This window comes from Fundulus heteroclitus, chromosome 12 (genome assembly GCF_011125445.2).
Source record: "Fundulus heteroclitus isolate FHET01 chromosome 12, MU-UCD_Fhet_4.1, whole genome shotgun sequence".
In the NCBI taxonomy this organism is placed as follows: Eukaryota; Metazoa; Chordata; class Actinopteri; order Cyprinodontiformes; family Fundulidae; genus Fundulus; species Fundulus heteroclitus.
Window position 1 is genome coordinate 41,124,310 of NC_046372.1, and position 144,179 is coordinate 41,268,488.

Here is a 144,179-nt window from a genome sequence, read left to right on the forward strand (position 1 = left end):
TAGTGTCTCCTTTCTATGATAATGTGTTTTTCTAATCTTCTCATTGTGATACCACAAAACAGGTCACATACCATGCTGTTTGTTTCCATAGAGACTAACTACAGTACAATAGTTACCAAACTAGCACTCCCACATGATTCAAATTAAAATTAAATGGAAGAGAGACAAGAATGGAATACGTGATTGTAAAAGAGAAAACCAAATCGGTCCACCCATAAAGCCAGGGGTGTGTTGTGAAGCTGTCATGCATCCATATTCTGTTTCCTAAAGATAAATTAATTAATCAAAGCAATTAAACTATAAAAACTTTTTTAACACTTTGAATACTCTTATTACTATAAAGTGGTTTATAAATAAACTTGCCTTGCGTTACAATACTCTGTGAAGATAGGACATCAATACCAACAAGTTTAAAGTGTCTATTAAAGGTTTATGGACCTTTAATAGACTCAGGAGGGCTCTGGTCGCTGACTCTGGGGAAGAAAGCAGACAAGACTAAGAACCAACAACAGGTAGGAAGGTGGAGTAATTGTGGCAGAGGCTGACTTACAAGCTAAGTGAGTAGTAAAGTCCAGGGACACAGTGAAGCAGAGTAGGGTCCAGGTCAGGATCCAGACAGGAGCTGACACTTTCACAGAGTAAACAAACTCAAGTGCATAACGAAACATTAGGCCAGGAAGCAACAGGAACAAGGTTCGGTCAGGTTACCACTCTGAGTAAGCTAATGCTCTAACCCATTCCTTCTGGCTCCTGCCTCCTTATATGCTGCACTAATTTGTGATTGATGGAATACATCGGTCACACACTGCTGAGGAAAGGTTAGAATACACCACACAACAACCAAAACAGATTTTGCTCAGATCTGTGCACCCAAAATCTACCCACCCCCAACAGTTGCATAAAGGTGGCCGACCAGAAGACGAGAAAGCAACAGATTGTTCAAAATCTGAGAGGAGAGAAGGATCAAGGATAAAACGACCAGGGATCCATGATTCTCAGGACCATTAGATATATTTGATACCAGTCAACTAGGTACTGTACTCCCCGACCTCCAGGTTGGGAATCTAGGTTGCTGTGGACAGTGTTGACTGGATGAGGAGGCTTGGTCAGGGGGGCACAAAGGGCTAGACATGACGTATTTGATCTGGGAGATGTGGAAAATGGGGACTTGAAGATGGTTGGGAAGTTTCAGATGAACAGATGACGGGTTGCTGGTGGAGTCTGTTTTGAAGGGGTCAAAAATCCTGAGTGCTATCTTCTTGAAACACGCCTTGAGTGGATAGTTCTTACAGTATAGCCTTATCTCCTGGCCAGGTTGGTATGATAGTGCCGGGATCCTCCTTTTGTCTGCATACTTTTTGTCCACCCTGGTATATGTAGCCCAGGAAAAAGGTGGATGGGATGTGAAACATCTTCTGAACTTTAACAAATATGCAGTTCTCCAGTACCCTCTGCAAAATCAACCTAACGTTCTGTCGTTACTCTTTAAGGTTTTTGGAAAAGATGATTATATCATCAAGGTAGCAGCAAACAAAGGTATAGAGGAAGTATCTAAGGATGTCATCGACGAGAACCTGGAAAACAGCAGGTGTTAGTAAGACCAAAAGGCATGACCAGGTATTCAAAATGTCCTATGGGTGTTTTGAATGTGGTTTTCCATTTGTCACCCTCCCTGATGCGGACAAGGTGGTAGGCTTTACATAGATCAAGTTTGATGAAGATGGACATCCTGTGGCCTGGCTCAAAAGTATACGAAAGTAGTGGTAATGAATATTTGTCTTTTACAATGATCTGTTTCAGTTCTCAGTAGTTGATGCAAGGCCTCAGGGTCTTTTTTGGTGGAAAAAAAAGAACCTTGCACCGACAGGAGAGGACGAGGGTCTGATGATACTGGCTTTGAACAAATAAGTAATATAACCGACCAGTGATTAGGGCTGTCAGGATCCAAAATTTTCAACAACAAAAAAGAATGTGCAAAAAAATGTTATTCGGAGGTCATGCTAACTGCAAGAATAAAATGAGCAACAATGACAACATTTTTGGTTGTCTGAGGTAACAACACACAAACAAAACCACACTCAGAACAATATTTTGAGGTACTAAACTATGCAGGTAGACAACAACTAGTTAAAATTAACATCACACAATTGAAATGCTGTTTTCTCAGCTAAAAAAGGCTGAAATTGAAAAGTGCTTACCCTCCTGAGACCCTGCGTCCACCTCCGGGGACATTGCATTTTTGCCTCTCTACCCCTGACACTTAATTATTTTCAACTGTAACCCACTGACCTCCTTAGTAGACACTACCAGCATCCTCTAGTGGTAAGATGACAATATTACACGTATTTGAATGAAAGCAAGATGGCGGGGATCCTAGTAAAAAACTTTGACAACTCTTGTAAGAAAAATGGCCAAGGTCAAAATCCAAATTATATATTCATGCTTGAAACCAGGGTTTCTATGCACACGTCTTTAGCTCCATAAGGCATGCAAATTTGATTTTTTTTTTTACAACTGAAGCAAAGCACAACATTGATAAAGATAAAGTACACATTTGAGGACATCAGGGCTATATTTTGTTATTGACTGTGCCATGTAGTTGGATAAACCTGGGAATATTTAGAAGCGGATTAACATATTACTGATATGGACCTCTTACATTTATAACAACCATTGGATGATTCTGAAGATGACTATCCACCTAATTTACCTGAAGAGAATTTTGACGATTATTCACTGCCTGATGCAACAGAAGCTAATCACTACAGCAGTGATGATATTGACAGCAGGAATAGGCATGAACCACCACATTCAGAAGTACATAAACGCAGGCGTAAAGAAAGACATTGTGAGTCAGAACCCAAACCCAGGGAAGAACCTTGAAATGCTGAATGTGGTGATTGCTCGAAGTCTAGTCCTTTCACAGGACAGATGATAAACTGAAAGATGAGCGAGCAGATTGGCAGCCACAGGATTGTGTTGAGCAGTACATATACATGGAGCTGATGAAACTACTTGCCGACTGCCCATACGCAATGTCTCTGGCTAAGACTTGGAGATCTCTCAATATTTCTGTTGATGAGATCTATCACTTTTTGGTACATTCATTTTGATGTCTTGTGTGCGTTATCCTCAATGATGTTCTGGTCAACTGCTTTGCAAATTCTTGCCTGCAACCTGAAAGTATGTCGCACCAAGAAGCGGACAGTTTTCATGATGATGCACTTCACTGATCTTGCTCTTGTTAACTGCTGGCCGCTGTATCGCCAAGATCCTGAACATAGATGCTCATGTTGCAGGTGCAGAGTGAGAGAATGCACTTTCTGCACAGTCAAGGAAAGGATCTTAGGTCACTCCAATCCCATATGTCTCTATTTGTTCATGTTCTGCTGCTCATCTCCCAGAGATGGCTGACCTGAAAAGTCTGATGCATTGCAGAGGGCAGGGCTGCCCTGGAAGATCATGTGTGCAGTGCACACAACTGCTTTGCAGCATTTCACAAAGGCCAGTAAGCCTGTTCAGTGAGGACAGACTGCTTGTTGCAGAGTTTGTGTACTTTTGTTTTTAATATAAGCATGTTGAGGGCCCCCTTCCCTGGGCTTCCACCTTATCGTAGTGGAGGGGTTTGAGTGTCCCCATGACCCTAGGAGCTATGCTGTCAGTGGCTTTATGCCCCTAGTAGGGTCACCCAAGGCAGACAGGTCCTAGGTGAGGAACCAGACAAAGAGCAGCCCAAAGACCCCTTATGATGAGTATGATAAATGGACATAGTGTTCCCTCACCCGGACACGGGTCACCGGAGCCCCACTCTGGAGCCAGGTCGGAAGGCGGGGCATGGTGGCGAGCGCCTGGTGCTCCTGGCTATTGCCCATGGAGCTGAGCAGGAGTGGGCATACTTGTTGCCCCTCATCTTTATGCCTGTACGTTGGGGTTTACCTCGGTGAACAAGAGGGTAGCCTCCCTCCGCATACGTGTTGGGGGACGGATTCTGACTGTTGTTAGTGCCTATGCGGCAAAAAAAGCAGTTCAGATTACCCACCATTTTTGGAGTCCTTAGAAGGGGTACTGGAGAGAGCCCCGCCTGGGGAATCCCTGGTTCTGCTGGGGGACTTCAACGCTCACGTGGGCAATGACAGTGAGACCTGAAAGGGTTGGGTTGGGAGGAATGGCCCACCTGATCTGAACTCGAGTGGTGTTCTATTGTTGGACTTCTGTGCTCGTCATGGATTGTCCATCACAAACACCATGTTCAGGCATAGGTGTGTCCATATGTGCTCTCTGCACCAGGACAACCTAGGCCGTAGTCCAATGATAGACTTTGTTGTTGTTTCATCTGACCTGTGGCCGCATGTCTTGGACACTCGGGTGAAGAGAGGGGCGGAGCTCTCCACCGACCACTACCTGGTGGTGAGCTGGCTCCGGTGGTGGGGGAGGAAGCCGGTCAGACTTCGTAGGCCCAAATGTATTGTGAGGGTTTGCTAAGAACGTCTGGTAGAGTCCCCCGTAAGACGGAGCTTTAACTCCCACCTCCAGGAGAGCTCTGAACACGTTCCGAGGGAGGCGGGGGACATTGAGTCTGAGTGCACCATGTTCTAGTAAGAGCTGTGGCCGCAAGGTTGCCGTTGCATGTCGTGGCGGCAACCCTTGAACACGCTGGTGAACACCAGCGGTGAGGGAAGCTGTCAAGCTGAAGAAGGAGTCCTCTGGGGCTTTATTGGCCTGTGGGACTCCAGAAGCAGCTGATGTGTACCGGCAGTCCTAGCGGCAGGCTAGTCACTGAGGCAAAAACTGTCGTGGGAAGAGTTCGGAGAGGCCATGGAGAAAGACTTCCGTATGGCTTCGAGGCGATTCTGGTCCACTATCCAGCGTCTCAGGAGGGGGAACCACTGCAGTACCAACACTGTTTATAGTGGGGGTGGTGTGCTGCTGACCTCGACTCGGGACGTCGTGTGTCGGTGGGCAGAATACTTCGAAGACCTCCTTAATCCCACCAACATGTCTTCCATTGAGGAAGCAGAGCCTCAGGCTCTGGGTCGGGTACTCCCATTTCTGGTTGCTGGCCCCGGAGGTGGATGATATTCGCCCTGAGTACCTTAAGGTTCTGGATATTGTGGGGTTGTGTTGGTAAACGCGACTCTGCAACATTATGTGGACATCGGGGGCAGTTACCCTGGATTGGCAATCTGGGGTGGAGGTTCCCCTATGGATCTGGAGAAGGCATTCGACCGTGCCTTCTCCGGGTTGGGGAGGATATACTGCCCTTAGTGGAGGAGTTTAAGTATCTTGGGGTCTTGTTCACGAATGAGGGATGCTGGAGCAGCAGATCGACAGGCGGATTGGTGCTGCGTCAGATGTGAAGTGGGCATTGTACTGGTCCTTTGTGGTAAAGAGAGAGCTGGGCAAAAAGGCAAAGCTCTCGATTTACCGGTCGATCTACGTCCCTACCCTCATCTATGGTCATGAGCTTTGGGTCATGACCAAAAGAACGAGATCCTGGATACAAGCAGCCGAAATGAGTTTTCTCCATAGTGTGTCTGGGCTCTCCCTTAGAAATAGGGTGAGGAGCTCAGTCATCCGGGGAGGACTCAGAGTAGAGCCGCTGCTCCTCCACATCAAGAGGAGCCAGTTGAGGTGGCTCGGGCATCTGGTTAGGATGCCTCCTGGACGCCTCCCTGGTGAGGTGTTCTTGGCACGTCCCACCGGGAGGAGGCCCAGGGGAAGACCCAGGACATGCTGGAGGGACTATGTTTCTCAGCTGGACTGGGAACGCCTTGGGATTCCCCCAGAGGAGCTGGCCCAAGTGGCTGGGGAGAGGAACGTCTGGGCCTCCCTACTGAAGCTGCTACCCCCGCGACCCGAGCCCGGATAAGCAGAAGAGGATGGATGGATGGATGGATGTTCAGGGCCTGAGGTACACACCTGTTTGCACCTTTGAAAGTTTCACCAAAGACTAGTGGGGCTGTTTTAGATATGCAGATTGCTTTTTGCAGAGGTTTTCTGTTACTTTGCTATACAGTTGGGTAGCCATCCTAGGTGCCTGAAATACTCCCCTCTTATTTGTCCTTTGTTGTATGCCCCAATTTCTGAAATAAACTGGTTTTATATGTCCTACCTAATCGTGTCTTTATAGTATCTTTTGGGAATACAGACCCAGTGTACTCATATGGGCACACAACTTTTTTAGAAAACTACTGATTGTATAAAGTTTAAATTTTGTGTATAGGGTAATTGGGATCTTCTAATTCCAAATTGCTAATTTTTAATGCAAAGATAATCTAATTGTCCTCATATGAGGACATATTTGTACAACTCTGGGATTTCACTGTACATTAAGTGGTTTCATAAAAGGAGAACATACTGTAACCTCTGTTGAGGGCTCCCCGAAATCACCACACACAGAGTCGGGTAGTCAGAACATTCACGTTTTAATGGCGGAACACACAGGTCTTTTCATTCGAACACATAGCCTTTTCGCTCACGGTTCGCTCCCTCTTCTCTGCCGCTAAGCCTCATGGGAAAACACATAACAACATAACATCACCCTCTAATCGCTACATTGCCCCCCCTCAGACGGTTAGCTGTCCCCAGCAACCAGGAATGCCTAAGTGAAATGAACCACAACATTGTACAACAACAGAACTCTTAACCCATTACGAATTAACTACAAAGTCTCTGAACCGTGCAGGAAGGCGCCGTTGTCTGGGGTTAGCGCGCCGGGACTCACCCATGACAACTTGAGGCGTAGGAGAAACCACTGGCAGAGGGTCCGTCTCCCGCTCGCTCACCGCAGGCTTGCCTGGCTGATATGGGGCCAAACGGTCCCGGTGAAGAACCACCAGCCGGCCCCTCTTGCGCAGCCGCACCCGGTACACCACATCAGAAAGTCTGTGAATCACCACAGATGGCCCAGCCCACTGACTGGTGAGCTTTGGGGACAGTCCTTTCTTCCGTTCAGGGCAAAACACCCAAACCTTGTCCCCAGGCTCGAAGTTCCTCCCCCGACAGCGCGAATCATAGGCCCGCTTCTGCTTGAGTCCGGCTGCAGTTAGGCACTCCCGAGCCAGTTCATGAGCAACCCGCAGACGCTGCTTTAAATCACAGATGTAGCGCAGCCCTGGCCCAACAGGTTGCTCCGTTTCGGGGGGTGGTCCAAACACCAAGTCCACTGGGGTGCGTAGTTCATGGCCAAACATCAGCAAAGCAGGGGTGCAGTGAGTAGACTCCTGGACCGCTGTCCGATAAGCCCACAAGATGACAGGCAGGTGTAGATCCCAGTCATGTTGCCGTTTATCCACCAGAATAGCCAACTGGGTGGACAAGGTCCGGTTGAACCGCTCAACCAGCCCATCGCTTTGAGGGTGAAGTGGCGTGGTTCGTGTCTTCTTGATGCCAAGCCTCCGGCAGACCTCGCCAAACACCTCCGCCTCAAAGTTCCGGCCCTGATCACTGTGCAGCTCCTCGGGGGCACCGAACCGACAGAACATCTCGCTCACCAGTCTTTCAGCCGTGGTGGCAGCACTCTGGTCGGGGATGGCATATGCTTCCGGCCACTTAGTGAAATAGTCCATGGCAACTAGGATGTAGCGGTTCCCTCTTTCCGTCACAGGAAATGGGCCTAGTACATCCACACCCACTCGTTCCATTGGAGCACCCACCTGGTACTGCTGCAAGGGGGCATGTGAGCGCTGGGTTGGCCCTTTCTTTGCTGTGCAAGCATCACAACAATGGACATGGAGCTCCACATCTTGGCGGCAGCCGGGCCAATGGAATCTCGACCGGAGGCGTTGCAGTGTCTTGGCGACTCCAAAGTGACCTGCCCCCACAGAGCCATGGACCATCTGGAGCACCTTGGCCCACAATTGTTTGGGCACCAGCAACTGGAGAACGTCACGCTGTGCTGCTGGAGCTTGCCACTGTCGATAAAGGAGCCCACCGTGGCAACAAATGGTGGACCACTGGGAGTACAGTGCCTTAGTCTCTGGATCTAGAGCTGCTATCGCCTCCCAGGTGGGCCGCTGGCCAGCCTCCACCCACTGCTTGATCCGAGCGAGAACAGGATCCCAATCTTGTTCCTCCTGCAGTTGTTCGGCCTCCATAACTTCCACACCATCCACAGACTCTTCGGTCACCCTGAGACACCTAGGATGTTGTGGGTTTTTGCTGGTGACTTGTAGAGCCACGGTCTGGGGGCCCATTGACTCACGTCCTTCCACCCGTTGACACTGCTTACAGCCAATTCCTGTTGCACACGGCCGGCGGGACAGGGCATCAGCATTGCCATGAAGCTGACCAGCCCGGTGAACGATTTGGAAGTTGTAATCCTGCAGTGCCTCCAACCACCGTGCTAGTTGCCCCTCTGGCTCTTTGAAATTCAGCAACCAGGTCAGGGATGCATGGTCAGTGCGAAGAAGAAACTTCCTCCCATAGAGGTAGTGGCGGAAGTGTCGAACCCCCTGGACAACAGCCAGCAACTCCCGCCGGGTGACACAATAGTTCCTTTCTGCCCGGCTGAGGGTGCGGCTGTAATAAGCAACAACCCGTTCTCCTGTCTCTCCCCCTTGCGAGAGCACCGCCCCAATGCCTCCATCACTGGCATCAGTATCCAGAATGAAGGGTTGGTTTGGGTCAGGATACTGCAGTACTGGGGCCCCCACCAGTGCCATCCTGAGGGCAGAGAAGGCAGCAGCACAGTCTTCATCCCAGTGGAAAGTTTGTCCCTTTTGGGTCAGCCGATGCAGGGGGCTGGCGAGAGTGGCAAAGTCCTTTACAAATCTCCGGTAATAGGAGGCTAGCCCCAAGAAGCTACGCAGCTCCTTAGTGTTCCGAGGCTCTGGCCAATTTCTCACTGCACTGACCTTGTCTGGGTCTGTAGATACTCCGGCTGCACTGATGATGTGGCCCAGGAAAGTGGTCTCTCTCCGGAGCAGGTGGCACTTCCGTGGGTGAAGTCGCAGGTTAGCCTGGCGAATGGCATCAAACACTTCCTGAAGGTTGGCCAGGGCAGCCTCGAAACTGTCTGCGTGCACCAGAAGATCATCCAGGTAGACCGCACAGCGGCTTCGTGGAATATGGGCCAACACTCTTTCCATGAGGCGTTCAAAGGTAGCTGGGGCGTTGCAGAGACCAAAAGGCATCACCTTAAATTGCCACAGTCCCTGACCAATGGTGAATGCTGTCTTTGGGCGAGCTTCTGGAGACAGTTCCACTTGCCAATAACCGCTGCGGGGGTCAAGGGAACTGAACCAACTGGACCCAGCAATGTAGTCCAGCGTATCGTCAATGCGTGGGAGGGGGTAGGAGTCTTTGCGGGTGTTTTCATTCAGTCGTCGGTAGTCAACACAGAACCGCCAGTCTTTGTCTTTCTTTCCCACCAGCACTACCGGTGCGGCCCAGGGACTGTTGGAGGGCTCTATGACATCGGCCTTTAGCATCTCTTCGATCTTCTTCTCTGCCACAGCCCGCCTTGAAAAAGGCAGACGGTGGGGTCGTAGACGGATAGGTCTCGTTTCTCCAGTGTCGATGCCGTGCTGTACCAGATTAGTGCGAGTACACTCCTCATCCTTAGCAGCAAAAATGTCAATGTAGGCCTCCAGCAGGTCCTGTAACCGTTCACTCTGCTCCTGGTCCAGTCCTCCACAGCTTCGCAGGCACAGCTCCCGTACAGCCTGCCTTGTCTCCTCTGATGGCAGTTCTGCATGTGCCTCCTCCGTCTCCACCAAGTCATCCAGTGGCCTTTGAGGAGCCCCGTTGCGGTCTTCTGCTAGTGTTGGTGCATTAACCTGTTGCACCTTCTCTTGACGTTGGGAGTGAAGTTGAACGGCTTTGTGGCCCATTCGGAGCGTGGCTGAAGTAACATCTATGATGCCCCCCCACGCCGCCAGCAAGTCCAATCCAATAATACAGGGGTCCTGGATTTTCGCTAGCCAAAACATGTGTTGACTTTTCTGACCCTCCACCTCCACATCAAGGACCCGCCAGCCTTTCATCCTTGAGCGCTCCCCAGTGGCCGTGGTGATGTATTTCTTAGTTAGGGACCATCCTCTAGGACTTGGTGCCTCTGTTCCAGGCAGTATGCCCGGTCGAACCAAGGAGGCCGTGGAGCCAGTGTCTATCAGAGCACAGAGGGCAACACCATTTAGCATAATGTTCACATATAGTCCATGTGGGCTGCCCAGTCGTCCCAACCGCATTGCATTTTCAGTTGTAGGGGTGTATTCTGGTGGTGGCAGGCCCCCTCCAGTACCACCCCCAATCAGTTTAAAGGAGGCTGTAAGTCTCCTTTACGTGGAGCTGGTGCGGGACAATCACGAGCCAGATGCCCCAGCTCTCCACAACGGTAGCACTCTGGTCTTCTTCGTCGCCGGCCCCCGGATGGTGCTCGCGGTTGGACAGCTGTTGCTTGTCTCAGGTTATCCTCATCATCGCTCTCAGTACACGCTTGGTTTGCATACAGCCTTACCCCTGGAGCAGTATTCTTGACGCTTAGAATAGGCTCTACCCTCTCTGCCTCCTCCAGCACCGCTGCCCAGTTGTTATGGGGGTGGACACTGATATGTTCACGAAGTCTGGCTGGCCGAAGTCCCCTAATGAAGGCTTGGAGGGCAAGTTTCTCCTGTATTGCTTTCTCCAGATCAGGGTAACCTTGTCGCGTTTGTAGCAGAATGTCAGCGGCATAAGAGCCTAGGGACTCACCTTCCAGGCGCCGGCGATTAATCAGCTGTTCCCTTGCATGCTCGGCATAAATCCTTCTGCCAAAACGCCTCCGGAGAGCTTCCTGGATCAACGGCCAACTGTGGCGTTCTTCTTTGCGTAGGTCAGACAGTACTTGTAGGGCACCTCCCTCTAAGCTCAAGGCGACTTGGAGCGCTGTCTCCTCTGGGGACCAGCCACCCAGTTCGGCAGCCATCTCCACCTGGACAAGGTAACCATCCAGTGCCGTCTCCCCATTATAACGCGGAAGCTTGGGTAGAGTTGGAAGGTGACGCCGTCGGGGAACCTCCTCCCTAGCGATCCTCTCCTCCGACTCTTGCCTTCCGATGGTAGGCGGGGAAGCAGGGACGGGGGCACCCGTCAGCCTCGACAAAGACCGCCCTCGGACAGCGCTTGCTCCATCCGGTCGGCTGCTGCTGTCTCGAGTGTCCCTCGCGCTTTGCTCCGCCGTCTGCCTTAACAAAGGCAATTTGCTTCTTCTTCTCCGTCTTTCCGAGCCAGGCTGCTCCTCCGTGAAAGCGAGTTCTTCTTCCAGTTCGGCTAGCAGCCGTTCAATGTTCTGTAATGATGTCATTTTTAGCATCCCACTTCTGACACCAATGTAACCTCTGTTGAGGGCTCCCCGAAATCACCACACACAGAGTCGGGTAGTTAGAACATTCACGTTTTAATGGCGGAACACACAGGTCTTTTCATTCGAACACATAGCCTTTTCGCTCACGGTTCGCTCCCTCTTCTCTGCCGCTAAGCCTCATGGGAAAACACATAACAACATAACATCACCCTCTAATCGCTACAATACTGTGGATTTAGCTACATGAGATTTTGTTGGAACCCAGATTTTTCCACCATATAAGTAGGATACTGATCCTCACAGATGTATTCTGCCACAGTCCTGTTTAGTTTCACAGCCTCTGGTGACTTGAGGTCATATTTTCTTTGCTTACCAAACAGAAGTGGTCGAGTTGGCTCTGAGTACTTTTTAATTGTTGCAGCAGGAGGGAGAGTTTTCTCTGCTTCACTCTGCAACTATAAGGGAAAATAGCATATCTGAGCAATTTTAGCTAGCTAAATGATGCTAGCTGTGGCTAATGGCAAATAAAACAACATTAATAAAACAACAAGGTAAATGTGGCTAGCGCAGCAATAGCATGCTACCCACAGCTAATCACACAACATTAATGCAGACCACTGGTTATGCTAACATCAATACACTTAACATACTGTATTAAATTCAATTACGAACTGGAACTTTAATTTACTAACCAGTCAGAATTCTTCATGAAGGCCAGGGTGTTTTGAGATGTTCAGTGAGCTGCTCGACTTCATTTCCACCACTTTAAAGCACTATCTGCACACAAGCTTCTCGAGATCTTTGAGTTTCCCTTTGTCACTTACCTCATATGAAAAACATATCCAAATAAGGCTTTTGCCTGTTTCTTTTTCGACCGACTGGTCTGGCCTTCCTACAGCTACGCTTGTGGTCACAGATACATGTGCATGTCTGCACAACACCAGCTGGGATGCGGTGAGTGCCTGGCCAGAGGCCGATCTCACTGTCAAGTGCGTGCGACCTTCACTGCGGGCACTTTAGTGCCATGCCAAGTTCATATTGTAGCCGCACACATTTGAGTATCGATATTTTTGACAACCCTATGAGTGATTCATGTTCAGTCCAGGAGATGTTATAAAAGCCACTAGAGGGTAGGGGGGCACCACAGAGGAGGTTGTTCGAATACTCCAGTGTGTTGGTAGAGATAAAGCTGAATCTTTACTGAAAACCTTTTGCAGATCATGATACTCGGGGGTGGGGGTGGCAGGAGTACGTTGAACAGATCAGGTGGGAAAACGGGACTAGGCGGTATAGTGAAACTGGGGGGGGGGTGGCTGACTGAAGGCAGGTGGCTAGGCAAAACAGGCTCCTTACCTCAATGTGGCAGTCTCTTTAATTGAGATGTGGGTTGTGGGAGGACAACTAGGGATGCCGAAGGAAAACATCGGACTCACGGGTGGGAAAAACAAAAAAGGGGGTTATCTCATAATGATTGCCAGAAGTAATCAGGTGAATGGGTTCTGTCTTCTGGGTTTTGGATTGAAGTTGGTTACCCTTCAAGGGTGGAAACTCAGATTAATGTGTAGTTCAATGGTGGTAGTATTTAATTTGTTGACCAATTGAGGGTTGATTCAATTTTGCTCAGAACCAGAATCAACCAAAGCAGATGTGAAGCAAAGTGTTGGGCCTTTGTAACCAGTGTGCTTTTCAGTAGGACACACGGGATGTCTTTGTCTTGGACCACACACACCAGGGCCCCCTTGTCTTACTGGTGGGCATTGTCTTTTGGCCGTGTGGGACAGTTCAACCTGAAATGACCTGGCAGACCACAATATAGGCATAATTTGGCAGTGAGACGTCACTGCTTCTCCTAATAAGTTAATGTAGCCTTACCTAACTTAATGTTTTCTTTAGAATTGGAGGTTTTGGGTGAGCGGGAGGGCTCTGGTCTGACTGTGGGGAAGGAAGCAGACAGGACTAAGCACCAACAGTAGGTAGGAAGGTAGAGTAATTGGGGCAGAGGCTGACTCACGGGCTGAATGAGTAGCGAAGTCCAGGGGGACAGTGAAGCGGCATACAGCAACCTGCTGTCAACAGTCTGATGGCTTGTGGTGGACTGCTGATGGTGGAGTGAGGGTGAACAGGTAGACGATGGTTAAGCTGAGCATTGGGAGCGTCTTCAATGCTACTTGAGAAAGGGATGACAGGACACAAGATGACAACTTCAGTGAGGAAACAAATTTCAGTGAGTAATTGAAACATGAAGTCAGGAAGCAAGTAGCACCTGTTCCTACCTTATAGTTATGAATATACAACAATGCTTCTCTTTAATTGCAAACATTTTCAAACAGTTCGGTAGTGGTTGGTTGCAAATATTACTGCTACTAAATAACGCAGTAAAGGATAGAGACACCAATTCCAGGGGGAATGTTATGAGAAATATGTGGGCAATCTGCAGTAAGTATTAACTTGATGGTAAACAGTCTGAATGATGATTTGAAGACCATGACCTTATAAGAATGCAGAAAATAAATCTACTTAGCATACCAACATTATTCGATTTAAAACTAGAAGCTATACTTGCTCAGAATGTAATTAAATCTAAATTTAGAAGGTAAAGAAGGACTAGAGATGAGCAATCCTTGTTTTGTGTTGCTGTAATATTAGTTTTATACATATGAACCTGTCCATTGCATGTCCTTTGGGTTAGAATAATAATAAAAAAACTTTGTTAAACTGATGTTAAATGAGTTAACACATTCACACATGTATCTGTCACGGTTTTAATATGCTTATCCCACATGCAGACACGATACGGAAGCCAGAGCGCAGTTTAAGAAGTTTTATTATAAGTTCAGGCTACAAGGATAACACAGGGTGGTGGAAACGATCGAGGTCTGAACGTCAGTGCTGGAGAAACTGCAGGAGAGAGAAGGGAGATGTTAACTAAAGACAAACCAGGGGAGAGTCTCCGGAAGCCAGGCTGCTTACCATTTAGTGTGAGCGGACCTAACCGGGGAGGGATTGTGAGGGAAACTCTGCGGCCGTGTGCTCTCGAGGGTAGGCGGTGGTTAGCAGCTGGAGGGCGGACTGATGGTTTGTCGGTGAGGGATCCGAGGCGAGCCACGACTGACGGTAAGACAGATGGATTAACCAGAGGATTCGGGGGAACCAGCAGAATCCGGAAAGGGGAACCTCAAACCCGGCCTTGGTAACACCAAAGGAGTAAGAGGGGGAGCGCCAGAGCAAAATCTGAGCCTTGAGATTCCTTGTTGCTGGTTCGTCGGGCAAGATGTCAAACGGGTGAGTAATCCAAAAACACAAACTGCAAGAGGCAGAAAATCCAGAGTTAAACAAAAATCCAAGTACGAAAAACTCACAGGTTCAGGTTCTCGGGACAGGATCAAAGGCCACGTCATACCACGACTGGGTAAGGCTCTGGCGTCTGTCATCTGTCTGCGTTTTCCTTAAGAAGTCAGTGATCCGCACTCTAAACGAGCCGCAGGTGTGTGTCACGCCCCCCAGCGAGCTAGAACCACCTGTGAAGCAGAATTAGCGCACCAACCAACAGAGAATCCTGATAGTATCATTTTTTATTTTTTAGGCTTGACAGCTCTAATAAAGTGTGTAAGAGACTATATAAGAGACTATATGCATAAGACACTCATTGATAAATGGCAGTGAGGTGAATTTTAACACCTAATTAATAGTTACTCATCAATTTAGTTTTATTAACCTCAGATATCCAAAATTGTAATTATCTTACCATTTGCAAATTGGCAAACAAAGAAGTGAAAAGAGCACAAGCATTTAGAGCTGTGAATGTGTGAAATTAGCTTGGCAGTTTCTACTAGTTTTCTCAGTCCAAATCCATTCTCCACCTAATGCCATTGCATCCTCCGGGCAGTTTGCAGTCGTATTAGGTGGTAACTGTAGGATATTTTATTTTAATGTGCCGAATAACAGTAGAGTCATTTGCTGCAAATTTTTATTGGTGAATCAAAGTAAATCAGCCTGGGATCCATATGGAACAGATCCATAGTGCGGAAATACGCAAAGCTCCCAATACAACCCTTCTGTTCAAAATAGTTAAAGAGCTCAAAATTATTATTAATTCAGGAACATTTCAATCATAATTAGAACCTTGTGCAAGTCCAGCCCGGAAGACAAACAAACTTGCCTAATAATGATTTGTTTACTATTTTTTGTAAAAAAAAATAAAAATAAAAAATAGTAGCAAAAGTAGTAACAGAAGCAAATATAGAAGTTTTGCTTCTTTGTTTTTTAGGAGAATTTGATAACTGCACAGAGAGTGTCAGAGTGGTTGTATTCTGAACAAAGCCAGGTGCATAAACACGCACATTATGATCAGATTAATTGATTGTGTGCCCATATAAACGGTAGAATCTGATTTTTTTTGTTGTTTTTTTTATCCACATACATTTCAATTCATTTATGTAATTTTGTGCATGTAAACATAGCTATTAGTTACTTTTTCTATTAAGCATTACAATTGTCATAAGGAGTGCATACACGGTAAAACTGCAAAATTCTGTTTGATACCAGGAATGCTACATTTGTAGTCAATGTGTATGTAGTAAGTATGAAGTTAACTACAGTATAAAGGTATTGGACTGGGCTAATGTCAAAGATCTAGGAACAGACTTTTAGAGGGAGAGACAGGAGACTGAGATAACCTTTGATTGTACCATATGTTGAAGTGCAAATAGTGATTTAACAATTGACATAAAACTTTAGTGCAAATATTTACAATAAATAATTAAAGAAAAAAAAACAGTACAATAATACAATAAATGGTCATTCAATAAGTAACACAGCTAAATCAACCAGTGTACTACATCAAAGAAAAAATACCATACAAACATACATATGTTGGTTCACACAAAACACAACTCAAAATAAACCCCCACCCACCCACAGTTCATTTAGGGATAAACCAACATCTGGGTTTAACCCGTATTGTCCTGGAGTGTTGGTAGAGAGAGTTAGTATGGACTGCAAAGAGCCCCCTACTCGCCCGGCAGAGAGATGACACTGCAGACCATGGATCAGTCTTTCAGGCGAGGCCTTCTTCTCCTTAGCTGGCCATCAAAGTCTTATAACCTGGCCTGTAGAACAGCTCCGAATCCCAAATAAATCCCTTTGTACATGAATAGGCAGCCAGTGGAGTGATTTCAGGACCGGAGTGATATGATCGTTTTTTTTCGCCTCCTTGTCAGGACCCGGGCAGTGCAATGTTGGATATGCTGGATATTTTGCAGGCTCCTGCCAGTGATCCCGACAAGGAGGGCATTGCTGTAGTCCAACCTGGAGGAGATAAAAGCATGGATCAACTTCTCAGCATCTGGTTGGGAGAGGGAGGGACGCAGTTTGGCGATGTTTTCGAGATGGAGGAAGGAGACCTTACAGAGGTGGCGGGTATGGGTGTCAAATGTGAGATTTGAGTCAAGTCTGACTCCAAGGTTTGTAACAGTGGTAGACAAGGGAATGAGATGACCAATAATTGGTATATTGTTGAGGAAGGAGGACTGGGTTCAATGTGGGGTGCCGATCAGGATGGCTTTGGGTTTGATGCTGTTTAATTGAAGGAAGTCATCAGACATCCATGTCCTTTTCTCCTCCAGGTAAACCTGAAATGCAGACGGCAGAGCTGAGGGGAGTGTGGAGTCCATTTTTATGTGTAATTGTGTATCGTCTGCATAGCAGTGAAATGAAACTTTGTGTTTATCTATGATATGACCGAGGGGTAGTAGGTAGATGGTGAAAAGGACATATACTTGTGGCACTCCACAGCTAAATGTGTGGGATGATAAATGGGACCATCCTAAAGCTACATACTTCATCCTGTCAGTGAGGTATGGCTTACTTGCACATAGCTTCATTCAACAACTAGTAGTGATAGCACTTAAAAATAAGGGTGCCTTAGCTTTATAATGTTCGTTTAAAATTATCAATTTGGTAGAAACAGGTATGAAGCAATTAGGCCAATCAGTCCATACAACATAACCAGGGTGGCTAAGCTAATTCTAGTGCTAATGCTACAAACATTTCAAGACTCACCAGTTCCAAGGTTACAATCTGCCTGCAAAGGCCTTTCTTTACAGGCTAGGTTATGCAGAGGGCTCCTACAAGTTTGTAAGTAACCCCAGTAAGTTTGAATAAATTAGGATCTTAAACAATGAAAATGATGAAGACATATCCTGCTTCCCCATGCTCACACTGAACTACACCAGCAGCTTAGAATGCACTCGACTGGTCATAGCCACCCATGACATGCCATCAGCTGCCATATGATTGGTTGAATAACTGAACAATGATAATTAACAAAGCATAGTGATTGACTAAACAGCAAAAAGGAAATCATCTTATCACCTTTTCTTCATTTTTACCCCTGGGTTACATGTAGGAGTCACCTGTGTGTGGCGGTTCTTGTTTCGCTGACTCCAGCTTCAGTCCACTCCTTGTGAAGCGGCATTAGATTCTTGAATGGATTTTGCCTGACAGTCAGTGCTGTAGTTCTCCCAGCTTTTCCTACCACACTTTTTCCTTCTAGTTAACTTTCTAAAAATCTGCTTGGATATAGAACTCTGTGAACAACCAGTTTCTTCAGAAATAATCCTTTGTGCCTTTTGTGGCTTGCCCTCCTTATGGAGGGTGACGTTGACTATCTTGGACATCTGTCCAGCCAGCAGGCATCCACACGATTGTGTAGCCTACTGATCCAGACTGCGGGCCATTTAGAGGCTCAGAAAACCTTTAGCATATGTTTTAAGTCTATTAGCGAGGGAGGATGTGACTCGGTAAATTTCCAATATCTCACTTTTTTACAATATTTCAATTTTCTAAGAGAATGAATGGCTTTGGCTTTGGTAAGCCATAATCATCGATAACAAAAAAAAATTAAATAAATAAAGACTTCAAATGTTTCTATCTATGTGTAATTACATAATATATAAGTTTCACCTTCTGAAATGCCCCTCCGTGGAAGACAGACACATTGCTCTGTTTTCTCATTTCTTGGGAATTGTGTATATCTTTAGGGAAGCTGTTTAAATGGTGAGAGTCTCTTCCTCTCTCGTTCTCAGACAAGGGAACTTACTGCAGGTTGGAAAAGCACAGCCACTTGTCAAAGAAAGACAGATCACAGGAAAGATACTGTGCACCCCTCCCATCGCTTTAATGCTGCGGTTGTCCTGTGTAAACAAAGCAATAATTAGAGGGAAGAGGTTTTATAAACACATTTATAAAATTTGTACTTGTTTTCCGACACAAATGTACACTTTACCAAGCTCCGTTCACACACTCCTCTGCTTTTTCAGCTTTCATATAAAATGGGAAAAACAATAATAACGTATGGGAGCAATGCGCTGAAGATGTAATCTGAGGAATAAATGCCTATTTTCAAAAAGCCTTTGCAGTGCCTTGCAAATGGATTTATTTAGTATTTTTGTCCAAAAAGCTCAAGCTCAGTTGGACTGGATAAAGAGCATCTGTGAAAATAAAATGTCCAAGTCCTGCCATAGATTCTTAGTTGAACTTAGATCTGGACTTTGACTGGGCTGTTCAATCACATGGATGTTGTTTGGTCTGAAACCATGGCAGTCCTGCCAGCATGAGTCGCTGTGCTGTTGGAAGATTAAGCTTTACCTCTGTCTTGAATCTTTTGTAGCATCTAAAAGGTTACCTGTCTCTGCTGAAGAAAGCATTCCTACCACCATGGCTGCTCCCACCACGTGTCACAGTGGAGGATGGTGTTCTTGGGATGATGTGGAGTGTCTTCTTTCACCCCACCTGACGTTTTGCAAGAATATTTCTTGGAACGGTTTTATTTATTTTAATTTTTTTATGCTCAGTGGCTGCACTGAACAGTGTACTCTAAGAACTTCCCCATGTTATATTGGGGCAGAGTGTTTTACCTCTATTTTTCTGTATACTGTTAAACGGTCATACCATTTAATATATCTATATATATATATATATATATATATATATATATATATATATATATCTATAAATATCTATATATATATATCTATATATATATATATATATATATATATATATATATATATATATATATATATACATATATATACCATTTAATATATATATATATATATACATATATATATATATATATATATATATATATATATATACTGGATTTTATTTAGCAGTATGATAATAAAGAAAGGCAAGTTGCACTGCAGAGTTTTATATGTGAAAATGTTTCTAAACTATGTATCACTTCTGTTGCTTCTTACATTGGCTGCTACCTTGTGTTGGATTAGCCACATACAATACAAGTAGAATACATTGAGGTTTGTGGGTGCGATGTGATAAAATCCTAAAAGGTTCAAGGAGTATGAAAATGTTTTTATTGTACCTTTATTTTGCATCCCTACATGAAGTAGGAATGCACTGATGTGAAAATTTGGGCTGATATCGAAATACCATAATAACAAGGCTGTTGTAGTCAATAGCCAAAATCCAATACATTTCCCTGGCCTTTTGACGCCCCGAAAAAATGACCAAATCTTGGACATTGCTTCGCTGCTTCAGATAAACAACCCCCCCAATCAAGTGTCGCTACACAATCACTATCACATGCTCAAACAAACACCCCCAACTCCATTTTGAGCTTCATGCAAACACGTTGAGTTTGTGCAACTGGAGATGCCAGGAGTTGCTGGGAGGGCCAAGTTGTCCTGCAAAAGCTTTCCTCCAATTGCATCACTGCCTGTCTTTGTGCTTCACCAGGATCCAAAGCATGCAAAGGCATAGAAAGCCTGCCAAGCTAGAGTGAGTCTGATGTTCACAACAAGGGAGAATGGAACAATAATATATTCAGTTAAGGATTCTTATCAAGTGAGTTTTAAAGCACAAGAATCAATGCTGATTTTAAAATCTAACTGTGTGTAGTTTTATTTGGGACAAGCCACCATGACATCAAACCCTAACAAATTAGATCGGTCAATAGAATATAGCTCATGAAATTAGTACCAACAGAGGAGGACAAAGAGAAAGAACCGAGGGAAAAAAAAGATGCAAACAATAGCAGCAGAGGAGGAGGAGCAAAGAAGGGAGAAGCAGATCAGCTGCAGGAGAGAAGAAGAACGAGACATAAACAACGACAGGGAAGGGTGGGGTGGAAGAGATGGGGAAGACAAGATTTGATTCCTAGGGCTATGCCTCCCTGCCAGTTGAGACAGGGTGGGGACAAATATTCACGGGGGGTGTTTGATGTCAATACAGGCTTTTCCTCACTGAACTCCATTACCTGACGACAAAGAGAAAGGATCCGTATCGTAAGGATGGAGTTTTCAAGTATGCAGGGAGACTGGTGGAAAAAACGAGGAAAAAAGGCTGTATATGAAAGAAAATTAGAGATGTTAAAAAAGTGACAAAGAGAAGGCGCAAAATAGGGATGATTTAGAAGAAAGGAATTACCCAGTTTGGCAGGAAAGGGGAAGGATCAAGGCAACTATTCATCTTCCAGGTTTCATTTTCGACGCTTCCAGTCATGTGGGATTGAATTTTAAATTCTATCCCAATGTCTGTTTTATTAGCATGCCAATATCCACATAACAGTCTTATAATTGTTGCCTGTCTGCTGAGAATTTAGCTTAGCACTTTATGAAATAACACTACGCACGACTGCCAAGACATCATGGAGCTTCAGGGCTGTTTCGAATGGCTACAATTAAACATATTAATAGGGCTCAGATTACACCACTATCCATATAATCACATTGCTTACAGTGCTTATCTGATGTGATGGCTTTTTGTGTTGCTGTTCTCCACCTCAGCTGTTATTACCAAGCATCGCTCGACGAGCTAATCTTCTGTCATTACACTATCAGAAAATATCTGTTGCTGCCGCTAAAGTCAATAAAACCCAATTAGGCATCCTTTGGAGAGAAGGTTTTTTTTTCCCCCGCTCTTCTGAATATTTGGCTTACTGGTGTGTATGGTGGGTATATGTGGTGTATATCCAGCAGAGAAATGAGACTAGTGTCAGCAGGGAGCTCTGAGAAGAAACAGAGAGCGACAGAAGAAATTAATATCACCTCCAATTTAAAGTTTCAGATGCCAAGGCCTTTTTTTTGTTAAAATTACTTTTAGTACTTCTTCTCTTTACACTGTGCTGTATTACACTATAATATACTGTACAGGGCTGTCATGTTCTGCAATGTATTATACCAAGCAGCACCACTCCTGCATTGTACATTGCTTTACTGTGCTATTCTTGACTGTACAAAATATCACTACTAACACTAATGAATACCACACTGTGTTTTATAGTGCTATACCATAGTGTTTAACACTATTCTGCACTACACAGTATTATATCTAAATATGTATTTACTATATATATACATATATGTATATGCACATTCATGAATGTGTATTTACACTATATATATATATATATATATATATATATATATATATATATATATATATATATACACATATATATATATATATATATATATATATATATATATATATATATATATATATATATATGCACATTTATAAATATGTATTTACTATATATGTAGTACAGTATAGTACACACTGTATATATACAATATTTTACTGCATACACTAACTATGACATACTGTTCTGTTCTGTACCGCAATCTACCATACTATTTTGGACATTACTCGACTATACTTTCAATACTATACTATGCTGCATTGTACTGGGGCAAGTCCTGTGCTTGAAAGCTACTAATTTGGACCTTTTGGAAGCAACCCTGTTCCACCACACCTGAATTAATAGCTGAATTGCATCATGAATATGTCATTAAGCTCCCCAGATATCTAGTAGCAAGCCATTCATTTGATTCAGTTATGTTGGCGCAGGGAGGGATTTAGACGTTACAGTATAGTAGCTCTCAAGGACTGGACCTGGGCATCCCTGGTCTAGAGGATGTCTATAAAACATTAAACATGCTGACTGAGGCCTGTGGGGCCTGAACTGTTGGGTTTCTGTACTTCCTCTAAGCATTAGGCAGTCTGACCTGGGGGCAAATTTAGAAAGAGGTGGATCCTGGGAAGGTTTCAGGGAGTCTGATAAATGTTTCACTCGAAGAAATGTTTCTGCTCCAGCCTTTAAAGAGGTGATCAAACTTGCTGATGGTCGATTAATCAAATGCGTTCAATAAACAGCACCTGGCGACTACTTCCCGCCTTAAAGCATATCCAATAAGCAAGGATCCCTTTTCCACCGACACAGCCTTTTTGTGTTTTGCGTTTATTTTCTTTCAGAAGTAATAGTATTGAGCGTGTGAGCTTTTTTTGCGCCGTTAGACCAATGTTTCTCGCTGCAGAGACATTCACACCAAGGGCAGGCTGTTTTAGAAAAACTACAAACTAGCAGACATTTTTCCAGAGAAACAGGTGAATTTGTCAGATAACAAATTACACGTCCTCTCCCGGCTTTGAAGGCCAAACGCAGTCCTTCCAACAGCCTTTCAGACAGCTGCTGACAGTGGCAATGAGCTAATGGGCTCATCTGCGAAGCATATTGACAGCAGAGCTCCCCGCAGTTCAGCAACCAGACGTGTCAGAAGACAGAACCGTGCTTTCCTAGAGGTGAGATTTGACAGTTTGAGCACCGCACCTGCACGATTCCATGTTGCTTTTCCAATATAAAGACTACGTTCATTCATTTTGCATCATCTCGGCACCGTAAAAAAATTTTTTTTGGATGTTGCTGAGTTGATACGTGTTAGAAACAAAAAGCCAGTAAAAACTGAGCTCCTTGGTGTGCACTTTAAAGGGAATACATTATCCAGCTTGTTTAGAACGTAAACAAGAAACTTGCCAACTCGACAGCAAAAGTAATGGTCCCTGATCCCCCTTTAAAATTATGTTTATAAGCATTTTTTTTATCAGTTATTCATTTTCCCAAAGGGAGGAGGGACAGCAGAGGTCAGTAGTTGAGGGGCAAGTATGTGTCTGACCGGTCGTTGGTCCATCACAGGTCTCCTTGTCTCATCAAAGACGATTTATTTCAGAGAGCATCCTGCTTAAACAATCAACACATTGCACGGGTCCAGAGGTCTCCCCAAAGAGAAGCAAAAATAAATGTATCAAATCAAAAAGAATAGCAAATTTCATTAGACGCCCTCTCGGTGCTGGACTTGTTTTTGAATATTTTAGAGATTTGCGAAGCCTGTGCGGATCATCAGGATTACGTGACAACCTAAATTATTCATTATCCTGCCAGTCTAATTCCAAGATGGCAACAAAATAAAAACTAATTATGAATCACGCGAACAACGTAGAGCTGTTTTCCCTCCTTGCACCCAAGGTTGAGCTGCCAATTACTATTTGCAGGGTTGTGAGTGTAATCTTTGTGGGGAAGATGAACCACTTTGCTTCAAGCTGTCATGTCCCGTGTTCTTTCATTATCTGCGCTAATAAGTTGTCCACTGCAGGCAACTCAGAGCTCTGCTGTGTTTGTCTTTATTTGTAAAAGCAAGTTTGACGAGCTGTCTGACTGGCTGCTGTTAAAAGATAAAAATCTACCGACTGGATAATCAAAGAGTGTGAAAGGTGAAAACCAGACAGTTCTCGGATAAGACAAACTTTTTTTTTTAAGCTTCTGCTGCCTGAGGGTGTATCAAAAGTCAAAGTTCCCAAGCATCATCTGTGCGATGACCCAGCTGGTAAGGGGCAAGCAAATGTAGCAACTGAGCCCGAGGGTTGGACCATAGTAAACAGAAATACACATTTATTATAACTAGAAAGGTTTTTCCAAACTTAATTCAACACAATATGACTTCCCACGCTGGTATACTGAAACTGAAATAGGTAGGCCATAAACTCAGTGATAAAAACTCTGCCAGTACCCTGCCTGACCAAATTAGCCTCCATCTAGTCCCCTGGCCATTTTTTATTGAGTTTACATTTTGAAAAGAAGATAGTTCAGATTCTTTGATGTCATTAGTATTAGTTCCCTTGCCTGCAGTAGAAGGATGTGATTTTGCAGTCAGTCTGTAGAAAAGCCATTGAGTCCTCTGAGCAAAGGAAGGCTAACAGCTAGGCAGGCTGAACTACATTTTTGCTGACTTCAGCTAATTTAGAGAACCCCAAAGAATGTTCACAGCGAAGGAAATACAACACTATATTAGCAGATGTTGTTCCTCCTGAACCTCACAAGAGACAGTTGATAAGTTTGTCGCTTCTTCTTCAGCCAATCAACAAGTGTGAAATTTCATCACTGGAAGGTGCCAACTAGCCACTCATTGAGCTGATCGACAAGTCTTCAAGCATAGTTCCTAAACAGACCTAGAAAAGAAAAATAACATACAATCATTGGTGCTGTTGCAGACAGCACTGCCTGAAGAAAAAGATCCAAATGATTACTCAATTTTGGGATTAAAGCAGACAACGTGGATTGAAACAGTTGGACAGATTCAAACAATGTAAATTTACATAGAAACATTGACCCAGTTTAGCTCAGGAAACAGCAAAAATATATCAGCCAAAATAGCATTGTATCATATGGATGCTATTGCATGAAATGGATGTGTAAATTTATAATTGGGTCTTTTAAATTGCTAAAATTAGTTATCAATAGTGATATCAATATTTGTAGAAATGTGAATAAATCCTCAGATCTGTGAAAGGATGGCAGCTGGTCATCAGCTAAAATGGGACCCCCAATTTTAGTTGATGGTAACAATTTAAAACTTCAAAACCAAAAATACTAGCTGTGAAAATATCTAAGCGTTCTCAGTTTGTCTAATATCAATTTGTTAAAATTGGCTAAAACTTGTGAACCCGATATTCAGCCAAACACAGAGTTATGTTTTAAAACGTTTATTGAAAGGGATGAATAGTGGCAGGCAAGCAGAACCAGACTTGAACAGATGCAGGTAGTGACAGGCCAAACCAATGAAGAAGGCAGGGACAGACCAGAACAGGCGATGTGGACCGAGGAACCACCAGAATGAGCAGAGCGAACGGCTGGAAAACGACAAACGACACGCGGGGAAACAGGCAGAACTGCAGCATGCAGACACAGGCAACTTTCTTTAGAGAAGCAAACAGAAGAATCCAGCTGGCTGAGCACACAGGAACTAGTATATACAGAACGAGACATTCTGGCAGGGATGAGTTGGCTGAGGCAGGGATATATGGACAGGGGAACAGAGTTGGCAGTAATTAATAATAACTGAACTTTAATGATCTCACAATGGAGAAATTCACTTCTGCATTTTAACCCATCCCATTGGGGAGCAGTGGGCTGCCACTGTGTGGTGCCCGGGGAGCAATTAGGGGTTAAGGGTCTTGCTCAGGGACCTAGAGTGGCAGTCTGTGGGAGTTGAATACAGAACCTCCAGGACCCATGTGCAATGCTCTAACCACTAGGCCACCACACCCCCTCCAATCACTGGCAGCAGGTGGAGCTGTTCTGGGCTAATTAACTAATGACTGAGGAGACTGAGCTGATTGGATAGTGGCTGCTGACTGAGAGGTGATAGGCTAAAACTAGAAAAAGTCCAAAACAAACAAACAAAAGCCTAAATCATGACAGTTCTTACTGGCTGTTAGCCTTTTGGGCCTAGTTCACATGTAGCAGTTTTAAAAAAAAAATGTATATCTCCCCTACACGGTTTTTAAAAAACATACCATACACGGGGGAGGTTTTTTAGAAAAGTTTACATCCACAATGACCTGCAGAAATACGCCACTGAGTGTTTTTTTTTTTTCTATACGTCAAATGCATAGGGGCCAGTGTACCGCAAAACTAAGACTTGTGTCAGCCAATCAGAATCCTTCAAACTAACGACGACTTCCTGTTAGGAATGAATCATGGCGCCGGGAGGTTCGCTCTTGTGAACAAATAAAGAAGTTGTGCTTCTTTTAAACACCATATCAGAATATAAAGTTAATCAAATTCATGACAATGTCAACTGGGAATCATGTCAAACCGGTGGTGGCGTTGAACGGCATTGCGCCTCCGTAGTGGCAGGGAAAGCTGGTGCAATGCAGCTGATCTCCGAGCGCTCCTTCTCCTCTGCCCCTCCACTGTATTGCAGTAGTTGGACTTGTAAAAAAAAAAAATACAAACAAAAAGTATCTGAAGCAATGTAAAAATCAGTACCTCTCTGACAAAATAGATTTTTACCTCTATTGAATACCCAAGTGTACTGTATAAACCATGATCGCACATGTGTGACACAGAACAGCAATATTCGTTGCAGACCACGATGCACCGGACAATAGTATCCGTCTTTTCATGTACACACACAGGCTCAAAACCGGAGAGTCTATAAATCTTCATTTTGGCCAGAGTTTTTAGGATCATTCGTTTTAAGGGATGCATAACGCCATTTATGTGTGGCTGAAAGGCATAACTGCATAAAAATATCTGGTTTTTCCCAAATATCCTGCTACGTGTGGACTAGGCCTCAGCACTGTGAGGATCTTTTTCCATTTTCTTCAAATTCACAACTATTTAACATCTGTTTACTGCAGATACATTCACTATGACTGACAGTAACTTGACAAAGCAAAGACTCACTCCAAAAGCTCTAAATCTGTCCCGTTAACCCCAGTTTTACCCAAAACTGAAGTCCATTGTAGATTGTGTAAGTTATGAATTTTAAATGAGTTGGTCAATAGGTCTGCAACTCTGTGAAACCCATATCTGTTCTTTTCAACTCTGGATTAGGATCTGTAGAAAAGCATTTTAAAAAATGGCAATTAACGAGGTCTTTGTGGTTATGTATGCATGATAAACCATGTGCAAGGCTATCTGTGCAGTTTCCACTTTAACTGAACCATGTTAGATGATAACTGATCTGCCTTGCTTTTCTTTCCATTGATCTACCTTCATGTCGTCTTTTTCGCTCCAGTATATGTAAGTTGAAAAGCTTATTTGATAAGTCTGTGGATTAAGGACATTTCAGCCACATAATCAACCTTATCATTTTGTGAAAGTACCCTCTAACTTCATAGCTTCACCAGAAAAGAGGACATAAATGGAGCCTAAGTAGATTCTCTCTCTTAAAGAAACACAAATAAACATAATTTTTAAGTTGAGTTCTGTGCAGAAGAGCAAAGTGTGATAAGAATTGAAGTCAGAACAAAAGAACAGAAGAGAACAGATTAATTTTCAAATCACATTATATTGCATTGCATACCACATTATGTTTTTTGATACAGGTTTCATATGTATTGTAAGTGTTAAAGGACTGCTTACCAAAACCATGTTTAGTGTATAATAACAGTATATCTACTATGAGTGATGCAGGGTAAAATGTTACACAATGAAACATATTTTGAAACTAGAGTTGTCTCACAGCGACAGAGATCCTCTCTATGAGCTCAGTCTCTCTTTTAATGAAAAAAAGGTGGTCCTAACATGGTTCCTGTGCATATCTTCTTCACAGACCTCTAATTAAAAATGTAAAAAAAGCCCTTTAAAATCATAAAGTTAGTAATTTTGTCTTCTGACTGGAACCAATCTATCTGTTACATAACTTGCACTGCATATTTATTCTAACAATTCTAAAAGTAATGTGACAAGTAACAATGAGTCATGGTAAAAAATAAAGTATACCATATTAGACTCTTTTCTTTAAGTATACGCACATAATGAAAATCATCTGATCTCTACCAGGTTCTAAATTTATGCTGATATGGCCTAAAGACAATATATTATTATTGGTGGCATCTGGTAATCTATTTAAGCTAAAAATGTATGTACCAAAAATTGTATCAATCTCAAAAAAAAATCTCTGAATGATAAAATCCCAATAGGGGGTTTTCACTGACGTCACTGGCCAACTTCCGGTCCGCCATATTGGGTGGCACACTTCCTTATCTCTCGTTGTCGTACACGTATTATCGTATCGCGAATGGATAAGTACGCCAGCGGGCTAGAGCGACCAGATAAGGACGTATACCTGAGGAAATGTTCCGTGACCGACCATATGGACCCGTATGCCCTCCACGGTGCCTTGTTTAGCCGTAATCCAGATGCATTACCTGGTGTTCGGTGAAAACCCTCTGCACACTCTTGAGGAAATGAGAGCTTACAAGGGTCTAGAGGCTCACAACCAGTTCACATCTGGTTATGTACATCAAGGAAATCGCCATCATACGTGGACGGGTGAGTTTTAATAAGATGGTAAAAATGTAAACAATCCGACGCAAATGCGTCGCATGCTTCTGCGGTGGCCGGCGGCGGGCGGTGCGCGAAGGCGCTTGGCTGCAAGGCTGATCGACGCCGCTCGCGGCTTTAATTATTTAAGCAGAACAATGACCAGTGCAAAATTAAGTTGTATTTACCGTATTGGCGCCGGTAGGAGCTGCAGATCATAAAGCCAGCAAACAGTGGGAACACAGTAACTCGTTCAAAGGTAAGCTGCGCTCAGACGGGCTCTGGGACATGCTAGTTTAGTAGCTGCTAACCGTCGGTGCTAACAACCACTCGCGCATGTAATGTACTTTTAACTTGCTGCTATGTGTTTCAAACGTTTAGAACACACTCTCATTGACATCGGGATACTGTGGAAAGTTATGTTGGGTCGACTTACAGCCGCGATCCAAGCGAGCCGACGACTCTTTGTTATCTCTAACAGTTGTTCTCTGTGGTTGCGCCTCCAGGCAGGAAAGCGGTGGAAAATTAATCTGTTTCTATGTTTTTCCCATGGCGATCATGTGTTGCGCTGTTACAGCCCACAATACAGCAACGGTTTACCATGGTTGAAATCAAGTTAAGGTGAAATTAATCAAATTAAAACACGGCTGAGAGAGGGAGTACAGTACGCGGTAGTAATAGGCAGTAGAGGCGGCGGAGGCAGTCAACATGGCAGCCGCGGAAAGTAATAAGTCATAACGCCCAAGCCCTATTATTAATATATTCTTCTTACATGTTTTAAATACTTAACAGTTAATTACCTGTGACAAAGTGAGCACCGCAGACTCTGGCGTATTCCAGCTTAACACCGTCCAAATCGGACCTGGATATCCGTGTCAGCCATAGGTGACGCCGTTGTTCAGAGAGCTGTTTTGTTTTTTCACACTGATTCACTATTACGGCTGGTAGGTGATAGAAAGAGCGTTGATCTCCACTTCCACGGGCCTTGCAACCAACCATTAAACACGTTTTCCCCATTGTTCACTTCCAATACTGCCTAAGGCGTAATACAACGCAGGTCAACGGTGCGTTGTCACGTGAGCGTGACGTCAGCTGAAAACCCCCTATTGCATATAAATGAGATAGGTAGCCTACATTATAAAAATCTCTTTAAAACAATTGTTCATAAAACCAATCTTTAACCTATTAGCAAGCTCACTAGTGTACTTCAATGATTAATTAATAAAGTAAAGAAATAAACAGTACAGTCTGTGACAGGGGTGGTTGGTGCTTTCTCTCCTTACATTAACTGGGTAACTGGGTTCTTTTCTGTGTTACGGTTGCACAGAGGCAAAATAAAATAAAGCTTATCAAAAGATTAGATCAGGCATGAAAAAATATTTAATTCAAACCAACATTTTACCAAAGGGATCCGTCTTGCTACTTCTTTGAGACTTCTTCTATGAGACGTGTCACGATCACGCAACATTAAATATTACTGCACGATCATTTGCGTTCAGAAACTTTCTCAGTTTAACTAGCAGAGGCAGATCTGCACGTTAAAGAGCAACTTTTAGAAATCTATTGACACCCATCTAAATGATCACTTCAGTGGAGTTCGCAACAGCTTCATTTTTGCAATTTCCACATAAAGAAGCAGATTATTTTGGCTCAGTGTCATGATGAAGGCCTTTGGCACAAGTCTTGGTCTTGATGTGTTATGCATGATGCACTATGACTTAATTATCAAGGTTTGGCTCAGAAATACTTGACTCAAACACACAACTCAGTCAATACTCATTGTTCAAGTCATGCAAATAAAAATGGGGATGTATACATCTACCCTGTAGTTATGTACACTTCTAAATCTGTTAGGCAGCAAGGCAGAATCCAGAGAAAGAAACCAGGTCATGCAAGACTAAACTAAAGACTAGTCCCCTATTGCAGACTAACCAAACTACATGTGCTGGCACTAAGAAATGAACACAACTGGGTTGCATAACTAAATAATGTGAAAACAAGATAATGCAGGTGAACACAAAGGGGATACTTGAGTAACCAACAACCCCCGGGGGGGGGGGGGGGTGCAGGAAATGAAGTCATCTATAATTAAACAAATACTTACCAAAACAAAACAGGAAATGAGATAATCAAAAGGAACACATGATTGACTAAATAAAAAACAAAATGTAGTTCTTGAGTCCAGCAGTTGGATGTCTCACAAACATCTCAACTTTGGTTCCATCTGTCCAAAGAACATTGTTCCTGAAGTCTTTTTGTTTCATTCAAATATAACGTGCAAACCTAAGTTGCTTTGCCATATTTAGTTTTTTTTAGTGTGGACAGTCTCTTCCACACAATCAAAACTGGTTCAGTCTGTTTCTAGTTGTACTTTCATAACATGCTAACAGAGACCTCTTGATTTAGAAAATAGTTGCTTCTCTAAGGTCACTGCTAACCTTAGGGAAAACCCTTAATTTGAACATTGTTTTAACAGCCACCCATATGCTCAAAGACCAGCAAATGGCCAAAAATCCCAGTTTATTGAGATGCTCAAGTGAAACAAGTGCAACAGGTGGCTGTTTCTTTTCTTGTTAAGTCGTACAGAAGTAGCAAAGATATAGTTGGTTTTATTCACACCCAAACCTTTCTCATTTTGTTTTTGTGCAGTTAATAATGAAATTGTAAAATCTACCATGTTATTTTCTATACAATGGTGCCCAGATGTGTAAAACACTGCAATATAACCTTTATGATAAATCTCCCAAACTGCTGTCACTTTCTGTGTTTCCCGTCTTGTTACTCGAAGCCTCTCAAGATAGATCAATGGATGAAAAAATAAAACTTCTGGGCTTTGTTTCAAATTTACCTTTGAAACCTATTTCTTTGTAAACAACAAAAATCCTTCCAAAACAGCATAAATCAACATGGCACGATGAAATTTCAAAGACTGAAAAGGAAAACTGGGACCAATCTGGTAGCTGATTAGAGTGACTTTAACGGCCCTTTTGTGGTCTGCTTCAGGATTTATATAACAGTGCACTTGCATTTTACTCAGCATTTAAGGTTGGCATGGACTTTTCAAATTACTAAGCTTTGGAGCTGCTGGGCTTACCTAAACCGCTTTCCAAAGGTGTATGCATTGCTTGAATTTTTCACATTTGGTCATGCTACAACTACAAACTTCAGTGTATTGTATTTGGATTTTATGTGATAGATCAATACAACATAGTGTATAATTGTGGAGGAAAGTGAAAAGAAAGCAATATATTTTGTCAAATAAAAAGTCTGTGTGGAGTGCATTTTTATTCTGCTCCCCTGAGCCTGTATTTTGTAAAACCACCAATCGATGCAACTGTCTTTTGTTAGCAACTTTACTCATTAGAGATTGAAATTACCTACCATTCACGTTTGGCTAAATAATGCAAGCCAGGCAAGATTGGATGAAGAGGTTGTGTGAGCAATGTTCAAGTTATGCCAGATGTTCTGTTCCCTTATATCTCCCTGATGCACTGTATGTTTTTATTTTTTTAAAACTGTTTTAATTTGCTTTATTTGTTTTTGCTTGATGTTTAGTGCTGTTATTTTTATTATTATAGAGTGTACATTAATATTTGGTGTAACAATGCATACCAATGAAAAGCTTCTGCCAACTGGTGTTGGAGCATCTGAAGGACACCACAGACCCCCTGCTAGACCTCCTGCAGTTTGCTTACCGGGCAAACAGGTCAGCAGATGATGCGGGCCACATGTGACTACACTTCATCCTGCGCCACCTCAACCATACGGGGCCGTACGCCAGGATCCTATTTGTGAACTTCAGCTCGGCGTTCACAGACATCAACCCCGTTTTCCTCCACCAGAAGCTCACCCACCTCACCGTGTCGGCCTCCACCTGTCAGTGGATTACCAGCTTCCTGACTGACCGGCAGCAACAGGTGAGGCTGGGGAGAGCTTCTTTTCACATTCAAGAACTCTAAAAAGAGAATGTTGAAACAACTTTAATAAATTGCTTCAATTGGTAACAACTATTTGAAATATCTTTACCTAACTTAATTTATTTAACTTGACAATTAACTTGACAATTTATAAACTGAAAAAAAAAAATAAGTTGGATCAACTCAATTCAGTTACTTGTTACCCACTCAAGACTGTGGAAAAGATTCTGGAGAACTTCCCCCACACGGCCTACCGTTACCACCCTCAACAACACTGTGTCTGTTGTGAATCACTTTCCAGTTACTATGATTCACCCTTTCTTGGGCCTGAGCTGGTCCTCACACATTGACACTGCTTAGACGAAGGCCCAAGAGAGACTGTACTTGCTACAGAAAACCAAGAAGTACAATCTTCCTCAGGAGCTGCTAGTCATCATCTATGCCGCCAGTATTCAGTCTGTCCTAAGTTTATATATCACTGTGTGGTGTGGCCCATCCATGAAACAATACAGGTCCATACTGCAACTAAAGAACTAAGTCTGCAGAGAGGATCATTAGGGCTGATCTTCCCTCCACCCAGGACTTGTATAGATACAGGGTCAGGAAAAAGGGAGACCCCACAGACCCTTCATGCAAACTGTTTAGACTTTCACCCTCAGGTTGGTGCTAGAGCGCTATTTGCAAAAAACAGCTACCACAGAGACAGTGTCTTCCCCCAGGCTGGATGAACACAGTGACACAGCCTGATTAGTCAGCTACACTGCTGTGAAAAAAATAAGTATATTGGACTTTGACGACTCACAACCTACAATTGTCTTTTCTCTGCTTAGGAAGAAAACATGTATATGCAACATATATGCATACTAAATGTCGGTGCACTGTGAGCATTGTAACCAAAGTCAAAGTCAAAAAAAGTCAAACTGTGCACATAATCAAGGCCCTAAAGGTTTAGGGGTGTAAATAATGTTGCAAGGCTCTGTATATCATCGGTGTAGATTCAAGCAAAAATAGGCTGAAATTAGCTCTCCCTTTGATTGGTAGATATTGGTTAATCTTTAAATCAGATCAAAGGGAAATCATAAGGAGGTGATTACTTTTCAAATTATTAGTCACATTTCTTCTCTATATTTCAGGAAGCCAGATGCACTTTTGTACAGATTACTTCTCTTTTACATTGAGTTCATTTCCGTCAGCATTCTGCCAGAAGCCTAATAGCTCAGAGATGTTTTTTGAGAAGACAGGGCTGGTGTACAATTTGTTCAATGTGAAGAGTGCTCTCAACATCCTGTTGACTCACACCAAGCGGGAATCAAGGACGTCAAATAGGAGGGGAGAGAAGGGGATGCAATGTTGCCTTCAGGACTGCTGGCTGGAAGATCATGTCTGAAAAACTTGACTGGCTAACTTTTATTTTTGCTCTCTTGGGTTACTTCAGTTCAGAATGCTAAACATAATTTTATGTTTCAACATCAACATTTTAGGCTGCAAGTGGAAACGCTCCTAAACTTTGTCTCTTTGATATCTCTAACAAGCAGCTACTTGCTGCCACTGCAAAGTTCAGAGGACAGAAACATAGTTTGTTCTCTCCCATGTGGCCTGAATGCACCATCAGAAAGCAGAGGGAGGAAAGGGTGGGTCTTCCTCTTTTCTCTCCTTATGAGGCGTGGCAGCAGCAACAACACCTCAGGGCTCCTTTCCCTGTCTTTCTGATACTCCTTTCCTGCCCCCACCTCCTCTCCCTCGAGGGCCCCTCCATGCTTTTTTTCTGTTTGATCGCCCCTACACAACTTGCATAGCCCTATAGCAGGCTTGCAACTATTTTTCCCTGTACATGGGGGGTGTTGTGATGAATCTACAAGGCACGTATACAGACAGTGGGCTGGGTTAAGAAACACTCAGATGCATTGAGGATGACTGCGTGAGAGGGACGGGGGAAGAGCGAGCGACTGTGAAGTTAATTAGAACATCCTGCATCTGCTTCACCCTGTCTCTCTGTCCCTCCCCCCTCTTCTCTATCTCTGAGACGCTTTGATGTGACTTAGTGCCTAGAAACGTAATAAAAAATGTATAATAGCCATTCCGTTTACTGTCTCTGCCTTTCCTCTCCTTCCCCCTGCCTCTCTTCTGCCATCCTGGGTCCTGCCTCCATGATGTGTTTATGTAACATAGGCTAAGTTTCTGAAAACTTCATAGGAGGGCTGTCAGGTCGGATTCAAAGCCGGTGTTTACCACCCACAGGAGCATTTGATATTGCTATGTTTTGACGTTTCCTACAACTCAACTACAGAAACCTGTGACTGTTTCCAGTTTGATCTTTCCTATGTAATTACTTCAATTTTCAGAAACAAATAAAAACAATTGAGCTTCTAGTTCATTATCGATACACAAACAATCCCAGATTTCCATGATCTGTTTTGTAATATGTGTTACATTCTAAAATAAATGGCACGTTGCGCCACTCCTGACATTAGTTACAATCCACTCGAAAGAAGAGCTATCACTGCTGAAGTGGAGTTCTTCCCCCTGCGAGCGATCTTTAATTGAGTACAGGCACCCTTTGTAGAGAGCACACAGACCAGACAACAGACAAGCTTCATTTGGATCTGATATCAAGTTAATTACTGAATTAACAAGAGCCAGCAGCTGAGGTGCTGCCCAGTCACCACAATTGCCTGTTACATCAGGGTGCAGCAAGCGAGTAGAGAAGTCAGAGTAAATTACGCATTGATCTTTTTTATTATTTTTTAAACCCTTGTTTAGCCAGATGAAAGACCCATTTAGATCAAGACCTCTTCCAAAAAGATGACCTGATCAAGAAAGGCTGCAGCATATGTCACCGTGGACAGGACAGACTGAACATGCTCTTCTCTGTATACAGAGGGAGGTGGTGGAACGTGTGGATGCCATAAAGTTCCTGGGCATTCACATTTCCTCCAACCTCTCCTGGGCTGAGAACACCTCCCACCTGGTGAAGAAAGCCCAACAACGACTCTATTTTCTCAGTAAACTGAAACAGACTGGATTTTCTACTCAGCTGCTCATAAACTTTTATAGAGCCACAATTGAAAGCATCCTGTGTCTCAACGTGACAGTGCAGTATGGGAGCTGCATGGCACAAAAGAGATTTAGCATGGGGGGTGAGGACAGCACAGGGGATTGTGGGATGCCGTCTACAAGATCTGGACATGGTTTATGCTGCAGGAGTCCAGTAAAATGTCAGGGTGTCCAGAAAAAAAGCAAGGGTGGGTGACCACAGATACCACCCACCCAGGCAATGCCCCACTTGTTCCACTTCTATCAGAAAAACTATTCAGGACAGTGCTTTAAGTGGAAAAAAATAAATGCAGGTACTCCCCTTGATGTCATACAAATATGGGACAGAAACATGGGTAATGTTTTTATATAGATCAATCAATAGAGCAATAATTTTACTGTACATACATTCCAAACAGTAAAAGAAAAAAGCCAGTCCTAAATCAGAGCCACATGAGCCAACTTCAAAGTGTCATGAAGCCACATTTATTAACTTCAAGCCTCATGGTGTTAATATGGACATACAAATAATATTGAGATAATAAAGATAGAAAATACAAGCTCTAAAAAGATTTCAGTAAGCTTATTGTTGTTGCTGTTTCCTTCTGAAAAATAAATGTTTCAGTAATAGACCAGCACTCAACAAACCCATACCACTTTAGCTTTATTATCTTACCCAGACCTGGATAATGTAATATTGCTAAAGTGGCATGGGTGGGGAGCTGATTGATTTCACAATCAGGTTTGTGAAAAATCTTAATTATAGTAATCATAATAATAACATATTTAAAATAAAGATCTGTAAACCATGTAATTAGATAAAAGTGATACAAAATATTTGCTTGAGGAAAAAGATTGGACATCTCTCTACTGTCTCCTGTGGTTATTGTGTTTTCTGTTTCAGCTGTTTCTCCCATTTCTTAAAAAGTTGGGGAGACAGCTCCATTCTGGCCCGGCTCCTGTCCACCTCTCCCTCCCAGCACACTCAGAGCAGCTGCAGGCTCCCTCAGTACTGACTGAAAGGGAGCGAAAGCGAACAAACCCTCAGGGTTTCTTGCTCTTGTAGGCAAACAAAATGAAGCAAAGCCTCATTTTATATGCAGTTATTTAGTACTGAAGCAACACCAAAACTTCTTTAAACAAATAAAAAAACGTGAAAAAATTGCAAATGACAAAGCAGTGATCCCATGTTCAGCCTGTTACATCTGTCCTGATTAAAAAAAAAGATTGATTCTAAACAGCAGTGTTAATGTCTGTAAATCTAGAATAATGAGTAGAGGTTCTGCAGACTTTTTTTTGTTTAGTTTTGATGAGCTCCTCCTAATTAATCTTTCTCAGTAATACATACCTTGTCATGATCATATGGGTCAGTTCTCCCTGTAAGGCTAGACCTTTTTGATGTTTTTAGGGGTATTTAAGGCCTAAGGCTAAGTCTTATTCTAACCTCACCTTACACAAGTCCTGGCTCTGTTTTACATTCTCCGTTGATTCATTTTATTTTATTTGTTTCCTTTATTTTTCTTTATTTTCCTTTATCTAATACCACTTAAATTATGTTGACTTTATTAATTTTCCTCCTTGATAGGCAAAACCCAGTATATCTTGTGCTGATGTCTATGTGCCATTGTTGATGCAAGACTAGTTTTGTTTTATCAAGATTTTATTTTCTCCTTTTATCATTGCAACTGTTCTTAAAATATTAATATTGAGAAGTTATTTTGGAAATAAAGAGAAACATACTGAGAAATACTGCATTATTGTTCATTTCCAGGTGGGGGACAACACAAAGAATTTGCTCTTAGGCACCCAAATAGCTAGCACCACCCCTGATCATGTCACAAGCCTCTGTGCAGCATGCGGTTCCCTGTTGGATGCACTAATGCTAGCCTGCAGAGTCTGACCTCCGTTCCCCTGTGTAGTGAAGGACTGTTCAGAGTGCTGCTGTGATCTTTCAGCTCTGCTCCAGTTCACGTCCTCTTTGAGACCTTTTGGAGCCAGGTCAGCATCACAGCCGTGATTGTTTGCCTTCGCTTTTCCTCACTTATCTGAAATACATGTAATTGAATGTATGGCAAGAGTAGTGATCTAAAACAATAGTTTCTATTGAGGCAATATGTTTTTGTCATCAAATAGGCTACAATCTGTAAACTGCGGAGAAGTCAGAGGGAGAGTATCGACTGCTGGGGAAAGCCAGAAGAAGTCTCAGTACACGCTGTATTCTAGAAAGAAGTTCCGGTATGCTGAGGGATGACATTTGAATGAAAGTGCCGGTACTGTGTACTGATCCATATCGGCTCACTTTCAGCACTCATTCAGGAACATTAAATAATAAGCAAATAGACTTAAAACAGCTTATTTTCCAAAGCTGTGAAGGCAAGCATCCACTGCTAAGAATCAAGTAAATCAACAGTGCATTTACAAACATGGTACTGGAAACATGGTACAGAAGAGGTTTTATTGCTTTGCAGTTTGGTTGAAGGAAACTAAGAGTTAAATGTTTAAAAAAATTGTAGTTACAAACTGGCCTGGGACTAGTTAATAAATCAGATGGTTGTTACTCCTCCTCCTCGTCCTGTAGTTCTGGGAATGTGGAAATTTAAATAATTAGAGGGAGTTGACTCATTTATACTAAGGTAGTCCTCTTGCAGCTAGGTTTCTGTGAGACAAAATTAATCAATCTGATTATCAGAGATCAATTCATTAACCAACAAAGTCTTTGGAGAGAGAGACCTTATGTTTAACAATTTGGAGAACTGATAAATCCGGCCAGATTCCTAGAAAGAAGAGCTGCACCATCCAAAGTGGGATGGATGCCGTTTCTTCCGGATCAGACCAGGTTTTCCCCAGAAAGTTCAGCAGTTATCAATGCAGCCCACGTGGTTTTCAGGACACCACCTAGACAACCAGCGGTTGAATCATCACATGCGGCTAAACAATATCATTACTGGTCAGATCAGGCAGAAGACCAGAGAAAATTACGACATTGTTTTATTAAACTTCCATACCGAGTCAACACTAACTTTAGTGACGTCCAATTGGTGTAACCGGATGTCATTACAGCCAGTGTGAATAACACTCTTACTGTATTTACGCTTATCCTTAGCCAGCAGTTTCAGGTAGGATTTGATGTCACCAGTTCTGGCCCCTGGCAGGCATTTGACTATGGTCCCTGGTGTCTCTAGTGCCACGTTTCTGACTATGGAGCTGTCAGTTACCTGAGTCGGATTCTCAGCGGGTGTGTCGCTGAGTGGGGAAAATCCACTCAAAATCCACTCAGAAACGCAAACGCGTTGGTGGTGACTTTTAGGCTGGAATCTAGAGCTATGCTTCCTTGTGCAATGGTTCTTTAACTTTCGGCATATCACACTGCAGTTTCACTGTTACTAAGAGGTAAAGGGCTTCAGGAATCCATTTTCCTCCACTTAAAATTGTGTCGAATGAAACAGTCTCTCTATGGGATTGCTGTTTAATGGCGGTGTTACAATATTCCCAGCTCCTCAGAGGAGATGATGCACGACATTGGGCCCAGGACAAGATGTGATGTCGTTATATTTTGGGAAAAAGTAAGAAGTCTAGGTTTCTCAAATCACAAACTGTGTCTTAATGATTTTCCAATCATTTCAGAATAATAAGTGTTGTTGGCCAGTTTTTTGAGTTGATTGTTAACATGAAAGAGCAACTAAAGAACTACCTCCTTTTACCTCCTCATATCTGGGGTTAATAAGGATAGCTCACATTTACTTCTCCATACAAAGTCACACGCTTATAATAACCTAATATCTTTGATGAGGAATATATATAAAAAAATACATTCACTAACATCTAAGAAATCATTCCACTTTTTATGTGGTACATTATTCTTTATGTCTACATGGATAAGAACCCTTCTCTCAACTATTTTCATAATCCATTTGAAATCATCCATTTTCTCACCATGACAGTGCTTAAGGTTTGTGCAAGTCCTTGCCTCAAGCAAAGGTATTCACATACCTTTTTCTTTTTCACAAGTGATGGTGGGATGAAGCGAGAGATGGAGAGATGGATCGGGCCACCTTCTGCAATAATAAGGGGGCTGCAGCACCCCACAGTATAGAGACGGAACTGAGACTAAAGGTGAAACTTTCAATTCACTGGTACAGATGTGTCAACCCTCACCTAAAGTCATGGGATCTGGATGATACCTGAGACGAAAAAATGTGATACAGTTGGCTAAAGGAATTCAGATAGAGTAGGGAGTTTGCAGTTGAACCACTGAATCTGTGTATCCAAATAATTCAGCTGCGCCTCCAGGTTTCTTTTTTGTAGTGATGGTTTGGGGCATGTTCTACAGGGAGGAGACCCCAGGGCAGACCAACAACTTGCTGGAGGGATTACACCTCCCTTCTGACCTGAATACTCATGGCAATCCCCTAGGAGAAGAGTAGGAGATAGATGTGTGTGCATGCCTCCTGGAGTTCAACACGCAAACGTAGATATTTGGACATGGACGGATGGATGGAGTTTGTGATAACAACTTATTCACACTTTAAAGTGGTACCATCCATCAATACTGTATTATGCACCCACTTTATCCTGAAAGTGTCCTATGGGAGTTGGAGCCCACCATAACTTTAACAGAAGAGATGCAGAGTAAGCCATGGAAGAGTTGCCAGTCTACCACAGGGTCACAACAGAATTAAAAAAAAAAAAAAAAATCTTTAAGCACACATTTAAGACTAGAGACACTTGAGAGTTGCTAATTAACCTAACATGCATGTCCTGAGACTGGAATATCCTGACATGAAGGAAACCCACACATCACGTACATGGAAAACATAGTAACCCCGTACAGAAGTTTCCTAGATTTGAACTAGCAACCTAGTAGATGAGAGCTAATTGTAATATATAGTATAGTAATGCTATTACAGCAGCTGTTATTTTATCAGAGCTTCAGCTGCCTGAACGTGCACCTTAAAAACACAACCCTTAGGTGAACTTAAACCATCCGATCAGGTAAGACAGCAGCTTAGTGGATTCATTGCTGCAAGGGTATTGATCATTCTGGCAGAAAACCTTGACATGTTTTCCCTTTTTTTAAAAGGTATCCACTCTGTGTCAGTGCAAAGCCCCGAAACTGAAATGAATGCATGTTGGAGCGTTCTCATTCAATACCGTATTTGTCTTTCTGAAAATGCCTGTGGCATAGATGTGGAATAAATATCCCCCTGTGTTGGTACATGTTTCAACCTTTACTCTGTTTTGGCCCTCCCATTACACCAATTTATGCTCCCACCACCCTCACCACCACCCTCACCCCCAAACCCCCCCTTCTCACACACTTCCTCCCAAGGTGGTTCCTTTCTGCCAGTCAGCACAGCCCCCCGGCAGGAAAGGGGCGTTTTATCCAATCCTCTCTAACTCTCCCTGTCTTCCTCTCTAGCCCTCCGTCTTTTTTGCCTTTCAAGCTGCTTGAGCTCGGCTCATTCACCACTCTCACACAGAGACCGTCTCCATTACTTACCGTCAAATCCAAGTTCAAAGATGACATTCTCTGACTTTATTAAGGCTTGTCAGTTTGACTCTGTGAAGTTGTAGCACTTTTCAAAAGGCAAAGGGAAAATTGCATTTAAAAAGAAAAATACAAGTTTTGCCCTCGTTTAAAGTACATGAATGACATCACAGGAGGGAAGGAAACAGTGTCAAGTGTAATCCATCTTTATCGATCACTATTATCAAAAAAATAAGTCTATGTTCGTAATCAAACATTACAGGACCTTGCAAAATACTTTGCCCCTTAAAACCTTTTCAACATTTTGTCATGTCACAACCATAAACTTCAATGTACAGTATATTATTGGGATTTTTTGTAGATTGTGAAGTAAAAATGGAATGTTTCAGAATGTACCTTGGTTTTAATATTATGTATTGGTGCGTTTTTAGTACATTTTAATGAACACAAACATCTTAAGCTTTGTTTGACAGTGTATAAAGAACAAAGAAGACACTCTTCTGGCAATTTGATTTTAGTTTTGTGTTTTGGCATTTTCATACAGGGACATTATAGAACTGAGTGGACATTTGATTTGACTTAGTGAATTAATAAAATCATTTTACAACAATGACCCTTCTTGAAAATGGTCAATTGTGTTATTAGTGAATTTTAGAAAAATAGTTTGCTAACATTTGATGATGGGAAAAAAAAACACTCTGGATCTGTTTTGATATATAAACAACCTAGTGTACGAATTATACTGGAAGGCACTGTAGAAGCGCATGTGGTGTTCAAACTCCTCCTAACTGATGGACCCCTCTGGCTTAAGTACCAGTGAGGGGTCCTAATCCTGCTGCTATGGAGACTGCCATGCCAGTTGGGGCTGGTTGAAGACTACAGGCAGCTGGATTGGGACTTACTTTAAAGGTCCTCATACCACTGATGGTTACGTTTGGAAACGTTTGGAAATGGTTACTGTGTGTAATTAAATTTAGAGTTGAGTGAATTATGTACCATTTGCCAGCATAAAGGTGTGATTTGCTCCACCTTTCTTACTCCATCATCACTGTAGCCATAATGGCATGTTCCCATACACCAGATTTCAGAGATAGCAGAGTCCTCTCTGAATACTCTACTTTGCTATGATGCACTTTTTAAAGTTGCACACTGAAACAAAAATTCCACACTTTAGTTCCACATTTACACTTTAATGTTTAAAATAAATGCTGATTTTGTTCCAGTTTGCTGAAATAAAAGAGCTGTACTGAAAAACTTTGTAACACCTCTTAAAGTGACATAACCATTTTAAAAGAGTATGCGTTTGTATTCAGCGCCCTTTAGTCTGATACCCCCAAGTGTAATCGAGGGCAACGAACCGTCCTCTGAACTCACCTCAGACCTAAAGAGTCCCCGTCTCTTTAGTTTAATGTAAGTAAAGGCTATTCTGTTAAGGCCTCTGGGATTTATCTGGCAACATTAGTAAACAAACAGCATCATGAAGACCAAGGAACACAGGTCAGTGGTAAAGTTTTAGAGAAGTTTGAATAAAAATTAAGTTATAAAACAATATCTTCTGAAAATAGAAAGGGTATGGCACAGTTGCACACTAACCAAGGTATGGCTATTCAGCTAAAATTACCAGGCAGGGGAACAAAATCACTAATAAGAGAAGAATCCAAGAGGCCCATGGATTTACGGCTGAGGAGGGTGAATCTGTTGACAGGAGAACAATCATGGGGAAGTGGCAAGAAGATATCCATATTTAAAGGAAAGCCATAAAAAGTTATGGTCATTTTACAGTTTGCAACAAAAAATGTAGGGAGACAGTAAACAGGAGGAAGAAGGTGCTCTGGTCAGATGAAGGCCAAAAATTGTACCTTTTGGCCTTCATGCTAACAGTGTGGATAGAAGACAGCTAACACTGTACTTCACCCTGAACACATCATCCCCATGGTGAGGCAAGGTAGTGGCAGAATGTTACTGTGGATAGGTTTTTCATCAGCTAGGTTCATTGGTCAAAGGTGATAGAGATATTGGATGGAGCTAAATACAGAACAGTTACATACTTTCACAACTTTGTTTTAGCATATTACAGAAAAAATAATAAAATAATGGAAGTTTGTCATTGTAAATTAAAAAGTGTGGAAATGTTTATTGCAAGAAACTGTGATGAACCATCCAGCAGCACCAGGCTCTTAACTTCGTATCCATCCTTTCTCCTCAAAAGATTCTTCAGCAGCTCATCAAGTATCCTCCCTGTATGCTGCTACAGCTTCACCGCTGTACCAGACAGGGTTCATTCAAATCAGCATCTCCCATCAGTTAAAATGTTCTAATTTCACTCCAGATTGCTCATAGAAAGGAGATTCAGATTCATCTCAAAGTCAGACTGCTTCACCATATCCCTGAGTTTTGCTTTTTTTAGCCGAGCAATTCAACAGATAAATAAACTCCTCTCTCTCTCCGATGCTCTCCTGTTTCTCTCTCCAAGGTGCAAGGAGCTAAATTTGTTAGCAGATTTGTTTGCAGATTCATCTCCCCTCACCGAGGCTTGTCTGCTTTTGTTGCCGACCGCTTCATCCCGCCGCCTCGCTCGCTGACAAGTGGAGAGAACGTTCAGAGTCTAGGTATTTTTCTCTGCTTCAAACAGCTACCTGAGCTCCCTTAATCCCCATCGCCATATGAAAACTGTTCAGCTTCCTCTGTTTTCTGATACAGGGACATGGAAGGAAAAGTGCTTTGGGGGCAAGCTATGCAGGTTTGAGTTATTGAATGTGACTTGTGGAACATCAGCCAGCCAGAGCAGACATATCTTAATTGATATGAGTGGAGAGAACATCACTTCGTTCTCCTCCTCAGTTTTTATCCCCCCACTTTTTGCTCACTCCATCGCTCTCCTCTCTCGGGACTCTTCCTCCATACTTTACTCCTCTTCAAAGCCATCCACTCCACCCTCTCCCTCTCATCGCTACTTTGGTTTTATGAGTTGAATGTCCTCTGTCTCCTTTATGTACCCATCCGCTGCTTCCAAAGTAAAGTCGAGTACAAACACCAGCCCTCCACCCCCCCACCAGGCTGCTCTCTCCGTGTCCTCCTCGGGTTGAGCAGAAGGTCGCAGTCATCAGCAGTCCATTACGGCACAGCGGTAGGATCGTTGCTGCTCTGTCACAGTTTCTGAATGCTGCTGCAAGAGTAGGGCACTGAGCAGACCAACACCACTCAATCCAACCCCCCCCCCCCTGCCCCCATACACACATGGACTCCCCAGTTTCCCCTTCTAATGGGGACTGAATATAGTAGCCCTGATTTTCCTGCAAGTGCAACGGTGTGTTTCACTCCCATGCTCCTCACTTTGTGAGAAGGTAAAGTTGGAAAGTAAAACTTCATAACTGGAATGAAAGGTACATTTAAATTGCTCATACAGAAATGATTGCTGACATTTCTACCATGCACTGGCAACAACTCCTTAAAACAGCACTGGAAGAACTTCAGGTTATTTTTCCTGTTTTTGTATTCAGTCAGATTGCAGCAGAGGTACCATATTATTAAAATTGCTTCAACAGTAGATAAAATGTTTTGTCCTGCTTTGCCATTTGGGCAGGAAGACAGAAAAGGGGAAAGAAAATGCTTCTGGCATATTTTTCTTGCGGTCGTTAAAGTTTTCAGAAAAGGTGTTCTAACTGCAAATAAAAGCTTTACGCAATATTACAATCCTCCCCCCCCCCCCCCACTCCTTTTCATTGTGAGGTGTGAAAATCTACTAAAAGACATTCAGGGTAAAATATGATGAAATCCTATATAAAAATGTGAAGGAGCTTCTTGATTGTTTGGTGTTATGATACTTATTGGCAAACATTATGTGTTATGCTGGTCTACACTGAAGTGCATAAAACATTAGACGTGGCTTATGAATAATCGTTGTGGATAGACGATGACAAGATGGTGTCACAGATGGCAGCCTCAGTGCTTTGCTCTCTTGTTTTTGGGGCGACAGTGGCGCAGGAGTTAGGGAGCTCGCCTTGGGCAAGGCACTTCACCCGCATTGCATGCTGGCGGTGGTCAGAGGGCCCGGTGGCGCCGATGTCAGGCAGCCTCTCCTCGGTCAGTCTGGCCCAGGGCAGCTGTGGCTACTAGCATAGCTCACCACCGTCTGGGTGTGAATGACTGTAGTGTGAAGCGCTTTGGGGTTGTCGGACTAGTTAAAGCGCTGTACAAGTACAAGCCATTTATCATTTTTTCATGTGATTGTGTGTTTATTGTGCTCTATGCCGCAATTCGGTAATCACATTTTTAAGAGAGGACTTCCTAAACATCAGACAGTCCTCTTTAGGCATTGTTTTTTTTTTTCTTCACTGAGATCCTGGTTGGTGCAATAAATGCGCTCTATGGATGTCACCAGAGAAGCAGGCGAGTAAAACAGCCATCCAAGCTTATGAAGCTTTGGCAACATGGACTTTCACACCCTTGCCTTCAATGGCTGTGATGTCATCCCCACACCGCTGCCCTATGAGCGATTCTTCTCCGCTCACAAATGGAACAGCACTGCTTCGGTTTACAAGACGTCAAAGCGCAAGTGTAGCTCTACAGACTGCAAAAGAAATGTAAGTCACACCAAGCTGGTCGGGACAAATGAGTACATCGTGTGCAGAGCTTGCATATGTGTTTATTATGTATTACAGAGGTGCCATAGATCTTACAGGTCACATGGACACAGAAAAATATGAAAAGGCTGCGCAAGTTGACTGAGTTTGTTGTTACTCCTGGAAAAGGGTTGAGGTGCACCAGAAGTGGGCCAAATATTTGGAGAAGGCCAAAAACATAACATGTTACTCAGAATTACTCAAGAGAGTGCAGTTTATCTTTGCACTTCCCTTAGACAATGGAAATGTTGAGTAGGTTTTCTCACTGATGCAGAGCCAAAGGAGCAAGGAAAGGAACACAGTTTCTGTTGAGTTACTGAAGGGGATTTAGCTCGAAAAATCTCACTTCAAAGACACTTCTTGCATTGACCCGACATGCTTATTTATTGAGTAATGAAAACACTGTTAAGTAAGACAGCTCTACAGCAAAATCTGGATGGGGAGAGAGGAAGGATGCAGAAAAAAAAAAACGGCGATAAGAAAGCTAAACACTGTGGTATAGCCACAAATCAAAATATGGTTACCCTAATATAGCAGACATTTTCTAAATGCTGTGTTTATTGTTAGTCTTCTGTCAAATAGAAAGATGTCTGAAACCTTTTCTTGGTAGTTTTAAGGAATGATTTTACTTGTATTTTGAATTAAAGTTTATGCAATAAACTACATACATTATTTAATGTCAAAATCGTTCCTCCACTGCAATTTTGCATACAAAATTTTAGATTTAAACTTGGAGAAACAGATCAGCCAACAAATCTGGCAGGAAACACAGCACAGCTACGAACACAGATGAGAAAACAGAGAGACGCAAGAACATTGTCATTCCATGTGTCAGGAGTTTCTGAGAAACTCAGGAGAAATTTCTCCAAACACAACATACCAGTAAATTTAAACCCACTAACACTCTCAGACAAAAACTGATTCCTCCCAAAGACAGAACACCTAAACCACAGCTGAGCAGAGTTCTGTATGCGGGCCAATGCAGAGAGGACCGCTCGGACTCTTACATTGGGGAAACTAAACAACAGCTACATAAACGCATGGCACAGCAGAGGAGGGCCAGCAGCTCGGGGCAAGATTCAGCAATCCACTTGCACCTGAAGAACAATATGCACTCTTTTAACGACAATGATGTCCAGATTTTGGACAGGGAGAACAGATGGTTTGAAAGAGGGCTGAAAGAAGCCATCTTGGTCAAAAGAGAAAAGCCATCACTAAACAGAGGAAAAGGATTGAGCTTCCAACTCCTCAGTGTTTACAGCTCGGTCCTCCAACACATTCAAATAGATTACATCAGCATCTCATCATGATTCAGGTGACCAAGTACTCCACTCACACCAAGCAGTAGCTTCTAACAACCCAGGACAGTGATGGTGGGTCATTGATTTGCATCTGACTGAGAATGCACCTAGGAGGATGGGCCTCCATGCCCTTAAAACAGCAGCACAACAACTACAGGTTGCTCAAGTGCAAGTCACCAGAACTGACGAAGACTCCTGGATAGGTGTCGCAATGTTTTCAGAAAGAACTGAACGAAAGTCCGGCTGCCTCTGATTTAAGCCTGTTTGTTGTTGCAATGAATTTGCACAGGCATATTTAAGTTGTGAAAATATATTGTTGTTTGTGTAGTTTATCATAGTGATTTCAAACAACTTGGAAGTTACGGTGACATTGCCATGATGAAAAGGCATTTTTTTCACAGAACATTTCTCCTTCTACTGGACCCATATTAATACATTTTTAATCTACCTTCTAAAGTCTCCTCATCCCCATCAAGAACTTGCTCTCACCATGGCAGCACCAACACATATTTCTAAGATTCCTTCAAAAACTGGCAGTACTTGGTGCAAAGAGAATGACAGCAACATTAAATAACTTCCAGATGGAAACTAACTGATGTGTTTTCCAGCAATGCAATCATCTGCAAGGTTCAAATTGTTTACGAGGGCGATATAGAAATTGTCTTTGGAATAATGGAGTAGGAGGACAGTGACAACAGTAACAAACCTGTCTAGTGCTAAATTTGTGGCCACATTTAATCTATTTAGGCACATTCTTCCCTTTTGGCTTTATTTTCATTGCACATGTACAGCTACAAATACGGTTTCTCATAACTGCTCCCAACATAGCCAAGATATTGTATACATGTCTTGCAAAAATGTTCAAACCTCTTTTTCCTTCTTTTAACATTTCCTCTTGTTCCAGCTTCTAAGTTTAAAGTTTTTAATTTTACTCCAATTCCAATTTAAGTTTAGTTTTACTTGAAAATTGCAGTGAAGGGAAGATATTGACGTCAAACACAAAGTGGCACAGAAGTGTGAGGAGATGGAAAGAAAAATTATACTTATCCTGCAGACAACAGCTAAACACACAAGAAAAACTCAAAAGATGTTACTGTGATTGGCCTCGTGCGTTGCCAGAAAGTGCACCCTGTACGGGGAACTTAACTTTCACTTGAAAAGATCACCTACACTCTTTTAAATCAATATAACCATGTTAAGATTGGTAGCCTTACATAAAGTCGCATAGAATGTTCTCAGAATTTAAAAGCTTACAATCGTAAGAATCAAGTATTTTCTTTTAGACTCTCCTTGTTAATGTTTGTCTGCTTGCTTTTTACCCATAGTTTGTGTAACAGGCTTTGTTAAAAACAATCGGAGATCTTTGTTTATGTTTTAGTAATTAGAAAATCTCCAAATATAAAACAAAATGCAAAAAAAAAAATAAAATGCATAACACTTCAACATAAATATTGCAACAAGTAAGAAACAGACAAGGTAAAACAGACTGATTTGAAAGCAATCTGGCCCTTATCCAAGAATGAAAGCCACTGTTCAAAGAAAGTCGTAAGAGGTCCTATTTTCAATTTGCCACAGGCAATCTAGGAAACCCAGAAGCACACAGAAGTAATTTAAATCAGATGACACAAAACGGAAATATTTGGCCTAAATGCAAATCGTTTTTTATAATAGAAAGCTAACACTGCTCATCTCTCTGAAAACATCTTTTTCATGGGGAAACATAGTGGTGGCAGCATTATGCTGTGGTGATGCTTTGCTTCAGCACGGACAGGAAAGCTGGTAAGAGTTAATGGGAAGACGGATGGAAATAACTGCAGGGCTATCCTGGAAGAAAACGCATTATATGCAGCAAAAGACTTGAGAGTGAGAAAAAAAGGTTCGCCTACCAGCAGGACAACGAGCCTAAACGTACGATCAGAGCTACAGTGGAATGGTTAAAGTATGTCCACGTTTTATACAAGTTTAGTAAAAGTCCAGACTTAAATACAACTGAGTGTTAGTGGTGATGTTCATAAACACTCTCCATCCGATGTGAATAATGTTCAGAAAGCTTTAGCTGTTTTCCTTCCACAGTTCTTCCACAGTAATGTACTACTTTGTGTTGATATATTACATAAAATAAAATAAACTGAAGTTTGTGGTTGTACCCTTGACCAAATGTGATCAAGGTCAATAGTTCAGAATATGACACTGTAGTCACTGTTAAATCTCTGATCCCACTGTTTTTAATAATTTCTTTTCATACCTTCCTGGCTTTCCAACATGTTTGAGGATAATAGGAACAAAGGGAATTGTAATGCAATATATTGTATACATCAAGAATTTGTTTGTGCTAATGACCATGTCAATTTCTGGGAAGCAAACGTGAAATGAAGTTTGTAGCACAGACATTTGGCACAAACCTGGCAAAGGGCTTCATGAGCGGATTGTTATTGTATTTACAAATTGTTTGGGGAATGCTCCTCTGCATAAATGTCACATACAAACAGTAAAGGAACAGGCCAGATGCCCCCTGAAAATAGAAGCATTTATGCCACAATTACAATAAACAACCATATGTAACAGGTGGCAGTAGCAATCTGTTGTTTGAGTTTTACAATAAATCCTTTTTCCCTTTTTTTCTGGTCAAAGATATGTAAACAGCATTTAACATGTGATGAGAGTCAGGTTTTAGTAACCGGAAGGTGTGGACAATGTACTAAAGGATTATTTGTGCTAAATTCATTGTGTTCCAATACACAAGGTCTTATTTGCTTGCTCCATTATTCATTACATATTTCAAACTCTGTGCACGCTCATCTCCATGTTAGTTGGAATGACTTATTTTTCATTTCAGCATCTTGCAGCCTGCACTAACCTTTAAAAATGGCACCGGCTGTCCGTTTCCCTGGCAAAAACTTCAAAAAAAGAATGAAGTGTGCCGCCAGTAAGGTTGTATTGGCTTCCCTCCATCTGAATGACTCTGTTCTGGTCATTCTGCTCGTGTCTGTGCAGGACTCGTTTTGCAGTGATTGATTTTGCACCCTGCCCCACACTCCCATGTCTCGATCTCTCGACAAGACTTTGGAAATTGTCAGCTATCGATTCTCAATTCACCAACTCTAGGTGGCAAAATCCCTGCATTCTTTTCATGGGGGGGGGGGGGGGGGGGGGGGGGGGCCGGCTTAATTAGCTTTAAGATTTGTTCTACTTGGACACAAATGACAGTTAATGGTTCTTGTGGGACTTTGCACACAGTCTGTTGTGCTGTTGGAATGGCATAAAGCCCAGCTGTGAATGCAAGATGTCTTAGATTTTACAATGAACTGAATAATTTGCCAGAATGCTACGGCTAAAAGAAATCTCCTGTTCGTTGCATGGGTGAATCATTTATTGAGGCGTTAATAACAGTATTTTTTGGAACCATGATTAAAGAAAATTACAGAATTGGAGAAAAGTTGTCCAAGAAATTACTGCACCTTTATACTGTATCACTTTTACACAAAAATGCTTCTGCAGAGTAGCTGGTCGTAGGACCGACCTTCTGCTGACAAAATGACAGATGGAATGTGGAAAGTTTATGATATTAGCAAAGTTGAGCTGGTACACCCTAAAAACCAGGCCACAAACGCTTTTTTCATCCTCCACTAGTTATATTTCTGAAGGGCATGTTGTCATAAATGAAACGCGCATCAAACAGATGACCACCTGGCCTGGTTTTTGGCGAGGAAGAAGTCAAAAACCAAAATGGATGGAGTTTCTACCCTTTTCCTCAATTACATATACACCCTACACTATTTTCCACTGTCCTGTTTATTGTCTTTTTTTTGCACTGGCTTTTCTTGCTGTCCTTCATTCTTCCCTTCCTCTAAGCTTGTTATTGTTTTACTTCTCGTCGTCATTCCGGGCTTTGATTTTCTCAACTCCAACCGTCTTGTGTATCTTGTTTGTCCTTTCTAATTTCTTTTCCTCCCCCGTTCCCCTCCTGGCATTTCTCTCCTTCTCCATCTCTGCTATTTGTCATGTCTTTTTGGCCATGGTCCCATTTCCCCAATTGGCTTAGTGGCAGTCTAATCATTCTTTGACACCCCTTCTGTCGTCTCCCCTATCTCTCCTCCTGCTGCCATCCTAATCCTCTGATCAGTAAATACCCTTTTTCAGCAAACATTGCTTCTCAGCAGCCCACTGCCCTTCTAGTGTACAGCACTTCTCCTCAGTGAGAACTGATGCTACTTCCACTTCCTTCAAGCAAAGCAAAGAGTTACTCCAATGGGACAGAAAAAATACTTTCTGAAAAATTCCTTGGGCTCTCCCCGTCTACCTTGACATCAGTATGAAACGCAGGGTTCATTTCCATGTCGGCTTTTCTTTCAATATCATAGTATCATAGTATCATCATAATATCACATGCCATGGGAAAATAATATTCTTTAATCGCCTTATAATGCATTTGACACTGTAGAATACACAATTTTATCAGTAGACAAGGCAGTCTGTCACAGATTTCTTAAAGAGCTGGTGATATCCCTGTATAAACTAGTCTATGTAGTTAATATTGCTGCATGTGTAAATTCTCCCAATTTTTTTTTTTTTCATAAAACAAAACAACGTCACCTTTTTGAAGGGGGTTGTTTTGGCAGGCCAGATTTCCCTCCTCAGTAAAAGTGCTGGGTACAGCAATGATATGTGACAGGCCACAGCAAAACCATGAACAAGTCTCCCCGGGGCCATTTTGACTTATTTACTGATTCAGAAAAGGTGGACTCCAAGCTTTCTAACAAAGGCAAACTGGTGAAAATCAAATAAAATTTGAAAAGGATATGACCTTTTGAAAGTTGGCACTCTACAAAGACCATTAGGCAGAAAATAAGCCTCAAACTTTCTTTAGAAAAAGCCCAAGCAGGGGGGGTGTTAACAAAAACTGTTGATTTGAATCACTTTGCAGCAACACCTCCCACCCCTTCAATGCCTGTCAAGAGAGGGTCCAAATCAACTCACAGCACTATTTTGTTCAAGCAAAGATAATTTACAGCCCTACATTACAATATTTGTGTTATTTAGTTTAACCGTCCAAAAAAATGCAACACCAAATTTAATGGTAACACAAAGACACACACTCATACAAACGAAAAACAAAGTAAAAAAAACTTAAACAGTTATCATTTACCAATTTGGTAAATGTCAAACAGTTTATCTCTGCATGTTTTTGTCTGCAAGTTATGTCATGCACAATGGTATTGTTATTTTCAAATTGCTCGTTCTGTGTTTTTTAAAGGAACTTTTCAAAAAGCTTTCTATGGGTACATGTTAAGATAACCTTTCTCATTCCTTTACAATAAAAAATTATCTCATTGAGCAATCTTCCAGGTTTAGCAGCAATCAATGAAATCAGGAATAAATAGAGATGTTCACACCTATACAGTATGTTTTTCGTACTATTGAGCTTTAATATATACATATATATATATATATATATATATATATATATATATATATATATATATATATATATATACAAGTCATACATTAAAAACACATATGCCACTTAAATCATATTTGGATATAAAAATGGATGGTTGAACGATACACGGCTTTAATTTCTGTATGATGTATCATAGTTTTTTAAAACTTTTCAAATTCACCCTATGTCCGATGAGTCCCATGTTCAGCTGCTCTCTTTCTGTGGCTAAATAATCTATCCATCCATCCCCAGGAGAAAGGCTGCGGTTCAAGATTGTGTCCTAATTGCACAAATGCACCGTAGTCCAAATGTCATGATTTGGGTTTTGTTTGGTTTATGTTTATCATTTGATCAGCTAGTCTTGTCTTCCACCTCAGGTTTTGTTTCTGTTCTGTCTGGTTTTAGATTCTTCAGCTTCTGTACTGTTTTAATTTATCCGGTCTTTGTATTTAGTTCTGATCTCCCTTCGGTGCTCTGTGTAGTCTTAGTTTATCTTCTATCTTAGGTTTGTTCTTCATGGTTATTTATGTTCTAGGGTTGGTCTAGTGTCTGTTCCTTTCCACATGTTTTCTGTCAGCTTGTTTCCTCCTGCAGCCTCTTTCCCCCCTCTGATTACATCCACCTGTTTATGGTTAATTGGCTCACTCTCTCTCCTTTGTTCTCCTGCCTTTTTAAGCCTCCCTCCTCTACCACTTCCCTGCCAGTTCATTGTCAAATCTAGTCATGTCAGTTGTGTCTTTCCTTGTCAAGTCTCCGGTGAGTTTAAGTTCCACATTTTTTCCTGTACTGTCTACTTCTGGATCATTTAAGTTTGCCACCTCCCGGTATGAGTTTTATGGACTGCCATTGTTTGTATCATTTTTGGATTAAGATTTTTGACCTTTGTTTTGCCTTAATCTAGTCATTAAATCCTGCTTTATCTGAAACCTCTTTGTCTGGTTGAATTCTGGGTCTTCCTGTCTCTGAGCCTCATGACAGAATGAACTGGCCATACCAGACCCTTTCCCAGACAATCCAGTAGAGGTTTTTTTTGTCTCTCTTATCTTTTTCTTTTTTTTTTCCCCACCATGAACCCGACACCGAGTTTGCTATCTGGACTCAAAATTATGATGGACACTTGGGCTTTGTTTGGGACAGAGGAGGATGTCAGGCGCTTACCTGAGGTCGTTTTGGGAGCCTCGTTTAAGGGATCACGGCTGGCATTCTGCCCTCCCGGTGTCGGTCCCAGACGCAACCACCTCTGCAGCAATACAGCCCCGCAGCAGCCCCCCCGCCAGAGACGCAGGCGAGCAGCTGGTCCGGTTATCGCCTCCGTTCCTGGTCCTGCCTCTGTGAGCTTGGTCTCAAGCTCTTCTGGCCGGCGATCAGTCGAGTCAGCTCAGCAACGACCGGCCCCTATCCCAGAGGGGTCCCTGGAGGGTCCGCCTCTGCCCAAGTCTCCAGAGGGGTCCCTGGAGGGTCCGCCTCTGCCCAAGTCTCCAGAGGGGTCCCTGGAGGGTCCGCCTCTGCCCAAGTCTCCAGAGGGGTCCCTGGAGGGTCCGCCTCTGCTCAAGTCTCCTGAGGGAGCCCAGGGGGGTCCGCCGCCAGCGGGCGCCGTGGAGACCCAGGAGGGTCCGCCGCCAGCGGGCGACGAGGAGACCCAGGAGGGTCCGCCGCCAGCGGGCGACGAGGAGACCCAGGAGGGTCCGCCGCCAGCGGGCGACGAGGAGACCCAGGAGGGTCCGCCGCCAGCGGGCGACGAGGAGACCCAGGAGGGTCCGCCGCCAGCGGGCGACGAGGAGACCCAGGAGGGTCCGCCGCCAGCGGGCGACGAGGAGACCCAGGAGGGTCCGCCGCCAGCGGGCGACGAGGAGACCCAGGAGGAACTGCTTCCGCCCAAGCCCCAAGAAGGGGCCCTGGAGGACCCGCCTTCGATTTCAGCTCCAGTGCCGGCTCCCCGCAGCTCAAAGACTCAGTCTCCTGTGCCGGCTCCCCGCAGCTCAAAGACTCAGTCTCCTGTGCCGGCTCCCCGCAGCTCAAAGACTCAGTCTCCTGTGCCGGCTCCCCGCAGCTCAAAGACTCAGTCTCCTGTGCCGGCTCCCCGCAGCTCAAAGACTCAGTCTCCTGTGCCGGCTCCCCGCAGCTCAAAGACTCAGTCTCCTGTGCCGGCTCCCCGCAGCTCAAAGACTCAGTCTCCTGTGCCGGCTCCACGTAGCTTTAAGGCACTGTCTCCAGTGCCGGCTCCACGTAGCTTTAAGGCACTGTCTCCAGTGCAAGCTCCTCGTAGCTTTAGCGCACTGTCTCCAGTGCCAGCTCCTCGTAGCTTTAGCGCACTGTCTCCAGTGCCAGCTCCTCGTAGCTTTAGCGCACTGTCTCCAGTGCCAGCTCCTCGTAGCTTTAGCGCACTGTCTCCAGTGCCAGCTCCTCGTAGCTTTAGCGCACTGTCTCCAGTGCCAGCTTCTCGTAGCTTTAGCGCACTGTCTCCAGTGCCAGCTCCTCGTAGCTTTAGCGCACTGTCTCCAGTGCCAGCTCCTCGTAGCTTTAAAGCACTCGTGCCCGAAGCCTGTAGTCAGGCCCAGCCCGAAGCCTGTAGTCAGGCCCAGCCCGAAGCCTGTAGTCAGGCCCAGCCCGAAGCCTGTAGTCAGGCCCAGCCCGAAGCCTGTAGTCAGGCCCAGCCCGAAGCCTGTAGTCAGGCCCAGCCCGAAGCCTGTAGTCAGGCCCAGCCGCCCGTAGCTATTAGCCAGGCTTCCTTTCCACTCGCCTGTAGTCAGGCTCTCTCCTTAGTCGCCTGTAGCCAGGCTCTCTCCTTAGTCGCCTGTAGCCAGGCGCCCCCTTCAGCCTGTAGTTCGGTGCCTCCTGTAGCCTTTAGTCCGGCGCCAGTTTTTGTTTTCTCTCTCTCCAGGCGTTGGCCTCTGAGGGTCTCGTTCCATCGCCCGGGACGCCCTCCGGAGAACCTGACACGCCGGGGCCGTCGCCCGGGACGCCCTCCGGAGAACCTGACACGCCGGGGCCGTCGCCCGGGACGACCGCCGGACCTTCTGACTCATCGGGGTTATCCTTCAGGATGCCCACCAGACTCTTGTTTGTTTTTTTGTTTTTCGACTTTCACCCGGCTTGGGTTGTTTTTATTTTGACTCTGGCCCTCCGTCCTGTAACCCCCTCCACCCACCCGGTCTAGTCTGTTTTGATTTTTTTTTTCACCAAAATGTTCTTCGTCTTTCTGATTTTTGGTTAACATCAGCTGGATTTACGCTGATTTCACCTGATACAGAATCGAAGATACTCCAGTGTCCTGGTAAAAATGTTCCCACAGTGCATCGCTGTACAGCGGTGATTAGGTTATTGCTCAATCCGTTAATGTTAATTCTCGCTCTTCTGCCTTGAGTCCAAAGCTTTCTTCATCGTCTTCGGTTAACTGCAACTGCAAACTGTGAATATTCTGCAAAGTTATGCAGTCATTTCCTCAGTTTGTATGATATGAAATGAGACCCGCGTCTGCAACCTGGTCACACGTGGTGCGCTGAGCAAGCCACGTTTTCGCTCATGGAGATCCGTTCAGGTCGGTCCATCTTCTTCACAAGTCACACAAACTCGGTTTCTCTTTCAAACAGAGTTCAGTAGCTGCATAAGTAGCCATCTTCTCTGTTGAAGCATGGAGCCTATTGGGCAACACGCGATAACAAAAGCGTTCACACGGTCACATAAAGGTGACATACAAGTGACCCGTGGCTCTCCACACCCCGACATGTAAATACAGCTCAGAGGGGTTTTAAGCTGAAAACATCCCATTCTTAAACACAAAGTTTACCATGTTAAAACCTTCAAAATAGTAATTTAAAGCACTGAGGGTTTATTTCATATCTTCAACCAGCATATTTTGCAATAAAACGAAAATCCCCGTTTCTCACAAATTGAAGGTTGTTCACGTTTTTCTCAGTTTGTGCTCGGCCGACGTAGTTTTGTTGCGTCAGGTCACATATGTGGCTCTACCGAGTTGACTTCACTCTGATTGGCTGCAACCATATTTTGGAAACTGGTCAAACGCACCCCCACACACCCTCGCCCCTCCATCCACACCTCTCTTCTTAGCGCAACACTGTCACAAATCCTTTATTATGGTATTATCGCTAGTGGTAGTGTTTGTCTTACTGGATGTCAAAGAGGTGAGGCCAAGCTGATCAAAGGGGAAGGCTGTTTGCATGATGGTGTGCTCTAATTGGAGAATATGAATTTCGTAGAAAGATAAACTGTTTTCTGACCTGTCCCTTTTTGAGCAAAGAAACAAAGCTGGTCTTTTGGTTGCTGCTCTTGACATTCACACGGCCTCATTAGTGCACAACAGACCATCTTATAGTCCCAAAACCACAGAAAACTGAAATTTGTTGTCATGGACCCTTTAATCAGAATCAGAATCAAGTTTAATCGGCAAAGTAGGTTTGCACATACAAGGAATTTGACTTGGTGATGATAGTGCAGACAGAAATAAGAATACAATAAAATAAAGTAAAATTGAATAAAATCAATATATATACAGAAGTAATATACATTCAGTAGACTGTGCGTTAATGTAACGCAGAAGCTTGTAAGTCCTGAACGGGGGAGAGAGACAGTGTCCAGAGTCACAGGCGGCTCTTGGCCTTGTTCATAAGACCGGTAGCAGGTAAAGGTTGAAAGGTTGAAAGATCCCACTTGATGAGCACTGCAGCACTCCTAAACAATGTGCACCACATATTGGCACCACTGCTAAAGAATTCAACTGCAACACAAATGTCACAACAGCAACCCAATAATAACATTCATGCTGGGGCATGCTAAATGAAGTGATAAAGATCTACTCACCCCAGCATGCTGGATGCTTGTTCAAACTCAAAGTGATAATGATGCCTTCCCTGCTTTCTTAATATCAATCCATTTTCTGACCCGCTTAATCCCTCATGGGGTCGCGGGGGTTGCTGGTGTCTATCTCCAGCATTCACTGGGCGAGAGGCGGGGTACACCCTGGACAGGTCGCCAGTCTGTTGCAGGGCAACACAGAGACAGACAGGACAAACAACCATTCACGCACACACTCACACCTAAGGAGAATTTAGAGAGGCCAATTACAAGTCATGTTTTTGGATTGTGGGAGGAAGCAGGAGTACCCGGAGAGAACCCATGCATGCACAGGGAGAACATGCAAACTCCATGCAGAAAGACCCAGGGTTGGACTTGAACCCAGAAGCTTCTTGCTGCAAGTCAACAGTGCTAACCACTGCTCCACTGTGCAGTCCGCTTTCTTAATATTTTGGTTATTAATTACCTGACAACTTTGAAGCACTCACGGCACACTTGCATTTAATTCCCAGAGGGTTGGTTCATCCTTAAATGTGAAAATAAATAAATAAATAAAACAAGACACAACAACAGGGCAAATGTAACATACCCCAGCCTGAGGTAGTAGAACATTGAATTACACAACCTCTGTTCAAATACACATGCATTACTGAGAAAGGGGATAGGAACACCACACATACTTCAAAGATGCGACGGCACAAAATCCCCTTCATTTCCTCGTGTATTAACTTATTCACACTATTATGTATATGATGTGTGACATGATGTATGCATTCCACAGTGAAGAAACATTATTATTCTTAGAGTACTTGTTCATATTGATATTTTTAATGACCGTCTGTCAGCTGCTTGTGTCTTAAATATATTTTCACCACTTTGAAAAGTGTAGCAACTTATTTCTGGGTTATTCCCAGAGCACTTCCAAGATGAAGTGGGAGTCTGTCTGTACAACCTCATTTACCAGTGCTTCTCACATCACTTCATTAAGGACAGACCTGGACTGGAATTAGATATTGATGTTGAATGTTATCACAAAAAAAAAACAGACTCTGCTGACATGTAATTTAACCAATCTTACAAAAACTGTGGCAATGTTGCATAGTCTTTTGTTGTTTAAGAGTACAAACATATTGTTCAGTTAAAGCACCACCGTGTAAGCTCTGAAACAAGTATTAGCTTAATTTGATAGATATTAAAATATTTTTCAGATCAATATACAGTACTTGGTGAAAAGAGAAGGAAAGCATTAATTTTCTCTGCTCTTTCTGCTTGGAATGCCTTGTAATCTGAACTGAAACTGTCAGAACATGTTTTGCTAAGGGCCTGTCTATCTTGAGAAACCAACAGGAATCCTTTGAACAGGGCCTGTGATTTTAAATCCTAACTTTTACAATTTTACATTTTTATATTGTTTCTGAAATTACAACTCCTGCATAGTATTTGTCAATTTGCTCGCATTTTACTTTCTCTTTTTTTTTTTCTTCTCAATCTCAATGGCTCTTGTACTTGCAGGTTTAAAAAATAAACTTAGGGGATTGCTCTTTTTTATTTAATTTTATTTATACAAGTAATGTCATTGGGACTGATGGTCTCACTTATAAAAGAAACCTGTAATTTTAGGTTTATTAAGTGTTTTAAACAAGATGCTTAATTAATCCCGATTTTATGAAACAATGGTAACCCAGAAAATAGCACACTCTGATATTGCCTCTATAATGTTACTGTCAAAGATGGATGGCGTTAAATAAACTACAATGCTTTACCAAAGCCCATCAAGTGTTTTAGTAAGCATCGTGGAGTGCTGTGGACCACTATTCAATTCAAAAGCTTTTGGTCACTGGAAACTGGCCCATTATGCTTGGGTGTTAAAAATTTATGGTTTCAAAGGTGCTATTTTGTTTCCTTCAAGCCATTCCTACAGTTTTAAGCCTTTTCAATCAGATACGTTTCATACAGAAAGTGTCAGACTCATTGCAGTTTTCTTTGGCTGTATGTAGCATAGCTGTGCTGACCTCTTCCTCTCTTAGACCTCACACCTACACTTTTTGCAAGCATAAATTTAAAGGCAAATTTGCTTCTTGTTGGATAGTCATGGCATGGAAAATGCCACATGTCATTCCTGGTAGGTTACTGTGCTTTTTAAACTACAAATAGAAGCAGCATGTCTGCTACACAGCCAACTGCAGGCAAGTTAACCCACCAGTTAGCTTCTGTAACAAGCTAATATCTTGTTAGACTGCCAGTGTTACTTTATAAAGAGCAGAAAGGCAATCAGATACATTATTCTGCAAAACGACAAGTATGGTTTTCCAATAATACTGCTGCAAACCACTCCACCACGTTGAACATGTGTTATGACAAATATGTGATTGGATATAATTATATGTGATTCTACAGATTGGAATGGTTTTTCATTCCAATCTGTAGAATGCCCATTTTTATAGCTTGTGTAGACAAATAAAATATATTTTATTCATCTATTTAACAATATTTGGGGTTAACTCTAACCCTGACACCATTTTGCTTTGAATGTTTGTGATGCAACAATGATACCTTGAAACAGTGGAACTTTTACCATCCATCCATCCATCCATCCATCCATCCATCCATCCATCCAAGATTGGTACACAGGGGCAACAAGTTCAAGAGAGCCATTGAAAGAAACCCCTTCCCAGGGACACTACAGCTCATACACACCAGGAAAAGTCTTGCCAGTATCTGTATTTCACACTGCTGGATTGTAACCAAGTCGACCTTCAAACTCCAAAAAGAAGAAACAAGAGTGAAAATTAAAGTAAGAAACAAAATTAAAGTAAGTAAAAAAAGTAAGTAAAACGTTCTTCATACAACACCTTTCAAAACAAAGATACCAAGGAAAAGTAAAAAACAGAAGAAAAGACATTGAACATAATTACATCAAAATATTTAATTAGAATCGGTTGTCAAAAGAGACGTTTTTAATTGCGTATTAGTTCAACTCAAAAAAAGCTTTTCATTGGAACAAAAACAAAAATATTAACTCCAAGCATCAAAACAGGATTTGATAGCAAGCAGTCCCAGCCCTCTTGTTGACCACTTCACAACTTACCCCCAGACATGTTCAAGGTGAGAGTTTCCAGTTGTCTGGTAGGAAAATGTATTCATCTGATGAGGGTGGATTTAAAAAGCGTAGCTATGGCCAGGCACTGACTTCCAGTTTTTGTAAACCTTCCTTCCTTGCAATCCACCTTAAAGTAATTTTCCTAACTATGATTAGGGGATTATTATTATTATTATGAAGGATGTTCCAAAACAGGGACATTATTTTCTTGAAATAATTTCTTGTTCAGACAGGTGGTGTGAATTGCCAGTTGTTGCTGTTTTGAATGATCCAGTTATCAGCCGACAGGAGAGTCCTCAGTCCAGAGGGATCCCCTCTGCAATGTCTCCACATTGCCAGATGCAGTCTGACACCCCTGTACAATCTGAAGCTCAATCGTTCCAGAGAAATATAAAGCTCCCAGATCTCAGCTGGGCCTCCTTCACTGTGCTGCCAAGGAAATCGCTCCAGTGGATCTCCTTGTGCTGCCAGTAACTTGGGAAGACATCAGGCAAACTCCAAATGGGTGGCTTTGTGGTTTAGGCGGAGACATGGCCTTCACAGGCGTCTTTTGTCCTTTATGATGTCTTACCACAGATGGTGTCTCATGGTTAATAGGCTGCTGTCAACATCAGGGAGGGCCTTAATTTTGTGCCTTATGCCATCTCGGGTCATGACAATGCGAAGACATGCTTGTTCAGTATGAGGGATTGCTGCAAAGTCATTGACAATGCAGACGACTCTCCCTGTTGCTCTACGCTTCTACAGGAGTGAATGCTGCTTGTCGGGACTTTGAAGCAATAAACTGGTTTCCTTATATAGGAAATTTTTGACCAATCTGTATAATCTGACCCAATCTGTATAATATGATTGAACTTGACTTTATAAAGTGCCTTGAGATGACATGTTTCATGATTTGGCGCTATATAAATAAAATTGAATTGAATTGAATTGACATGATAAATGATGTGGATGGCATATTTATGAGCGGATTATTTTTAAATTCTTAAGGCTGATAGTTAAACTTTTGAATTGCCGATGAACAAGTTGTTTCAGCTTAAACACAGTTTTCAATCATCAAGCCTATGGTATTTGTTGTCTCTCATACTCCTGTTTTTTCTTTTCTTGGTATTTGTTGTCTCTCATACTCCTGTTTTTTCTTTTCTTTTTTTGCATTATGAAACTCCACTTACATTGTTATGATCCACCAGCAACAAATGATAATACTGGTAATTTCTTCTGTGGACTTTAGATTTAGATCTTTAATTTCACAGCTCTGGCATGTTTAAGTGCATGTTTTAATTTTACATTTATATTCCTCTGTTGCTCTGCTTTGACTTGTCATTCCACTTGTATGAACCCAAAATAATAAGACAGTAAAATGTTTTATTAACAGTTCACAGAAGACATACTTTCATGTCTGTGGGGATTAGATGATGTTCATATAAGCAGAGTAAGCATTGTTTAGTTGATAAAGTATTGACAGAGTAAACAATTGCCATGTAAAATGTGATAAAGGTATTTTTCCTATAAATGCACAACACTCAAATCCTACAATTATTTAGGCATATCCCACTTTGTCCAGAGGCACACTTAAATTCAGGTTATAATAAGATTAAGGAGTTATTATTATTATTATCATTTCTGTAATTGCTAATTAAAGTAAAACGTCTCTCACCTGAAGACCTTGATCTTTGTTATCTTAAAGTTCAAGAGGGGACTTCCTCCTGGTTTCCATAATCCAGCCAAATAACCTGAGAAGTCGTCTGTGATGCCTTTTAAGCAGCTAATCACTAATCAGTTTGCATGTTATTAACCTTATTAGCGGTACCTGTGGTATGCCCTCTGCTTGTGACTCCAATACCAGTTCACCCAACAGCAGCAATAAGCCTTCATTAAGATTCTGAGGAGTCAGGTCCGAGCCCAGGGGTAATATGGATGAAGGATTAAATTGTTCATCTCAATAATCGGCCATTAACTCCCACAGGAGCCTATGGCAAAAAATAGGATTGTGGTAAATATAACTATAAAAATAACTGTTTCCAGAGAAGTGTCACCATGATCTGCTTATTGTTTAGGCTAATGAAAAGCCATGAGGGGTTACAGTGAAGTTTTTGTTTTATCGTTATCAACATATAAATGAAATTTAGTTTTATTTTTTTTTTTAAAATGAACGCTTAAGTGAATAATTATGCATTATACAATTATACATTTTCAAAATAACAGTTGGAGTTCCTCTTGAATGTTTTATCCAATAAAAGCTGACATTTTTTACTAAAGATAGTACACAACACATTTACTGCCAATTTTCTGTGTCTTTCCCCTCTATTAAACTAGCATTGATGTAGCTATTAAACATTACATAATCCCATTATTTGGTAGAATTGTTCAGTAATCGTTTTTTAAAAATACATTGCTGCTTGGGTTTTATCTGCCCCAGTCTTATGATGTTTTAACACATTTCATCAAGCATCAATTGGAAAAAAGGAAGCCAATTATGTTGTTGTTGTACGGAGATGTGGACTGTGAAACAAAGGAGACAGTCATTGACTGAACTTTTTATTTTTCACAAATCTTCACACAAAGCAGCAGCTTCCAGATTGCAACCCACTTATCCTTGTTGTACAACATGTCCAACATGCCACAGCCAGTGATACAACTTTATATACACCTTAAGACCCCACATTCTTAATTCAAATTGGCTTATCAGATCAGGGTTTCAGAGAGGAAACCAAGCAAGTTCAACTTTCATGTAAATAACCAGGGGCCTATTTCACAAATTTCAGCCAGGATTTTCCAGATATCCTGGCTGAATTGGCTCGGTTTCACAAAAGCAGTAACACATAAGTTATCATGGCAATTTATTCTGTGCAGCTAGCCTTCTCCAGACCAGGCAAGCAGCCAGTCTTTGTTTTAGTCTATGCTTGCTGTTTTAAATGCAAACAATACTTGTATTAATAGTTAATGACACTGTTAAAATCGGATATGAGGTGAACATTGTTTTGCAAAAAGTTTCATCCCTCTATACTCCTCTACTGCTTTTCTTTCAGGAGATATGGAAGGGTCAGCAAAACACCACCCTCTAGAGTTACAGAATCCAACAGATCAGAGAAGATGTTTTAAAAAATGTTGCCATAGAAGTAGATCCTAAGTGTTCTCCTTTATATTAGGAGAAGTGTTTCCTACCTTGAGTCTGATCCGTGCATAAGGCTCCATCAAAATATGTTGCTTGTTTGGTTTGAAGTTTTGCGAACACAACTCATTCATTGTAGCATCAGTGAATCTGTGATCGACCTCATGGTCTTTTATAGACAGCTGGGGACGCGTATTTAACTGGATTACAAACACCTGGCTTGACATAGTCATGTTTCCTCAACCTGGATTGGGTTTTGTGAAACTGATAAAGCTGGGAATGGTGCTATGATCATATTATGTCAAGCCTGGCTTTAGCGCTTATCCTGGATTTCCAAAGTTGCCTTTTGTGAAATAGGCCTCAGAACATTATCCAATGTACATTAACACGTGCCATTTATATAAACATTTATTTAAAACTTTATTTGAGAAAAATAACTTTTTAAAGAATGGTTTGCTAAATAGAAATGAATAACCTTTAGCACACTGGATTTCTATTAATGTAATTATTTCTGGGGAATTTTTTCCAACAATGGCTGGTTGCACAACACCAAGTTTAATACATAAATAAGTTGCATATTTGGGTGCACCAAAGTCAGCTTTTGAGTAAAAGTCACTGGAAAAATTTGTCCTATTGACTATTGAATTAAAGAGAATGCATGAAGCACAGTTATTAAAGGAGGAATACTTTCTGCTGTAGTTAACAAGATTTTTTTTATTGGTTAAATTAAAAATAAAAAAGTCTCTGTACCAACCATTTGGCCATTTTCGTATCATTTTTAATTTGCAGTGTGCTACACAGTGGACACCCACGTCGGAGGGCTTCCTAACATTTAGACAAATCTTTCCATAATCACAGCAAGATTGAGTCTTCTTTTTATTTTAAACTGATTTCCTCTTACCATACCACATACTGTATGTGCAGTCAATATTACACTCATTTCCAAAGGAAAAATGTGAATAAATCTGTCAATCAGTTGACATAACTTTTATGAGTGTAAAGCTTACAAATAAAAAAACACCATTTCTCATGAAAGGGAAGTCTGTCTTGCAAAGTGCTATCCATGATGAGGTTGTATCTCCCAGTTATATGGAATGTTTGCGGTAACAGTAATTAACCAAGCCTTCAACATCTAATGCCCATCCATTTCTCACTCAGACAACTCCAACATTAGAAATGCTTTTAAATCATTATTGCAGACTATAACCGGAGCATACGTCTGACCCCAATGAGTGAAAATGTTTTCTAAACAGAAAGAGAAATTGGACTAATGAGTGAGATTTTGACCCCATGGTCTGCATGAAAATAGAAAGCTGGTAGATACCATGAAATTGGCAGTTGTGGCAAAGACATATCAGCTATATATATATATATATATATATATATATATATATATATATATATATATATATATATATATATATATATATATATAAAACATCTTAAATAGTTGTCAAGCTTTTTCAATAGACTGCATCTTTAAAGCAATCATGTGAAAAGTGACAGTGTAGCACAAGATGTCCAAACCAGCTTTCAGGCATCACTGCATTTACGGCAATTTAAAGTCCCCAGAGGAGCTAACATTCAGTCGGACTGCCTGGTGAAAACTGCAACATTTGTTAAAATCCCGTCGGAGAGAGGAGAACTCAGAAATCCTGCAGAGTGAAACAACAGAACTAACAGCTGCACCTTTCTGCTCTCACACGCAGCAGTCTCTTGTAGTCCACTTACTTTTAACAGCCAGTAAGAATACTTCTTAATTTATGAACTCTGAAAACATGACAAAAGAATCACTTTTTAAAAACAAATTTTAAAAGTACTCAAAATAAATTGCATCAGACATACAAATAAAAACATGGTGATGCTTTTATTTGTATATTATGACCTGTCAGTACCTCATTAGATTTTACTTTCCTAATGCATTTAATAATCTTTAACCAATACAAAAAGGACTTTAACAAATTACCAAAATAAACAATGGGTATGATAACAGGCACATTTATGCCAGTTCTTCCTACAAATGATGCCCATGTGACTGCATGTAGGCCAGGGATAAAGTATTCAGGATTTGTTCAGCTGTTGGCTCTGACTCAAGAGAAAGATTAACAAAAGAAGGAACAGGGACCAAGATCTATCCTCACATTTGTTTCTGTTTTTCATTTTTGTTTCTGTTGTTTTTTTATTGAATAGAACTACAAAAACTGAAACAGAATATGTATAAAGAGTATTTCATTTTCAAGAACCATTTAAACAAAAGACCCAATTTGTTCTCCACTGGCTTTGTTTGCAAATGATAGGTTAAAGGAGCAATAAGCGAAATGTTATTATTTTGGATAGAAAGAACTAAAAAATTGTTTTGCAAAGAACTAAATGTATCTTTTCAGATGGACTATGGTTAAACGTCACACACTATCTCTCTGTGTTCTCCAATATCTTGTTTACATAGCCGTGCCGGCCACGCTTTCGCATTTGTGCATGTGCGTGCATGTACGTGCACGTGAACAGCTGCCCCCTCCCTTCCCATAAAATGCCACTGCAAGGCACAAAATGGTGGGGGGCACGCCCGTCAGAATAAAATGTTCTCTTGCTAACAGCATTACAAAGTTATGAGTTGCTTACTTCTTCACTTGAGATGTTCCTCTGAAAGGTGATGCTGTTTTGTCTGTGTATTTATCCTTTGCAAACAGACTCATATGAGCCAATGGATGAGAGGAGAAATGGATGCTGAGTACTGGAGCAGAGACAGAGAGAGGCGTGGCTTGAGAAACATCTTGTTTTGGTCTGCAGACAGTACTCAAGCTCGACCTTTAAAGGTAGCCTCAAGTATTTTACTGCATTTTGATACACTGTCTTGGAGTCAGGACGGTTTGCTAGATTTACTTTTATGTAGCTATCCCAAAAAACATCTAGATACCAAAAATATAGATAAATAAATGTGTTTGAGGTGAGTAATTGCAAATAAATGTTTTTTCAAAATGATACTTGTGCAGATAAATCAGCTACAGGAGATTTCTGTCCCATTTGGCTCCTGACAAACTTACAGACACTTCCAACATGCTGGTGGAAAAAGAAAAAAAAATCACTCTTATTTGCAAAATACCTCAGGCTAAGTAAGTCTGATTGTAGCATATTGATGAACATCGGTTTTCAATTAGATTTAGGTCTGGACTTTGACCAGGCCATTCTAACACATAAATATACTCAATCTTAACCAACCATTCTTTTAAAGCTCTGGCTGTTTGATTAGGGCTGTTGTCCTTCACTTATGTTGAACCTCCACTCATGTCTCAGAGAGTTTGCCTTTAACAGTTTTTCTTCCATGTTGACATATATTTAGCTCCATTCATCTTAACATCAATTCTGATTAGCTTTCCTTCACCCAGATGTAGAAAAGATTACCAACAACTGAGCCCTGCTTTCTTCACCCACAACTGCTCTGCTGTCCACGCCACAAGCAAGGTAGTGAAGCTTGTGCATCCCGTCCACAAGAATTAGACACAGTTTATGCTGCAAGAGTCCAGGAAAGGGCGAGACGCATTGCCACAGATTCCATCCACCCGGGCAATGCACTCTTTGTCCCACTTCCATCAGGTAAACACATCAGAAACATTAAATCAATTGCTAAGGCCCCATCCCACTACAGGCAAATGTGTCCCAAATCTGACCAGGTCAGTCGTTTTAGGACAAGTGGGAATGCTCAAATCTGGCCAAATTCTGATCTTTTCCGTTCACATTTAAGCCACTTCCATATGTGGTCCTGAATACAATTCGTATCTGATCCTTTCTGATGTGACTCCAGCAGGAACAACCAAGACGGATTTGATGACATCACTTTCAATGGACATTTGTCACAACTCTGCGCCAGCGGCAGCTGGAAGTGATAGTAGTTAGCATCAGGTAGACAGACGGCTGCTGCCACAGGGCTGCACAGTGGAGAGACAGCGAGATGTAAGACCTCATTAGTATACACAGTGAAACTTCTACTCAAGTCAAATTGGAGGGCTTGTATGAGGGAGCTGGTGCACGGCTGTGCAAAATTTGTATACAACCCATCACACAGGTTACAATGCTGAAGAGGTTTTGACTCGTTGCAATCCATTGTATCGTATTTTTACAGGGTCATGGCGTCATAATCTGCCCTTGTTGCACAGCAATGCAAAGGATTGCAACAAGTGACCTTCCCATGGAGTTGAGATGAGAGGTGTGCATTTTATTAAAAATTGCCCTCTACTTCCTGAAGTTATGAATAAACTCATTGTTTTGTTAAAATCCCTGCCCCTCCAGTCCTGGTCGCATCCCTGCAGCCAAACACTATGCAGTCAAAGCTTTGTAAAATGCCCGCGTTTGACGCTTTTTTTTTTTTTTTTTTTGTGCTTCCCCTCAGCACTCGCTGACACATGGTAAATGTGAACAACACTGTATATGTTGTTTATATAACAGTACCTTAATTCAAAACTTTAAGACAAAGTCGTAATTTTTTGTTCTCGCTCGTTGCAATTCCTACATTATTAAAAAACCTTCTTTTTTTAAAAACAAACACAGCAAAGCACATCTCTCATTTTGTCTGTGTGTTGCTGCCATGGCAGCAGCTTGTGGAGGCAGCCTCAAGTTGGGCCAGGCACGTGCTTCATTGCTTTCTATAAGATTAATCATCTGTATCACACGGTACTTCTCAATCCACTCCTCCACTCACTTCAAGGCGATGATTCATAGAACCATTAAAGCGAAAACACAAAATGAAAAAAAAAAAGGTTTTTCACATGCACTGCATTGAGAAATAAGTTTAAAATACAGTATAACATTGTGCCATTTATTCTTGGTGCACTTTCATTATCATTTGCCATTTCATGCTCCACCAATTATGTATTTTCCATGTGAAAGTGTCTCAGTAAGTCTTTGAAATAGGGAATATATAAACAACCCATTTTAATCCAGCAATAAGAAAGAAACTCTTATATCTTTCCAATGTAGGGTTTTAAACTTTTGTCAATTAAAATGTATTATGATACCTATAAATACTGTCATATGAATAAAGTTCTATGCTTGCACATAGTGTGTTTTTGGTAATGTGTTTTCTTGCATGAATTGTCCTGCTTGTGCTATACAAGGCCAGACTTCAACAAAAACCAGAGACCCCAAGGTTTTGGGGGCACCCAAACAGTCTCTTCTTTTAAATAAATAGATATTTTGATTATATGTAGTTTTATAATTTTTACAACAAACTAAAATATTTTCAATTGTCACAATTTCATGTGGACAATCAATACAAAACTTTTTAGAAATCTTGTTATAGTCCTACCTCTAACCTAACCTTCAACCCTAAGCACATAAGGTAACAACAACAAGCTTAAAAACATAAGCTCCAAACTTTTTTTTTTTGCCGTATTTCAGTGATTGCATAGCACCGCTGCATACAAGTCTGACATAGTAACTTTAACATTTTAGGTAATTTTTTCAGGATAAAGACATTTTTTAAAATAATGACATCTTCACGATCAATTACGTATTAGGTTCTTGTTGTTTCCATTTTTAACTCTGTGAGGCAAAAATTGTAGCAGAAACAATCTTGTCTCTCCTCTCCACTTCTGTCAACAACACCACCACCCCTCCCCATACATGTACAGACCGAGAGAAGCTGTGACTTGTGATCCAAATATTTATCTCAGTGGAATATTTTATCCTTCAAAAAATAAATTCAAAAACTCATTGCATAAACATTAATCTACATTTTTAATGTTTTTATTTATAATGATTTATTTACCTTTGTATCCATTATGGTGCTGCCACATAAGATAGAAATGTGTTATTCAGTCCCATTTCAGAGCGCAGCCTAATCCCCGAGTTCTGTGGAACTATTTTACAAAGAGTCTGGCAGAGGAAAAGAACCGGGTACTTCCTCCCAACGGAGGTCACTTTGCTAGAGCCTCAACACTCTGACAGACGTGTATGTGCACAAACGTCCAAGTTGAGGCGTTGGATGGCTTTCTGATGCTTAAAAAGTGTTTGGTCTGAAAGCAGCATAATTCTAAAGATTCAGCCTTGGTCTTGGTCTCTGTCTTGGTCTCGGAAGAATCGGCCTTGACTCCATTACTGCTCTCCAATACACAAATGCCTGGTTCTGTAACCACTGGGCCACCACACTCTTCATAGCACTTATAGCCTTCATATCTTGTGACAAATTCCTACATTTCCCACACTTTCTATCAGTGGGACGAAGAGGGAGAATGGATTGTGGCATGTTTGATTAGGTAGTTGAGCACCTAGAGCCATGTCTTCTCCAGCAGGCACCCACCACACACCTGTCAGTCTGGCACAAAGAGGGACTGAGAGGGGCAACAATGCCCGCCAAATGTGATGTAATAATGGGGAGGTTTTGAAATGGCAAATCTTTAGACACCAACATTTATTTATTGCCAAAAAAAAGCGCTTGGACTGTTTCTTGAAGCAGTAGAGAGCCAAATGGAAGTACAAAAATGTGCAAAAAGTAAATTTTTCATAATAGGTCACTCTTAAGAATAAAGTTGAAATTCTAAGACTCTATGGGCTTACAGGTATGTTTAAAATCCCTACCAATGTACCTCATTTAGACACTGTGATTAATAACAACATAAAAAGGATAAAGGTTAGAGTTAGGGTCACAATATAATAATTACTTAAATGCCTTTGCACTGAGTGTGTAATCAGACCCTGGTTGAAGTCTGCCAAAAGTCCAAGTTAGTCCACCTGCATGTTGGGGAGGGGAGGGGGGGCGGGGGGGGGGGGACAAAACGATACATTCGTCCTAGCACATTTCATAAGTGCTCTAATCTCTGAAACATGAGAAGAAACATTCAGCGAGCATGCTTTCACAGGCATAGACAACCTCTAGATGTTTCAAAAACACCCCACTTAATTATTTAATTACATGGAGTGTAATCACATGCTGAGGATAAAAAACTTGTGATTCATAACATGAGAAAGGGTTGTAACATATCCATACATAATGCACAACCTTCGCATCATTGGAAAATCCCCACCACGTCAGTCATCATTCCGCTAGTTTCCTCCTAATGGTTGGTGAAATCTAAGAAGTGCTTGTTTCCTCCTGTGCTAAATATAGGGTAGGCTCAACAGCACACTAATTTGTCTGTTTAGAGTGGCACCATGACTTAACTTGGTGACATGAAGCAAAAATACAGAGCTGGCACTCATAAAGCGGAGTTTAGAATCTAGAGATTTCTTTCTTTCAAGTGTTTTTTGTTGCTTCCTTATTTAATAAGTCATTTATTTTTCACCATTCCTGTTTAACTAAATTGAGGTTATTTGAGAATGTTATAAGATGCTGAAGTTCATTTAGAAAAGTCAAACTGATGTGAGCCCAACCTGAAAGTTTAATTAGTAAAGTGTTTTTTTCCAAATCTGACAATCTGATCCTGAACACGAGTAAGACCATGGAGGTAATAATAGATTACAGGAGGTCCAAGAGGACTGAACATGTTCCTCTCTGCATACAGGGGGAGCATACATAGAGAGCAGGCTTTCTTTCTTCTTTTTTAAAAACTTGCAGTTTTGGTAAAAAGTTGGTTGAATAAAGGGTTGAATTTGAATTCAGTGTTTGTGTGTTCTTTATCTATAAATATGTCACTAAGCAACAACATAAAATGGGCAAGGCTGCACTTTAAATCTATGTTTTGAATTTGTTGATAATTATCGATATCGATCGATATGATTTCTATTTTATCTATATGCTTTTTTTTCCGCCCAGCCCTAGGTTTAGGTTTTGTTTGTCCCGCTGTGTGTTCAGTATTTTTCTGGCTTCTCCTCTGGTTTTACGTCCGCTGAATTATCCAACCCATCTATGTATTGTGCCACATTGCACTGTATCTTTTCAAGACTCCCCATAAACAGTCAACCTAATAATCACATTCAAAAGTTGCTGCTGTGGTATTAATACTGTGAAAACCTAGAAACAGTTGTTATAAACCACATAAGAGGTTCAAGGGTATACACGAATCATTATTGATTTTTCATCAAGGCACATTTTTATCTCACCACCTTAAATGCAGTAGAAGTGCAGCCTGGGGGTTTCCATTTGCATAGTTACAGCAGCAGCAGGAGAGGAGAAGGAAGTGCTATAAATCCTGGCGTCCTCTCTCTCAGAGCGAGCTTCTCAGGCCGCCTAAGCTGCTCAGGTCGTACGGAGCCACATTAAGCTCCAGACTTTAATATGATAACTTTTTCCTGGCCAATTGATGTTGAGTACGTAATCATGCGAATAAGCATCAACACAGTGGGGATCAATATGGGAGGGGGGAAAAAAAGTAATTTCCAGGATCATAAAAGGTTTCAGAGCAAGTCCTCTGCAAACATATTGATTAGTTGAGCAGATGTTGGTAAAAGAGGAGGCTCTAGTGACATTGAGAAACGGAGAGAATCTCCTCTTCAGTGTACAGGAGTGATTTACTGTTTACCATTATTTACCACCAGTGCTGGTACTGTCTTATAGCGCACCTCTCACTGACACATACTGACTGACTTACATAACTCTGCAAGGACATGCGGCCACCGTGTTCAGCTTATGAACAGCTTGTCACTGTCACATTTTATTAGCAAGTCTGTACTTTTTCTTGCGGGACCGCAGCTTTGCCGTGTCACTTTGTCTAAGGTTATGTTCACAGTTTTCTATCACATTCGACCTCCATTCATCCATTTTCCGTAACCCATGTGGACTGGTGGTTTTATCCCCTAAAGAAAAGTAACTCAGTGGGTTAGCAAGTATTACTATGATTAAAAGCTAGATTACTTTGATAAAAACCTTTGACTTAAGTGCTTATTTGAGTTGGATGTACTGAAATAATGTCTAAAAATAATGTTTAAAAATTTGACAGATGTTTTATGTTAAATCAGTGTCTTTTATTTACATTTATTTGAAATCATTATTTTAGTATTTCAATCGCAGAATGTCTACACCTCCTGTGTATTATAGCTGACAACTTTTCACCAAACTGTGTCTAAAGCTTGGGACTTCCTAAATAGATGACCATGTTCGTATAAAAGGTTCAGTTAATGCATTACATTAAAATATGTAAATGTGTTTTTTGGACCAACAAAAATTGAAGTGTGTTTAAAAAGGCAAAGATAACTGGGCTAAAACTATGTCCTGAATGTTTTTAGACAGGTTATCAGTCTGGAGGAGGGTCGGATCTAGTTATTGTGTCATAGTTCTTGTCACAGTTATTGTGTAATTTACTGGGGGATAGAAAAAAACATGATCACTTTTCATTGTTTTATTCATTTTGTGTTATATATGACCCCCTTGTTTTTTGGTTGGCTGTTCTGGTTGGTAATTTATCCTTCAACTGGGAAGGGGTTTGATGTTTCAAGGGTAAGGCTTGTACTTTTAGTTTATGCACTTTGCTGCAAGAGGATTATTTTCTAGACAGTTACGTACTTAATCAAATATAAGGGTTTTTGTTTTTTGAATCGTTATGTAGTTATATTCCTTGTTCTCAAAATGCCAATAAAAATATTGTGTATATGTTGTCAGTTTGTTCCAATTTTAAACATAGGTACAGGCAAATTAGTTATTATTGTTAACCTGTAGTTATTTCAGTGACTTGCTTTACTACTGCTGTTGGTTTTTGTAATGATAAGGAGGGTTGTATTGATCAGTTTGCCTCTGTCCAGTTGGTTTTCATCCTGTTGATGTGAACAGCAATTGCAGCAGGACAAAAATGTATTTAAATTAGTTTCTTGGATTTATTGTCATCTTTATGAAAATAACATGAAAAATGTTAACGTGTGTCCTATTTATGTATGTTTTAAGAAATGAGTTTTAGAAATATGAACTAGCAGTGAAATATAGTATTTTATCTTAATCCCAATTTTGATTAACTTCAGTTTAAAATATTAAATAAATGAAACACTTTCTTTATATTGAATGGCAGTCTTGCTTTCAGTTACATTTGCCACACATTGCAGTACTAACTACTTAATTTGTGTTTTTTACTTAACCCTACTATTTTTTTAACTTATAATTTCAGCAATATTTACTACGTTTTGTATTTTTCTGTGCCATCTATAATTATTCATGTAAACTTAACTTAGTTTTAGCTGTAGTTATGCAGTTGATATAGTATGTTAAAGACTTTTGACTGGATTTCAATCTACACAGTATCTTTGATTGTAAAATGTTCCACTAAATATTTTAAGTAAATGTTAGTTTTCATTTTTAGATTGTACATATACATGAATATGTATACAACTTTTACATTGTTATATTTTGAGAGATTCTCGACTCATCTCTGACGATCTGTTCAGTCTTTATGTGAAATGTCAGAAATAATGACCACTAAGCAAAGCAAGGCAAGTGGTATAACACAATTTACACACAGGGTAATTAGATTTTAATTGAGTGCTTTACATGGAAATTAAGGAACAGGAACAAGAGAATCACATTAAAAATGCAAGATACATCAAGAGCAAAATAACTCTGAGTGACTAGCAGATATTATTCAATAAAGTCACATACCCACATTTTCCTAGAGTACATTATGAGTAGGTCATAAACATTGTATTAATAACTGTTGCTGCAGCAAGCGTTCTGATGAAAATCAACAAGAGGGATCATATTTCTCCAATTTTAGCTTCCCTCCATTGGCTTCCTGTTAAATAAAGAATAGAATTTAAAATTCTCCTTCTCACGCATAAAGCCGTTAATAATCAAGCTCCATCTTATATAAGAGCTCTGATTACCCCGTATGTTCCTAACAGAGCACTTCGCTCTCAGACTGCAGGTCTGCTGGTGGTTCCTAGAGTCTCTAAAAGTAGAATGGGAGGCAGATCCTTTAGCTATCAGGCTCCTCTCCTGTGAAACCAACTCATAGCTTTAATATGTGAGGCAGACACCCCGTCTACTTTTAAGACAAAGCTTAACCCTTTCCTTTTTTTTTTTACAAAGCTTACAGTTAGAGTGGCTTATGTTATCCTAAGCTATCTCTGTAGTTATGCTGCTATAGGCTTAGGCTGCTGGAGGACATCACAATCTATATTCTCACTCTGCTGAGTTCTCCTGTTGTTCTCAAATTTTCATTGTTTGTTGTCATTTCAGCCTTTAACTTTTTGTTCTCTGTAATATTTTTCTTTATAGTAGGTGCACCTTGTCTGGCGTTCTGTTAGCTGTGACATCCTCCAGGGGAGGCCGATCACCCGCTATTACCATCTAACATAGAAAGGATTCTTAGATCAAATTCTTTGTGTCTCTGCTCTGTCTTCTCAAACCCCCAGTCGGTCGAGGCACATGATCGTTCACACTGAGCCTGGTTCTGCTGGATGTTTTCCTTTCTGTTAAAAGGGAGTTTTCCTCTCCACTGTCGCTTCATGCATGCTCAGTATGAGGGATTGCTGCAAAACCATCAACAATGCAGTTAACTCTCCCTGTGGCTCTACACTCTTTCAAGAAGAGTTAATGCTCCTTGTCAAGACTTGATGCAATCTGCTGGGTTCCCTTAGATAGGAAACTTTTTGACCAATCTGTATGATTTGATTGAATTTGACTTTGGAAAGTGCCTTGAGATGACGTGTTGTGAATTAGGTGCTATATAAATACAATTCAATTGAACTGAACTGACCCATGGTGGGTAGGAAATATTCAGTAGAAGATGGATCCATTTAGTACCCCAAAAAAGTCTCTCAGTACACAATAGAGAAGAATCAACACATATACACATTCACATATTTTATGAATACATAAAACACAGTCATTCCTACTAATTTAAAAAGTCACAATCAACATGAAATGTCAAGATTTAAACCAGAAACATTCATGTTCACCACTGAACTACTGCTGTCTATATTGCACCAATGGCTGGGGAAAAAAGTCAGTCACAATTACTTTTTATATTGTAGACTATGACTCATCCTAGCAGTCAGGGGAAGCACATTTGAAACCAGATATTTATATATACTTTGTAAAAAGACGTGTTTTATTCTAACACTGGTGTTAAATCAGATTAAACTTGTCCAGCCAGTCAGGATTTCCTACATGATTTCTGTACATTAAATTACAGAATATTGTCAGAGAAAATTTTTAGTTCTTTAAATTCAGATGTTATTGCTCATAAATTCCTACCTGATGTCGGGGGATATTGTTACATTATGATGCCAAAGTAAACACTTTCACATCCAGGTACCATAATAAAAGTTTAGACTTACTTCACCAGACAAAGTTTTATATCAACACCAATTGTAAAGTGCCTCAGTTAAGATTCACTTTGATAAGAAGTGTCTTGACTTCTTAGAAAAATCTTTTTTCCACAGCATTGCGTTGCAGCCATATGAATTACTCTTATTTGCCTGATAAGTCATTTTCCATTCCCATGATGGTGCACTGGGGACCGGTCCAGTTTCCACCGAGTGCCATGTGCTCTGACTTTAGAGACTTTTGGTCTAGACATGATTTAACAGTGAGGAAAAACATCTCTTTGCCTAAAAAAACAATTTGACACCTGATACTTTCACAAATATCCAATGTCATGTTTGCCACCATAACAAAGCTGTTTACTAGAATAATGTTTTGCTGAAAAAAAGCCAAATTTATACAAGGTAAGCAAAAGCAGCAGGTTGGTTTACTTAAACCCCTGCAGAATATATCGGAGGTGACACCCATCTAAACACTGCTTGAATGGAAAAGTACAATTTGGGAAATGAGACGTGTTGTTCACAGAAACATAGTCAGGACCAAACATTTGGTGAGCTGACAACAGATCCAGAAACAGCAAGATGATTCTGTGGATCTTTATTCTAAATGCTGAAATGTATTCTATGGCCTTTGCTTGTACAATAAAATGCTAAGGAAAATTAAACTGAAATCCCTTACTTTAAATTCACAGTGTTTTCACTCAAAAATAAAAAGGAATTGAATCTTGTAAGCACAGTTCGGACTCAGTTCGGGTCCTGAAACCCAGCTCCTGCTCCGGAGCTGCCCAGGGGCAAAGGTGCTGGTGTATTTAGAGTTCTTCCTGGTGAGTGAGAGGGTAGCCTCCTTGCAGCTTCAGGTTGCATGAGGAAAGTTACTGACTGTGGTTTGTGCTTACGCACCAAGGAACAGTACCAATTACACGGCCTTCTTGGAGTCTCTGGATAGTGTTCTGACAGGGGGATGCCAGGTAGCCAGCTGTGGAGGACATTTGACCTGAATTTCAGAAGGTTCTACCATGAACCTCCTGTTCATGGTGGACACACCTCTTCAATGTTGCGTGGAGGAATTGGGTAATGTTGCTGGAATGACTGGGGTGGTGGTCCAATTTTTAAGAAAAGGGACTGGAGAGTGGCTTCCAATTATTGAGGGATCACACTCCTCAGCCTGCTTGGGAAATCATACTCTGGGGTGTTGGGGGGGGGCTCCAACTGGTTGTTGAACCTAGGAACTTAGTGGAGCAATGTAACTTTCTTCCTGCCAGTAGAACAGTGGACCTTCTCCTTACACTCACAGAATTGCTTTGGGGATTGTGGGAGTAAGCTGCTCCATTTTATGGATCCACAGAAAGCCTATGACCTTGCCACCTAAAGTATTTTGTGTGGTTGCTCCACTAATATGGGATATGTGGCTGCCTTTTAAAGACTATCCAATCGTTGTGTAACCAAAGAAAGAGTTGTGTCCACATTCTCTGCAGTCAAACCGGTTGCCATTGCACATTAGACTCCACCAAGGGCTGCCTCTTGTCACATCTTTGCTTTTAGTAGATAATGTGGTACTATTGGCTTCTTTAGGCATGACCTTTAGTGTGCACTGGAGTAGTTAGCTGCTAAGTGTGACGCGGCCAGCATAAGAGTCAGCTGTCTGAGGCTTCGAAAAGGTGGACTGTCAATCTGGGTTGGGGCTCCATATCTTCCTCGAGTGGAGGAGTTTAAGCATTCTGGTGTCTTGTTCTCAAGTGATGGTAGGATGGAGCAGATGATGGACAGATGGATTGGGGCGCCATCTGCAGATTTACCAGTCTGTCTACATTCTGACCCTCGCCTATGGTCATACTGTTTGGATCATGACTGAAAGAAGGGGACTTCATATACAAGTGGCCGAAATTAGCTTTCTCCGGCGGAGAGGCTGGGCTCAGCCTTAGGGATTAGGTGAGGAGCTCTATCATCCGGGGGGTACTCAAAGTAGTGCCACTGCTTTTAATCATCACAAGAAGTCAGTTGAGGTGGTTCAGACATCTGATTAGGATGCTCCCTGGGAGACTCCTTTGGACTCCTTTGGACATTTGTCACATGTCCTATTTCGAGGTGGTGGTTTTAAGAGCATGTTAACCACGCACAAGTAGAGCTAACGGGTGATGCTAAATAGTCTTCTCTCAATGTTCCTTCCCTCGTGCTCAGAATCATGTTTCTCCTTCTGCACTTTTCTCAGCAACAGACTTTCTCAGTTTGACCTTGTCTGCAACGTTTAATGGCTTTAAAAGCAAACATAGCTGTGGCCTTTATTTTCGCAAAAACCCATTCACGGTTAAGTGTTTCTGCACACACACACACCCCCACACTCACAGAAACATGAGCAACTACAAAGTTTTACCTCAGAAAAAAATGGTTGTGTACCCCCTAAAAACCTTCATTCTCAATCTTTTTGCTCCTCTCTCCATGACTTTCACCTGACGAGGAAACCTATTGAACTCCAACCTTGAATACAGATTTTACAGATTTACACCCAGTTCCTACTTAGAACACTACATATAAATTAAAAACTTGAACCATGTGCAAACAAATCCATTTTGACAAAACAAAACAAAAACTCATTAACAAAGTGATTAGAGTGACAAAGCCTGTCACTAATTAACAATGTGCTCTGCAGTTAGAAGCTGGAGTTAACAAAAGGTGGAGCAGCAGCAGCGACAGCTGAATTCAATAAACATATTTTATTACTTAAAAGGGTACATGTATAATTCGAACAATGAAAGGAGGGCAATCTATTTTGGGTGCCAAATAAACCCTTATGTGTTTCTTACTTAAATGTCCTACTGAGACACTAAATGGATGGAGCTATTGTTGACAAAATGCTCATCACCAGTACCTTTCATCCTAATTTAGTTTAATTAAATTTGGTTAATTATCAAGCACCAGTTTACAAGAAATGTCTCCTCAAGGCACTTAAAAAACCAACAAGTCCAGTTTACATCTATGTACATATATGGTTGAATTAATTTCAGATTTATTTAGAATCAATCCAGTTCACTCCAATACAGTGCAGTCATTTAGTCAAATTCAGATACAAGTGCAGCCAAAAAATACTACCATGTTAAGAAAATAGAGCAGCCTTAACTACAAAAATGGCGAAAAAGTTATATTTTGTTAGCCTATTAACCACATGACTGGCACCAACCCTGTATTAAAGCCTTTGTTTATTTGTTTTTAATGAGCAATGGCCAAAATTATAATGGTTCTGTACTGTTGAGTTTGTTTTTCAGTCATTCAAACATAGGTTATGATATGAAAACACATTACACTTACTGCCTACATCTGCATGCTCTACACATAACAGTAACACGTATATGAATTACATTTAGCACAACAATGCATTTGTTTTGTGTTTCAGATGGATCATATTTAAAGTGTTTCCATAGATCATGTCATAATTTCTCCACCAAACCATTTGTAGAGTATAATGTGACTGTCATGGTCTATCAATGAATTAGTCAACTCAGGGTGGGCGTGACCCACCCTGAGTTGACTAATTCCTGAGTCCGAGCAAGGATCGGATGGAACAGCATTGCTGCTACTAACTGACTTTTTACACACAATAGACAAATGAACATCTGGCAGACCAGCCGCTAACATTTTTGTCTAGTGTCATGTGGTGTAATGTGCTCGCCGTTTAACTGGACACCACACACTGTACATGCAAACCTTTTTTTGTATCTTTTATCATTATGTGTGGTGCCTCTTAGGTTTTGAAAATCTGATTGTCAGCAGGTAATCAGACATTACCTGCTGGTGTTTGGAAAATCTCCAGAAACTACTCTTTGTCAATCTGATGGAAACACCTACTGGATCTACCTACGTCATTCTTCAGAAACCATCATTGGTCCTCCTAGTGAGCGCTCCCCCCAAGCCTCCGCCTCCTGGAACTGCCTGCCTGTTCACCCTCCACCACACCGCCACACCTCAATGCATATCTAGAAGGGAAAAGCCACATTATTACTTTCATAAAATCAAAAAACACCTTTCTGCTGCCACCTTCAGATCAGTGGATTGATCTCTCCAGTTCTTCTCATCCCCATCTGAACCATAAGAACATTTCATTTTCAGAACATGTCCTCACCTTTCTGCTTTTAGGAACTAATGTCTATCTATCCCCTGAGTGGTCAACCTGAGTTCCTCCTTGCATTCATCCAAGCCATTCACTCACTCATCTCCTTTCCTCTCAAGAAAACAATTTCTGGTTTGCAACTGAGTGAAAATTGTTGTCTGTTCAAGACTCAATCTAAAACAATGACATGCATGTGGCAGTGAAATGTTGTCACTGGAATACACAAAAAAAAGATGGATGTTGCTTCCTACATGCTTGGCTTTAAGGGATAGACTGACGCTATGGCATCATATTATTTATACCAATTTATTGGTTATCTACACAAAAAATCCCTCCTAAACCACCTTACCTCATATGGCATGAACTGACTACAGTGTTTTAAAACAGAAGTACTCTGACTGTGATTTCACTCGAAATTTTGGTTCCAAGAAATAAATGAATACATCGGTAGGCACGTACAGCTGGCATTGAATCTTAGACGTGAAGCCGCTCCAAGCGAAGTGATCGAATTGTGAGAAAAGAAATCTGTACACAAATTGGACGCTTTCAGACTTCTGCCAGTTTAACACAGTGGGATGGGTGTGGGAGGGAAAATGAGCATCTGCACCATTTCTCACCATGAGAAAGACTTAGAAAACTGGATCAGAATTGTGTGTAGTTTCATAAATCTGGCAAAGCGACACAGCATTTTTTTGTACAGCTTGTCCAGAGGCAAACGGAAAGCCAGGTATCATCAACATCTCATGCGAATGCAAACACATAATGCCAAGTGTAAATGAAGCATTGAGCTGGTGGCAGTCAGCAAGTCTCTCCATCATGCTTTTTTTCCCCCTCCATCCCTCTTTCCACCTCCTGTTCATATTGCAGCTTCCCCTTCATCGCCTTTTGATCCCTCCCCTCTCTATTTTTGTCTTTCCTCTTCCGTCAGACTGAGTTGTGTCTTTTCCTGTCCTCTATTTCTGTCCTGCTCCATCTCCCCCCTGTCTATCCCTCCGCCCCACCCACCCCTCCGGTCTCTCTTGCTTCTCAAGGGTCCTGTTCTAATTCAGCACTCATCCTCCAACCTAGTTCTTTGCCTTCTCTAATCCCCCTTTACACTTTAACAGCGTGTACAGACACACAGCGGCGATACAGCAGTGCAGGCCTCCCGCACACCCATCCACACTTCACCTGTTGTCCTCTGTCCTGTTTGTCAACTCTTGCCATCTTTTCATTCTCGTCTCCTCGTCTTGTCCAACCCCATTTTTTTTCCCTTCTAATCTCTTTTCCCTTCCCCTCTCATGACTTTACAAAGTCGAAGCTGGCCAAAGGGGCAGCCAGGAGAGGCTTTGGAGAGAGAAGCAAAAGTCCCTTTCTCAGCGAGGAATTAAGAAGACAGCTGCTTATCCACCCTCAACACTTCTAAGTTCTTCTTTTTTTTTCCCTCTGGAGTAAACAACTGAAAGTCTCCTCTGCGTTGCCTGCACTCTGTCATCACACACTTTAACGCTCACAGACACACCAACATCTGGCAGATATCACATAACACACCTGGCTGCAAAACCTTAGCTGGGTCTTGGCTGCTTTCTGTTGTGCTTCACACAGAGCTGCTTCCCCTGGGAAAACTGGGATTGGATCAAATTTGGTCTCAAAGACTGGAACACCGACCGACAAGGCAGTTAGTGGACGTTTTGTCTTTACCACCACCAGAATCTAAACCTGGACCTCTATAATCTGATTATCTTTCTGCTGGTGAGGAAGTCATGAAGATTGATAAACAACAAGACTAAATATGGAGGTCTGCGGCTGCCCTGAGCAACATAGCAGCTGCAAATGATAAACATTAGCATGAAACTGATCTTACACAAAAACAAAACATCAGTCACATACGGTACATAAACTATTGTTCACTTTTTATTAAAAAATAATGTCACAGTCAATATTTATATTATTTTAATTAATTTGTTTTTTCTTTTCTGTTGTAAATTGTGACTTAACTGGGTGAAATTTAGTTTTGCCTGCGACAAAATAAAATCCTTCAGTTAGTTCATTATTTATCAAATATTGGCCCAATGCAGTGCTTAATTATTTATGGTTACGATTGTCTCTGACCTCACTGGAGCAGATCTGGAGCTTTGTTCACAATTCCTTTAAAATTTCACGTCCTCTTGAAATGATAACTGGCCTTTGTACTGACTGTTGTTGGCGCCATACCTAGTTAAAATTTGTTGTTTTAAATAACCTCAAAGTACCGTTATCCAGCGACTAACATGTTCCATAATGAAGAGATAATCCCAGACATATGCTTCACCTCTCAGTAGTCATAACATTCAGCCTCATCAATGTGACTTATTATTGTTTAAAAAATAATATTTTTTAAATACTACAGCAGTAATCTTGAATAAAACGACTACTCAAAAGTTTAGAATTATAAACATAAAATTAATTTCCTAATTACAGCTTGACACCCCTATACTACAAAGTGGTTTGGTCCGCATGCCGTTTCCAAGGAGCGGGGCCACCGGCAGCTAGTCTGCAGCTGCCTGTTTCAGAGACAGCTGAGCAATGCTGCACTCACTGAGTTTAAAAGTCAGTTTTTAAGTCATTTGTCAAACCACTTGCTCAATGAGCACAAGGTTGTAACACAAAATGTGACATTTCTCCCACTTCGTGCAAAATCAGCCTAATTTTATCAGCTTGCTAGTTAAGCAAATAGCCTAGCTTATGATGTTAGCAAGCTCCAATGGGGAATAGCAGCAGTGAGTGCAAAGAGAGAAAAAAAGAGAAATCACTTAAGACTGAGAGGAAAATAAATGACGGAAAAGAGGAGAGGAAAAAAAAGAGGACAGATTTTTCAAAATGGTAACTTTAGATATAAACCTAATTTGAATGATATTTTAGATGTTAGTTCTTAGAGATCCAGATTGAATTTTCTTAATTTACATTTTGAAGTCAGAGTTTTGATTTTGCTACTAGTTATCACATTATTTTGGTTTGACACACAATTTCTTTTACTTTTAACTTCAAATATTGTTTGGTTTTGGTTTGTAAAAAAAAAAAAAACAGAAGAAGTACTTTTGGTTCTTTTGTTTGAAGAAGTGAAGCTGTTTTTGTGAAAATGTTTGTGGGGTTGATAGAAACTGTACTTTAGTTTTTCAGAGACCAATAACATGAAGTAGTTAAAGTGATGAATGGGTGGTTAAATTTTTATTTATATGCCAACTGTTACAATCTATAACTTCAAAGTGCTGTGTATTTATAAGTTTCCATGTTTCTGGGATAGTTGTTTTGCTTTTTGATACAAAAAGTAAATGTATTTTCTGAAGAGGTTTTGTTGATTTTGTTGGATTATCCTTCAAGGTTTTTCCTTTATAGTTTTTGCAACTTACTTTGAGCTTCAATTTCTTGTGAAACTACTTTAATGGACTATAGTGCAAATTAGAGCAGCATGCAAATAATTGTTAGACGTAATCATAAAGGTGGACCAATGTTACTTTCCACCTGATATCATTGTTGACATTACTGGTTGAACAAGTACCTAAAATATGGACTAATAAAGAATAATGCTATAGTTACCATTATCACTTTTAAAACCATTATTTAACATGCCGAGGGCTCAACCCCTGCAAGTAAAGTGACGAAAGTGCAAGAAAGAGCAAAGGAGAGAGCTTTTTTTCCATGCCCCTACCCCCACCCCCCCCACCCCTCCAGGATTTGCTCCCTCAAATTTTGCTGTTTATTGTCCCCGCCTCAAAAAAAACATTAAATGGGATTTTTGCTCCTGCATCAATACATGTCTTTATTTGAAAAACCCTTCACTTTTACTTGTCAGCTGGATTCACATAGGCTATTTTCACACTGCAGCTCAATTCTATTTTTTTTTTTTGTAAATCTGATTTTCTTTGCAATGTCAGTCACATCACTATTAAAATTTTGCCTATTTCGGCCTCCAGTGTGAAGCATTTGTGGCTCCAAACTGACCCACGTGCACACACACACACACACACACACAAAAAAAAGAAACACAGCAATGACATCACTCAGCACGCTTTGGTCCAGGAAACATGGAAGAAATAGATGTTATGGTTTAAAGTGTCCTACGGAAGCCATTCATTGTGTCAGAGGGTGCTGAGGGGGAAACACATGAATAAAAAGAGACTGAAACTCTGTAATCTGGCATTTTATGGAGCTTTGGCCGCAGATTTAGCACAGAGCACACAGAGTAACCTGAAATGGTGGGGCAAGGATGTCAACAACTTCACAGAGACTGAGTTCATTCAGAACTTTAGGATAACAAGGGAAACTTTTACTTACGTCAACACCACTCCGCTTGACTCCTAAGGCAAGACTCTTGTTGCAATCCATTGTATCGCATTGCAGATTACCACTCATTGGTTAAACTCTTGCAAAGCCCCCTGTGCGCAGGATTGTATATGAGTCTTGCCGTGTACTATGTCCCTCATTAGACTTAGACTTAGAGTTAGACTTTCTTTATTGTCATTTTGTATACACAGAGTGCATACAGAACGAAATTTCGTTTTCACACAGCTCAGAAAGATTGCAGTAACTCTACAGGATACCTGACAGTGAATTACAGTACAGGATAAAGTGCAGTGATAAATCGCAGTCACTTACAGGATAAGTTTCAATTGACTTCCGGATAAAGTGCAGCAGTGAACAGTAGGCAGTTGAAATGTAAACAATGTAAAACAAATGTAAACAAATATGCAGTAAGGTGCAGCAGTGATTTAAAAGTAGACAGTTGCATTGTAAACAGTTTTGCATCCAAACGGTACCTATGCAAGCCTTCCAATATTGCTTGAATTGAGGATTGTTCCATTTGAGGTCTATCATCTCGCTGTTCCTCCACTGAGCAGTGGTGTTCATCTTCCTCACTGCTTTAACTTCCAGCTGCCTCAAACTTGTGACAAACGTTGATGTAAAGGGACGTCAAAGTTGCATCAAAACGTCCTTGGTTGTTCCCACTGGATTAAAAAACACCAGATAGGAGTTGGAAGTGGCACATATGGAAGTGACTTAAATCTGACAAAAACAATCTGATCCAGATCAGAGCGTTTACGCTTGTTCTAAAACGTCTGATCTAGTCACTTGACCCCAAAGGAAATCAGTTTAGGGCCACATTTGTCTGCAGTGGGAATGGGGCCATATTATTTTGGAATAAGGCAAAGTTTCCCTTCTCATGTTTCTGTGACAGGGGGATGAAAATGACTCACATTTTTAAGGATTTCAATTGTGAATAAATCAAAGAAAAAACTTGGCTTTTGAAATAGGCAATAACAAAGTTGTGGCAACCCCATTCCTTTGTTTTGCTTTGGGCTCTAACAGACCTGGCTCTAAAAGTGGTTCTGCATGGGAAACCTCTGATTCAGCACAAATTATCTCCTTGGTCAGTGTTGTACCAAACATTATCACTTCTACCTTGGTTTCAAATGACCCTGGCTATTTGACCCTTTTTTATTGTTTGTCTGACAAGCTGTTTGTGATGTAGTACTGTTATTGAATGTAAAGCATTTCATCTTCTTTGTTGCAGTTCTCCAAGCGTTTTGAGTTTTGTACCTCCTTTCCAAATTTTGAGACCTTATCCAGGCATGGTTGTCACAGTTCCAGCAGTTTTAACCTGCTTTAAGTACTGTCATGATATCAACGAGGTCAAAACAATAACAGTACCGCTCTGCCTGTGGATAAGGGCAGGTTTCACACTAATGCCACATTTTCCTCTCTTTCCTGTTTTGAAGAATAAGGGGAATAGGCATCTGTGTCCCATCATGTCCTTACCCCAGAGAAACCGAGAGTCAAGTGTTACCAATTCTAAGTTCCATGACAATCTGATCAATTTAAAAAGTGAAGCAGAAATAATAAAAAATGCTCCAGTTACACATATTTTCCTTCTAATTAAAAGTCAGCTTTACTTGTCTGTTTTAAAGTTGACCTGATCATACTTTGTTTCTATGCCTTCTTGATAGATCTGTTGCAGGACCTGACTAACTGCAGACTAGCTGGGAAAGTTTCTATATCAACAGTGTTTAATAACAGGGGTCCCTACCTTGGATCTCCAGCGCCATCGCAGGAGCTAAGACCAATGGTTAAATAAGGTTTTTTATTGCCAGAAGGTTGTCAGAACTATATTGGCAGGTGTGTAAATTAACAACACACTGACTGGATCATCAAAGGTCTATCTACAGGTTCCGGACATAAACATACAGCTTTGAAACATAGAGCTGCCTTGGCCATGCGATTGTGTATTATATGGAAGTGCAGAAAACGTTCTGACTACACAGATATCCTTTGGGAGGGAGTTCAACCCTTATATTACAAGACGGACAAGCAGAGATGGAGGGGCAATAAAGAAACAAAGAGCCCAGTGAGTCATGAGCAAGCATTAAAGTTCTGTTTCCCGGCCTTAAGGACTCAATATACTTCAACTGTGACGACGAGCTGTGATATCAAACAGTGTTTAAAATGAGCAAATGTCAAGGATGTCATGTGAAGGGAATCCAAGCAGAAGACACTCCTGCAAAGAAATATAGCAGACATACGCTGTAGTTTGTTAGAAGTATGTTGTTGAATCTCCTCACATTGCAACCAAACACTTTCATGTATTTTATTTGGATTTTATGTGATAGACCAACGCAAAGTTGGGTGTAATTGGGACGTGGCAGGAGAACGCGTGGTTTTTAAAATCCTTAATATATAATAGAAAATAGAAAAGAGTGCTGTACCATTGTATTCAGCCCCTTTTAAGTTAAGGTTCTGTAATGGGGGTAACTTTAGCAACAATTACCCCCATTGGGTTTTTTTGGGGTTTTTTTTGGTAAACAACTCTACAGGTTTTGCATAGCAACTGAAAGTTTTACCAAATAATCTTCAACAAAATGGCTCAAGCTCAGACAGATTGAATGGAGAACTCCTGTCTCCATCCAACAGTTTCAGGCCTTACCAGAAACTTTATGAATGGACTTATTGCCGTGTGTTTGCTTTGATCTAAGCCCAGCATGACTCCATGTTTAGGGTGTTCTCCTGCTCTAAACTGAACCTCAGTCCCAAGTCTTTTTACGCCTCTAGCAGGTTTTTTTTCCCCCCACAACTGTACTGTATGTTATTTCCCATCTATCTCTCCATCAACTTTGAACAGCTCTCCTGTTGCAGCTTGGTTGAAGTATCAGCACAGCATGGTGCTGCTAGCATTATGTTTCACCATGGAGATGGTGTGTTTGAGGTGATAAGCAGTGTTAGTTTCCGCCACACACGGGGTTGTACAGGTTGGCCAAAAAGTTTGGTTTTGGTCTTATCTGAGCAAAGCACCTTCCTCCACATGTTTGTTATGTCCCCTAAAGGGACTGTGGCAAACTTTAAACAAGACTTCCTGAACCTTTTTTCTTGCCGCTCTTCCAGAAAAGCTAGGCTCGTGGAGTGTGCGACTAATAGTTCTCCCATCGGAGCTGTTTATCTCTGCTGCTCCTCCACAGTTAGCATGGACCTTTTGCTACTTCGCTAATCAGCTTGTCAGTAAAGATTAAAAGCCATGATTTATAAGGTTTGCAGTTGTACTACACTTGTTCTGTCATTGGACGTTTAGTTGTGCATAGCTATAGGGAATATTAAAATATTGGGATACTACAGAGCCCTTAAAAGGACATTTAAAGGGGAAAAAAGAGAAGTTCTGCTGCACACCAGTAAGAAACTGCTGTGCCCCAGAAAGCTTTTTTATTATTGTTTCCCTTCAATGTCCCTATGGGGCTCAGTAGGATACTGTTTCATAATAAACCATTTTTTGTCTTCATGATGCTGTTTTTTGGCTAAAAATCTCTAATAAAGCTGACGTTAGATTACACAAAGTTGGATAGCGTTTGCTAATTGGGTGACTTCTGAAGGTTTTAGGGTAACAATGTAAAGAAGCACTCCACACCTCTCAGATTTGTACTTATTTCTATTAACAAAATGAAACCCAAAGACTACTTTGTTTCCTACTGTCACATAAAGTGCCTTTAAAATGCATTAAACTTTGTGGTTGGAATCTGTATAATGTATAAAAAGCTCAAGGGGTCTGAATAGTTTTACAATGCACTGTGATATCAGGTTGCTTTGCTGTTCAGTACCGCATCCATGAAACAGTTTGAGACAGCTTTAAGCAGCCTGGAAAACTACACTGAATGTAGCCCTGACCGAAACTGGCCATTACATTAGTTCAGCCCTCTAACAAAATAAAACTTTGCTGCTAATTTAAGCAGTTCATGATCAGTTGCCACCCAGGGTCAGTTCAACCTCTCTACATGCCCCTTTGGGGGGGCCACATTTATACCCACGCTCTGCTGCAGCTGCTTTGGCCTTGCCACCCTTGTTGGTTTTCTGCAAGCGGTTTTGCTACCAACCTCCACCAGAGCACCTCAATTTCATGCTGTTCCTGACTTAATCAACGCCATGTGTGTTGTTATAGATGCTTTTTCTACCCAGTGATATAGGGGGTCACTGCTGCTGCTCTCTTAGAAAACAGGCATTGTGCCAAGTATAAATTACTGCAGATGGAAATAATCATCTCTTAGACCTGAGTGATCCTGACTCAAATGTGAAAAGTCCACTCTTTTCTCTCCTCAATTTACAGCCTGGAAGGAATAGATTACCATTTTAGAAAATATTTATAAAGAACTGTAATTTTTTTTTTTGCACCTTTTGGGTAGACTTTTTTTTTTTAAACTGTGATGTCGATCTAATCATAATGCTTGGCTGTCACCACAGTGACAATTGTTTTTCATCTCAATAGTTTTGAACCATTGTGTAACTGTGATGGCCAGACCCATGGCCAAACTACATTAAAGTCAGTAACCATTATGCACATTTATTAATCATAGTTTGTACATTTGTTCTTGTTTTTTTTATTCCCCAAACCACAACAATGCCCTTTATTCACAGTAACTATTTATTGAGTAGTTTCAAATGTGTTAGTTTTATTTGTAAGAGTGCAAATGTTAGTTCAATTATGCAATTTTATTAATGGTTCGTGATTTCTGTCTTTTACTGGTTCCTTACTATTCATAATGTCTGGGAATTAGGCTTTACAAAATATAGAGACCAGGGCTCAGGGAAGTTGAATACATGGAAAGTTAATTGGACTGCATCACCACCTCCTGCTACAGAGAGATTCTTCAGGTAAGGCAGCCTTTTGTATTTTACTAAAGATTTCCATTTGCTGTTCAATATTTTTGATTTCCTGAAATGGTGTTTGGTCTCTTAAGAAATATAACTGTACTGTGTTTTGGTTGTAGTTAGTGGTTGTATTCTGTTTAGTCTGTGTTGAAACGGTCTGATCAGCCATTATATATATATTGTTGTGTGTCCCTTCTTTGCTTAGTCAATTATGTTTTGTTTGCTCAGGCAGTTGGTTATGTACACATTATTGTTTCTTTGACCTCTGTTATGAGCTCAGAATAAATTTTTTAACCCTAGAAGCAACCTGGCCGGGTTTTAAAGAGTTCAATCACAAATTAACTGTGACTAAACACAATTTTTGGTTCAGTTTCATTAGCCACACCCAGGTCTGATTACTGCCCTGCAAATGAACACAACTGTTTTCAAACTCCAACTGGCTTTCCCCACTGAGTGAAAATTAAAATTAAACACAGAGATAATTCAGTTAGAAGAAATTTAATAGTTGATGTTTGGTTCATTTGAGTGTTTAATTTGTCACTGAGCAAATTGGTTTGGCTGATATAGAAGTTAAGAGTCAAAATAGGATTTCTTAGTGGAGAGCAGAAGAGCGATTTTGCAAAACGAATAATTCACTAATCTTTATCACATGCTTGAGATGATGCAGGGGCTGTGGTCAGAACAAGGGAAAGTGACATACTGAAACATGGAGTGACCCGGGCGACACAGGTGCTTCCGCCATGGATCGTCACTGGAGGTTGAGGGAGGCTTTCATCGGGCCTGAACCTTATCAGTTGAAGGCGCTGGCTCAGAGCACTGGCTCAGCAATGCCCTGAGCTGCCGAGGCAGTGAAGGACAGAATGGGTGCAGTTTCTGAGTGGTGAACTGATGTTAGCAGCATCATTGCTAATATGGGCTCAAAGCAGCAACAAACACTAAACACTATCGATCAGTGCTCTGAATGCTCGCGATTCCAGCTCCTCTGACTTGCCAAGGCGACGGTGTCTGACTGAGATGCTTTTATACCCGAACATGGGGCTATGATGACAAAATTATGTACTGCTTCAACCAATAGAACAATTCCACAGCAATAGCCACCACTCAACCCTAAGAGGGTAGCATTAGGATGGTTTTAAGACAAAAAAAATTGCAGAACTAAACAAGTTCACATGAAAATGTTAAAAGTTGCTCAAAACATTAACTTAGCATCTTTAGGCTCAGTTTATACATTTTAACTGCTAAAAAGTAAAAAAGTAGGTTTTGGGGTGAATTACTCTTTAAGGTTAAGGGGGCAAATCCTTATTACATTATTCTAGGCCAGGGTAGTCTGATTCAACAGGGTTGGTGTTCTCTCTCCATGTATCTTCCTCCACCCACCATCATATGCAGCATCAGCATATTTCTATTACTGCAACTTGTTGCAGAAACGAAGTGGTGGCATCATTTCCCCCTGGCTAACCCGTATTCACTGCGCTATCATTACCATGTAGTCACCAGTCATTCATTGTTTAAGCGCTGCTCAGTAATTTTGTCTGCTGCACAGCACACAAAAGGGCCCGTGGCGGTGTATACCGCCAGCGCTGCCTGTTAACTCAAATGTAACACCATGTCCTTCGCCTCACCCCCACCAGGCTGGGACTTGGAGGCAGGCGCATAAGATGCAGCCGAATGGCTTCAAGAACTGGCAGGTCCTCTGAGGCTTTTCAGCCAGACAAAGAAATTGAGCCAGACGAAGAATTGAAATGAAGAGGAAGGATCCAGGGAGAGTGGGCACTGCTTTAAGAGTGTAAAGGAGTGTAAAAGAAAATGATGAGTAGAGATGGGGTTAGACAGATTCATGGTAATGAGCTAGATACCCTTCCTGTGTTGCTTTGGTGGATGGCTGCCATCGCCGCGTGTATTGCCCGGCTGATTAGGCAGACAGACAAATGGATAGGGGATAGGGCATTACTGCAAGTGAGGACAAGGCTCCTAGAGGAAAAGAGATGGGTGAGGATATGTGAAAGAGAGATGATAATGTTTTTGAGCCAGGACCCTGTGGCATACTCATTTCACTCTTAATTAGATGACAGGGCAAACTAAAACAACCCCTCTGAGGGAAGGAATGCCATCAGATGGGATTACAAAGGTGCTGATAATAGATATGTGTACTTGCTGGGTCTTGTTTATAAAAACGAGGACGATTTCAAATTGTTAAGGCTGCACACAAACTAAGAGCTTAAATATCTTTCTAGTTTGGTCAGGGGCTTTACTTTTCATAGATATAGTGTTCTTGGTAACATAGTGCCTTTTTCTTAAAGCTTATTTTAGAACTATGCTTTGATCATACCGTTTTTTTATTGTCTTCATTATAAACATTCATTAACTTTCTCTCACTGCATAACTCTCTGCACTCCAATTTTAGCAACTGGTAATTAAGTTAGCTTTATTATTGTTAGAATTAGATTATTGCTCTATGAAACATTGCATCGGATTAGGAATTTGCATAGTCCCTTGCTTAATATAAATAGTATTTTTCCATTTTGTGTCAAATACCAACTACAAATCAATGTGTTTTAGAAGGATTTTATATAATAAACCACTGCTAAGTAACAAGTAATTGTGAAGTTGAAGGAAAATGGCAGTGTGGCACACATTTGTATTCAGTCCAAATTGCTCTGTTACTCCCAACTAAAATGCTATACAACCAATTTCCTTCAGAAGTCATTTAATTAGTAAATCAGTCATTTAATCTCAGTTTAAACACTGCTGATATGCCAAGATCCCAGAGGTCTGTGAGGAATTATTTATCAAAGGGGACATATCCTTTTCACATTGAGAAACGTAATACATTTCTAAAAATCAGTGTTTGTCATTTGTCAGGAATGTAGCAGCAAACCAAAAAAGCCATTTTATAAATATATATGTGCAGAGAAGTTATATGTAAGACCATATGAATATACAAGTGTATGTAGCAGCATGATGTATTAGAACAATGAACGGGGCATATGATAATGTAGATGGTACAGTATGGTACAGTATGGTACAGTTCCTCAGTGCAGTAGAGTTCACCGTGACCTTGTAAAGTCAGCAGTTTTGTATGTATGGGGCGGGGGGTGGGGATCATTGGATGTTTAGGAGCCTTATGACGTGTGGAATGAAGCTGTTGTGGAATCTGGCTGTTCAACATTTGAAGCTAATGAACCTCCTGCCAGAGGGTAGCAGGGAGAAAAGTCCATGATGGAGGTGGGAGCGGTCTTTTATGGTTGTCTGAGCCCTGGTCAGGCAGTGTCTGTCAGCAGTGTCATTGAAGGAGGGAAGTGCTGTGTCCATGAATCTCTCAACTGTCCTCACCACTCTCTCTACACATTTCCAGAATCCAGTCTGAGGCGTTGCTGGCCCCAAACCAGACAGCGATGCAGCTGAAAAGCATGTATTGTTTTCCACTACATGTGCATATTTTGTTAGTCTGTATAGAATGCCAGTAAAAATATTGCTCCAAAGACTGTTTTCAATGTTTAGACTGAGGGTTGACCTATCCGTGATTGGCATGTTCTTTAACTGATTGATTAGAAAATGTTATCTAAAGGCTGCTTTTAATGTCAACTTAATGTCATCCACAACTTTGATATGTTTGTAATCAGTGGGAATGTAAGTTGTAAATTTTATCCATTCTAATTCTTTAGAAAAAGGAATAATCAGAACCAACTCAAAAGCCTCTTTACTACGCTACTGTTTTTTGGTAGACCTCAACAAAACTAAGGTAAAGCATAGAATCTATTGTGTATCCTCATCCAAATTCTGGATTTTATATCAAGCAGGTGTCTTTGGATTAACCTTTTATCTTTAAAGCAGATGCTGACTTTATAAATCCTTACAGCAGCTCAGCTCCTTAAAGTCCTTCAGTTGGAGATGCAGGTAATACGGAGATTTCACGTCATATTCAAGAAGCAAACATTCTGTCATAGTAGCCCCATGGGGTTTCTGAGGCCAATGATAATTCAGTGAGTTTGGTACCGTTGATTGATCCATGTTCAAAGCGACTTGAATTGCTTCTGGTGACCATCAGGCTGTAACTGAGACCATCTGCATGTCGTTTTTCTTTTCTTTTTTTTACTTTATGTTGTCAGTCATGACCATGTGGTTCCCAGTTTTGTAGCAGGGAGTCCATAATCTATTTGATCAAGCATGAACCCGTATTCAGTTTCATGGTGCGGGTGTACTTGTGTGTGTTGTGTGTGGATGTGGCAATGTGAATTCAGCTTTGGTAATGTTGGTGGGAATCTAGTTGGACAACGGTTTTAGTGTAATAGAGACCCACTCAGTGCTCAGACATCCTTCCCAGAAGCCCCGCTGGGATCAGCCCCCTCCATCAATAGAGAATAGAAGAAAAGGGAGAAAGGAGTGGAGGATGAACACACAGGAAGTCATTATAATCTGCATAGAGATTGGTTTGACCTCATCCTCCATCCCCTCGCTGACTGGACACAACAGATGTTGGAGGGTGTGGAGCCAAGGGAGAGGGGGAGGGTGACAGCTGGACATTGTCTGTCTATGCCAGCCATTGTTTAACAAGAAGAGGGGGATAAGAAAAGAGTATTTGGTTACTCATGTTTAAGACAATCTTTGGGGGAGGATTTTGACTGAAACAGCAACTACAGTGTTGTTAAAAAGTACTTGACCCCCTACATATTTTTTCTTGTTTTTTCCTTTTTTTTTTTTGGTCACACCCAAATGTTTCAGATCATCAAACACATTTAAATATCAAAGTTAATTTAGTAGTTTTTAAAAGTAGTCTTTAAAGTCAAACAAATCCCTGGACATTTTCCTTTTTCATTCATAATATAAAAGTGAAGTTGAAGTATTATCACAAGTAATTTTGTACAATTGCGCACATACACACACACACACACACACACACACACATATATACACTGTAAGTAATTTTCCTGTAAAATAACAGTAAAGAGCTGGCAGCAGAGACGCCAGCTCTTTACTGTTATTTTTACGGTATTCATCCGTAAATTGATTTTACAGTACTAGACCGTAAACCAGAAATACGGTATTTTTCGGTATTTATATGAGTTACGGTAAAAAGCTGGCAGCTAGGACACCAGCAATATACTGTAATTTTAGGGTTTTCATACCGTAAATTGACTTTACAGTAGTAGTCTGTTTTCTCACTGTTCAATGATTTCACAGTCTAATACAGTAAAAAATAACTGCATCATATTTCTATTATTTGGAAATTACAATAATATTCTGTTTAAGTTTACTGTACAATAATTCAGTTTAGCAGTTTCCTAAAATATCAACCTTGAATACATGCAATCAATATAAGAACTTATCTACGGACAGTTGCTCAAGCATTATTATAAATGTTGTGCAAAATAAGCAATAAAATCAAAGAGAATCAAAACAATTTATTTCAAAAGGCAATATAATACTGAATACTGCTACTTTCAAAAAATTTAGAAAAAAAATAACAGAAAATAAACCCTGTTGGGTGGTGCTGACAAGATATTTCGAGTAGTAAACAGAGACAGCTGACTAGCTGACTTTGAGCCAATGTCAATATTATTTAACATTGTCTTTAACACATAAGTTTGAACACTTGTTCAATAACACAATAGGTCTAAGAAAAAGACCAACACAACAAATACAGAGGAAATAAAAGTTTAAACATTATTAAGACTACTTCAAAGTAGGAACATTAAGAGCTTTTTGGTAAAAACGTTCAGCAAAACAGCATGTGTTTTTCCTCTTAAAATAGTCCAGTGAGATAGATTAAAATTTCCTCTAAACTCCACTTAAAAAATGTATATTGTGTAATCTGCAATGTATTTTCAGATGTCTGTGAAAATGCAGAATACTGTATGCAGAATTGACAACATTTGGAAAACAAACGTGAGAACATTTTGAAAAAGTGCATCAAGGCCTTTTCAAAACTATTACAGTACAGTTAGAACGTGGATTTATACATCATTACATTACATATGGATAAAAGAGAACATTTAGGGAAGAAACTGTATGTTACTTCTTAAAGTAGTCCTGTGAGGTAGTAGTAGCAGTAGTCCCGGGAATGTGGGTGGGTGTGAACCACCCAGATTCAAATCTTGTGGATCCAGGAGAGATGTTCAGTTTGTTAGGCGCTGTTCCTCTGCAGCATTATTCCAGTGGAGTCACTGTCAAACAACAACAAACAAATATTATACAATCAGGAATGTACAATATACTCTCCAAGCTAATGCTTATAAAACTGATAAACTCTTGTGGCTTAATGTGGCAATGCCAGATTGTCAAAACAACACATGGACAGACAGCAAGATTAAGAAGAACTCACTGATCTATATGAAGTCCCATTCAAAGTCAAGGAGTTTCTTCAGGAGCATGGAGACGTGTGTGTTGACTGTGGAAGACTTCTTCTGGACAATCACACCTTTCTTCTTGGAGACAACCTTCCCCCTTTTGGCCTTTGTCCCTCTCTCTGGATTTATACCAATGAAGCGCCTAAAATTGTCAAAATAGTCTAAGCTCAGAGTGGAGTAAAGTGACATCAAATAGAATTCTAATAAGGTCTTAGTCCAATACCGTGTGTGTGTGTGCGTGCATGTGTGCGTGCATGTTGTGGTTTCAAAATAATTTTAATGATGACAAGGAATAAAGGAGTTTTTACCTCTGAATGAATTCCAAAATACAGACTGCCTCATCTTAATACTGAAGGTTGAATATGTAATAGATTGCAAAGACAGCAATCTGCTAAACGCACTTAAGTAGGCCTAACTACACGTTTGTTATGTCTGTAAGTGTGAGACTTAAATGTTGAAAATCTTTGGAAAGTCCGACTGCAATCTGCTAAAACGCACTTAAAAGTTAAATTAGGTGTATTTTTATGAATCCTCATGTGCCTTACATATGCCACTATTGTGGCACAGTGATGACAACAGATCTGACAAGTCTTGATTACAGTAAAATATGTCAAGCAGGAAGAAAATTTCTGGCTGCTTTTTGGTGCCACCGTTTCAGTCTTAACACTGAAATGTTTAACCTTAACTGAGGTACAATGTTAAGATTATGAAAGAAAAGCCACAGCTGGTGCAAAACAGTTTGACAAATCACAGAGTTGGGATAACTAACGTTAGAATATGTGAAGCACACATTGACAGAGAAATAAACAAAATGTATAAAGTTAAATGTCTAGAAAGTCAAGATTTTCACAACAAATTTTAAATGGAAAATAAACCCTACAAGCCAAGAGGATTCAAGTGTCTTTTTTAACTGAATTGTAAAACAAACTTAATTAAGAGTTGACACAAACAAAATAAAATTCACCAAAACTATAGCCTACCTCTAGGTGATGCTGACTTGGTTGAAATAAATCCTTAACCGCGGGACAACATATAAGTATTCAAGTAACTTAATTTAATGCTACTTTACTGCTTGCTCCACTTGTCAATGTTGACCTCTCGTTAACAAGTGCTGCTCCTCGGATGCAGACGCTGCGGTAATGTGAGCTGTCGTCCGGCTACTGTATATTATAGGTAACCAAGATTTAACAACAACAACAAAATAGTAGAGTAATAGAGTAGAATATAGTAGAATATTCAAATCTAAGCATCACTGATAGCTTACATATAGCCTAGCTAGACAAACTCCTGAGCGTTAGCCTATATCAACCATTCTTGGCAATATAAACAAAATAGCAAACCCAGAGGCAAAGAAAAAAAGATTTTGATTTACGTACCGTTACATCTTTTAGATGAAAGACCATAATCGTTGTGATGAAGACAGATGGTGGCACATTGTGTGCTCTGCAGTCGTCTTCTGGAAATTTTCCGGAAAATACTGTAGTATCCCGTTATTTAAAACAGCCGCATACCGTTTACGGCCTCTGTCCTGTTGCTCCAAGTTAAGAAGCCCACAATGCATTGCTTACTACAGTACTGAACTGTTAAACATGAAAACAGTATTTTAGTGTTGAAAAATGGCTGTAAATTTACAGCAATTGCTTACAGTGTATATATATATATATATATATATATATATATATATATATATATATATATATATATATATATATATATATTCTTTTCTCTGCTTTTTCATCTTGGCATTCAAGTCAAACCCAGGCGAGACTATTTGTAATTGTGACGTCCCGACGGCACCAGGCGCCAGAATACGAATATGCTTTATTTATTTGTTGGCATCAGATAGTGAAACAATCTGTTCTAAATGTCGCTTCAACAGACATATTATGCCAACAATAGACCACTGCTGCTTTGGTATCTGCTGGAGTTTGTTCATTCTTCTTCCTAAACCCCAAAGAACTGCAGAGAAATGTCAATGTTGGGTACAGGCTTGTAAGCGAGAGGATTTTACTGTGGGAAATCTGACCAAAGGCACATATATGGGATCTCTACATTTTATTGGTGCTAAGGAGTCGACAATTGACTTTCCAGCGACTTTAGTGTCTGTGCTGGTATGTTTATTTGGCTTTTTCTCAGTGGAATGAAAGCTTCATCTTACAATCCCTCATCAATGTAATTGTAAACACACCACGCACTGCACACCAGTGCTAAAAGACTCAGCCATGTTTTCTCCATTTTGTGGATAATAGCTCTTACAGTTGTTAAGATTCCCCTAATTCCCTTCCTTCTTCTTTACAGCATCTTGATGTCTTTGACTCCCAATCTGGCATGGCGAAACTTCCCAGACATAGATCTCAATGACTTTGATTCTTGTCTGTTCATTCCTTCAATAAGGTTATATTCTGTTGCTTTTCGAGATCTTTTAGCCTTCTTTGTGTTAATAGACAGATTCTTTTCAGGGCATTTTCTCTATTCTCCAGGTCTGGCAGTAATTAGCCATGGGCGGTACTAGTAAAGTGGAACCAAAACAATGTGGTTGAACATAATTAATTCAGGATTTCACAAGAGGGACATCACCTTTTCACATAGGGTAGATTGGTTTGGATAGTTGTTTGCTTAACAAATAAAGTAATCATTTAAAAAGTGTTTTTTGTAATCTGCTCAGGCGACATTTAAGTGTAACAAAGAAAGCCAAAACAGAAGAAATCTGCAAGAGGGACACTTGCAGACAATTTACTACACCGTATGTGGATTAACCTCAGTCAAAAAAAAGAAAAAAATACAAAAAAGAGATGAAGCTAGAGAGGGATGGAGAAGGTATTGTGTGGAGTTAATTTCTTCTTCTTTGAGGAGTCCGACAACTCCCGTCAAGAGTCCTTGACTGTGATAGAATCCGAGGCGCTGAAGCAAAAACTTCAATTTACTCATGATGGAGGTTCAGAACAGTTTGGCTTAATTGTGTAGATTTAATGCTGTTTCTTCTATACATGTTAGGTTGTTTTTAAATTAATCATTTTGAAGACACTTGCCATAGAAACTTTCATAAATTATAATTTTTTATTGTTGTATGATCCAAAACTGCTTTTAATTAAAAGTTAAAATGCTTGGATACAAGCCAAATAATAGATTAAAAAAATTATGTGTTATGCTGGTTGTTTTGCTGCAGAAGTAGATTAAATCCTAAAATAGTAAAAACCGATTAGAACAAAGGGGGGAAAAAAAGGAGGATTAGCGGAGAAGGAGGGACAGAGACAGATGGTTGGGCAAAGGCTAGGATCTTGCGTGGTGGACAGCCAAGTCTGACAACTTCATACAGAACCGAGAATGTGGGGAAAAGGGCAGCGTAAAGGAAACCCAAAAGGCAAATTATATAATTCATGGCATTAAGATCACATAGGAAATATCTCTTTTAGACAGCTAAAAGTAGGGGAAGTTTAGACACTATGCAATAAAGGAGAGGGATGGATGTTGTTGCTTTTAGGATGTGCAGAGACCCTGGTGGGGGAAACTTACAATACAATGATGCCGCAGCTAAACATGTGGATGGAACAGCTGAAACAGAAATGAAAGCAGCAAGCTTGTAGAGTACAGAGAAAAGTGATGTAAGTTCAAAATTAGCTGTGTAGACACTGTTATACACCGGTCCGGTACGGTCTAACAAGAGCCAATTTAAAAAGAAAGGCAGCTACAATTGAAACAGTCTTGAATCTATACATCTCTTTTGATCAAGTTAATTGGTCTTTTTTTTTCTTTTCTATTTTTTTCATTGCTGTAAATTAGATTTTGCACAGTACACATGCTCAAGCATTTCAGGGGACCAAGTCCAGTTTTCCAAACCTAATGAGCCAGCTTTCATGCAGGGTCGTTTTACTTTTTTTTCTTTTGCTGGTGCAGAGACAAGGCTCCATAATATTTCTGGATCAAAAGAGACAAGCCTCACAAAGATAGAAGAAAGAAGCTTAAGGCTTTTTTTCTAGTTCAGTAGTTTAGAGCTAATTATGCTTTTGATTTAAAGTTCTGCATTTGCTCTAACATCTCTTGCACTGTCAAACATATCATCGCTTTGGTGGATTTTAAGGATGCACAACTAATGAAAGATTCCCCTGAATGACTTTTGGCCTCCCATAATTAAAGGAGCTTTAACCGTTCAATATTGAAATGTGGTGCTCCACCATCCACATGCAAGAAGAAAAAGGTGGACAGACGATTTTCAGTTTGATTTGTTCTGACAGGTGACAGATCACTGGAAACTAAAAACAAAACAAAAAATGTAATGGTGTACGCTTCATATTTAAGTGTTACCAAGATACATTAACAAAAACATTCTTCAGTGTGGAAGCTGGTACTGAGCGATAAAGAGTCAAAGCTGGCTATTTGCACTTCAAATAGCCAGCTCCACATCATTTAGGTGTTTAGAAATTTAGTCAGAGAAAAAACACGCAAGAACCTTTTTAAAAAGAAAGCAACAAAACATAAAGACAAATCTGTTCTTCGTACAGGCTGGAAAATAGTAAGCCTTTCAGCAGATAGCAGGAAGGCTCAACAGAGTACCGCAAATATGCTGTACTTTATTTGGATTTGCATGCTGCCCTTCAAATCAAGCGTATTAGCTTGCAAATTTCAGTTTAAGTAGTGGTTAAAAAGCAATTTAACTACTTTTAGCTTTGGTCATCGGGAAGAGGTTTACATGCAACCTTTTTAGAATTGATTTGGTAACATTCTCTCCAGTAACCACAAATCTGGGAATGAAGCCTCAAATCATTAATGCACAATAAGCACCTTACTATCTCATTATCTGTTATATGTGACTCATGAAGGACAACTAGCTCATACAAACATTTTGAATCATCCTTTTATTTTTAATTTTCTGAACACTACAAAAAAAAAAAAACATTGTAACCCTTGTTCATTGCCTGTTTGTTTATCTATTTGCCTTCATTATGTTCATTATGTGTACTTTGAACCGGAGTAACCAAAAGGAAATTTCACCTCGGTAACACTGGGTGACTAAAGAATCTTTGAATCTCTAAATCAGTTCTTACTTTGTGTTTATTTTAATAATGGAAGGACATAATCTCAGTAATTATCTAATGGATCTATAATCCAAAATGTATTTGTTTTAGTTGATTTTTATACATTGAGATATTTCTTTATAAGCATTTAATTTTCGTAACCAATTCCTTTGTGGCAACAATTTCTACAGAACACAAATAAAAAGCAATGGAGTTCGTTGAAGATAATTAAACAGAGACAGGAGATGAATATTTGCCCATATTGACAGTAGAGGTCTCAAACATATTGAAGCTCTTGTGTCAAAAAGGCAAACATGTTCCTCCTCTACCAAGACTGCACCCTAACACGTCTCATAGCAATTACAGATGTGCCTCCTTCTGTTTGCAGTTGTTCAGTACCCTAGTAAAAAAATTCAAATTATTTTAGCTTTTTTTGTTGCCGTCTCAGGTTATCTGGCTCTACAGCTGCTAAACAAAGATAACTTTGTATTCTGCAGATCAATTTGTATGATGCAGGCTATAGTGGAAAGTGATTGCTAAAAATATAACAAGTTAAACCCTTAAATCAACCTTAATAACCTCTTCCATAACCCTGTGCAAGATATTTGACAATTATGACCAATACTACTTTCCACATAACTAATCCGTCATATTTACCCCACATTATTAGATCAACAGTACATGGTTGTATTTAATAAATCTCTCTATACACAACTTCTTTGAGCCATTACATGCATTTTATTGTATATTTTATTAAACAATCATTCCTCTGCCTGACACACAAACCAGAAAAAAAACAGTTTTTCAAATATATTTTCCTCTCTACCTTACTGTCCCTCCTTCTCTGTGACTTAGCCTGCCGTTGTGCAGCAGTGCTTCATAACTGGCAGTGTGTTCATGCGTGCATTGAGTCTTATGCAGGGCAACAATAGCACATGGATAACATTAAATATTTACCACTACGTCTTCCTGTCTCCAGTCCAATGGCCACCAATAGTCTGAACACACTGCTTAAACTGCACACACATACCTTTTTGCACACGCAAAAGAAGCCTTTTGTGAATAAAAGTAATAATCAAAAATGCATAATCCTGGGATTTGAAAAAGTAATAAAAGTAGAAAATAACTTTGAGCTCTCAGGCTTTAGCTTAGGGTGACCAGACGTCCCCGAAGGGAAGGTCTCCGTTTTGGACGATGAGTTGTTAAGTTCTCACCTGCCCTGATTTCAAAATCCACAATGGTTTCCACACACATAAGTCATAGAAATACATTTGTTTACACTTCTGACAGTTCGTATCCTATTTAATTTACACACACACACACACACACACACACACACACACACACACACACACACACACACACACACACACACAGAAATCAGATAATAATAACAGCAATAACATTACTTAATCACATCCTACACCATGCAGATGCTCTGTCTGCAATGGGGGAAAAAAAAACATTTAACCTCAACATGCCAAATGTTTGGGGTAGCTCTAATGGATAGTAGTTGATAGTTGCTTTGTGTTATTTTAGCTAATAATTTTCTGACCACTTTGGGGTGTTGAACCTTCAAACCCAGATAATTAATCTTTAAAATGCATTTCAACAAAATAAGATGACATCACAGCAAGTTTAATGTGCCCCGCCCTAGTGCTGTACAACACTACACTCTGCACCCTTCATCCCATTATACTGACTTTATATATAATTGAAATGCAACAAAAACGACTCACTGCACAGATGTGACAGGATATGATGCACATAATTTTCTGCAATTTAGACTTATGTAATACACGGTTTTCAATATGCCAATTTCATAATCAGCTTAAATCGTTCCAGTTGAATGTTTGGTTGTTTTTTATATAACTTGAACTTACAGGTGGGGAGAAAAGTTTAATTCATATTGAAAAATGGAGAAATTAAGCAGAACAAATGAGACAGTTGTACCTGAGCGGCTTAGATTCCAAGGCTGTTGTGGCGCCAACTGAGGAAATCTTTCTGTGAAAGACTTCTGCAAAAATGGCACCTGTTGATGCCAGACTTGAAAAACGTCTGTGTGTCCAGTGATAAGAGTAAGCTCAACTGTGGCAATACTTACTGGACAAAAATCCAGCTCTGTCAGTCTGTGTGTTTAGCCATCATAGCTCAGAGCCACAGTATGCTAATTCAAATTAAAGCTTTTGCTCGCCTCATACTGTTTAGGTATATATATATATATATATAGTAGCAGTTGTGTGAATAAGTCATGATTGGATCGTCTTTTGAGAAAACAGCTTAAGGCTCCTGGTAGGTGACTATTTTCCATGTTTACTTCAATTAACATAACAATCTGAGTGTCTGAATGGCAAACATAAGGGGTTTCACTTAAAGGAGGATGATTGCTCTAGATTGCAGTTTTAGCTTCCCTGCTGTATACCGGACTGATTCCAAAGATTTCTCTGTTAGAAATCTTTTTCCCCGGAAAGATCAAACCTATTCGCTACATAGGTTCTAATAGGTTTACTCTAAAAGGCACAACATTCATAAACTCTATGCAGCTTTTTAAAACCAAATATATTGTTACACACACACACACAGATGTCTGAGCCCACACTTCTAGCACCACCCATGCATCCACATCTTGCGGTGCCATTGTGCACAACCACTCAAGCAGGTAATTCAGTGACAATGAATAAAATGAGATGTAATTATTTTCAAGCGGGCACTTGTTGAGTAAAGCCGACTGGGTTGAGAAACATGTGTTTTTCTCCCGGACTCCATTATAGCCGCGTCACTGGGAGTTTTACAGTAGCTAGACGGAGGTTAAAGCCTTGCAATCAAATTGTGTGCCTCCAAACAAGCGAGTGTGTGTGATCAGGTGGGAGAGGCTGGGTGGCAGAGGAGCAGTTCAGTAGGTGTGTGGTTGGACCGGGGGGAATTGAGGAGGGGTGTAAAATAAGCCTCTGGCTATCATCACAGGAAATGGCCTGAGACATCCACTTCTCCGTCTGCCTGCCACCCACCCTCCTCTCAGTCTCCATGTCTCACATGGTTGCTATCTTTCTGTTCATTCGACCTTATTCTCTGCCTCTTGAGCTTTCTTTCCTTCTCTATCTACTCTTCTAGCCCTCTTTCCATTTCCTAATATAGTTTCCCATTTCTCTTTCCATCTCTTTTTTTCAATGCGTCCTCTTGGCAGCAGTTATCTGTTTTTTCCCTTTTGTGTGTCCTGCTCTATCTCCCTCTCTAGGCCACAGCGTTTTCTTTCTCCTTCCGTCTATATGTGTTTTATTTTGCCTCGGTCTCCATAAAGGCTGGTTTATACTTGACGAAGACGCGAGGTCTGCACGGCCATATTACGCCATTTTGGCTACCATGACCCTCCACGCAGAACATTAGTTTCCACTCCGCGCACCTAAAAAAATTCCTAATTCCACGGACAGTCCCATGTGGAAAAACATGGGGGATGAGCCAGTGCTCCCTCTGGCGGAGGTTCATAAATCTAGACATCTTTATGATTCGGCCCATAAAGATCACTGTGAACACCAAGTTATCAATTCCTGGACAGAAATCTGTGTCACTCTAGAAATAAAGGACGAGGTTTCCTACATTTACGTGTAGTGGGGTGTAGAGTACGCTTGGCGTAGGAGTACAGCGCTGCCCTCTAGAGTCTAGGAGAATAGTGTTACTTTGGACAAGCTGATAACTCTCAGTCTGACATCTTGTTTCCAGATGCTATCACTGTCTCATTGATCCTATGATATTTTAAACCTACCTTTATTGTTTTCACAGGTTTTCAAGTTACAACCACAAACCTTTGTGTTTTTTGGGGGATTTCATGTGATAATCCAACACAACGTAGTGCAAGAGAAGGAATATTTTTTCACTTTTCCAAATAAAAGTCTGAAAAATGTGGCATGCATTTATGTACAGCACCCGTGAGTCAAGACTTAGTAGAGCTACCTTTGCATTTACGGTCATGTTTGGTTGTTTTTTAGGCTGGACCTTGACTGGCCCATTGTAACGCATTAATAGGCTTTGATCAGCACCAATCCATCATTTAGGGCTGAAGGTTTATGGTCACTGCCCTGCTGGGAGATGACCCTCTGTCTGAGTCTCATGTATTTTATAACCTCTAAAGGGTTCTCTTCCAGGATTGTCCTGGTATATATATAGCTTTGTCTTATCAACTCTGACCAGCTTTCATGCCTAAAGCATCATACTATCACCACCTTGTTTTTACTGTGGGGAGGTCGTATTCAGGGTGTAGTGTCTGTTTTCTATCACGCTGCATTTAGCATGTATGCTAAAAAGTTGAGTTTTAGTTTAATCCGGCCAGAACACTGAAAGACAGCTGTTTCCCCTGCATGGCTTATAGAAGACTTTAAATGGAACTTGTTGTGGCATTTTTAAACAATGACTTTTTTCAATTTAGTCCAGAAGTGAGGACTGCATTACAAATAGTTGTACAGCTGCATAAAACCACAGGCCGATCTACCCGGCCTCGTTCACTTCTACCAATGCGATTTTCCATCGGATCAGATAGTTTGGTGCATTTCGGCCTTTACTATAGGCCTATTAGCTGATTTTTTTCCCCCCATTGCTCTTGTTGTCAAGCCCGCCATTGCGGGATGTGGTCTACTTACTATTTGAACACTAGCTGTGCTAGTAGCAACAGAAGACCCAAGTAATTGCATGAAACAAATGACATCACCAATCATCAACCATGTGTGATTTATTGATATATCTGTCCCTATTGGTGCCCTGGGTCCTTTATAAATACAGGTTTGGGTACAAACAGTTGCGGTATTGTGGTTTAAGTCGGGACATACTGGTGCGAAGAAAGCAGGAGCTGCCGAGCCCACAGCTGAACCATCCTAAACATGGCAGTGCAGGAGGACGCAGGTCTGTTTTGTAAGAATCCATGATTCATCTTTGAAAGAAGAGCAGCTAAAAGTGCCTTGACTAGCTTACTTTCTTGTGGTTTTGCAGGACGATGCTGCTTAGGTTTTAATTTGATAATGTAATTGGCTAAAGCCAACCTTTGGTAGGCGTACACTAGGTGTCTCTTCACCCAATCAGCTTAGAAAGTTCTGCTCCTTTCCCAAAACATATTCCATAGGAGCAGTCTCATATTGATAATGGGTAGAACATGGAGTGCTACACATTATGAACCTGGCTGGCCAGATTAGAAAAATACAGCACTTACTGAATACTATATTCATGTGACAAAGCCTGTGTTACATGTATTATTTCTCATGGATTAAAACCTTTTATTTTTTTCACAAAAATCGAAACGGTAAACTGTACAGCAAAAGTGAGGAAAAACTGTATGGTTATATAAAATGGCATACTCAGATGAAATGAGAAATGTTCAACTTAAAAATAACAAACAGCAGCAAAGATAGAAAAATTGTGCAAATAACTTCATGGTTGTAAAATAATGGTCTCAAACTCGAATCCTTCAGGGCCAAAGTCCTGCAACCTTTACTTGTGGTATTTTTTTTATAAAGCACTTTAAAACAACCGCAGCTGCCACAAAGTGTTGCACATATAAAAAGATGAAACATTTAAAACATACAACAAGAACAGTCAGAACAGACAGGTAAAAACAATAATATAAGAATTTCTTCTATTGTCCCTCAATGGGGAATTTGGGGCATGAAAATGGGAAAAAAACACACAAACTTATACACTAAATCAGTAATGAAAAAACAAGCTAATCTAAAGTTCTAAAGCAACAGAGAATGAACTTATCAGATAAGCCAAAATAAAGGTAAAAATAAAACCATTGCATAATTATTAATGATATGACATAATATATATAATATCTTCTGTTTTTAAAGAGTTTTAGAAGTGGACAGTAAAGGCGCCCATCTGATTTTGAAAGGAAGATCATTCCAGAACCTTGGAGCAGCAACACTAAAAGCTCTGTGCCCTCTGAGCTTCCTTTTTGATCTCGGCACCTCCAGGAGCAGCTGGTGAGCTGACCTGAGGCGTCACGCAGAAGAATATGGGTAGAGGAGCTCAGAGAGTTAATACGGGCTAAGACCATGTAAAAAACATAACATAACCTTAAAATGGACTCTAAAATGCACAGGCAACCAGTGGAGGGAAGCTAGGGTGGGGATGAAGTGCTCACTCCTGCCATCTCCAGTTTAGATGTATCCCTTGCCCTACACACCTGAATCAAACGGATGACCTGCCTCGCCAGTGTGCAGCCAGGCTCTACATGGGTCTGCTAATGAGCTGATATTTAAGTCAGGTGTGTTCAACCACAGACACATCTAAAAATTGCCCCCGAGAACTGGAGTTTGAGACTGCTGTTGTAGAAAAACATTCCCAAAGCAGTGAAAATGGCCATTTAAATGGTGAATGTCTCATACATGTGTAGCGCTTTATCAAATCTGACGACCCTAAAGTGTTTTAGACTACAGTCATTCACCCATTCACACCCTGGCGGTGGTGAGCTATGTTAGTAGCCACAGCTGACAGAAGCTAGGCTGCCTCATACTGGCACCACCAGCAGGTAGTGCAGCTGAAGTGTCTTGCCCAAGAACTGAGACGGTCAGAGCAGGGGATCAAGCCAGCAACCCACCAGTTATAGGACTAACTCCCTTACGCCACGGTCACCCTTTTAAGGCGTTGCAAGGCATTCATTCGCAAACATTTTTCCGGAAATGAAATGTTCTCGAGCACGTTCTGACGGTTTCTGCATGCTGCACTTCCCAGATTTCTCTTTGTAAAACTTTTTTTTTTTTTTTTTTAAACCACGCATTATTTTCCTGCCACAGATCCATTACCTTGCGTGTGCCTATCTCAATTAAATGGAAACTTGTGGCTGTCATTTCGGTGAATTTCATTTCATTCCATTGTTGAACTGAATTGAATTGTTGATCTATCATATTAAATCCCATTCAAATAAGGTAAAACTGCTATCTGTAACACGATGAAATGTGAAAATGTTCAAGGGGCATGAATTCTTTTGCAAGGCCCTGTAATTGCTAGCATTACAGCTAAGACACATCTGTGCTGCCTTTGAACTGTTCACATAAAGGCGACTCTGCCTTCCAAAGAAGCAATTCCAGTCAATTTCATACAGTCCTGACTTGGTAATTTGCATCCTTTTTTTCTCAGCTTCTATCTTTTTAACCGTTTTTTTTTTTCTGTCTTGGCATAGTGTCTTTCATCTTCAAGTCTGCGCTCGTAAAACTCATACATGCATACACAATGCTCGTGTCACAGAGACGTGGACAAGCACACGCAATGCACTCCCGTAGGAATATTTATCGGTTTGGCAGGAGAACGTTGAGCGCGGCCGGAGTCTGGAGACCGAAGAACGTTTCACATGCTTACTGACTCCGAGGGGTTCCTGTTTATGCCTGCGCACTCTGCAGCTGATGAGTGAGGGTTCAGTAGCTGCGGTGCATTAAATAGATATAAAACCTCCAGAGGGCTCATGAAGCCCTCAAGATGAGACAGATGCTCACAGAGTGCTAAAGATAAGGAATACATGCAAAAATTTAGAATGATATGTAAATAACTAAATGCCAAGGGAACATAAACATACTGGATGCACTGTGCAGGAATCAATGCGCTGTGTTAAACTATTCTATTATAAAAAGGTGGTCTGCAAATCCCTCTTAAAATACCTGGTTGCTTATAATGTAACGAGACCTGGGCCTCATTTCAGAACGCTGGGTTAGAGGATATCCAGAGTAATTTCTGAGGTAAATTCCTGCAGAGCCTGGCTTTTCTGTTCCATAAAGCTCAAAAGTCTTTATCCTGAGTCAAATTATGACAACAAATTACTCGGGGAAACAACCCTGCTACTGAGGAGAGTTGTTTGGGTTAACTCTGAGTTTTTTCCTTCTTTTTAGCTGAGATCTGCACAAGGAGGTGTCGGAAAAGGCGTGTTTCTTTTCAGGAGGAGCCTGTATGCTGGAGCACAAATACTCCACAGAAATCTCTGTCAGGAGAGGCTGATCAGACCACGATTAAATGTCTTATTACTGGATTAATATATTTTCAAGTGTTACCGTTTTTCACCGCTGTCCTTGATTTTTACCAATATTCTCAGTACTCTTCTAAAACAACAATGGGACATCCTCAGTTCTGAACAATTTCTCTGTGCTGCACTTCTTTCTTATTCTAACAGCAGCTTTTTAATAAAGTAGGTGACACAGCTGTATGTTGCACTGTCAGGAGTGTTACTGTTGCACTCAGTTGTAGTTGAGTTTAATGGTGTTTCATTGTCAGACCTACACAAAATGAAAGTAATAATTTATTCTGTATCAAATTTTGAAACTTCCAGCTCTAATTTTCCATTCATATATTTAGTATTCAGTCATATTTATGAACTACGGCACATGTATTCCCTTAAATAACACCACCATTCCTTCGACTTAAAATACAAATATAGCCTATATGATTAATATAAAGGGAGGTTGGCACAAATTATACGCCTACAAGAAAATCAGTGTCAAATCATTTTTAGAAGGATGGGTGAAGCCAAATGCTGGCACAAAGATGAATGAAACATATGTTATTTCTCACACCATCTCATTATTAATTGCATATGTTGAACAAAGCCAATAAATGCTTTAGTTGGTCAAGGTTAATCGTAAGAATATCTTATACCTGGACCCGATTAAACTGTATTTTCATACTTCATCTTTATTTGCGGGCTGAGCAGTGGGTAGCACTGTTGCCTTGCAGCACAAAGGTCCTGGGTTCAAGTCCCGCTCTTACCCTGAGTCTTTCTGCATGGAGTTAGCATGTTCTCCCTGTGCATATGTGGGTTCTCTGTGGGTACTCTGGCTTCCTCCCACATCAAAAACATGACTGTTAGGTTAATTGGCCTTTCTAAATTCTCCTTAGGTGTGAGTGTGTGCATGAATGGTTGTTTGTCCTGTCTCTGTGTTGCCCTGCGACAGACTGGCGACCTGTCCAGGGTGTACCCCACCTCTCACTGATTGGCAGCTGGAGATAGGCACCAGCAACCCCTTGTGACCCCATGAGGGATAGACAGGGTAGAAAATGGATGGATCTTTATTTGTCGCTACATCCTTTTTATGCCTGTAGAGTTGCACCTTGACACGTGATCAATGTGCCCCCCTCTTCCCCTTTTTGGGCGTTAAATGAGTGCGGTTTGAGGAATACAGCTTTAATTCTCCATCAAATAACTCTCATATCACACATGCATTTACTTTTTCAGCAATTCCCTGCAGCTAACTTTTAGCAGTTTCTATTTGTAAGATATAGTTTAATATTCTCCATATGCCTTCATTAAAGATTTATAATTCCACTTGTGGGAAAAAATGCACTTACAGGCTTCTTACTTCCTGCCATTGCCATGGTGAATCACGTTATCTGTGTCCCGTTGATGAGGGCTTCTTTCATGCTCATACTGGTGCTTAACTCAGGGTTGATTGGACGCTGAGTTTAGTTACCTGATTGATATCACCTGTTCTGAAACCGAAAACTCTGAGTATGATAGCATGAGGTAGAACTACTCAGAGTAGCTGCTTTCTACTCAGGGTAGATTAACCAGTCTATCTGAAACGGGGCCCTGGAGGATGAATCATTTCAGAACGTCTTCTACCTTTACATGTGACATGTCGGTTGTTTTGTTTACCTGTAGAACGAAGACAAATCTTTCAGATGGACAGAATATAAAAAATAAATAAAACAGCTAAAATAAGGATAAGTAATTGTGCAATCTTATACTAACTCAGTTTCAGCATTCAGTCTTTTTCAGTTAACCCATGACATTAGTCATAAACAATCTAATGCAGCTACTTATAATCAAGTTCAGCTATCCTTGTAGGATATTTGTGATATGTGTGAAATTTGCATCCTTTAACTAAAGCCATAGTTTGCAGAAATGTTACAAAGTACCAAATGATTTTGTTTGTACAAAATTATCAAACAGAAAAAGAATACAAAAAATAAAATCAGCATTTCTTTTAACAAAAGTTTGTAAACTTTCTTTTATCCAATGTTAAAACTCAGGGACTTTACTTGACAGAGCTTGACTTGTACTCAGTTAGGTCAAACAAGGGTCTATTTTCAGGAGAACGTTTTAGAAAACAGGAAAACAGTATTTTCTCTTCCCGCCTGGTAAGCCAAAAACAAGTTTGGCCTAAGGGTGATGCAACAGGAACAGCCTTGCTGGTACTTAAATCAAGCCCATTCATTATTTTAGGCTATTTCATGCTTCAGCTCGTAAACTGCAACTCAACTTTTTTCTCACTTTGCCCGCCTCAGGTGTTGTTTGTCAGCTTCCCTTTATCAGGTCTGAGTATGCTTGAATATACTAATCTCATACTGAATGCTCATTAGTATGTTTCCCATTGCCACCTGGCATTGTGGTGCAGACCTTCCTTTTGGAAGGAGCGACTTTCACTTTGTTTAGTCAAAACCAATAGGTGGCAACTGATGTGCAATTTCTAACTCCAGCAACCGTTGCCGTTTGATTTTCTTCAAAGATCCTAATGTGTCTATTTAGATTTTCTATTTCTTTAGATGACGTATATGTGGCAGCCTAAGAATTGTTTTTATTTTCCGACTTCCTCTTAAAGGTTGTTTTCCTCTGAGGAAAATTACATTGAAAGAAAACTTACCTGACACCTCAGCTATACGTTGTGATTTGTCTGAAAAGTAAAAAGTGCTGAATTCAACATCATAGAAAAGACATCTGACATCTTTATAATGGCTTTTTTACACAATATTTGAACCATGTCATGCAGGATAACAAATCAGTGCAGGTTTTCCAGTAAATTAGGGAAAAGATGGGCTGCCCAGATTTAACTTTGATAGAAAAGTCCTTTGGCATGCAATGTTGTTTGCAAAGTTGCTATAGCCTTTACGTAAGAGATCATCCACATACTTAATCTCATCTCCAAAACCTACATGCGGGTTGCAAATCAAGCTGCAATCAAACTACACGGTCATAGGGAGCAAATTCCTCGTGACGGCAGGGCCTTATTTTTTCTCCACAATATGAAAACAGACCACCACAATACACAGGTGTGTACTTCACTGAGTAAAGCTTAGTGAAAATCTTCTGGAAGTTATTTTGTCTTATGTCCACAATCCATAGGTTAGTGCACTTTGCACTCATAGGCTCAGAAGACATGATCACACAATCATTTTGTAATCGGCATTGGTGTTGTGTGTGAGCTGTGGCGCTAAAGTGGAAGATTTTCAACATTCTTCTCTGATCATGAGTCAGTGTATAATAGTGTCAAATACAAAGTAACCGCAAAGCTATTTCCCTATAGCATGTGTCTTTCTTCATCTCCAAAACAAAAGACAGATCTGGCCAACTGGCCAACCATTATTACCAAGAATGTGACTCAAGGCAGATGTTACAGAAGATATCATCAGGCTTTAGGTACTTTGCAATATATTTAAGAAATTCTAAAGAAAAAACCTAAACACTGAACAAACTTACACTTTCTTTATTGCATTTGGATCAGGTGTGGAGCTTCAACATTCACTACAAACTTGATAATAGATACATAAAGGTAAAATGGAATATAACCCCCAGCCCTGATGAATGGATGGATGGATGGATGGATGGATGGATGGATGGATGGATGGATGGATGGATGGATGGATGGATGGATGGATGGATGGCTAACCCACCACCTAGAGCTAACCCTGTGGTCTGTTAGCTTGTTAAATTTGCCAATAGAGTAGCAAAGAATGGTGTGACAGGAAGGTGAATGTAATAAATACAGGAAATGCCATACACTGAGTTGACATTGACATGCTCCAATTAGCAGTTCATTATCTGATGCTGTTTTTATAGTATTCTATTGCATATTGAACCAGTATAAATCAATGCAATGACTTTTTCCATTCAAAGTCAGCAGTAAAACAGAACTATGTAACCCACTCAGTACCTGTTGTGCCATTAATTAGTCAGAAAAAAAACCTTAACATTACCAGGCTCACAGGTTACATCAATATAAAATACCCATGCTGCTTATCTTTGAAACACATATGGTTCAATTTTAATTTCTGTGTAAAAAAGGAAAAGAAATTAAAAAGAAAAAAAATAATCTCAGGCAAAAATGAGAAGCTTTTGCAATTGAAAAGCGGCCGACCTTGTTCAAAATACCTTTAGACAACTTTGGAAGAGGACACATTTATTGAAAGGGGAAGAATGTTGTTTACTAAAGAGATGGCACATACAAGGCCACGCTGCAAAGTTTGTAAAACAATGCAATATAATAGACCAGATACAGCAGAAATGTGTTTCATTTGAGAGAAACCTTTATGAGGCGTTGAGGTTTTAGATGTAAAACAAGAAGCAAAGACGTTTCAGGTGCACCTGAACACGCGAGCCGCTGTAATCTTCAGTATACCGCATGCATATTAACATACGTCAGATATTATAACACACAAAGAGACTTGTGCTCATGCGATGTGGATGTTTCCTTACAGGCAGACACAGGCGAACCTTGTTACGCTAACGAGTCACATTGCTAACCACACTTGAGTCAGCAGTGTGTTCACATGCTCCTCGGCACAACAAGACCTCTATCCCGCTGCATCCGTTGGGAGAAGGGTTTCAAAATGTATCTAAAGGGCTCCGGCTGAGACAACAGAGGCCCGTGTTCTCCTTGTGCTGCTGCTGTGCTCCTGGCCTGGCAAAGGAGAACACAGGGGCTGCTGATGGAAAGGCGTTTCAGATTTCAAAAGGGATTTTTTTTTTCTACTCCTTCTTTGCCCCCCTAACTGGATCAAGGCAAAGACAAACACAACACACGGGTGTGTGTGTGTGTGTGTGTGTGTGTGTGTGTGTGTGTGTGTGTGTGTGTGTGTGTGTGTGTGTGTGTGTGTGTGTGTGTGTGTGCGTGCTTATTGCTACATTTGAACAAAACTTGAACTGTGTAACAAAGCACTGTGTGCGTGCGTGTGTGTGCGTGTGTGTGTGTGTGTGTTGTTCATATTCAGGTTACCAGTAGAGAGTCACATGCTCTCTTCTCATCCCCACCTGATCCCACCAGAGTCTGTCAGACAGCCCAGCAGAGCTCTGCATGTGCTTGTCTGTAAACTGTTTACAATTGCGTTTGTGGGAGGGGAAAAAAAAAAAAAAAAAACGAAAGAAAAAGTATCATGGAGCTGTTTTATCACCCCATCCAAACCACCAATTCCCTCCATATGCAGCGTTATCCACGGCTCCACTCGTTCAGCTTCTATAAATCTGGCCGCTCTTTTAAAAAAACATCACGCGCCAACACCGATCCCGAGTCAGCGGGTACAGCGGGGTCTGAGTTCAGGACCAGGAAGTGTTTTAACTAGAACAGGACGGCCTTGGGGGGGGGAGTCTCTCTACCGGCCCTCCTTCATCTTACTTTCTTTGCCAGCCTAAACACATCTGCTCCGGCCTGACCACCCACCCCACAGGCCTGCTGCTGGAACCTGCAGTCGTTACCACATCCTAAACAGCAAAATTGATTTTTAAGAGTTCTATTTTTAAAAATGCAACAACACAAAACATTGTACTTAAGATATGAAAAAACAGATTTGATTTGATGCAAGACAGACGAGGTAAAAATTGCCTAAAATTGAAAAGATGTAAACTGGGGCGAGATACAGTGGCTTGAAACAGTAAAAATGCTTTGCCACATTTTGTCATGTTACAATAAAAAAGTCAAATGTATCTTATTGGGGTTCTATCTGAAAGACTTGTACAAAGTAAAGCAGGACTATGAAGCTGAAGGTAAATTACACATGGCTTTGAAAGGTTTTCGCAAATAAGAATCTGAAAATCCTTGTGTGCCTGTTTTACTTTGATCCACATTTCAAAAAGTTGCGTGCAGCCAAAATCAACTAAATGGTAAACAGAGTATTTCTGGGCATTATAAACACAGCTGCACTGTTAAGTATTCAGACGATTTCTTACATATGCATGTTTTATGTTGTATATTTATGCTTTTTTTAAAGGACCCCAGGAAGATTAGCTGGCCGTAAAGCTCAGCTAATGACGATCCGAATAATAAAACAAAACAGAAACAAAGTAGGGTATACAGACGGGGATATTGTTTTTTACTTTGGTCTTGAAAGTCTTTTGGTATATTCTATCTAAGAAGAGCAGGATAGTGGTCACAATTACTTCAGAAATGCTTTGCTTTCCAATTGATTGACTGGATGTGCTAATTCTGAGTAAATGTTGTGTTTTTGTGTAGTTATTCGCTCTAAAATTGAACTAAAAACAAAAAGTGTGTTAATAGGGCGGCTCATGGAGTACTGTGAGAATAAAACCACTATACAAAGGCTGTTAGTCCTCATTTCAGCCGTCTGGGGTTTAGATCCTGACCTTGAGACCATCAGTGCACCTACTTCGCTCTTTGCCCTTTTCCTGTCTAGTTATTATCAAAAAAGACCAGTAACTCCACAGATCTTTGAACAAAACCACGATAGCTAAATATTTTCTGTTATGAAGAACAATACTTCGAGATGTTTGTATCATTTACCATTTTAGGAATATTCTTAATTTGTCTGTGAATATGTGATCCCAGTGTCAATTCGCAACAGTCGTCTGTGCTGGGAGGCCAAATTTGTGTAATTTCTGGATTTCAGTCCAGAGTCGATAGAAATCCCTCCAGGGCCCGTAAATAGCCCCTGGTTCTGTGGACGCCACCTGGTTTGGATCAGTTGTGTGAGGATGGGTCAGACAAAGTTCCTACTTGTAGAGACATACTTCAACACACTTAGAGCTGTAACTGCAGCGATAATGGGGTTCTACAAAGTATTGACTAAGGGGGTGTTTGACAACATAAGAATGCAGTTCATATTTTTATTTGAAAAAAATATAAAAGAAAATAAAAATATGTACTTTTTCTTCCACTTCAAAACTACTCACGACATTGATTTGGTCCAGTACATGAAATTCCAATAAAACATCTTGATGTTTGTAATTTTAAGGCTAAACTGTAGAAGAGTGGCAAAGCATCTGTTTTTCACTCTGTGTTTATTATACAGAATTGTGAGTCTTATGTGGCAACAATGTAGCTAATGCCCGCATATGCCCGGCAACTGCGTTTTAAAAGTGTGTTAGGATTGAACCGAACCGAAACAGCTTGTTTTCTACCTGAAACATTAAGGAAGCACTCCATTACTTTAGGCAGGCAATTCATCTTACTGGTCACTAGTCCCCTTGCACCCAATCATCTGCTACTTTAGTCTGTCTCAGTTTGTTAGATGGTGTGATGATCAGCCTGTGCGTTGCTCACATCACTCTTTTATATGGTCTTTCACTCCTGAAATGCATCAGGAGCCGTACACAGGTACACTTCAAAGTTGACCTGACGTCCTCGTCTCCCGCTTGCAAAGATCTACTGAATTTTAGCTCGTCAGTCCTAAACTGCAGGGATCCAGCTTCCCTTTTCTGTTGTCCTTTGTTCTTTTGTTGTTTTGGTGGGTGTTAGAAGAGCCTTCGGGACCTTCCCACCACTTTCTAATTTAGAGTGCAGTACTGGCAGGACTTTAATGTTTCATTTGTTGTATTATTTTGCCAAGCCTGCTTTTCTTTCCGAAATGAAACCGACCACATGGCAAAAGTAGGTCACAAATAACCAGCTCCAGAGTTTGCTGTGACACTACACCACCACCCCTACTGCTTCCTGATCTCAGCTTCTCTGGGATGGAAGTTTCTTCTGTCACAAAAGTAGACTTTGTGCATTCTCAGGGGCACTGCAAGGCAGTATTCAACCAGGGACTTCATCGCTGTTGGAAAGGTTTTCTGTGAAGACATGAAGGACACTGAATTGTCATGTCGTTTTGTGAAAGTAATCTGTTTTAACTCTCACCATGTAAATAGAAATCTGACAGAGACCAACTGGTGTTTGGTGACGTGAATAAACATGACATGATTTTGAAGTAAAATTTGAGCAGTTAAATAACTAGTGTCACAGACGTTATCTTGACTAAGGGACAGATTTCTAATCAGGAATTTCCGGCAACTGTCTTCCTGTTTGTTGGGCAGTGAACAACATAGAGTCTCTTTGTCAGTCTTGATTTAAGAATAGCTAGCAGCTAAAGATATTACAGCCTTGCATCTACGGAGAACTCAAGGGGTATTTATCAGCCTCTGATTGGGACTAAGCCATCTCTTTATGTATTTTGGGGGGTTTAGACAGGTTTTAAAAAAAGATTGTCTTCCAACTTTAGAGTTATCTTCTACAACAAGCTCATTTCTAATTATTAATTACGTTGAACACCATGGTGCTTTACAAACCTCAAATTGATCTAAATATGAACAAAAAGTGACCTGAATTATCCCATCATTATGTTGTAAATACAGGGGATCCAGTCACCTCATTATACAGCACAGGTGTAGGTAATACCTGGAAAGTACGCTGGAGGTACCCAGGTAGTAACACAAGAGGAGCCTTGTGGATGACATGTAGGTGCCCCATAGATACCTGTTAATACCCCTTAAAACAAACTAAAACAAATATGTGGCTTTCAGCAAAACCAGTTCGAAAAAACATGTCTTGTTTATATATTTGTTGGAGGTATGTACCTTGGATTCAGTAAAACAAGTAATAGGAAAATTACATTTTTAACAGCCTAAACAAGGATCCCATGCAAATGTATGCACCAGTGGTCCTGTTGCGTCTGTGTGTCTCTGATGATTTTGGATCAAATTTTTTTTGCTGACCGTCAGTCAGTACAATAGGTTGCCAATCGTTGTGACTAGTTTTTAGTCGACTTTTGACAGATTCAGTCCAGGTCTGGAAAAATGTATTTAATAATTAAATTAATACTCCTTAACTTATTGAATTGCCATTGGGATTTTTTTCTGTTAAAATATAAAATATTATTATAATAAACACTTCTGTTCTTATTTTTTGCCTTTTTGATGAATTCCTCTCCAGTTAAGCTTTAGGATCGTCAATGGTACCCTGTAAATAACTTTAGTTAAGAATATGTACTGTGGAGGCATTACTGTATTTTTTGGACTATAAGGCGCACAACAAATCCTTAAATTTGTTGTGCGCATTATATATATATATGACTAAAGTTGTACTTATTGACCGGTTTTATGTGTTGTGATGCGCTGAAAAATCAAATGAGTAAATATGACTTTGGCTAGCAACAAAGCTGCTCCACTCAATGGATATTGATAGCATGACGGTACACTGTGTCACCACTACCTGATAGGACCCCTGAGCAGTCTACAAGATTGCCTGACTGTAATGTCGAAACTAGAACTGCATTCATGTAAAGACCCACACATACTCTGGTGTAGTTCACTCCGTGGAGGTCTACACGTACAGGTATTTGCACAGCTCAATTTTTACGACTTTTCGGTGGCAAGAAGTCTTTACAACAAACTGTTTTATATGTAACACCGAGCTTGATACACTGAGCTGCTCCAAGCAGGTGGTCACAAGGATCCGCGGCATCACAGTCCTTGCGACCACCTGCGTCATTGACAGGTGTGTGGTGAGCGCCTGCTGGAAAAGAAATGGCTCTAGGTGCTCAGCTAGCTAATCACACATTTTACCGTCCGTCCGCCTCTTCATCCCACTGGCAGAAAGTGTGGGAATTGTAGGAGATTGCTACAAGAAATGTAGGCAACAGTACACTTGACTATGAAGGGTAAAACATCCGCGGAAAGTCAGCGCAGTTCACAATATGCACAAAGTACGCCCGAGTATGTGTGTGACTTTAGGTAGCCCGCGGCCGGAGTACGCGCTAGCAACAATAAACCTAGTGAGTTAATTCAATATAAAAGTTACATTTATTTTGGCCTTATGTTAGAAACAGGGCATTGTAGTCCAACCTCTCTGTCCTCCCAACAAAGACGGAGAGAGAGCTGTGTACTTGAAGGGGCGTAGTGATGTTACACACCTGGGAAGAATATATGGTGCGCCTTATAAGCCGGTGCACCTTATTGTCCGAAAGAATACGGTAGACTAGTTCTCCATGGGTGCCCCATAAGTACCCTGTTAGGTACTCCCATACCTTATTTCACATAGATGACCTGTATGTTCCCCCACAGTTATCCCATAGCTACCTTAGCTACATGTACATACCCTTTGAGTCTCTCATAGCTTCTCTGTAAGCACCTTAGGTACTTGTAAGTACTTAAATGTGCACTGTATGTATCCCATAAATGTCTTGTAAGCATGTTAGGTATCTGTAAATAACTTGTAAATATCCCATTGTTACATAATTTCTACCTAATAAATTGTATAGGTATTCCTACTTAATAGCCTTATAAAACTAACAGTTCTCAATTACACTGAGTGATTTTTTTTGTCAATTTGTTTATTTTAGCAGCACATTATATGGTGTACAGTGACTTGTAGATATTTCTCCATAAGCAGTCCATAAGCACACACCATGTTTGCAACTGGTTTTCAACACACAAACCTTTGTTCATTAATTCACCACACAGTTACAATGTTGAACCTAGCCTCAAACTAACCCCAAGAAGGAAAAAAAAAAAGACCCAGGCACTGGTTGCTCTTTCATGCAGAGTGAATTAAGGCAGCTTGAAAACCTTGACTTCATTTGCCACCCACACTACTTCCAAAATTATGCCTGCACCTCAGCTGAAAGTGGAGCAAGTTAAGCTTTAAGGAGGGCAGTCCTACCTTCAAGTGCTCTGCATAAAATCGCTTCTTTCTAAAGGGTTAGAGTTGAACAGAAATGAAGTTCCTGTGGATGAGGAGAAAATAGAAAAGATTAGCTTTTTGTTATGAGTTCGAAGTTATGATCTTTGTCTTGGAAAGAAAACAAAACACTTGTATTTTCATCTCGCACTGAAACTCCCGCACATATTCTAATACAAAAAGTGGAGACATATGGCAGTAAAAGAGATTAAAAAAAGCCCTCGCATTTGCCAGCAAACTTTGGCAAAGCACTCCTGTTTTATTTCCTTCCCAAGGTCACACCTCTGCATTAAACGTTCCTCATATGCTTTAATTTCAATATTTTCAGCAGCACCTGAAGACAGCATAATGACTGAAGCTGGGCTGCCCAGCCGACAGGGCTCTTTCAATCCATCCCCCAGCCCCCCCTGTGCCCCTCCCAGGGTCTTACTAGGTTGTTAGAGGGCTGGTTGTGTTTTCTTTGTGCGGCCAGGCCTCGCTATCACATTACTGCACACATGCTGATGCAGCAGCAAAGTCTGTCCGCCCCTCCTCCTGCCCTGTCCCGGCTTCTTTCCGAAAAGCTGCCCAACAATGGAGCGAGGCAAATCGAGATTTCAATTTAAGTAACAGCACATTACGGTCTCCAATCAAAGAAATAAGGCCTTACTTTTGTTATCACCACTTCTAAATGTAAGATTAAAAGTTGAATTAACCAGGAACTGGCCCCCTCCCCCACCACTCCATCCTTTCCCCACCACCCAGTCTCTCTGATTAATTTTCATGGAATTAGTCATCGTCCCCACCGCACGTCGCACTGCACTCAGATGAGGAATGGATGAAAAGTTGGTTTTGCCTGAAGGAAATATTCGCTAAACTTTGATTTTATCAAGCAGCACAGAGAAGACGGGAAATTAAGTTCAGTCCCAATTTTGGACGATAAGCGGATGGAGCTGACACATTTACAGCTGTGATAACAAAGTAATACAGCGGCGCAAAACTGCTTTTCCAAGAGTCTGATAAGCAAATTAATATACTAGTTTAGACAGAGGACCAAGTATTTATGAATTACATTACCTGCTGTATTAATCATATAGCTCGCAGGTTGTTTGTTCTTGTTCATTGTGATGATTTAACTGCCTGTTTCTTGTCGGTGAGCTGGGGAGCTAAACAGAAAGGACGATAGGTTTAAACTTAGAAAACGGATTAATGGAAATTATTGCCATGCGTGGGTGTGCTAGCCCTGTTAAATAAGCACCCCCTCCCTAGCTTTAATAACATTTTTCTTGGAACCTGCTATTAAATTGAAAAACTCTATTTTTTCAGCCTTGGAATAACACAGCAGTATTCACCTGACAAAAGCCTTAAACAATGGAAGATGAACTGAGAATGATAAATGATTTTAATTTGTTACTTTCAGATTTATACCTACACATTGTTATTTTTTTCAAATGCAAAGTCAGATATTAAACTCCTCATATCAATAATGTTGTCAACTCTAAACAATAATAATGGGCATGGTTTCCCTTGGCTGTTAGATGTGATGGGAATATAAAAGGCTTATTAGCTCCTCTGAAAATGAACAGTTTCCAGCTTCAATGTGACACAAAATAAAAATTTAAGAAATGAATCTGTTGTCAAAATGTGCCTCTTCAGGTCACAGGTTTTCTGTAATTGTGGGTCTAAGCTCCTGCTAAGTCATTTTCATGACTCATTTTCTCCCTTTGTAGCCATTCTTTTATACTGCAGTATGGCCAGCTAAGCCAGGGTCTGATAGATTTTTTGAACATGTCCCAAAATCTTGATGTAAAATATAATAGACATATCTGCCCCAGCTTTGTTATTTGAAAAACTATGCCAATGTGAACTCAATGACCCAACAATAACTTCACTTTATCTCACAGACGCTCTATTTGCACTAATGAGACTTACTCACCTCGACATGCCAATTGCTTGGAGAAGCTAACAGAGGAGAGGAGTTGAGCCTATTTCTTTGTTAAATCCTTCAAGGCATTCAAAGCTGTCCTGATGGTTTGGGTGTATCCATGGACTCACTGTGACGCTGAAAAATAACATACCTTTCCATCTTCTACAGACATCATCAAAAATGAATATACTCCTATTATTTTCTAGCAAATAACCCACACAAGGAGCATCCTAGGCACTTCAAGGTGCTATACCCAGCAACCCTTAGTATACCTGTTATATAAACGCATCACTGCCACTGAAAACACAGTCCAAGACCAAAGACCGGTACTGTCTATGAGCACTTCAGGAAGATGCATATAATGTATCTAAAAGTCACCAACTAGTGAGCATCAATTAGCAAGACCAACCACAGCACTAGCTTTAGACGATGTACACCTTTCGATTTCATCATGACTTATTATTTGTTAAGGTTTTGGGAGATTACAACCAGACTTTCAATTGGTTCTAGGGAACAACTGAAATTATTTATCATGTTCTCATTTCTTTCATCATAAAAGCCTGACATTTTCAAAACTTTGGGTTGTACAGGTTTTTTTTTAGAAAAAAGGCAAATACATACATACATACATACATACATACATACATACATACATACATACACACACACACATTAACATGCATGCAAGTCTGTAGGAAACTTGGGGCTAAGTGCCTTGCCCAGAGGCACATTGAGATATGTCAGGAAGGGAAGGTGGATTCAAACCACAATCCAACTAAACTATTCTTTCAATGCGGTACCGCGCACGTGACGTCACCGTCTCAAGAGCAACGCCCCTTTTGCCGCTTAGGTAGGGCATACAGGAGAGAACGCATACAGGAGAGAACGCACGGATAACAGATATGACCGACTTTACAGCCGTTAAACTTTCCCAAGACGATGTCCCAGGCACACGGATTACTGGTCGCACTGTCGAAGAACACACCAACCTTCAGCTCAAACGATGGCTTGCGGTTCGATGGCTTAAAAAGACTGGAAAACTGGCCGAGTTGATCGAACGGTAAGCTTTTGTTTTTTTTTCCTGCGCGGCGATCATGGCAGCGTCGGCAGTTTTTTTTTTGTTGTTGTTGTTTGCAATCACCGTCCAGGAATGGGTATATGTTTAATGTTTGTCTCATTTGAAATGTTTTTGAGTAAGCTATCCTGGTAGCAGGCTATCATGTTAGCGCCTGCTACCATGATAGCCTATATGCTGTCATGGTAGCAGGCGCTACTTTATTAACATGTCGGCCACCAAAATACTCTTACCTTGACTTGATGTCGCTGGAATTGGGTCAGGATGTTCTTCGGTTGGGCCCTTTCCTCCGACAAAATGCTTGCTACATATGTACTTGAATTTGGTAACTTTTTCCGGGTTGAACTGTTGTGTAGGCCGACAGCCCCGGTGTTCCAAGCGCACACATTTCTCCTTGGCAGTCTTGAAGAAAACATCCTTCATATGCGGCCGATCAGCGTAACTCGAGTCGCTGTTGCACGTTCCATAGCAACAATGTTTAAAAACCATGGTCTTAGATTTGGAAAAAGCAGTCGTTTACCGAGTAAAACCTAGGCTAACGCACGTCTCTTTTACAGCGAAACAGCGGCGGACTATGCAAACTTGCCCTACTGCGTACCACGTGATGTGACGTCATCGTGACGTTGTGTTTCTAAAAATAGCTCGCGCGCGGTACCGCATTGAGCCACATTCCTCCCATTATCTCCCTAAACCTATAAACGTTCAGCACAGATATGAATTATTTAAGGATTCCTAGACTGATTTTAGGAAAATGCCAAAGAAATTATAACATCAACTAGCTTCTAGCTTGATTTGAGGATTATGTGGAAAATGTGTGGACGATAAAACTCCTCCACTGGATTGCCGTCCGCGCAAAAGATAAAACTTTTCAGGAGAAGCAATTTTATGGCGGTGACAGGTAATTTACCACGATTCCACGTTGAATTGCCACTCTCTGTTGTAGAAGACACAAAGTGTACCAGCACATCTAAATTTGACCTTTTGCGCAAGATAAAGCTGCTGATAGTAAGCAGTACATGAAGGCAGAAAAGGTTTGGTGGGGCACTGCAGCTGCCGTACAGCCAGACTGAGGCAAAAGGAAAACGATTCCGTAAGAGTGTTTATTTTTCCTCCCTGAAGAAAAGCCCTTCATTGATGGTTTTTGGATATGCTGCCCTTTTGGAGACACAGAGCTGCATTGACCTGGACTTTCTTTCCCTTTTTTCCTCCCCCCCCCCCCTCCACACTTCTTTCAATCACACAAGAGCTGGAGGGGAGCCTGTAAAGTCAGCCATATGTTGTGTTATAAAAATAATCCAGGTTTTATTGGGATTGCCATGGGAGGGTGGCATGGGGGGGGGGAGTGAGGGTTAAGTGGTTATACAGCACAATCCACCTCTCTTAGCAGGGAAAAACTGCTCTGTTATATACTGTACTGGCTGCCTGACAGCCTCGCATACACACAAACGCACACACACACACACACAAACTCACACTGAGAGACAGAGGAGCTATTGGACATAACAGAGGTGTTTTCTTGGAGACAGAGCATAAAGGTAGGAATGCTGACATGTTCCTCTGTCTCCATGTTGATATGAAGAGGCAGTATGTGTGAATAAGCATGTGGGGGTATGCTGGTACTTGAACTGCTCCGAAACAATAGGCCTTAAGTCTACGTCCAGCCCCCCCTCCCCAGTCTGTTTCCTAACGGTACCAGTCCCCTCACATCCCCAGCAGTATGGAGACACTACAGCAGCATTACAGAGGGCTGAAAAAGGCTGAATATCACTCAGCGATTCGACGGAGGCCTGTGTAAATGCCACATCTGTCCGTAAGCGTCTCATTTTTGCTCGTGTGGGAGGATCTTATAGAGATCTCAGGGAACTTGACAAACCCTATTTAGAGCAGGAAAGCGAGTATGCCAAGATGATTTCAGGAGAGATCTCAATCATGCAGGGGTTTTGGCATAAAGGTCATTGGCAAAAAAAAAAAAAAAAAAAAAAAATGCGTCTGAGCAAGTTCAGATAGTGGGCGAGGCATTTTCAGGGTGATGCAATTACAGCAGCGGGCAGCTGGGTCCACATGTGACACTAGCTTGAAGGACAAAAGGCTCCGGGAGAAATTGATAGATTAGAAAAGGGCACGCTCAGTCATTTGTCTTTTGTTTTTTCCCTATCAGAGGCCTTCAGTGTTGTCGTGTTGCAAGGGGACAACTTTATAAAGCATGAAAGATTGCCGAGCTTATAGGCATTTATGGCAAGTGTAAGTATTTTGACTGTTTTTCACGGCTGAGCAGGTTGCCCTTTCGGATCTCTGGGCTGACTGGGGAATGCACCGCAACACCCAGGCTCCTGAGAATGCTAGATATGGTTGTGAGGACGGCCGCTTAGCCCGTGCAAATACAAAACCCGTGTTTACCCATCACTGTGCGGACGTCCGAGGGGCCATCCCAGGTCATAGCGGTGGAATATTCCCTTAGTGGGATGGGAAAAGGGATAGGCAAGGGTGTGGGAAGCCTAAGCGGCTGTCTCCAGAATTCAAACGCTGTCAAGCCTTCACATCTGTCTCATCTCTTATGAGATGGATCTGTAAAATTAGCCAGCTGAAAGGGGTAGTGGTTACGATGGGGGTGAGAGCACTGCGACAGGGATACATGTCAGGAATTGGATTAAAGCAGATGGCTTTCTGAAACCTCAAACCAGTGTGATTAGATTTTTGCCGCCAAACACTGATTGAAGGATGATTGCATTAGATGTTCACTGGGAAGGAAGGATACACACAAAAACAAGCTCGTTTTGAGCAGTGCGGCAGGGTTGTAATCCCTTTTTGCTCCATTTCTTTCACACAGATGCCTTTACCAAGTTAGAAAAACAGCATTCGCACAAATCCTTGTGACTGGACTAATGTGTAGAAATTATCTAGGTTGTTTTTTTTTTTTGTTACTAAAGGAATTTTGTTGGAAGAGATCAATTTCTTCTTCATAATCTCATTCATTTGCAAACAGAGCAGAAATTATGAGTGAGGAGGCCAAAAAGGGCAGAATCATAAGCATCAGTGTCAGTTTTAACACACACCATGTCGTCTTTGTAGCACTTATGAATTGATTTCTTGTTATCTTTCACCATTGCCATACAAACAATCACTCTAAAGGTAAGTTAAATGAAAAGCATCACAACATTTAGGTTGAATAATGCTCAAGCATTCCTTTTTGGGCAGCTAATAGTATGTTTTTTTTGTGTAACATCCAGCCGAGCCGGTTTGTCAAGGCTTTCTTTTTTGAACATGTCAAAAAATTCTGTCACATCGTTACTCCGAGTCACCTTAAGCAAAGAACATGTGTGCCTGTGCAACAAAATGTACATCATTGTTGTGCAAATTTTGGCAGAACTGCCCAATTCATCTCGTGCCAGACTATGTAGGAGGCTACTCACTACTTAAAAAAAAAAAATCCTCTCGTGCCAAATTTTTGGGGAGGCTGACAGAGCTGGGGAGTTGGGCCGATGTTTAAGATTAATTTAATAAATAACTATTTTACCATTTGGGGCATTAATAGACTGTATGTAGAAGACCGAACATTCATCCCAGGAACCTCAGAACCGTAGACTTTACACCCTAATACATACACTTCTCAATATAAAAATGGAGCTGATGTGTTTACCATTAAAGCAGAGCCACCCCTCAACCAAAGTTCTAATTACCCAACACTTTATTTATGCTCAGCTTTTCTGTTCATCACTGCCAGGTACGTTTCTTCAATCACATCCTCCCTGACTTTCAAATGCTCGTCTTTTGATCCCAGCCTGTTTCCTCTTCCCTACTCCCTCATCTCTCATCTTTACATCCTTAATTAATGGATCACTACTTACACTACATTGTCAAAAGTCTTTTCTTGTCTTCCTCTATACACGTGTGTTTAACATGGTTGTACTGTTGTTAATCCTCAGGGTGTCGGCAGGCCCTTTGCAACTGCGACAGCTTCACTTCCTCTGGACAGCTCTCCAAAAAATAAATTGTGTTTATGTAAATTTGTAACCATTCTTCCAGAAGCAAATCGGTGAGGTCAAAAACTAATCTTGAATCAAAAGGCCTGGCTATCAGTCTTTATTAATTCATCCAACAGGTTTTTGTTTGGGTTGAGAGCAGTTGTTTGAACAGGCTAGTCAAGTTCCTCCACACCAAACCTACTCACCCATGTCTTTATTGACCTTTGTGCACTAGTGCACAAGACATTTTGGACAATTTCATGCTCCCAATTTTGTATGCTCCTATTGCTGGAACTAAGGGGCAGAGCCCAGTGCCTGAAAAATAAACCCCACACTATAATGCCCTCTGCACAAAATCTCACACATATAACAATGCAGTCAGTAAGCGCCATTCTCCTGGCAACTGCCAAACTCAAACGTGTCCATTGGACTGATGAACAGAGAGGCATGATTTGTCACTCCAGAGAACATGTGTCCACTCTTCCAGAGTCTAGTGGTGGCATGCCTTTGCACCACTATATCTGATGCTTTTTGCTGCACTTGTTGACGTAGGACTTGGATGCAGCTGCTCGGCCATGGGCACACAAACAATGAACCTCTCTCTCTCTCTCTGCACTATTCTTTAGCTGATCTAAGGGGTTGGTTAATGTTTTTGAAATATGCATTGATTCTGCAGAAATGTGGCAACCTTTGCCCAATTTGCACCTCAGCATCCACGGTCTCCACTCCATAATTTTATGTAGGACCATCCACATTTCCAATCCAGATTCCACTTTATGTTATGAAATTAGTTTCTTCACCGACGACCCAGTGAGAAACCAACACAATGACGTCAAACCAAACTGTCTGACGTTTCATTCAAGATTGCAAGCTGAAGAAAAGTCACGCGTCGCAGAGCGCAGGAGAATGTATGAGCTTTATGTATTTGTATCTTAAGACAGTTGCTACACAGATTTTAAAAAACTCAAGATGATTATAATGTCTGGTCAGGGTGGAGGTTGAGATGGCAAACCTGTCGCTGTGAAAGGTGATGACAAAGGTTATGAAACGGGCCAATCTACTAGAGCAGGAGAAGATCGGAGGGGAGAAATCAGCAGCTGGATTCATGCGTAATGACGCAGCGTAGCAGCTGCTGCTTGCTTCAAGTGACGCAGCAGACGGGAAGAATGTCTGACCGCAGAGAGGCTTGATGCAACTCGGCCATAGTGAGAAATGACGTCATTGATCTAAAATGATAAGTAAACCGTAGAATAATCATAATCATTGCCTGCATGTGAATCTGATTGTTCAGGTCCTGCTGTTATTGTCAACTGTAATATTTTTCTTATTAAAGTCAGAAAAACAAAAAGAAAAGAGTGTTGTTGTTTTTTTTATGTTGTCAAACCTTTTATTATTTGGAGAACATCTGCTGGCAAACCAACCATATTTCCCCTTTTTTAACTGTAATATTGTGTTTAATAAAAGAAAGGTAAATAGCAGAGCTTTTAATTTAATTTAAAAAAAAAACAGTTTAGTGTGTGCAGGGCGTCTGGATTGATGACGAGACGGCGGCCGTTTCTGAGTCACATTGCGTTCAGAAACTGAAATAATGACTTTGACAGGCTGCCGAGGTTTAATGATCCAGAAGTTATTCTGTGGTGTTTGTGGCTCTAAGTCATCTTATAGGTGATGGGTCCTGATCTTTTTTTTTTCCACTGTCAATTACAGGATGTTCACTTGAACAGAAGAGGTATTTTCTCCTTCTCCTCGGCTTGTATCATCTCCATAGTAAACTTACAAACGTGCAATTTACAATTAAACTTACTGTCAACTATAATCATTTAGCCCACCCATTATTTTTTTTATTTGTCCTGGCCAAAAAGCTATTTCTGGCTACACCACTGGTCCCAATGCACCACAACAAGTTATTCTAATAGACAAAACATCATTAAACACATTTCAGTAGATAATATTACAATAAAGTGTTCGCATAATCCCACCAACAGTTGACTGTGGAATATTTTGTAGTTCAGACAGTTCACAACTGAAGTTACCACACAGGTGACATCGCCACACTGGAAGTCATTGAACCCTGGAGATGGACCCATTCTTCTCAACCGCTTGTAGGAGCAGTCTTTGTGTTTTTGTTCTGAATTTTATACACATATAGTTATAGAAAGGATTGGAACACATGAATGTCATAAATCCAGCACTTCAGTCCTCCACTCCTAACACTGAAGCATCACTGGGTTGGCATGGTCCATGGCAAATAAGCACAGAGTAGCATGAAAAGCAATGCACAGGACAAAATGCTGTTCATTTTTTTATGTTTGGTGTGATCCATGAGAAGCTCTATTGCCAAGATAAGAACAGTGTCACAGCAGCAGCATACATTGTCTCTTGGCCAGTTCACAACTTTACTCTTAAGTACTGATGGCTCACTGCTAGTTGTAAATCAATAGAAAGTTGTGATTACATCACCAAGCAAGTCCCTCAAAGTTTCAAAACTCTCTTGGTGCTTAAACTTATAGTGTGATACCATGAGGAGCTGCTTTTCCAACAATCTGTCTTTATCAATCATCTACATTTTTTATCCTTGTGCTACTACCAAGTCAAAGTTTCCTCTCATCTACAAGAACATCGGAACATATTTTGTCTCAAAGAGCCAAAACATTAAAGTCCCCCCGGCGATGCATTGCTCACAAACGGCTAACTCATAAAGCGGAACTGTCTGTTCTGGAAGGACTTTTATCACTTCTCAGCAAACTTAGCTTAACAATTTGTTTTTTCCAACCAATGGTAGCCTTGCTAAACCTCTTCCGTGTCATAATTCAGCTGTTAATGGAAAAAGGCACATTCACAGGAGCACATTTGCATTCTCCTCACCGGGGTCGGTGAGGGTTGCCGTATTCAACATTTGCAGCAGCTTTGTCCCAGACAACAAGTGGGCACAAATGATGTGCATTCATGGCCAACCACCAACAAGCCCGAGGCAGAAAATGGCCTTTTGAGGAGAAAAAAAAAAAAAAAAAAAAAACGTCCATATTGTTAAGCCGAGGAATGTTTTCACTCAGACGGTGGCTGAACTTCTGGCATTCTAAATGAGAGAATCAAAATGCATGAACAACAGCAGCCTATCCCCTTGTTTCTTTCTCCAAGAGAACAGGTCAGTGTAGGAGGTAAGCTGCCTGTGGATACTCTCTCTCTCTCTCCCGTATACGCCAGTATGCCTGCACATTTATTACCGCCCTAAGAAGATTCATGAGCCAGACGTTGCAGAAAACATAGAGATGAAGCTCTGGGGAAGCGAGGGTACTCGATTCTTTGGAAAGACCAACTTGGGACCAGGGGCATTGTAGGTAGCTACAGGAGAGGAAGAAGACTCTGGGGGGGGGGCTAACCCTGCCCATCTCAGCAGTTTTCCCCTTTGTGCTGACATGCAGCACAATCTCAACAGGGAATTTTAGGAAATTTAATAACCTTCTGAAAGTATCCCTTTTCACATAATGATAAATTAGCATGCTTGTACCCTTTAGGAGACAAAGAACAGCAGCGAAGAGGCCTCCAAATTAAAAGGAGGTCCAATGATGATTTATAGGCTTGAAGGCTTGAAGAATTTAAGTAAAAGAAATTCAAAGTCCAACAAAGGGTTTATCATTGTCATCTAGCTTATCTGTCTTATGGGCTTTTAGGAAAATTGGGCTCCTCTCTGGTGTGAGAAAGCGCTTCTAACCTGAGCAACCTCTAATCTTACCGAAAACTTTTGACTGGAGGTCGGAATAAGAAAGAGCTTGTGATGTCACAATAAAAAGACAAATCTTTGAAAATTTCCTTCAGTCAATTAAAAAAAAAGAGAGACATGATTAAAGATTCTCTGGTCACTCTCTATCTTCCTTTAATGAATTTACACGTTAAATGAAATAATGTTCTGCCGAGGTGTAATTTCCTTTTTCTGTCTGGGGCGAAGGAGGAAGCCACTCATCATACGGGACACGCTTTAATACACTCATCTCAATAGATATTAAGCACCAGGCGATCGCGGAGGCAATGATACATCGGGGCCATTTATCTCCGATAAAGACAGCACATTTCTCCTCTTCGGCCCGCGAATGTTTATCCGTGAGATTGCGGAGAGATGGAATGTGACAGATCAGCAGCAGGCTCAAAGAGGTTTTCTGTCAGAGCGCTAACGTTGCGAGAAGACCTTCAGATTGATTGTGACAACGTCGGTTCTCAATCGTTTGGAATCAAGCGGCTGCTCCTGGCCATTAACCATTCATTACAGTTCATTCAGTGTGTTTATGATCCGTCTGATATCCCAGTATCGCCTTTCTGCTTTGGGGTCAGTTCTAACTTTCTAATTGGGCCTTACCGCTGCCAAGCATTGATTTGACCATCTAGATCAGGGGTCTGCAACCTGCGGCGCCGGATCTGCAAGTGTCTCTTTGGACCTCCTACAGTGCCTCCTGATAACTTTGCCTGAAAATTAACCAACAAATGTTTTTCAATATAGATATAATAGCAAATGCCGGTTTTACCAGTTCTTTAGTTTTTCGTAGATTAATTGCATGACATTTCCACAGCAGAATGACCCTAAAGGTTCCAGTAATGTGCCTTTACATCTATTTTTCTTGTCTTTTTATAGGACACAATGTGCTTTTATTTTCCACAGATATTAACATCCCATGGAAGTAAATGTGTCCATCCTTTTTTTTTTTGCCAAAAGGGTTTATGTTTGTCTTTATTTTAAACCCTTAAACTAGAGATGAAATGGTAGTTCTTAAGAAATGACAACAGATTCCCTATAGGAGTCATATTCAATAAATTAGAATGCTATTAAAAAGTTCATTTATTTCTGAAACTCATTTAACTAAGTGGAACACTTTATAAGGACTAAATTAATCAGTGATATTTTCAAGCCTTTATTTCTGTTCATTAGTATGATTTTCCACGCACAGCTAATGAAAATATGACATTCAAGAAGAAGATTACATCAGGCCAATAAAAACCATATATATACAGAACAGTAGGTTTAATTTTAAAATTTATGTTTAACAACTGCTTAAATGTTATTTTCAACAGGTAAAAAAGGTTTAATGAGACAAATTATCCCCATCTATTATATGTCATATGACTGTGGTAGAAGTTGATTAAAAATTATAGCTATGTCTTCATCCACACGTAAACTGAGTTTTACATCTCTAAAAATGAATGACTCTGAAAACTCCAGCCAAAGTGGAGATTTCTTAAAAAAAAAAAAAAAAAAAAAAAACTTTTTAAACCTGTGTGTGTACATGACAAGACGGAGTTTTAGGGTCCGGTGCACCACAGTCTGCGACAAATAATGCCCCACTAACGACGCATGTGTGACCATTATTTTAGACTTGGTCATGCAGTGAAGTAAAATAGGAATGCTGTCAAATAGGTGCTGATTTCTACGTTAGTTTTGTGATTTGACTGTTTACGACATGTGCCTAATCAATGTTATACTGTTAAAGATCACTTTACAGAGCCCACCCCTCACCACCCCAACACAGAGGCACAATCCTGTTCAATGTTGCCATTGTTTTGAAGGATTCTGTAATGGGTAATGCAGGTCAACCCGATATTCAGCCGGACACAGAATTATTAGTTAGATTTTTGTGTTTATTGCAGGGATGAGTAATGTTAAACAACACAGGCAGACAAAAACAGCCTGGACGGCTGAGTAGTGGCAGGTGAGGCAGGCAGGCAGAGTCAGACTGACCAGGGGTTGCAGGCAGTGACGGGACAAACCAGATGAAGAAGGCAGGGGCTGACCAGAACAGGCGACGCGTACCGAGGATCCACCAGAATGGGCAGAGCGAGCAGCTGCTACTCACAGGGAAACAGGCAGACCTCTGCAGCATGCAGGCACAGGCAGCATCAATCAGTGTGGGCTGAACACAACAGGGCAGAAGAATCCAGCTGGCTGAGCACATAGAAACTGGTAGAGGCATGGTGGCAGTAGGCATTAAGTAAGATGAGACGATCTGGCAGTGAGTGGATGAAAGAGGCAGGTATGAGTAACCATGTGAACAGGTGAGCAGAGTAGACAGTGATCAGTGGCAGCAGGTGGAGCTGATCTGAGCTGATTGGCTGGAGACTGAAGAGTGGACTGAGATGATTGGACGGGGACAGATGGTTGTTGGCTGATGGGAGTGAAAACTAATTAAAAGTCTGAAACAAATAAACAAAAAACCCTAGATCATGATAGGTGGTTCTGACTGGCTGACACAGGTGTTAGCTAAGCAGCATGTTTAAAACAAAACTGTGGTGATTTTTTTACAGGTTTGTGTGGAAGAACTTTTCTTAAACAAGTGGTCCTGTGTGTATGATATCATTTTTAAAAACCATTTGGGGGGGAAATATTGGTTTTTATAAAGATCCGGCTACATGTGTACAAGGCCTGAGACCTATGGAGTCCTGGAGTAAGCCTAATGAGAACACTGTGTCAAGACTCATTAGCCTAAGTGGAGCACAGTCTGTTGATTTGGTTTCGGTAAAAAAAAAAAAACTGCAATGTTATTTCATCAAAGAGATTCAATTGATTACTCCTATACACAAATGATTTTCTGGCTGGCCTCTGCAGTGTATATGTGTCTTCATTTAGATATTCTGAACACTCCGTGCTGCCAAATCGTCTGGGCTCCCTTTCACTAGCAATGCTAAGCAGAGTTTACACCTGCTTCTTTCATTTGAGCTTCGGTTTAGTCACAGAGTAGCTCTGATCCACCTTCTATCAATTGGCTTTGTTTAATATAGAATAGACTAAATCTGCAACTATTTTACGATGAGGCTGCGCAAAGGGACTTATAGTTAAAGCGTCTTCATAGTCAGGGACCAGCTTAAGTCTTGTCTACGAAACTGGCCCTAAATGTTTTATTTGGCTAGATTGAGAGCAAAAATGTCTCTTTTTGATTGCAAAGGGCGCAAATCCCTGATCTAGACGGTGTCTTTCAAAAGTATATATACCTCTTGGACTCTTTCTCATTTTGTCCTGTTGCAATCACAAATCTAATTTGTTTAAAAATGTATTTTACTTCAATTCCACTTGTTTGGCCAACACAAAATAGCCCATAATTATGATATAGAGAATTATCCTGTCTTCTGAAAATGGAAAGAGACACAATTTCAAACCCACCAGAACATGGCAGTCCACCGACAGTGACAAGCTTGGCAAGTTAAGTCCTGATAAGAGCTTACTCTTTAAAGTAGCCCGGTCAAAGTCCCAGCCTAAATGCACAAGAGAACATGATGCTGCACTTTGATGTTTCAGTGACAACAGACACTCTCCATCCAATCTGACTAAACTGGAGTCATTTTGCAGAGAAGAATGGGGAAAATTAAGTCTCTAAATGTGTAAAACGACACTGAAAGAGCTGACACCATAAACAGCAAAGGTTTTTTCCCCTAAGTACTGACTCAGGGTGCTGAAAACAACGGAGAGTCAGCCTTTCAGATTTTAAACATTGACATTCCTGCTTCCTTTTCCTACCAATTTACATCTATGTGTCACTTTTTTGTTGGTCAGTCACATAAAATCCTAAAGTAAAAAATTGAAGCTTGTGGTTACGATTATATTTTGCAAGGCATGGTCATAATTTTGATCATCGCGCATCCTAAATATCTTCCATAAGTGACAGCAGACTTGACCTTTCACTATTATTCTTAACACCCTCATGAGATGATTCAAAGCTGCAAATATAAACTCCCGCTGACACTGGAAGGTGAGTCAAGGTAAATGAGGTAATAGCTCAGAAATACTGTTTCCCAGCTCTGGATTTCAGCCACATTCAACATGCAAAAGCCCAAACAGAGAGAGATAAAGCAAGTAGAGGAGTGGGCTCACGGGAGACGACCTGTACTCAGCTTTTTAATGAGGCTTCACCCCAAATTCTCACCGCCTGCTCTGCCTTCTGATGTGCTAAATACCTGGTTCTTGCAGACGGTTGTCACTCACAAGACTCTGAAGCTGCCAGTTCTGGGACAGTGCAAGTCTAAAACTAGAGCAAAACTGTGACTTATGCATTTTCAATCCACCTGTTTATTGTATGAAAGGAAGAGTCTTAGAGTGTTTGTTGCCTCCAAGCTGAAGCTCTTTGGGGTTTAGTTTCCATCAATACGTGAAAAAAAATCTCTTTCTCTGTTGTTGCCGGGGAAGATTGACCTGAATTGTGAATCACGAGTTAATCCCTCCTACGTATACTGTATGAGGAGCTGGATTTCCGTGAGCCGGCCCTGCACAAACCGTCCTGGGGAGCTAACGGTGCAGATTAATCCGTATTCTCTACTGGCTTATGCGTTCTTCTGCACTATAGATATTTATTCCTTTTGGATGAGTTTTTTTTTTTTTTTTTTGCCAACTTAGGTAGTGCCAGATAGCAGAAAAATACATCAAAGTATGAAAAGAAAATGATTAAAAATAAGCTAAAGGAGTTACTACAAAGTAAAAAAAAAAAGTCATAAAGCTATAATTAAAAGATACAAAAGTAGAGGTTAAGAAATGCATGTGGGATAAAGTGTCCTAGACCTGCAGGTCAAGGCCTGTTGCACCTGCAGAAGGATATAAAATTTAAACATTGGCACCATAATTCAGAGGATTTAACTGTAAAATGCTCCATGCTGCATTCAGGTTTTCAGATGGTTGTGAGCCGTTATTTGGTTAATCATTGGTTTAGGAAATATCCTTCCTGGCAGGAGAACTCTCTATGTTTGTTTTCTGCAAAGATGTTACTGCTCCAGCTGATCACTACTGGCAAAAAATCTTACTTATACAGTTTTGCCAGCATTTGTTGTCATTCAACTTTCCACTCAGCATTTCAAAAACATTTAAGTTTGGACTTTGACTGAGCCGATCAAACATCTCCATTCTTTTCTGTTTCAGCTATTCTGCTGATTTCCTGCTGTATTTAGGTTCATTGCCTTGTTAATTAACTAGTTTCAGCTAAATTTCTGCTTCTGTACAGATAGCATTACATTTTAAATGTAATATAAAATAGTGATAAGTTAATGGTCCACTAAAGCACTACCAGGTGTCTGGGACCCACGGTTGCAAAACAAGCCGAAATCATCACTTCTCCACCGCCATGCTTGACAGATGGTATGAAGAGCTGGTGCTGAAAAGCTTTTTTTGGTTTTCCTCTTACACGATGCTGTGGCACTTCAGTCCCATCTAACCAAATGGCTTTTTTCAAGAACTCTGATAGTTTATTCAGGCGCAGCTTCCAAAACATAAGTCATGAATACTTTTTGAAGAGAACAGGCTTTCTCATTGCAGCCTTTTCAAACAAGCTGTACTTTTTTTTTAGTCTTTTTTTAATATTACTGATGTGACTTTTAACATTTAACTTGGGCCTGCGTAGCATCTGAGATATTGTTCCTGGGTTTATTGCAATTCCTTTCACCATGGAACATCTGCTCCTGGGAAGATTTTCAACTGTCTTAAATGCTCTTTCGCTTGTGAATAATTTTTTTCACTGTAAAAAAGAAGAATTGGTTCTGGACTACCGTGTAACCATTCCCAGATCGACTGGTAGCAACACTGGCTTCTCTAATTTCACTGCTGATGTTTTTCCACCACCCAAACAGCCAAACTCCTCCCTTTATGCAGATGACCAGTGGTCCTCCCAATTCAACAGACTACTGCTGAATCGGGAGGACCTGGCTGTCCATTTCCAGCCTAGATCACACATCAGCAGCACTGATCTACTTAATTTTTTTACTGACAGTTAATAGAAACGTTCTTTGTCCCACGAGTGTGCCCATTTATTGGCAAGTTTTGTTTTTTTTTTGTTTCACAAAGATGTAAAATTAGATGGTCCTGCACTTATGCTCTTCTCGACAAACATCCCAGCATAATGAGTACCTCCTTTCACATGGGAGCTTTTCTGAAATGTGGAAGATAAGAAGAGTTATGACAACAATGGTCCCAAACAGCCCTTCAGCCTTACAAGCTGTATTTAGTCAGCACTAGTTACTACATTAAACCCGAATCCATTCATACCGAGGGTCCATCTCACACACACACGTACTGAACAAACCTGTGATTCATTCGTTGAGGGAGTCATCTCAGATTTTCCAAAGCAAGGAGCCAATTTGCATATTTCCAGCGTCTCATTTTAATTTCAAGAAGGAAAAAAAAAAAGGAAAAGGCTACTGCAATGCTGCAATTAAATGCGCATCCTTGTTCTTGTTTATCGGATGCTGTAAAAAAGAAGAAGAAAAAAAAAAAAACACAGACGAAGCATCTGAGCTCGGAGCTGCTGACTCGCTACTGTTGGTTATGTTTCTGCGCCGCCCTGTCAGCCATTAAACGCTAATTTGTGCTTTCACCCTCTCTGGGCTTTGGGCTCCACGGCACGCCGTCTGTGCAAACGGGAAAAAGTTTTTCCGCCGTTGATGGCTGTGCATTGAGTGACGAGCTGAAACGCTGACACACTGAGTGCTCCTTCACGCCCACTGCAGGTGCTGGAACAAAAAAAAAATAAGTTAAAAAAAAATGAAAACCCTTATAAATGGGCTCCAGTTGGAGTGGAGGTGTGAAATTAACTCCAGTGCAGTTTAGCTTGAGATGTGGGACACTTTTAAAAGGATTCTGCCACAACGACAGAGCGTGGTCTTAGATGGAGCGCTCAACATGCCTTTCTGAGCGTCTGCCTTAATGGAAGGCCAAAAAGCTTCCAAAGTTTCCAGACCAGCGTGAGCCGAAACCGTACAAAAGTGGCTTTAGCAGGTGCTAAATTGAGTTGTTTTGGATACAGAAACTCGGAGGGAACGGAGGAGAGCGCCGGTAATAAATTGAACTTGAGGTCAGCCATGGAACGTCACACACGACTGCCTCTTCCCACAGTACACCTGAAGTGTGTTGCAGCCAACCTTGGCGAGAATAATCCCTGCAAATTAATTTCCAACTGCCTTTTCTATTTCTAAGTGTAATGGACTGGAGGAGACCATGAAAACACAAAGCGCAGGTTGATGCCTGCTTGTTAAAGCGCCTTCCTCCTTTTTCTTATTTAAACTCTCTGAGGAAGGTTCTCAACCCAACAAAAATCAACTTCCAAACATCAAATGCACCCTTCCCTTTAATTCAGACCACAGCTCTGCCCCCTGCATTTCCTCATCTCTATACTGTTTTCTCAAAAGTGCTTAAAAAGACTGCAAATCAGTGTCGTACAGACACATTTATGAATTCTAAACCCAAATCAATCCATTGTCAGAGTGTCTGCAACCTGCTGTGTGTTTCAGATTATGGGCATTATCATTTGGCCCTGTTTATTTGCTAATCTGTCTGAAAGCGGATTTGGGCATCTACAATATCCTCATAATGTGTTTCATCTATTTCAATTTAGTTTATTTACACAGCACCTATTCAAAACACATGTCGTTTTAACGCACTTAATAAAAGAAGTAATTTAAAAAAAAAAACATAAATTCAATGAAATCATACAGACAGATTCATAGTCGAGCATATTCCAACAGATCCCAGCATGCACCTGGAGAAAGTGTAGACAGAGCTGACCTGAAGATCCGTTAATATAACCTTGTCACAACGCTAAGGTCTCAATGAATTGCTTTGTCTGTCAGTTTGCCAGCTTCAAAGTAGTGTTTGTAAGTGTGTTTTGATATAAAACGGAATCATGTACGATATTTTACAATCTAATCCCCCTTTTTTTTTCTTCTAATCTGGGGCCCTAATCTATAGATTATAATCCAGACTCTTCTAAATTAATCTTCTTTGGATTATATTTCTGATGTTAGATCAGATGTCACTTTGATAAACAATGTCAACTCCCAGCCTGTAAGCAGAAATCTTCTTGAAGGCGTCGGACCAAAACGCTGAGCCACATTAACCTCCTTCTTTAGCTCTGCATAAATTTGTCATCCATGATGTGAATATCCTCTTCCACCACATCAAAGGGGGCTCTATTGGAATTTCAGCCTTTAGTCAGCCATCATTATGTAATCCATTCATACAGATGTGCTAACCGAATGCGCTCGCACACACCAAACAAACCTGGGATTCATTCAGAGAGTGAGCCATCTAAGATTTTCTGGAGGAAGGAGCCAATTTGGCATCCGCAGAGATTCCAAAGGTTGCTCCGTTTGACGGAGATCTGGTGAATGTGGAGGAGTAGAATGGAATCATCTGTTTGATATGATTTAAGTCTGGTGACATGGTGCATTGTCCTGCTGGAGGGAACCATCAGAAGATGGGGATGGGTACACAGTGGTCACCACAGTGGTCACCACAGTGGTCACCACAGTGGTCACCACAGTGGTCACCACAGGGTCAAAGCAATACTGTAACCTGGGACGTTTAAACACTGTCCAGTTGGTACTAAGAGGCCAAGAAATTATCCCATTCGCACTATTACACCACCAGCAACAGTCTAAAGGATTGAATGGTAGAATGGATCCAGGTTTTAGGTTATTTGATCCATATTCTGGCCTCACCATCTAAATGTTGCAGCTGAAATCAAGAGTTAATGGATAAGATGTTTTCCCAATCTGTTAGTGTCCAATTTTGAATAGTCAATGAGGAGAGTAGCCTTAGTTTCCACCCGGCATGGTATTTAGCTGCTGTAGACCATATGTGTTTTGCACATTTAATGATGGTATATAAGATTCTTTGGGTGCAATGAGTGCTTATTTGAGAAAATATTTCCTTTTTTGTTCTGTAACTAATCCATAATTTTTCTTTTGACCCCTCACTTGAACAAAGTGTTTTCATGCGCACAATTGTCAGTGAATATTTTCTCTTGTTCAGACCATTTTTTGGTGAACCGGAGAGATGGTTGTGTGTAAATATCCCAGTGGATCGGTAGTTTCTGAGATAATCTGAAATACCAACAACCATGCTGCATCCAAATGAACCTAAGTCCCCTTTCCTCCCCCGTCCAACTTCATCGTGTCTAGATGCCTGAGTGCGTTGAGCTGCTGCCATGTGATCGGCTCATTTGCTTTTATTGTTAATAAGTAATTGAACTTGTGCACCGTATAAAGTGCTTGGTCAGTGTACATTAAAGCAAGTACCTCTTTTTTTTTTTTAGAATTTCTAGTCTTGTTGCAAATAACAAGTACAACTCCTATTTTAAAGCATTAGCTTTAGTTTGCAAATAAGTTAGAAGACATTTTAATTTTGAAAAAGCTATGTCAAACCTGGGTCTAGAACTGTCTAAAGCCATGTTAAACATTTACACTTTGAGCAAATAATTAGGTATAAAGTTAATACAAAAATGTAATATTTTGAACAATGTTAAATATTGTGTATGCATTTTTTGTCAAAATTATATAATTCATCAATCAAATTTGTTAAGAGTGCCAAAAATGTAATACGAAACCACAGAGGTAGTGATGGAAATTCACCAATGGTCCTCTACCTAATCATCATTACATAGTTTAGATTTTCCAACACAACAAACAATACTATCTATCCCATCCATACAACCATTAAAGACGCATCCATACTAGAGATCGACCGATACAGGTTTTTTAAGCCCGATACCAATACAGGAGAAAAAAAACTAATATCGGCCGGACAATATATGTCGGTCGACCTCTAATCCATAAACCTCCAGGATGTATTGCTCCTACAGTAGTCCAAAGTTAGGACTGCTTTAAGTCATCTTCAAAGCTCTCAGGGGATTCGCAAATTGAGCAATTCGTAATGCAGAATTCAATTAAAACTAAAAATCATTCAAGACTGCACTGTGGAGCAGTTGGCAGTAGTGCTTTGCAGAAAGGAGGTTTTGGGTTAGAAACCTGTTCATAGCTAGTTTAAAGTTGACTGCAGGTATGTGGTCAGGCTGAAAGCCATTTAAATCATTGGTAATATTATATAGTTAAAAAAAGTGTCAATGTTGAAACATCATAGTTGTTAGAAACCATTGTTATATGTTAGAAATGAACTCATATGTATATGTCACAAATGTTAAAAGGGAATCTGGGTAATCTTCAGAATGACAGCTTTATTGCATTAAAACAGAAAATTATAAAAGTGAAATTTTTTACCCATTTTGTTGGGAAGGGGGGCTGAATTTTTCTCCTTCTTCATAGGGGTGGGGGGGGAAGCAATTGATTGACTGAGTCCTGACTGAGTCCTGACCGCACTCGGTCCTGAGTGCGACCTGCCTCTCACCCACTGACCTGATTACAGAAAACAGAGGACTGAAAGTAATTCCAAATAATAACCCTATTCTGTCAAATCAAAGTAGATTACATTTAACCAAGCAGTTTTATGAACAATAACCATCTAACCGGTATGAAATTATGCATCACTGACAAATTAAAAGATTTTTGTTTTGTAGACTGAAAATGTATTAATAAAACAACATTCATGTTTCTCAAAGGTTTCGTTTAAGACAGCATTTTACCCAAATATACCTGATAGTTAATGACAGAGTCCCTGGGTAAGTAGACACACACACTCTTAGTTCCTGGAGAAGACCGGACGCACACAAACACACACACATGAGAGTAACTCGATATCCTAAAGGCTTCAACCGAGAAATGAAATCAGAATAAAAGGCATAAGAAGGATAGATAGTTAAAGAACATCTGTCAGTATTTTTGAGCAGCTTTGACTTAATATATTCAGTAAAACTTGACTTTATCCGTGCGATCTGAGCAGACGTATTCCACTGTGAGGAATTTTAAATCACCTGAGTGCTGAAAGTTTAAACTGAAAGCCTGAATGTTCTGCTGCTCTGAGCTTGATTCTGTTTCATGAATACGGGTCTTAAATTTTTCACATTGTTATAACTGGTACGGTGAAGCAAATACGGATGTCAAGCTTGTCTCTTGCGACGCTGTTTTGTCCCTCGTGCAAAACTTTGTTGTGTGACAAACTCTATCATTCACAGAAGCCGATGAGTGACGTTCCAAAGGGAGAGTTGAGGTGGGGGGGAGAATAACCCCTCTTTGCAGCTGATGCCTTCATTGGTATGTCTATGGTAGAGAAACAAGTTCATTGCGACTGTTGTAGCATGTTGTAGAATGTAGCTTTTTTTTTTTTATAAAAAGAATGGTGGATAAGGACTCCACACCACAAAAACAGTCCGATCATTATTTTTATAGGGCCTCATCTGGGCAGACTGGACAACTTCAAACAACAGGGACTTAAAGCTTAAGTTACTGGGTTTTGCTCCAAGTCTTTGTTTGTCGGGACCAGATAGTTAAATCAGCAGAAACTGACATGAAAAATAACCTTATTAAAGTCTATGTGCATTTCATCCTTGGCCCAGCCTTTTTATTTGTTTTTTATTCAACAATATATTGGCAAAAAAATGTGTTCATCTCCTTGCACACATACATTGACTGAAATGTAGTTTTATCTAACAGGGTGTAGTGTTGGTTAGCCCTTTGTAGCTATAAAAGCCTCTAACAGACTGGGGCTCCATCCGAATACCCTTAATTATATCTCCTAGCTCCTGTTCCTTTACCTTTCATGCGATCAGCAGTAGGAACTCTATCGTGGGGAGGAAAGGAGTGTCGGACTGCTAGGCCGAAACACACATTGATGATAGGAGTCAAATCCAGGCTTTCATTTTGTAGTTCATTTTCTCTCCGGACATTTTCTGTGCTTATACGTTGTGTCACACAAAGGATTCTGGGATTTCTTATAGCTCCTTAGCGCCAGTAAGGGACATCAGGAAGTTCCTTTGCTAAATTAGCTGCAAGGCTCCTTTGCCTACCTCCTTCCTTACCGACTGCACTATTCGGACAGCACTTATCATGCCGAGCGCTGACGTGCTTCCGCTTTGGCTAAAGAGTCCTAACTCAACAGAGGTATTTGGACCGAGCCTGGGAAGTCTCTTGGAGTTTGTCTTGGGGAATTTCTGACTATTCCTCAAGAAGCACGTTTGTGAGGTCAGACGCTGATGCTGGATGAGAAGGCCTGGCTGACAATCTCCACTCTCACTCATCCCAAAGGTGTTCTGTTAGGTCGAGGACAGAACTCAGTGCAAGCCAGTCAAGTTCTTCCTCTCCAAATTTGCTTGCCCAGGTCCTTATGAGCCTTGTGTCGTGCACTGGTGCACAATCATGTTAGAACAGGAGGCGGACATCTCCACACTGTCAAGTAAATTAAATTGTTCTAAATGTTTTGGCATGCTGAAGCAATAAGGGTTCCTTTAACTGGAGCTAAGGGCCCAAACCTATCTTTTGAACTATAGTCCCCTGTTATAATATATAATTGTCTCTCTTGTTGTGTCTCTGCTCTGTCTTCTGTAACCCCCAGTCGGTCGAGGCAGATCACCGTTAATACTGAGCCTGGTTCTGCCAGAGGTTTTCCTTCCTGTTAATGAGGAGTTTTTCTTCCCACTGTCGCTTCATGCTTGCTCAGTATGAGGGATTGCTGCAAAGCCATGGACAATGCAGACGACTCTCCCCGTGGCTCTACGCTTCCCCAGGAGTGAATACTGCTTGTTAAGACTTTGAAGCAATCAACTGGTTTCCTTATATAGGACATTTTTGACCAATCTGTATAATCTGACCCAATCTGTATAATATGATTGAACTTGACTTTGTAAAGTGCCTTGAGATGACATGTTTCATGATTTGGCGCTATATAAATAAAATTGAATTGAATTGAATGAATTCCCTCTGCACCCAACTTTATGCAAGTTTTGCTCTCCTGTTAACTGCAAAACCCAGACTCATCCATTGAATAGCCAGAGAAGCACGACTCATCGCTCCAGAGGTAACAGCTCCACGACCCTAGAGTCCAGTGGTGCTGTGCTTTATGCCACTGCATCTAGTATTTTGCATAGCACTTACTGATGTCATAAGTTTGGATAAAAGGTGCACAGTCATGGAAACCCATTCTGTGAAGCTCCCTATGCACTGTTTTGAGCTAATCTGAACGCCACAAAATGTTGTCGACCTCTGCACACTCTAAAGCCTCATGATCGACAAACCGCACTGTTTACATCTCCTACCCCTCCATGGCTGAACTGCTAGTTTTCCCCAATTACTTCCACTTTGTTCTAATACCACAACCATTTGACAGTGGAAAGTTTAGTAGTGAGGATATGTCCCCACTTGACCAACTATACAAGCAGCAGCATTTCATGGTACCATGCAAGAATTCACTGAAGAGCCTGAGAGTGGCCCATTCTTTCACAAATGTTTGCAGTGCTTTGCATGCCTAAGAGCTGCACTTTGTGCACCTTTGGCTGTTGAAGTGACTGGAACACTTGAATTCAATGATTTGGATGACGGAACTAATACTTTTGATATTATGGGTCGTTTATTACTTTGTTATTATTTAAACAGAAAGTTTCAATAATAACAAAACTATTACAGTTAAAATATGACAAAACTATTACACTAAAATTAAATAAAACCAGAGTGACACCATTTGCTGAGATTTCCCGACTCCCATGCAGGTTTACAGATAGGACAAGAATGAACAAGGTGAGGAAGTTTATTTCTTTTGATGTAATACTGGGCAGGACAGCTCAGGGAGGAGTTGACACCCAGGAGGCTCTGCGTGGTCTGAACGGGAGAAGATGGGTTAGAAAGTGCTGGAGGTTCGGGCGGAGAATCATTGGTTCACAGATGGAGGATATGAGGATGAGCTTAGTGTTTGGGGTCTTGAGGGTGGCGCTGAAGGGGGAGTTTATCCGGGTGTTTTGTAGGACACAAGGGTCTTATCCACAAAGGTCTTTATTTCTAGGAGAATGAGGCATTGGGCTGGAGAGAGGGCAGGCAGGCAGGACAAAGCCGGTGCTGAGGATGACCACGGAAAAAGGAGGAATCCAGAACTTCCAGGAGCTTAAACCTGGAGAGCAGAAATGCATGGAGGTAAGCTGGTTGAAAACATGAATGGCTTGAGCTAAGTTGGCTTTGCTCTACCAACAATGTTGGACCATTACGTGAAGAATGGGCAGCCTGCAGCACCGTATGAACCCAGCAGTAGATGACAGATAGGAATCAGTTCTGCTACCTGCTGCTGGTCTGCCACGCCCCTCAGCTGAGATCTTCTGCTCACAGGAAGAGTCACGCACGTACCACAAGCATAAACATCACGTACCCAGATCATAACTGAAATTGAAAGCCCCAACACAAATTCATAGATAATGGATTGATGGATGAAAATCATTCATTTTTACCCAAATATTACATGTTTAGAGATTTCAATTACAGCCAATGCTTTTCTTCCCAGTCTTCTGCAGCCTTAACGTTGCACATTAGTCATTATAAACTTATTTTTGGTCTGAAAACCTAAACCAGTGTACTGGGCGAGACTCATACTGTAAGCCAACCCTGTTGAGTTCAACCGGCCCCAGCCTGGATCAGTCTATATTTGACCCAGAACTGGGTTAGCTAAATAAGCAGTGTTTAGAGTACATTCCATTGGGTCATAAACCTCGGTCGACGGATGTAACCCTTCTTTAAGAACATGACGTACTTAAAGGAATGTAATCCGGTTTCGCATTGCTGCTTTTATCAGTACCAGTTACAGGTTTATATTTGACATAAACAAGCTCACTTTTTTTTTTAATCTTTTGACATGAAAACTAAATTAAACTGTTAGTTCCGGAGTTCTGGCCACAGCACTCTGATTCTATTGCTTTCAATTAA